The 144,179-nt window shown below is 40.0% G+C and overlaps 2 protein-coding genes across 2 annotated transcripts; both read left to right on the top strand.

Annotated features, from left to right (window-relative positions):
• Positions 1-17,272: 17,272 nt before the first annotated feature.
• LOC107075898 (G-protein coupled receptor 35-like) lies at positions 17,273-24,938 on the top strand. Its single transcript, XM_015338908.2, has 4 exons — positions 17,273-17,354; positions 20,236-21,094; positions 23,708-23,878; positions 24,934-24,938. The coding sequence occupies exons 2-4, from the start codon at positions 20,242-20,244 to the stop codon at positions 24,936-24,938; spliced, it is 1,029 nt and encodes a 342-aa protein (XP_015194394.2). The 5' UTR covers positions 17,273-17,354; positions 20,236-20,241.
• A 6,460-nt stretch (positions 24,939-31,398) lies between these two features.
• Positions 31,399-107,552, top strand: LOC102682815 (G-protein coupled receptor 20-like). The gene is made up of 6 exons (XM_069180144.1): positions 31,399-32,267; positions 99,611-99,839; positions 100,004-100,123; positions 104,655-104,780; positions 105,438-105,536; positions 107,409-107,552. Exons 1-6 carry the CDS (start codon positions 31,399-31,401, stop codon positions 107,550-107,552), a joined length of 1,587 nt encoding a protein of 528 aa, XP_069036245.1.
• The last annotated feature ends 36,627 nt before the right edge of the window (positions 107,553-144,179 follow it).

Raw genomic sequence — 144,179 nt, 5'->3', positions numbered from 1 at the left:
AGACAGCCCCCTGACTGTAATCCTTGATAAAACACCATCCCTGATGATCTTTCAGGACTGTCTCAAAAGTCATCTTTTCTCACAATCCAGGACGCCAGTGTCCTCAGTCTATTGCCTGGACTAGATATATGGAATAGATGTGAAATTAATCTAAAAATACTGAGACATATAATATTCATTACATACTCTGTCACTGGAGCCATTTTTACAACTCACTTAAAGTCTTCTCTTTTGTACTATAACTTTTAACGTAAAGCATATTTTCTGGTTTTATTTGCTGATTGTACCCGGAAAGGTTCTTTTTACTCCTGGTATATTATGTTAACATACAGTATTATCCTTCTTTCAGCACATTTCTTGTTTCTTCAGAAACTGGGAGCTAAAGAGCATATACTGTAAACTCATCTGACTGCTCATGCGATTTGCAATTGTAAACTGGTGTAGATAGTTTGCTAATTTTCTGTGCCATCTGAGGGGATGCAGTCGAGAGCTGTAAATTGCTCTGTAGAGAATAATGGTGCCTCTTTTGAATAACATTGCCCTAGGCATTCAAAAGTCAGATTCAAAGACTCCTGAAGAGCTTAACGCACTGATGAGTCTAGACACAATAATAACGTGCAAGTAAAGAAAATTACCTGAAGGAAGACATTGCTATAGCTTTGGTAAGACTATTGTGTACCTACACTGTTGTTGCTAAGGTCGCATATTCTGTAGGGACATCGATTTTTGTTATCTTAATGCACCAAAGACACAATGTTCCCTGATAATTGTTAAGTAAGATTATGCTTTCTATATGCTGTTGTTTTCCAAGTATCTGTATATTAAAAATAATTAAAACAGCGCTGAACTGGAAAACATTTAGAAACTAAATAAGTCAACAGCAACATTCTTTTTTTTCATTGAAATTTAAGCAAAGAGATAATGCAAAGCAAAAAACGTAAAAAAATAAACTAAATTATTATAAAAGACATGCTTAATTCCTTCTTCAAAGCTTTGTATTTAAAATAGCAGAGGTGAATTTAATGCCTTCAGTGAAGAGACTTCATGGAAGGTTTAAAGGGATTTTGTCCTTTTAAAATTAGGTTATTTACTTTGCTGTTACACAAAACAAGCGACTGTTCATCAAATCATATTTGTAATTAAATATTTCATAATTTTCAATGCGAAAAATTGATAGGTGAACATACAGTGAACATAATAACCCTTTCTGCTTTATATTGCAGTTATGGTATTCATAAATATTAGAAAATGTTTATATTAGTTTAATCAGATAAAAATAAAATATTTCAAAACTTAACATATTTTATTTATCCCTATGTAATTAAAGGTCAACATTTGTATAGTGAAAGTTAGATTTTCACATTCAGTATAGATATTGTTTAATATTAACACATTAAAGTGATTTAGTTAAAATTAATTGAACTCTTTAGAGGATAATATTAGAAGATAACACATGAATTACGACATGAAGCATACCTTCCTGCTCACTTAATTACTATTATAATGTGATGTACCAGCAAATAAGTACAGGTTGTGTAGCTGATATTTCACCACAGGAAGAATTCAGAATTAATAAGCAACTAGAATTTATCGGCAAAACCGTTTTGAATCAAAAGCAATATTTCTATCGGATTGAAAGACATACAGTACATTCTTAAGTCTGCTTCTTTATGATGTAATAACGCCACTTCACCTCACTGGACGTTTTGCTGCCTCATTCTGAATCATAGAACATCGTGCTATGCACACCCAGAAATGTAATTTATTTTGTGATGCAAATTGGAGATTTTACAAGTTACTGTGTACATTTGACTTTAATTGTGGTTTGAAATGCACACATCAATGCCAATTGTTTCTAACCTCAAAATATAGAAATAGCATTGCAGATCCCCTTGATATCTCTAAATCTCTTTTTTAAATCATCACTGACAGTTAGTGTGTCACTTCCAGGACACTTTCATTGACTGGGGTCACTACATGTTTTTTTCCATGTGTGTGACAGCTTTTAACAGCAGGGTTTCCTCACATTCCTCAGTGTTCTTATCAAAAAACAGAATACAAACAGTTAAACAGATAACAAATTACAAAATGAGCACATACTGTATAAGACAGATTGAAGGCATAAACAAAAAATATTCTGAGAATCATCTACCTTTAGAAATCAAACATTTATGATTTGTAGTTTATTATAAAGCCAAATGCTGTATGAGTCAAAGAGTCAAATATTTATATAAATGTAAGCAGATATGTTAGTGTTGTATATCACTGTGTTGTATATGACCACAGCTCAAAGGAACATCTTACAGTCATAAACCAGACCACACAAGTTGAAACCCAGAGAAGAACATTTAAAATTAGAAAATATGGCATGTTTTTACCCAAAGAGTCTGGAAAAAACAACCCCATCATTTTATTCCACCTGATACCCCTGTTTCTTTCAAAGACTATGGCTGGATGAAATCCTTAGATCACTTAACTTCTAACAACCAAATTATCTAGTTGGGCTGACTGGCCTCCTCTCCTTCTTATTTGCTTAAAATTGGAGTGGCAGCTACAGTACGTAAGCAAGTGATGCTTCAAAAAGAGTCATTTTGGATGTTCAGTTTAAAGATTTTATCACCAACTAGACTTGGTGTATTTTATAATATAAATATATTTTATAATATAAAAAAGAATGTCTGCAGATACATTTAAAACTTAATTTACTGTCAAGCATAATCAAGTTATTATTATAATAATAATTATAGAACATGTTCAGGTGGGTAGCTGTGTCAGCGTGCATAGGCTGCAAAAGAACAAATAATACAGTAGGTTTACACCCGAAGAAGGCTCCATGTACGAAACGTTGTGTTTTCTTTCCTCTCTTTTCAGCATGGAATAAACCTATTACTTGTTTCTTTGCAGCCTACGCATGCTGACGCAGCTACCCACATGAATTACTTCAGCCTACTCCTGCTGCGACCCACTATGCCTTCCTCTGAATCTTTTTCTAGATTTCTTCGGCATTCCTTCTTCTCCTCCCTTGGCCACTTGCCCCTCTCTCTCTTACTAAACCAGCATTCCATCTCTTCACAGTGATCTGTTCCAAGACCAGGCTTTCTAACCACCTCCTATTCCTTTACAGATGCCGTTGACATAATATCATTCCTAAAGGATTTCGCCTGAAATTTAACACTTTTTCTTTTGACTCTGACATCATCTTTGGGGTGGAGTGGTGGCTGTGACTGTGGCTAGAAGGTTGCCGGTTCAAATCCCATGGCTGGCAGAGGAGTCCTACTCTGTTGGGCTTCTGGGCAAGGCCCTTAACCCCAGCTGCTCCAGGGGGACTGTACAATGGCTGACCCTGCGCTCTGACCCCATGCTTCTCTCTCTGTCTGTGTGTCTCTTGGAGAGATAGCTGGGGTATGCGAAAAGACAAATTCCTAATGCAAGAAATTGTATATGGCTTATCCAGAGTAAAACTCAGAGACTATCGCGCTGAAGAAGGCTCCACATCCGAAACATTGTGTTTTCTTTCTTCTTTTTTCAGCATGGAATAAACCTATTACTTGTTCCTTCATTATACTGCGCATTGCCAAAGTCTTGATGCCTGACTTGTTTTGAAAGTTCCTTAGTCTTGTAGTATCATATAAAATGTATCATATAAAGTCCTGATGTTGGTGAAAGAAGAGTCATTTATTTCGCATGCATATGGGAGAGCAGCTTGCAGAAGCTAGCCTCTCCAAAAGGCTTTTTTTACACAGTAACAGACAAGCTTCCTACTTTTGAGATAGATTACCAAATCCCTAAAATGAACCATCAGTTCTCATGCAAGCTTGGGTAGAGAAAAACAACTCCTTATTAGGATTTTTGTTATTGCTTACAGTCAAAGAACAGGACATTTTTTGACATCCGTTTTACTGCATTTAAGATATTTTTCAACTGATCTATAGATGCCCCCTGGTATGCTTCCACGTACCTGGAGTTATAAGCAGTTAGGGAGCTAAAAGACAAGCAGTTTATAAGCTTTTAAAATTTATAACATTCCTTTAGCCTTTTCTTAAAATTCAGTAATGGTCTACATGGCCTCAGCTTTCATTTCTACGGTGACGATATTCAAATATACATTCATACCAAACCTGACACTGATGTGGCTGTCTCTGTTCTATCTTATTGCATCTCTGACATAAAAATTTGGATGACTCAAAATTTCCTTTATCTTAACTGCGACAAGACTGAAGTCATACTTATTGGCATCCCCCATCAACTTCGTAAAGCCAGTCCTGTAACCCTATCTGTAGATGGTTCTGTACTTGAGCTTCAATCTAAATTGAAAAATCTTGGGGTTAAATTCGATTCTGGCTTAACATTCCACCCATATGTGCAGCCTATTGTCAAAACATATTTTTTTTCACCTCAGAAATATTGCTAGACTTCGCCCTATGCTATCACTAACTGTGGCTGAAAAGCTCTCGAATTGACTACTGTAATGCTCTACTCACTGTGGTATCTAAATCAACTCTGTACAAACTTTAGTATGTCCAAAATTCAGCAGCCAGAATCCTGACCAGGTCTAGTACAAATGATCACATTACTCCTATCCTGGAATCCTTGCACTAACTTCTGGTCAAATTCCGTGTAGACTTTAAATGCTGACCTATAAGGCTCTGCGTGGCTTGGAACCTCAGTACCTGTCTGAACTATTATTGCCCTACTCCCCACCTCGCAACCTTCGCTCTTCTAATTCTGGTCTCCTTACTGTCTCCCAGGCCCGTCTACATTATATGGGTGACAGGGCCTTCTCCTGTTTATGCCCCAAAGCTCTAGAACTCTCTGCCCAAGGATATCAGAGAGTCTCCCTCTCTAAACTCCTTCAAATCCAGACTCAAAACCCTCTTCTGTAGAAAAGCCTTTACTTAACTGGTTCCATTCTTCACACCTCTGCTTTTCTTAGTACAACCATCCACAGTCTCCTCTGTATATTGTAATTGTGTTTTATCTTGTGTATTCTTTCTATTTATTGTTGTTTTCATTCTATAAAGCGGTTTGAGAAGCCACCTTTAAAGGCGCTATATAAAATAAAGTTTATTATCATTATTATTACATCCAAGTTAATTTAAGTATGCCACAGCAAAGGTTCGGAATGCTTATGCAATCATGACTTTTCCATTTTTCTTTTACATTAATTATGCTTTTTTTTTAGTTGGGGTTCACTTTGAATATATGGAGTAGCTTCTCCTCCTCACTTATGAAGAATGAACCAGGGAGGCAGCTGAGAGGGTGCAGATGGGGTGGAAGTGTATTAGAAAAGACTCATGCAGAGCCAGCCAGCAAGTATTAATACGCAGATGAGAAAAATACAAGATTAGAATGTAATTAGATTAGAATTGGATGGCATGGCAGTGCTGCCTGTCAAGGATGTGGTCATGGGTTTATTCCAGTCCTGGGGCGCTGTCTGTTCGGAGTTCTTCATGTGGTCATATGGGTTTTCTCCAGGTGCTCTGGATTCCTCCCTGTGCCAAAATTACTGATAGGTTAATAGACCTACAAGTTAACAGTTTAATAGACTCCGGCTCCCCTGCGACCCTGAATTGGAAGAAGTGGTTAGAAGATGTTTCATTAAAAACAAACTGACGATAGGGAGACAAAATGCTGTTGATAGAAGTTCTAAGGCAGATGTGCATGCTACCTATATAGATATGTCCAGAGCATTTGATGCAATAGATTACGGCCAACTGTTCCATGCTATAGAAGCCTATGGGATTTCACTATTTATTTGGCTTAGCTATTTCGAAGGTTGAGAGTAAAGTGGAGAAAATGGAAATACCTCATCCAAGTCTGGGAGAGGTATCTGAAGTTGGATTTCTGAAACAATTTCTATTCATGCTTTGCAGATAAACACAAGGAGATGCGCATGTTCAAGCTTCATTGTGTTTCATTTATCAAAATACTAAATAAGGTTTAATAGGGATGGAATTAACCTTGCTCCTCCAGTTGTTATAATCAGTGAATAACTAGTAGAGAGTCGATTTACTGTACACTGAAGGAAGGGTTTCCATACTCCAACATATAGTACCAATCATTAAGATGAGAAAAAGAATTGTGCACTTTAGTATGAATTCCACTTGCAAGTTCAAGTAAAGTATTTGCCTTCTGGTTGACATCTCACACAGAGTATCTGCCTTCTGATCTCCAGATATGTTTGACTCATTGACTGACAAGGAAAGCCCCCACTTCCTGTTTCTTCAGGAAATATTCACTTGATCCATCATCTTGTTGTGACTGATCAGCAGACTGAAGACAGCAGCAGAGGCTTCTGAGGAATGTTGTCCTGAGACATGATGAGAGGAGTTTGGCAATACTGGAGTCTGTGTAATGTGCTTGCAGTGACAGCACATTCTCTCCCTTAATAAATTATTATTATTTTATATGCCTCACATCTTTTTCTGTATGCAACATCTGTATCCTTCAAATGATAACTTGAGACACTGGTTGTCCATGTCTAAAAAACTCTGGCCTATGGCGTTCAAAACTATATGCAGGTGATGCCTCAAGGATTTAATCCTCTGATGAGTCGAGGCAAAATAATTAACACCCAAGCAAAGAAAATAACCTGAAGGAAGACTTTGGTATAGCTTTGTGAAGGCAATATATTTGTATTGTTGTTGCAAAGGTTTATTAATCCTCAGAGAGGCCAATTTGAATGATATCTATCTTATAATTAGTAAAACTTTAATTCATGTTACTTTGAATTGTAAACAGTGCAATCTCAGAACATTACCTCCGATTCCTTTTATAGAATAAATATTTAAAATTATTAAGGCCAAAGTCCGAAGAGAGCAAATATGGCTTGTACATAGATGTATAGAGGCTTAATGGTGGTGATGGAGGGGAGTCCCCATTACCTGTAAAGTGCTTTAAGTGGAGGGTCCAGAAAACTAATATACTGTATAAGTGTAAGGAATTATGATGATGATTATTATTATTATAGAACATATATTACCTTTTCAAATATTGCACACTATACAGTATAATTTCACCTGTCATCATGCAACTAGAAAGTTGGTCCTTCCCTGTACTATCTGATGTTTAGTGGGGGAAAAGGGTTGATCTCCAAAGTGAGAGGGGGCTGCACCATGGTACACCTGCAACAGGAGGCTAAAGAAGAGCAATAGAGAGAGCAAACAGTTGAACTATTGGCTGAGGAACATTGCCTTTAGTTAGGAACAAGTCAGCAGCTTAGTTGCCTGGTTTATTATTTGGAGGAGACAATGAAATGTATTCTTCTCGTGAATTTCAAGAGAGGGAGTATTTTATTTTGTTTTTATTCAGCATCCTCACACTCTTAAGTCAACATACTTATCTTCAGACCTACTGGCCTTCTCTATATCCATGACCCACTTATTTTAAAGATTGTGCTATCTTACCAGCTGGGTAGAGTCCAAACATAAGAAATTAATTCTTACAAAGCAAGAGCAAGGGCAAATGCTAAGCACTTCCAAACTCATACGTGAAAAAGTCATATTTTCATGATGACCACCTTCGAAAAGCCTCACTTTATCCCTATCAGGACGACTGTCAAATTTAACTGTGTTCCATTTACTGTACAGTCAAGTAAGCAGAGGCTGAGTTTAGAATGAAGATTAAAGAAGAAATTCATATACAGTAGTTAAGATCCCTATGTGGTACCAGTTAAAACAGTTAGATCAGTCCCTAAAGATGATTGTGTAGTGTCCCTTTGCATCTTAAACTAACAAAGAACACAGCAGAGTCTGAGGTGCATTCAAAATAGGGAATCCCAAGGAGAGAATACCTCACTCTCAGTTGCTGATCCAAACTCAGACTGTTCAGTGAAGCCATCATAAAGGATGATTTTTATTCTAGTCCCACGTAGTTAGGCTAGAATTAAGACAGATATTTCATACGGATAAATATTTTAAACTCTGATTTGTTGCCTTCTCAAGCATAAGGCTCACAATTAGGTAAGCTGGGTTTGTCGCATGCTTACTTAATTTTATAGGAATGTAGACAGAAAGGAATTTTTTTACTGTATTAGTTCAAGTAGGTAGCTCTGTCGGTATGTTTAGGCTGCAAAGGAACAAGTAAAGTTTTATTTCATGCAGAAAAGAAAAGAAACACAACATTTCGGCTGTGGAGCCTGCTTCAGGTGTGTCTTACTGTGAGATGTCAGAGGCTACAAGTAGACAAGAAATAAACCATGTCATTGTGGAAATGTCATTGTCAGAGGAAAATACTGTACATCTGGGGCTGATATAGAAATGCTGCTAATTAAATTAAGATGTTTCAAAAGAACCAAAGCGTGCAGGTGGAAATGGATTAAAAAAAACTTTAATATAACTTTACCTTGACAAAAATTTGTCAAAAATCCTAACGGTTCATTTTGTGGTGATGAATTTTAAACATTCAGCGTTTGCAGCCAGTTCATTTATTAAATCTATGTATGGCGATATATGAGGTCCATCTCATGTAAATAATACACGCCATTAGTGAGTATCAAAAGAAACATATCACTCACAGCTAAAACAAATTCACAAAGCTAAGAAAATGATTTGTTTTGTTCAAAGTGTACTGGCATTTTACCAAAATGATAACTGTCTTTTGACTGTGGGAGGAAACTGGAGCACCCAGAGAAAACCCATACAAACACAGGGAGAACACACAATACAAACTCCACACAGACAGCACCCCAGATCTGGAGTTGAACCCAGGGCCACAGTATTGTGAGGCACCACTCTGTCACCCTTACACATGCATTCGTTATGTTGATTCAAATTTGTAATCAACAGGAAATCTATCACAAAAAATGATAGTGTGCACTCCTTGTTGAAAGCAATGTACTGTATGTTGTTCAACACAAACTCTTTCATTTACACCAGGTTGCAGATACTGACTTGATGATGCCACATGTCATCCCACACATTTTCAAGGGTATCAAGTCTGGTGAGCAGGGCATCCACAGCATTACAATTACTTACCCATCTTGCAAGAGAGCCTCTGTTTTAGGAACAGTACAAAAATGTTTGCGGTCCTGCTGAAATGTGTCTCATATTAGTTTGAGAGCAACAAGCAAAGAATCAAGACTTGTTCAGTGCAGCGTTGTGCAGTCAGGTTGTGATCTGACATTACTGATGCAGTGGATCAATCTCAAAAGTGATGTGTGATGATGTGTCATTCTTGTCAAAGTGTCGTCAGTCACAGTCTCTCAAACCACAGTTTAACACTGAAACATTGTGCTTGGCTGGAATGTCTTAACATGTTAGGATCTCCAAAGTCTTCAGTCTCCCACATATCAATGGTACAGTACTGTGACAGAGGGCTATATTCCCAGTTTCAGGAAGCCCTAACGTATACAGATGCAGCCATTCAAAATGCACCCGTACCGGGGCATCTACGCGTGAGCCACCGTGCCGTACCGCGGTATGTGATTGGCTGGCCAAAATGACCGACAGGGGCACTTGTGGTGCATTGGTCAGTAGTGAAAAGATTTAATCATTTAATCTCTTTGCTGTGCACATTTTAGTGTTGAATATTTATATGGAATTTTACCTATAGATTTTAGTAGCTGAGCATAAAAAGAATAGGAGCATAACGCATCTGAAGGTCATAAATGATATTAATTTATGAACATTAAAATATTAAATACACCAGTATTTAATTTCTCTGTAAACATTTTAAGCATCAAAGTCTTACATGTGGTTATTTTGAAACATTTTTAAGTGTTCCTTCTGACCATATTACTGTAGTTATATACTTTGTGAAAATTGATTGTTTTAACCTTTTCTGCGAATACACTTGTTATCAGATTAAACAAAAGCATGCTTTTAGAATTAGATTAAAAGGGAATATAATATGGATTTGCATATCTAAATAAATTAATAAAGGTATAACTATATTTCTATATTGATATGTGTATTGCTGTTTCCGTGCATGTCACATGACTTGCCTTGGTGCCGTGACAGCTTAAGTGACTGATTTATAAGTGTGAGGTCAGGTGTTCAAATCCAGCAATAGGTATGAGTTTTCTTTTAACGAATAAACATTTCTTTGAAAAACTAAAATAGCAAATATTATGGACACTACAATATATTGACATCTTTTATATTTCTAAATATCGCAACATGTTTGTATTGTATATACACAGCAGTATCGCAGGTTGTAGGGCGCAAATCCACGTGAGCCCAAAAGCCCTACATTAATGTTGTGCATTCGCCTGGTGCTGCGCAGTTTTAATCACTCTCTGTGGGAGTGCTGGCATTTTCAAAGTAGAATAGGGCGAGTCTTCCAGTGAAAGACACTCCACCTTTCCCGACGGACACATTTTCTAAGAAAATCAGATTCACAACGGAAAGCTGTGTCAGTCTTCTGTGTAAAAAAATTGGTTTGAACACCATGGGTGCTGTGTTTAAGACGCTGCTGAGTAAAGTATAGGAATTTTCCTGCTGTCAGCAGTATTGTGTATATAGTTGATACTTAGCTGAATGAAAACAGGACATAAAGAAAGTGTTTCAGAAATCAAACAAAGTTTTATTCCTTTGTTTTGTGGTCTGGGTAATTAGAGGCTACGCTGTAATGCTTCCTATGGTGATATGTAGGTTTTTTGCACGAAACTGTATTGAGCAGCATTTCTCGTGTTGTGAACATATGTACACAGCGGTCCCCCCGGGTTCCAGTTAGTGCGTAATTACGCATTGATGAAATATCTGAGGTTTAAAAAAAGAAAAATAGCTCACTGATAGTTTTATGTGATCTTTAAAATGCATTTGGTTTGAAGGCTTTCTATGTTTCCCTTGCGAAGATGTGAACAAAAGAAGTAATATACGCTCCTGCTTAACGATGGTATGAAAAATAAATGTAAATAGTGAGAAAGCTATGCTTAAAGTGAATTAAAGGACTTAGGATGCAAAGATAATGATTTACATTGCGTTGTCAGATTGTGAATCAATATATGCATTTAATTAAACACGCGTTTGCGATTTTAATCAAAATGGAGAAAATGGGATTAGACCATTAGACATGCAGTATACTTCCTCGTGATCATCCTAGAATCATTGAGTAAGCTACAAGTTTTTTTTATACATAGCATTCAGAAATACAATCGAGAATAGTTTTGTGGTGTATGCATAGATGAAACGTTTCTAAAATGTATAACAAAATTAAAGATGATTCTTCTTCTTCGCATTTTCCCACTTATGTGGGGTCTGCTTGTTTGTCCATACCATCGCAGGTGCGTTTCCCTCATTTTCTCAGTGATTGGGGCGACTGAATGTTTTTCGCACCCCTTCATTCATGACATGGTCTAGTCTTGTCAAGCTGAGGGTCCATCACAACGTCTTCATTTACATCATATGGAGTGCCTGTTCATGTTTCTTTGTCGTTGGCCAGCATTCAGTTCCATATAGGGCCACTGGTCTGACCGCTGAGCGGTAGACTTTGGATTTTAGGCGTAAAAGGATATTCTTGTCGTATACTACTCCAGTGACTTGCCACCATTTCATCCAAGCAGCGCTGACTCGCGTCTTGGAGGGTAGTGCAGTTGGAGTTGACACATGAGCCTATGTACTTGAACTGTGTCACTTTATTCAGTTGGACGCCACCAGCTGCGATTGTGCCATGGGTTTGATCACCGCATTCCAAGTACTCGGTCTTCTTGATGTTCAATTTCATCCCAAATCATTCAAGGCGCGTCTTCCACTCCTGTACTTGCTGTTCGAGGCCATGTTGCGTTTCACTTGCTATCATAACATCGTCGGCATACAATAGCATCCATGGATGCCTCGTTTGGATATCTTTGGTCACTGTATCCCTGCAAAGTATGAATAGCAGAAGAGACAAGGCTGAGCCTTGGTGGAAGCCAACATTGATGAGGGCCTTTTGGTACAGGAGCATTGTCCAGCTGACATAGGCATCGGGGACGTGGTGCTGTCGCAGCGCCAGCCAGATGAGATTGTGCGCTACCCTGTCGAATGCCTTTTCCAGGTCGAGAAATGCCATGTGGATCGTTTTTTCTCTTCTCATGGTGCCTTTCCATCAGTAGGCAGGCTGTGTGTATGGCGTCTGTTGTTCCGCAGTTTTTCACAAAGCCGCATTGGTTTGGCGAGATATCAACGATGGTTCTTGCGTGCCTCCAGCACACGCTCGAAAATCTTCATTGTATTGCACAGCAGCCAGATCGGCCTGTAATTGGAGCAGTCATTAACGTCGCCTTTGCCTTTCCAAATTGGCACTGTGATGCTGGTTTGTCACGTTTCAGGGGGTGTGTTCCAAGGTGCTTCCATACTTCTGCTGGGATGTCGTCCGGGCCAGTTGCTTTGCCACTTTTCATCTTGTTGATGGCAGTGGTTACTTCTGCGATTGTGATGGTCGGTACTGGGCTGGAGATAGTATCGGCTGCTGGTAGTGGAGGATGCGGAAATTCCTCGTTGCATATTTTCTTGAAGTAGTCCTTCCAGCGCCGGAGGATGTCTTTTGGCTTCTGCAGCATCTGCCCATTTTCATCTTTGATGTTGATTACATGTCCTAGGTCTTGTGTGGTGCGGTCGCGTGCGTGGGCAAGTTTGTAGATCTTGTTTGCCCCACCAGGCATGTTCAGTTGATCATAAAGGTCCTGGTAGTGTTGCCGCCTTTGCAGTCGCAATGGTTCGCTTTGCGGATGATTTCAGTGCGTGGTATCGTACAAGATCTTCTGGGCATTTTGTCTGCCGCCAGGTCTTGTAGGTGTCCTTTTTTGCCTTGGTTTCCTGCTGCACATCGTCGTTCCACCACCAGGTCTGTTTGTCAATAAAGCGCCGGTTTGGTTTTGTGGTTCTCAGGGTGGTTGCGGCACATGTCTTGACGTGTTCAGCCAGGTCGTTCCAATCTTTGCCGACTGTTGATCTTGGATTGGGCACCAATGGTCCTAGTGTCGCCTTCACGACAGCCCGATGTTCTGGTAATTTCTACCATTTCGTGCGTTCAATCTTGGTGGTTGGTCGCACCGGGGTTTGGACTAGGCGGACTTTGGCATCCAACACCAATAGCCAATGTTGTGGGGCGATGCTGTTGTACGGGATTACTTTGGTGTCAGTGGCCATTTTGAAGTCTCTGCGTCTCACCATCCAGTAGTCGATCTGAGATGTTCGACTGCCGCTGTAGTAGGTGATGAGGTGTGATTCCCGCTTTTTGAAGGTGTTGGTGATGGCCAGATCGCAGGCTTCCGCACCACACCGACGCCATTTTGTGTTGTCTTACCGTGTCTTTTGTCTTCTTACCGTGGTCGATCAGCTTATAGCCTTCTCCGATTTCTCTTAATTTTGCACTGGCCCATTTGGTCTCTTGAACGCAGGCGACGTCCACTTTTCGTTCCTTCAGGGAATTTGCCAGTTCTCGGCTTCGGCCCGTCATTGTTCCGATGTTGATGGTTGCCAGCCGGATCCTTTTTGGCTGTTGATGTTGTTGTTGATAATGATGATGGTGGTGATGATGGACTAGCTTCTTTAACCATTTCCATCCTTGAGCTGGTAGCGTCTCCTGTGGGGAACGCCCTAGGATTTCCCATACGTGTGCATTTTGATGCAACAAGGAATTTTTCTTCAGCTGGCTTGTTGCAAGGCCTGTCGCTGAAGTCCCTCCTCCTTTCCCAAACGGGCTTGGGACCGTCTATGGCGGAGTTTAGATGATTAAAATGATGATTAGCAAAATTAAAGACAATTAAAATCTGTAATCTTTAATTTTTCCACGTGTAATCTCATTAGAAAGTACAATAAGTTCCTGCTTTGTCTAACGATGGTATCAAAAAAGAAACCTGTGCTTAATGATAATTAAGGGACTTAGAAGTCAAAGAAAATGATTTACGTTGTTTAATTTTAAATACTAAGTTATGAACGCAGACGCAATTGGTTCTTTATAGCCATTGTGCAATACTGAGCTCTGCGCTTCCTCCTTCCTGGAGGATTTTTTATTCGAAACGTGTTGTTTTAATGAAATTCATGTATTTTAAACATTTAAGAAGTAAAAACCTTACAGCGTAGACAAAGATTCTAAGCTGATCATGTTTTTATAGCTTTTTTATAGTCATGCAATGTCTAAGTAGGAATGCATCATTATATCTAGTTTTTATGTATTTTTTAAGAATTAAAATAATCGTTTACCCAGCCTAATTTAAAGACCTCTACTTGTGAAACTTTTCACAGCCTGTACATAAAACAATATACACAATACTGCCGACAGCAGGAAAATTCCTATTCTTTACTCAGCAGCTTATTAAAAACAGCACCCATGGTGTTCAAACTGATTGTTTTTACACAGAAGACTGACAAAGCTTCGTGCTGTGAATCTGTTTTTCTAAGAAAACATGTGTCCGTGGGGGAAGGTGGAGTGTCTATCACTGGAGAACTCGCCCTATTCTACTTTGAACATGCCCGTGAAACCGGTTTAATTCGGCACAGCCAGCACTCCCGCAGAGAGTGATGAAAACTGCGTAGTGCCAGGTGAATGCACAACATTAATGTAGGGCTTTCAGGCTCATGTGGATTTGCTCCCTACAACCTGCAGTACCGCTGTGTATATACAGTACGAACATGTTGTGATATTTAGAAATATAAAAAATGTCAATATACCGTAGTGTCCATAATATTTGCTATTTTAGTTTTTCAAAGAAAAACCAAGTCAAGTCGCAGGTTTTCAGGCTGGCTTGATTGTGCCTGAGTCAGGGCACATGTGTGCCTTACCCACAAGCTTGGAAGCAATCATCTCAGAAGTAAGGTTAAAACATAAAATGTTGTCTAAAAGCAGTTAAAAGTATCTCTCTCTAGTACTGTAACAATGAATTGTTAATATCTGTGTCAGCATGCTGTGTGTTATAATAAGTTTAGTATGTACTTACAGTAAGTGTTAAATTTTTAACCCTTTTTGGTTTTGTCAATGAGAGCTTCTAGTAGAAAAGGATCCAAACCAGCACTGAGAGAAGAGTGTGTCATGTTGAAGAGTAGTGCTGCCTGTGTAGTATCTGATGTTCTTTGTATTATTTTTCATTGAACATAAGTTTTGTGTTATTTTACAATAAATTCTTTTTTTTGGGGGGGGGGGGGGGTATCGTGTGTAAACATTTTCCGCTAAAGTCCTTTGTGGCTAAGCCATTTTTGTTTTCCTGGTATAGCGGCAATGCTTGTTAATAAGACAGAATTAAGTGTTGCTGTGCTTTCCCAGATGAGGCCTCATCTCTCCCTTCATCCCTGTGGTGCAGCCACAGAGAAACTATTCATGCAGGCTGATTTAAAGATGTTTTCTTTTGATAAGGGACAGCTCCCAAAGGCTGATGCACTTAGCTAAGCCTGGCTATCATGATCAATGGTCATCCATTGGCGCCTATCTGTCTAGGGAGTGCCAGATGGACATTTGGACTGCATTCCTAAGTGTCAGGAGTAAGTGACTCATATCTCACCTTGATCAACCAATCAGGGACTGGTAGGGCCGAGTAACCCACGTGGGACTCTGATGCCCATGGAACTTTCAGCCAATCAACGAGCTGAAGTTCCTCCAGGTAAAAACAGGCAACACAGAGGGCCTGAGAGGATTCAGTGGAGGATTCTGTGGACTTTTCTAAAGGGAATTCAAAGGAGAATTCCAGGGCAGGACAGCCCAGGAGCAGAAGGCTCCCAAGGGCAGGACATTCTCGCAGCGCGCCTCCTGACCATCATGAGACTCAGCCCGGACAACCACGGAACGGCCAGTGTGTCCGAGTGCCAGAACTTTCCTTTGTTCTAAGAGCCTAGAGCGGAGGTTGCCAGAGAGTAACCAGAGGATCCACCCGAGGTTAGCACCAGCAGCAGGCCTCGTGAACAAGTCAGAACTGTGGACAGCTGAATCACTATTCAGAACTAGCTCTTCATCAGGAACTAACCGGTCCTCTTCCTGACTTGCTGGGACCCACAGTCATTTTTTCTCCTGTGCACAAACTGTGCTAGTTAAAGCCAACACTAACTAGCCGGTCAGTGAGCATCTGCAGCGCACCGTTGCAAGCCGCACAGCACAGCCTGGCACTGAGCCAGAGAGCACGGATTGGACAGCAACAGCCTGCAACTGTTTCTTTGTGCCCGCAGGAGATCTGAATCCCCAGAGATTGGATGAGTATTCAACTTCACTGCATTACTGCTCGAGAATTCAATTGTTATCCCAACCAGTTGATATCAATTTAATTCCTAAGAGTTATGTACTTGTTTTGAGTATCTAATGTAGAAGTTATAACCAAGTTCATTTACGAAACGGTCGTAAATGATATACTGAACGTATGTCCTCTTGATATATGTAACTCTTCGTAACTGAATGAATATATATCTTTTGTATTCTGATAACCCTAACGATAAGATCGGTTAGGTTTATATGCATATTTTATGTATTAATAAATGTTACCTCGTGTATTAGTACCAGTGTGTGTGTGTGTTGTTTGAGTTATATTGCATGGTTGGATTCTAAAGCCATCAAAAGAATCAATTTTGTGATTTACTGCTACAATTAATAATTGTCCCAGTAAATGCCCAAATCCTACAGAACTGGTGCCTTCAGAGAGCACACTACACTGGAGAGGCAAAGTTTGAAGAAAAACATAGGTTACATTATCTAACATGAAGGCATGAAGACGTTCTTCTCTTTGTAAGAGTGGCTTAGTGTCTCCAGTCTTAAATTTTGTTTCTTGACTTTCATCAGGTTTAAGGAAGAGGTTAGATTTAGTTAAAATTATTATGTACAGAGCAGCAGAGTGGTCAGCATTGCTGCCTCGCAGTACTGGGGTACTGGGTTCAGTTGTGGTCTTGGGGTTCAGTCTGTGTGGAGTTTATATGTTCTCCCCATGTTCATGTGGGCTTCCACCATTGCTGCAGCATCTGCCTACAGTACAAAAACACACAGGTAGTTTAATTGGCTTCCTGGAAAACTGACTCTGCTGTGAGTGTGTTTCTGTGTGTGTCCTGTGATGGACTGGCATCCCAAACAGGGTGTATCATGCCTGTTGCTTGCTGGGACTGACTTCCACTCCACCATAAACCTGAATGGGAAGAAACTGTTAGAAAATGGATGGGTGCTATTATGTAATGATTAAGATACTGAATAAATGGAGAACAAAAATTCCTAATATTTAAGGATCAATATTGCTATCAGAGGGTTTTAAAAAGAAAAGTCCCTTTGCTGTGTCTCCTAATTGGACATATTCAACAGCTCCCCTCAAGAGAGGGATTTGGGACGTCTTTTATATAGCTCTGCCCCAGGTGTTTAATATCCATATTCATAGAGGGGCTGCTGAAGAATTTAGTACACTGCCTTTTGTAAACAGAAGACTAGCATGCAATCATAATAACCTGAATGAAGACCTTGCTGTAGTTTTGGTAAGATCGTGTTTTATTTCCACCGCTTATGGTATAAAACTCTGTAATACCTAGTCAATAACCCTTTAAATGATTAAAGTTTTTATGTTGTTTCAAAGGCATTTAGTGTTGTTTGGGTACCAAAAAATGAAATGCAACAGTACAGCTTTCAGAACATTTTGGAATCTACATGTGACAATGAGATCATTAATTAGATCAATTTCTCAATATCTTAAGGACAACAAAGAATTTCACAGAAGAGCAGAAAAAAAAATCCGATTCCAAAATGTAGTTGTTATTACTGCTTGTATTTTAAGATTTTTCTCACAAAGCTACATTTCTGTCCAGGCTTTCTTTTAACTCATTCTGCTACAGAGTTTTGAGAAAGTGTACTGTATCTAACATATTAAGAAGCAAGTGTTATAATGAATTCACCTGCAGACTTTATAAAGGTTCACTCACAAAAATGCATTTTCTCTAATGTGGTATTTTCTAACCTGGATGGTTGAGTGGAACATGGAAATATATATATATATTTAAAAATGGCATACTGTAAAACTTTGACATCTTTTGTCTTGACATCTTGTTTTATGTTTTATTTTTTTTTCTGAATAGTACTATTATGCAGAAATTAAATCTCACTTTTTATTAATGACTGATTAAAAACGTTTTCAAAAGCAATGCAAAGTTTAGGATGTTAGAAATATCTGCTAAGCTGCTGATTATTTTGGCTGCTAATAAATATCCTGTTGTTTTCCAAAGCTCCTTTTGTGAAACATGTAGAGTACATTATTTGCATCCTTTATGTTTTAAAAGCACTTGTGTAAATGTGTAAATGATGCAAAATTTTCTGAAATTGTTTAGATACTGTTTATATTTCAAATGTGAAGTTAAATTTTATAATATACTAGTGAGAATACATTGGGTTTTCTTTCTCTATACTGTCTAGAAGATGTAAGTTATGATTCACAGAAGCAGCCTTGTCAGGCTCAGTGTTTCCCATTTTGTATGTATTGTTTATGTGGCCTGTTTGAAATATTCCACCCTTTTGAAATTTATATAATTTTTTTTGAATGTCATTTGCTGTTTCCTTGATGGTGATAGTTGAATACTGCAAAGGGACAGGTAACGGGTTTAATCCATGCTGAAAAGAAAAGAAAGGAAACAATGTTTCGGCTCTGGAGCTAATTTCATCACCAAGTTTAGCATTCATTCCTTATCCATCCTCTCTGTTTTCCTGTCCAATAAACAGTTCTCCATCCAAACCTCATACACATCCCAGAATTCCTATCAACTGTAATCTGAGAATTATTTTTTAAATGGTAACTTTATCAAGAGCCTTCATAAAATCGAAATGTGCTGTATTGTACTGTATTGTTCTGGGTGTGTCCATTCCTGCTGTAGCTTGATCAAAGAACTCTAAGTCTCAGTTAAACAAGACATGTTTTCTAAATCCACGGTGACTATCCTTTAAGGTATTATTTTCTTATAAGTTATCCTATGTTTTGGCAGTGATTAGCATTAATGTCTCACAGCAGGTTCAGTTCCAGACTTAGGATGCTGCCTGCGGGAGTTTGTACAGTATGGTCTCCCTATGTTCACATGGTTTTCCTCCAGGTGCTCCAGTTTCCTCCCACTGTCCAAAGGCATGCTGGTTGGTTAATTAGCGCCTCTGTCCTCTGTCCTCTGTTCTGTCCAGGTTGTTCCTATCTGTTGCATCACAGGATTCAATGAACTGGGTAGAAATCAGATGGATGGATAATCCTCTGTTTCAGTTCTAATTATTGTTCCCATATATTCAGATGTAATAGAATTAATAGTCACCTGGTATATAATTATTTGGATCAGTTCTCTTTTCTTTATAGATGGACACAAGTGTACACTAGCACAGTACAATACATTATACCAGTGTTAATCAATGGTGCTTCTAGTGCCTTAGAAACACTTCTGCCTCTTCTGTGATAAAAAATAGTGAATATACAACTTTTTCCTTTCACTGGCAGAGGCATGATATTAATGCCTCCCTTTGTAGACATCTGTGTGAAATACTCCTTTAGTTATTTAACCATTTCCTTTTCTTTGTGTAGCACTTTGCCATTATTTAGCCAAGTATATTTTATAGCACACTTCACCGCAATGAGAATATACTGTAATAACTGCTAATTATAAAGATATGGAAACAACTAAATTTGAAATTGAGCAGGACATGGCTCATAAATAGTTCAAAAGTCTTTTCACTTTTTTATGGTATCTCCATTGCATTTCAATTTAATCTGCGCTGAAGTTGCCTTGCTTTTGTAACTGTCATTATATTTTGGAACACAATTCAACACACATCATTTCTAGTTTATTTTCTATTGCTAGAATTTGTATTGCATTTTCGACTCAGCACGTGACCTGTAACAACTGAAAAGACCTTTTAAAATGGATGGCTAGACAGGATAGGTTATGTCTTTTTTATAATGCCCTTGTTCTGATCATGGAAAAAATGCGGTCATTTTATTAAATAATACTGAATTCATAAGGAAATGGTGTCACGGTGCCTATGGACTTACTGTAGACAAAGACACTAAAAATGAGAATTACATATGCATGCAACTATTACACATTACATTCATTCCAGTGATTCTACTGATACAGTTACCTGTATCTACCAGCTGAATGAAGCAGAGAGAATCTAAGCTTTCAATAAATATCAATGTGTCCCAGCCTCTATCACTTCTCTTCAATATGTATTGAAATAGAAGACATTTTCTTTTGATACCCAAAGAAGGTTCTACAGCCAAAATGTTGTGTTTCCGTTCTTCTCTTTCCAGCATGGAATAAACCTTTACTTGTTCCTTGACATTTTCTTTTGACTGATTTATAAACTACAGTGTTCCTCTTTCTCCCCCTTCCACAGATCACGATGGATGCTTTCTCCATAAACTCAAGCCTAATACTTAACTATAGTTCACCCAAAACCACAGAGAGGCCTTGGACTCCGTTTGTCGGATGTGAGGAAAAGGTTGCTGGCATTTTATTTACCTTAAGCGTGCAGATTATCAATGTCATTCTAGGTATACCAGCTAATGTGATGGTCCTGTGGTTTTTGCTGAGAAACATGGGTGAAGCCTCCACTTCAGATATCTTCCTGTTGAATCTTGCATTCTTGGATGGTTTCTTTGGCTGCATGGTCCCTCTAGACCTGGTTAATGTATTTTTTCTCAATAACAAAGATGCCTGGCGTGTTCAGCTGTTTGCTTACGGTTTAAAAGACATGGGGGGTCCCCTGTTTCTCTCCTGTGTCTGTTTAGACCGGTACGTAGCTGTGCTGCATCCCATCACTTTCACAGGTCTCAAAGATCACAAATACAGAGCAGCCTGCTCAGTGGTGGTGCTGGCCATCACGTTAGCATACGCCATCGCCAAGGCCATTGGGGGGATTGAGAACTTTGAGAAGATATTCACTGTCAGCATCCTGGCTTCCTTTGCCTTTATGGTCTTCTGTAACATCTCCATCCTGTGGGCTCTGAAGCGATCTGGACCAGGGAAAGATGAGATGCACCCCATGAAGAAGAAGGCCTTCAAGATGGTTCTGTCCATCCTGGCTATTATAGTGTTTAATTATCTCCCACCTGTAGCTCTTTTCCCATTTCAGCAGTATTATTCTGCTGATGAGTTTAAGTGCTACATCCAGCCCTTCGCCTTTTCCTTTGTTAATATTAGTAGCAGCATTCAGCCCTTACTCTACCTCTCCAGACTGGAGAACAAGCTACCATGTCTATCAGAACCAAACAGTAAAATGTGTTGTTCAACAAAAACTCTGTGTTCAGAAGGATAATCAATTCTATTATGTATTCAAATTACAAACTGTTCAAGATGTTTCTACCTGTATAATGTAGATTGCCTTAGCCAGGTGAAGTCGAAACAGTTTTGGAACATCTGTCAGAAGTTATGTCAGAAATGTAAGCAGTTTTGGATAATCTGTCAAGAATAGCTAAGAAATTACCTAATATTGGTTTCAAAAGAGTGACATTCTATGTGCCTCTTGTTTAATAAGCCATATATATTTTTTAAGTCTAACTAATCTTATCATTTGTACTGTATGTATGCTGTGGCATCACTCTGTATTTTACAATGTACCCTATTTGGATAACTTGGTATACACTTAATAAAGTGTAAAGAAAATTGGCTTCCTTTGAGTTATTCTATTGAAATATGTATAGAGGCAATAAAGTTCAGACAGAATACATGTTTGAAGAACAACAAATATGAAAGAACAAATTGTTGCATTAGGTGGCATGTTGGCACAAGTGTTAGCATTGCTGTCTTGCAGTGTTGGGGACCTGGGATCAGTCCCAGTCTTGGGGTGCTCTTTGTATGCAGTTTGTATTTGCTTGGATTTCCACAAAAAATCCCCATGAACAGGGAGAACCTGCAAACTCAGAAACTGAATCCAGGAACCCAGTGAATAAAAGCAGTGATGCTAACCACCGTGCCTCCCTAGTAGTAGAAGTCTTCATGGTTATAGAACAATTAAAAATTTGAATGGTACCTTGTGAGTATTTTTATGGATACTAGTAATAATTTGGCATGATGCAAAAGATTGATAATTCCCAGGGTTTCCAAAGATATTAATGTACAGTTTAAATAAATTGACTATAGCACTTGTTATGGTGAACCTCATAAATAAATTCAATCATCTTGAAGACAAGTATAAATTTAGTTACTGTCGCAAATCAACATTTATCTAAAATCATTAGAATAATAGTTCAATTTTCAAGATTTATAATGTAAAAATTGAACTTATATTCATCCAAAGCAGGACATTGCCTGGGTGGTTCAATGGAGAGTTTGAAAGTCCTGCCAAAAGAGACAGGTGAAGCCAGATTTATCCCTGTTGTCAAATCTTTTTCAAGGCAGTGTCAAAGGTTGTGCTATCAGCACCAGAAAAGAAATAAAACTTCCATCTGGCCTTACGTGGAAAGGGTTCAACTCAGATTCAATCTCAAGTGGCTTTCCTGTAGTTTGTGACAAGTTGTGACTCTGGTCCAAACACAAATGAGACAGACATCTAGGAAAACGTTGTTCACTCACCCTGGTGGTAGCTGTTCTTAATGAATATCACTTGATTTTTAGCCATGGTGACAAAAGTCCAGCTGTACTGATTTAGATGTGAGTCAGAGAAGATAAGCTGTGCCATGGTTGTTGTACATTCACAGCCACAGAAAGATAATTAAACATCTTTTTGATAATTTTATTCTAAGCAAAGTAAGTCAAGGGCCTTCTAAAAATTGGTTTTGAGTCTTGATTAGAAAGTGCTATGTAAGACTGACTCTCTCCAGAGTTTTAGGGGATAACAGGAGAAGGCCCTGTCACCCATTGAGTGCAGATAGACTTGGGGTAGAAACAGGAGACCAGGATTAGAAGAGCGAAAGGTTTGCAAGGTGGAGAGTAGGACAATAGTACCTCAGACAGTTACTGTGGTGCCAAGCTATGCAAAGCTTTATAGGTGATCACGAAGATTTTTATGTCGACATGAAACCTGACAGGAAGCCAGGTAGTGATAACATAGGACATAGTGTGGCTATATTTCTGAGGTGAAAGAATGATGTTTTAAAAAATATGTTACACATGTGGGTCAAACATCAAGCCTGAATCAAATATCAAGCTCTAGTACAGTACATTCACAGTTAAGGTTTATGCATTGGATTTACAAAGTGGATAGGGAGTGCCATTAAGCATGACGTCAGTCTTGTCACAGTTTAGATGAAGGAGGTTTTGAGTCATCCATGTTTTCATCTCAGAGATGCAATTAGAGACATCAGTGTTGGGTTTGGTATGGACGTAGATCTGAGTATCATCAGCATAGAAATGATCATTTAGGCCAGCCAAGAGAGACAAACTGCCAGCGATCAGTGAGATAAGATTTGAACCATTTAAGAGCAGTAACAGAAGTTCCAAACAAAATATTATTGAGCATACAGATGTGATAGAACAACCTGAAAATGAACAATTTTAATGTAAACTTGAAATCCCTCAAATCTCAGTTTAAAATAAGGTTTGTAAACTTAAAACATTCAAATATCAAAATTAAATCTCACCTTTTTAACAGGGCCTATGTCTGATTACATTCTATCTATATAAACCTAATGATGCACTGGCAAATGATGGACTGATGGACTGTTTTGAAACAACGGACTGGGAGATGCTCTGTGAGCCTTATGGAGATGACATTGATGGTCTTACCCACTGCATCATTGACTACATAAACTTCTGTGTTGACATGTCCGTGCCCACCAGGAACGTCCTCTGCTTCTCCAATAATAAACCCTGGGTCACCAATGATCTGAAGGCCATCCTAAATAGGAAAAAGAGGGCTTTTTGGGCAGGTGACAAGGAGGAGTTGAGGCGAGTGCAGGAAGAGCTGAAGGTGAGAGTTAGGGAGAGCAAGGTGGCTTATGGGAGGAAAATGGAGGACAGGCTGAGGGAGAACAATCTGAGAGAAGTGTGGAATGGCATGAGGAAGATCTCCAGATACAAGTTGTCCGGTGGCCAACAGAGTGAGGGAGGCCTAGAGAGGGCAAATGAGCTGAATATTTTCTTTAACAGATTCGATACAGGGTCCACTGACCATTCACCTCACAGGCCTTCACCCCAGACACCCTCTTCATGTCCTCAGTCACCCCATCATGAGATCCCTCCTACTTCTACTTCATCTTCCCCTGGCCTCCTCGGCCTATCCATCACAGCTAACCAGGTCAGAAGGGAGTTGAGGAGACTCCATGCAGGTCCTGACGGTGTCAGCTCTAGGGTGCTAAAGATCTGCGCAGACCAACTGGGTTCAGTGCTGCAGTACATCTTCAACCTCAGCCTGAGATTAGAAAGGGTTCCGGTGCTCTGGAAGACATCTTGCCTGCTGCCAGTACCCAAAAAGGAGCACGCTAAAGTCTTGAATGACTACAGACCTGTGGCACTGACATCGCACCTGATGAAAACTCTGGAAAGGCTTGTATTGGACTCCTCAGAATCCTGGTGAGTACAGCACTTGACCCCCTGCAGTTCACCTACTGGTCACACTTGGGAGTGGAGGATGCAGTAATCTATCTGCTACACAGAGCTAACTCTCACCTGGAGAAGACGGGGAGCATTGTGAGTGTTATGTTCTTTGACTTCTCCAGTGCCTTTAACACCATCCATCCCCCATTACTGAGAGATAAGCTAAGGGCGGTGCAGGTGGACACTCCCCTGGTGTCCTGGATTAAAGACTATCTGACCTGCAGGCCACAGTATGTACGGCTACAGAGCTGTGTGCCTGAACAGGTTGTTAGCAGTACTGGGGCCCCACAGGGGACTGTCCTTGCTCCATTCCTGTTCACCTTTTACACCTCTGACGTCAGGTACAACTCTGAGGCATGTCATCTGCAGAAGTTTTCGGATGACTCTGCAATTGTGGGGTGTATTAGTGAGGGTAGGGAGGAGGAATATAGGAGCTTGATTACCAACTTTGTGGAGTAGTGTCATCTTAACCATCTCCAGTTAAACAACCAGTAAGACCAAAGAAATGGTCATGGATTTTCGAAGGAATAAGTCTCCGCCGGACCCTGTTTCCATCCAGGGTGAGGACATAGAGAGGGTGCAGTCCTACAAGGACTTAGGGGTACACCTGGATGATAATATGGAATGGTCTGGTAACACTGACACCCTGTACAAGAAAGGACAGAGCCGACTCTATTTTCTTAGGAGGCTCAGGTACTTTGGTTTGTGTGGAACACTGCTACACATTTTTTATGAATCAGTGGTGGCAGCGGCCATCTTCTACGCTGTTGTGTGCTGGGGCAGCAGCATCATGACAAGAGATGCAAATAGGCTCAATAAACTCATCAAGAAGGCTGGCTCTGTGTTGGAGTTGAGCCTTGACCCCCTGGAGGTGGTGGCTGAGAGGAGAATGCTGACCAAGCTCACAGCCATCATGAACAACTCCTCTCATACACTTCATGGGACTGTTACTGGGCAGCGGAGCACTTTTAGCAACAGACTGCTCCAGCTATGGTGTTCAAGAGAAAGTTTCCACAGGTCTTTCCTCCCGGCGGCTGTCAGGGTGTATAACGCTGGCCTATGCTAGGACTGTTAGCCTTTTCATGTGCTCGTCTATGCACAGCACGTTGTTCCATTGTACGTTTTGGACAATCAATCTGTATAAACCTATGCACATTTTGTACATATTGTATTGTTTTTACTGTGACTATGATCATCATATTTTGCACACACCTATGTATTTATTTTTATTTATTTATTTTATATTTGTTTTGTATAATTTTTTGTCTATTCTGATGTCTGTTTTTTGCTTGTCTTGGGCTGGACTGCTGTAGCACATCAATTTCCCTTCGGGATCAATAAAGTCTTATCTATCTATCTATCTAACCTGCTGTTTTTTCTTTTACTTTTTATTGTGCTTTTTTTGTCTTTTTCTTTATCACTGTGTACAGCATTCTTGGGTTTGGAAAGGCTCTTTATGAATAAAATATTCATGTTTTTTTAGTCAGAATCAATGAAAAAACTATAGATATACTTCAGAAACAGAATATTAAAGGTAAAAATATGGCCTAAATGTTTTTAACAGAGAACTGGAAAAAACAAACAAAAGGAAAAAACTCCAAAACAGTAATCATGCTGCATGAATATGTGTTTTTTCAGTTGCTGTGGGTATGGACTGCTTCCCTAAGGTTCTGTCACGGACGTCCAAAGGGACTAACTGTGGGGAGCAGGAGAGCAGAAAAAAACCCATATGCGTAGCGGCGAGACGGGAAAAAGGCCCGGGCTCATTAGTGCAAAGAGTTCAGGAATGCCGTATAGAAACCTATGCCCTCAGGGAGCGGACTTGGGGTGCCCTGGTGCTAGACAGGTCTCAGGACATCCGAACGTCAATGCTGAGCGAGGACAGAGTGCAAGACCCGGAAATATATAGCCCAAGGGAAAGAGAGGGACAGGAAGGACAGCAGACCGGAAACTAGGGACAGGACAGAGAAGGAGCGCCCTCTGGCTGCAGAGGGCGTGACAGGTTCCTGATGGTTGGAAGTCTGAGCTCCGTGTTTTGAAATCCTCACTCAATCATTTGTCTTGTGCCAGTTTGTCAGGTGACTAAAGGCACCAGATCCATTCCCTCAGCATTCTGGGAAATGTGGTCCAGACAAGAATCTCCTCTCACATCCACTAAGTGTTGAGTATTTGTTCAGGCAGAATCAGATCTGAACAGACCATGTCATGGCCACCACAAAAGACTTGAAATTGCTTCCCGAACCTTCAGCTGCATTTTGAAAGTTTTTCACTTTTGCTTAACATCATATATGACTGGAAACTTTGTAGCTTGAACCCCTGGGATGCTTCAGGTTCTGCCATGTCTATGCAATTCTTTTCCAGTCATCATTAGGAGGTGAAGGCTGAAAAGGTTTATGAATGTTCTTTGGCCAGAGCCCAGTGTGGTGGCCGTCTTGGGTCCTGGGTTTGAATTCCAGACTTGGGGGTAGTCTCTGGGTTGCTTGGACCCCTTAATATTAATACACAACTTTCTAATAATGGATTACTTTTTATAACTACATCGTACTGAAGTAAGACACAAGATGTAAAAAGGGTTAACTTAAGTCAGTTCTGCCTGAAAATTAGACTTCTAAGCAACACGGGTTTATGGCAGGAAAGGGGGTTAACTGATAAGGATTCCAGATGCAAGCTAGGAACCCCCTGGGGGCGTAATCTTAAACTGACCATTTGGCCAGGGTCTCTTAACTGGCCAAATACCATGACCCCCCTCTTTACCATAACACCGAATGACGTCCGAAGCAGCAAGGAAAGACTATATAACCTAAAAGTTTGTACCGGCACGGGGAACAATACTTCGGTTTTGTTGTTTCTTGCGGGAAACAAGACTTCAGCTTTATTGTTCCTTGCATGCAATAAACTCATCTGTTTAACTTCATCTTGGGATCCAGAACCTTATTCTTTCTGTTACAACAGTACTAAGGAGCATGCTTTGGCTACACCATTCCATTAGATGCAAAGAAATAATTCTCTCATGAGACTGCTTTCCTGATATGTGATTCTGTCAGTTCTGAAGTTCTGTACACCTGTAGATACCCAGTATGTTTACATACAGTACACAACCTGAAGCCTTGATTTTGCCAACCTCAAACAGAAAACAGTTTAGTCCCCTTCCCCAGTTTTCCTATTGGATGCAAACGAATGCCCTGCCTCTTACTCCTCTGGAGAAGGGTCAGGAATGTCCTTCATATAGTCCTGCCCCAGGTGTTTGAAATCCATATCCATAGAGAACTCCGGGAGAGCACAGGCAGCAGACTAACACACAAGCAAACAGCACAAGCTGATTGAAGACATGTCTGTGGCTTTGGTAAGATCATTGCATGTTTGCACTGCTTTTGCTGAAATTACAAATATTGTACAAGAAACAACTCATCCTAAGCGTTTCTAAATAATTTAGTCTATAGATCAATGCATGGTACAATATTTTTTTTTTCCAAGGGTTTGGTTTTCTGTAATAAAAAGACAAGGAACTAGCAAAGAAATAGTTTGAAATAGATATTATAGAACACTTGCTGTTTATTTTCTGAAATTAAAACAAAAGTTTTACAAAATCCTGGAAACATCACTAAACCCTTTAAGAAACCTATGTCCTTAAAATGTGAATTGAGATCGAACAATGTCAGGATTTTAAAGAAGTAGCTTAATTTGAAACTTGAAACTGCTGTCAAAATGCTTTTCCACTAGAGAGTGGGGATTTAGAATTTTCACCAAACATTTTTAAAGCCTTTTTTTGGTATTCATTTCCACATTATCTGAACATGAATCTGAACATTATCAGAAAATGTTAACTAACATAATGAATGACAAAATATGTTAATTAATCATTTGCTGTTTTAATAAGTTCCATCCCCACTTGACATAACAGTTTAGATCTTTATTACAATTGTATCTTCTTCTTAATTCCTCAATATGAAAATCCATCACAATAACTTTTCCAAAGTGGTGCTCTAAAGTACACTCCATTCCCAGTATGCAGTATGTTGTGGGATATTAATTTACAGTTACAACAGCTATTATGACATTGTAGTTACAACAACACTAAACACAATACAATACTGAAATATTGACTCATGGGATCATTGACAGTACTCTAACTGTATTGGGGTTAGACTGGCTGCAATAATATGACAACACTGAGGTCTGAATTCTGGTCTGAAAGACACAGGCAGAATAATTGTTACTCGTTTCTAACCAAATCAATATGCTTTCAATCATGTAGCAGAAGTTATTGAAATTTCTAACATCCAGTTATTTTATTTAACCAAGTCTTATTGTCATATTGCTTAATTGTTTTTGTCAAGTCTCATTGGGATCAAGGTCTGCTCTTAGAGCTAGATCTCATTGAAAAGGGCAAGGAAATACCAACATGAAGACAACAAGAAGGATATAAAAATACACTGAAAGATGCTCATTAAAACAACAAATTAATCTATAATATTTTTTAAATCTTTCAACGATGTAAGGCTGGAGAATAACAAATCTTTTTGAAGGGTATTAGATGAAGCAGAGTAATAGTAAAAAATTCAATACATGTACTGTATTTATAAGATAAAACTAGAATTCAGTCTTGGATATTGAATAATAATAATAATATATAAAAATCTTAAACTGGAATTTCTCAATTCCAACCACTTTAGTTACAAATGTAAACCAGTGCTTTATGATTGTTTTTGACTGTGTGATAACTTCCTGTGAGTCCTCATCATTAAGGGATTAACAATCAGGTTTGATCATAAAGACACAGAGAAACAAAAATTAGGTGGTTTAAGACTAAGATCATCTTAATTGAATTACAGTTACAATATGCTGGAATGAAACCTAAAAGACACGGGAGTAATTCAGGAAAAAACCTGGGATTGAAAACTGAATTAAAGCTTGTACAAAAACAAGGATCACTAGTCCGTCTGACCCACCATATTTTTTTTCTTTATCTACAGCTTTGAATTGAGATCTTCTAAATAAAATGTCATGAATAAATACATTAATCAGAGAGTTAGTGTACTGTATATAACCTAACATAAATCTGCAATCCTGCGCATAATATGCATTAATTTAATAAGGTTTAAGCAAACTGAGGAAGTTTAATTAGATATCAGTACCATACCATACTGTTGGCCATAATTTGTTGAAGAAATCCTTATGATATTAGTGTTTTCCCAAACAATAAAAGAGTATTAGATTGATAACTTAATTAAATATTGTCACAATAATAAAAAGATAAAAATAATAAACTATTAAAACATACAGTATAATATAGTTAAATAAAGAAATATTGGAGATTTTGAGAGTGAATACTCCATTAAAATGGCCGAGAAAAGTGAAATCCTAAAAAAAGAAGGGGAATAACCTTTGACATTTAACACAGTATAAAGTGGGACACAGTGGTGAGAATTGCTGACTCACAATTTCAGAACCCTGGGTTCTTTTTTTCTGGGATGCTAACTGTGTGGAACTTGTATGTTCTCCCCATTTTTGCATGGGTTTCTTCCCACAGTCCAATGACATACTGGTAGGTTAAATGGGTTCTGTAAAAGCTGTGTGTGTGATGTCCATCCAGGATTTGTTCTGCCTGCCTTGTGCCCACTGCTTGCCAGAACAAGATCCAGCTCCTCTACAACACTGGATTGGATCATTCTAAATGAGGTCTTCTAAATAGTTCACTGTACAGTTTTGATATAACATCCTCCTAATTTAAATTCTATGATGTACCTCTACTGTAAATTCTGTTGTACTTTTTTTGTTTCTGCACACTCTTCAAGCTCAGTGTTTTCCATCATATATCTAAGGTTGATATTTTTGATGCCAGCCTGTAACACTCTGCCCTTCAGAACAGTAAATGTCATTTGAAATGTGTTTAAGCATCTCACCTGTCTCGTATCTAAATACAGTATATTTAATTTTTTTGTCTCTTCTATATCCTGAAGTCGTATCTTCTGCAAACATGACTACTTTCTTAACTTTACTGGAGTCGAGATAATTGATAAAGAAATAAAAGGAACAGTAGGTCTAGCACAGACTCCTGTAGTAACCTGCTAATTAAATCACCTCCAATTTGAACATCAGTACTGATTTCTAACCAACCATCATTTTCTCGAATCCATACACCAGTTCTCATTCCAATCAGGCACATTATCTTGAATGTGAGGCACAATGTGAGAATTCAACTTTAATGAGGAACTTATTAAACATTTTCTGACAATGGCCCTCTGTATGCCTATGATACAAGCTGCAGTCCTGCATTTTACACTGTTTCCTCAATAGCCTGTGCATTACTGTGACCTTCTCTAGTAAGTGGCTGCCCGATGATGTACTGTAGGGGTGGATAATAATGTTGACTGCATTCATCCAATCCATTCAGATTTTGCACATAAAATACAAGTGTAAAGAAACTGTTCAGCTACGCTTTTAGAGTTACAGAAGTACACACTAGACTCGACTAGCTTTAACACTTGCTAGTGAGGCCTTTAAAACCTGGTGATACGCAAATAAGAATACATACAGAAAGATTACATCTGAGAAAATATATTATATAACTCTGTGGTGAGCAGCAACAGTGGTTAGCATTGCTGCTTCACAGCTCTGGGATCTAGGTTCAATTCCAGACCTGGAGTGTGTATGTTCTCCCCATGGTTGTGTGGGTTTCCTCTGACAGTCCACAAAGGACTGTTAATTGGCTTATGAGAAATGTGACCCTAGTGTGATTGTGTGCATGACTGATTTGGCTGAAGGCAACTAAAGCCTTTGCTGACTTAAAATTAGACTTTGCTTCACGGAAAAATCAGTGAATTAACAATTAAGTATTATGTTGTTTAGACTCAGAAAATGCTTCTCTGAAACTTACAAGCAATACTGGCTTTTTACAAAAATGAAACACAATCCTCTCGAAATCCTACTTTTATTTCCTGCATTTAAATTGAAGCCTGTCATCCATGTTACATCAATTTATTTTCAAATAAAACCATCTGGTGTTTTTTCTCTATAGACCACGATGGATGTCCTCCAAGCAAACGCAAACCTTCCCCTGAACTACAACATGTCCAACAACACAGAGAAGCTGTGGTCTCCATTTGAAGGATGTGAAGAGCAGCTCTCTGGTATTCTGGTTGCGCTAAGTATACAGATAGTCAATGTCATTCTGGGTATACCAGCCAATGTGATGGTTCTGTCTCTATTGCTAACAAGAACAGGTGAATCTTCCACTTCAGACATCTTCATATTTCACCTCGCTGTTATGGATACTTTCTTTGGCTGTATGGCCCCTCTTGACCTGGTTAATGTGTTTCTCCTTAACAACAAAAATGCCTGGCGTGCACAGCAGTTTACTTATGGTTTAAAAGACATGGGAGGTCCCCTGTTTCTCTCCTGTATCTGTTTAGACCGGTATGTAGCAGTGCTGCATCCCATCACTTTCACAGGCCTCAAAGATCACAAATACAGAGCAGCCTGCTCGGTGGTGGTGATGGCCATTACTGTTCTCTACGCTACTGGCAAGGCTATAGGTGGAATTCCAAATTTTGACAAAATATTCACCTTCGGCATCCTCACTGCCTTCATGTTCATGGTCTTCTGTAACATCTCCATCCTGTGGGCACTGAAGCGATCTGGACCAGGGAAAGATGAGATGCACCCCATGAAGAAGAAGGCCTTCAAGATTGTTCTTTCTATTCTGGCTATTATAGTGTTTAATTATCTTCCGCCAGTCACCCTCTTTCCTTTCCAGCAATATTATCACACTTACCTATTTAAGTGCTACATCCACCCCATCTCCTTCTCCTTTGTCAATCTGAGTAGCAGCACTCAGCCTTTACTCTACCTGTCCAGAGTGGAGAAGGTACCTTGCCTGTCAAGTAGCAAGATGTGCTGTTCAACAAAGACCTCCTGTCTACGAAGATAAAGTATTTTAGAAATACAGTACTGTGACTGACAGTAGGGCTATGTGGCAACCAGGCTTCACAAAGCTGTTTCTATCACTTCCACACCTGATGAGATTATCAGTTTTTTATTATCACTGGTACCTCCAGCAGACAGTTTCATAAACCTTCTTGACTGAAATTGTTCCTCCCTTAAGAGGTTCTTGAATTGAAGAGTATTACCCTTAAGAGAAGGGTATTACAGCGAATAGCTCAACAGATTTCAGTGAATTCCCTAAGGGAAACTATTACTTATCATAGGTAAGGTTATCACACAACATACAGTAAATGTTAATCACAAAATAATATAGGTTGCAAGTCCAACCAGTGGTCTAAAGGTTAATCTGCACTTTCATTTTATGTTTATATTTTCACTTACAATATTGTTTGTGCAATTTTTAATGTTGCAAAGTTGTGTTTTCTGTGTTTGTTCCATTGTGTCATTATGATGTTTGTAAGTTGTTTTGACTGAATATCTGGAGGCACTTTAAATAAATTAAAATAAAGCTGGTTTTGCTTTGATGTTTTTTTAAATAGATACAGAACATCTATCTGTGTCAATAAAAACACTTCAATCTATTCACAATGGCTTGTCAGAATGCCATCTATATTATTATAACAAAAAATAATTTAAAAAGTTTAAAAACAAACTGATCCTGCTCCATACATATACTGTATACAAAATGATAGTCTCAAGGAGATGTTATGATAAACACGTTACACGATATTAAAGAAAGCAATATTTCAGGAAAATTATAACTCTATATCCTCACAATGTTTTTTATATCTTTAAAATGTTTGAAACTGATTTTTTAAAAATTACTTCTACATTCTTAGAGGGTAAATCTTAAATCTGAGATCATCATAGGTACAACTATGAAATATTTCATGAATAACTCAGTAGTCCAAATAAAAATAAATAATTTCTTGCATCTGCTTTACTTGAACTTGAACTTGAACTTTATTGCCATATGTAACCGGTACTGGTACAATGGAATTCTTACATACAGAAAGTCTCTCGATTGTAAAACAAGTGTAAAAAACAAAACAAAGTGCAAACAGTGCATCAAGACAATGTACAAACAAACAATAGACAATGTGCAAGTAAACATGCAGACAGTTTGAATGTAAACAATACAGACGTGTAAACAATGACTGGAGACGTACAATAAATACATTACAATGAGGTAGATGGTGATGGTGTAGGTGTGGTCCGAGGGGGATGGCTAAATGTGTTCGCCAGTCTTACTGCTTGTGGATAGAAGCTATTGAAGAATCTAGTGGTAAGTGTCCGTATGCTCTTATATCTCTAGCCTGAGGACAGTGGGGTGAAGAGCTCATGCCGGGGGTGGTTACTGTCCTCTGTGATGGCCAGAATTCTACCACGGCAGCGGTCCTCATAGAGCTGTTTAATCTCGGTGAGACCGCAGCCGATGATCTTCTGGGCCATATTGACCATTCTCTGCAGTGCCTTTCTTTCTCGCGAAGAGGTGTTGCCATACCACACGGTGATCCCGTTGATGAGGAGGCTCTCGATAGTGCAGCGGTAGAAGTTCACCAACACATGTATTGGCATCCCCCATCGCTTGAGGCACCTCAAGAAATAAAGGCGCTGCTGAGCCTTCTTCATGATAGTCAGTGTTCACAGTCCAGGTTAGATCTTTAGAGATGTGAATTCCCAAAAACCTAAAGCTGGTGACTGTTTCCACTTCCGTTCCATCAATACTGAGTGGGCTGTGAGTGTGTGGCCTGTGTCTCCGAAAGTCCACTATTAGCTCTTTCGTTTTCTTTATATTCAAGTCCAGGTTATTGCTATGACACCACCTAAGCAGCTGTACAACTTCATCCCTGTAAGTGGACTCATCATCATCACTGATCAGTCCTATTATAGTGGTGTCATCGGCAAACTTGATGATGCGGTTGTTGCTGTGTCTTGCTGTGCAGTCGTGAGTAAATAGGGAGTAAAACCTTGGACTCAGACAGCAGCCTTGTGGGGTTCCAGTGCTCAGGGTGAGTGGTGTTGATGTTTTATTGCCTATGCGCACCACCTGTGGTCTCTCGATAAGAAAGTCCAGCAGCCAGTTGCAGACAGAGTTGCACAGACCTAATCCCCTGAGCTTTGTCACCAGTTGACTGGGTATGATGGAATTGAATGCTGAACTGTAGTCCACAAACAGCATTCTGACATACGAGTTCTTAGTGTCCAGGTGTTCCAAGGCTGTATGCAGAGCCAGGGAGACAGCATCATCCACTGATCTGTTGTTCTGGTAGGTGAACTGCAGGGGGTCCAGGGACTCTGTGATGGAGGAGTTGATGTGTGACAACACCAGCTTCTCCAGGCATTTCATCACCACAGATGTTAATGCTACTGGGCGGTAATCATTCAGGCATGTCACTTTTGTCTTTTTGGGGGTTGGAACAATAGTGTTTTTTTTTAAAGCAGGTGGGGACCATGGACTGTGACAGGGAGGAGTTAAAGATGTCTGTAAACACTGTGGTCGGCTGGGCTGCACATGTCCTCAGGACGCGAGGTGGTATCCCATCAGGCCATGCAGCCTTACGGATTTTCACCCTGCTCAGAGTCTTCTGCACGTCCTGCTCTGAGAGTTTCAGAACAAACTCGCCCTGCACACTTGGCGTCTTCTCAGCATTGCCCGTGTTCAGAGCATCAAAGCGGGCATAGAAGTGGTTCAGTTCGTCAGGCAGGGATGCGTTGTTCGTGTCAATCTCCTGGCTGCAGCCCTTGTAGCCTGTGATTGACTGTAATCCCTGCCACAGCCTCCAGGTGTCAGCGCACTGCATTTCAAGCCGCACTCTGTAGCTCCGTTTAGTGCTTTTTATGGCTTCTTCTAATGCATACCGTGATTTCTTGTACAGCTCTTTGTCCCCCGATTTGAACGCGGTGGATCTTTCTTTTATTTTATTGCGAATGTCGTGGTTGAACCACGGTTTCTGATTGGGAAATGACCTTATTTTCATTTCTGGTACACAAACGTCGGTGCAGTATTTAATATAGCTGGTGACCGCATCTGTATACTCATTTAAATCTGTGTCGGGAGCTCTGCATGCGTCCCAGTCTGTACTATCAAAGCAGTCTATTAACTTGCTTTCCGCCTCCTCAGACCAACAACGCACTGACCTGTTCGCAATGGGGGATGTCTTCAGCTTCTGTTTGTACTCAGGAAGCAACAGGAGAGCAATGTGGTCCGACTTACCGAAACTCGGTTTGGGAAGCGCTTTGTATGCTCCTTTTATTGTTGTGTAGGAGTGGTCTAAAATATTGCCTCCTCTTGTCGGTACAGTGACATGCTGAATGTATTTTTGCAGAACTTTCCTCAGATTGCAGTGGTTGAAGTCCCCAACTACAATTGAGACGGCTTCTGGGTCGGAGTTTTCGTGCTTGTTGATAATGTCGTGGAGTTCGCTATGTGCTGCTTCCACGCAGGCTTGAGGTTGAATGTAAACGGTTGTGATAATAGTGGCGGAAAACTCCCTCGGCAAATAAAAGGGTCAACATTTTATGGTCAGGTGGACCATAAAACTCCCATAAAGCGACTTTAAACTCTGGTGGACTTATAAAGTCCACCAGAGTTTAAAGAATAGAACCAACATATTGATTATATTCTTCATTTATATTGTGATATAATACAAAGGTTATAAAAAGTATTCACTCCCTTTGGCATTTTCACATTAAATGTACTGACATCATTGGATTCAACATGTATTTATTCTGGAATTCTTAGCACTGATCAGCACAACAAGTGTCAGTTCTTTTTATAGCCACTGTTTATAAGCAGAGATGCAAACCATGTTGCAAATCAGTACCACAGTTCCTGCAGATGTCTTTATCAGATAAATCATCATGTTGGTATTTTAAGACCACAAAACTGCTTCACTTGCTGGTCCTTGTTGAATTGGATGAATTTATTTTATTTAGTTGAGGTTGACAGCCTCTGCTTTCTATGTCCCTCAGTCAAAGGCTTCATAATAATAATTCTGCTGTATTTGCCTCACAGTCACATAAATCCTATTTTAGGAAAAATGCTGAATTAGAAATCAAATTGAATTATGATAAGGATACAGAACAGTTAGTCCTGGGCAGGTCAGAGCACTCAGCACCAGTCTTCTCTGAGACCAGCCACATACACAAGAGGAGCTCAACCCACTACTATCGATACAGGTAGATGCTACACATTGGTGTTGGTGGAGGGGATCTCCATAACCTGTAAAGTACTTGAGTGGAGTGTTGAGAAAAGTGCTACAGTATATACATGTAAGGAATTATTATTATTACTACTGGCAGCAGATCAGCAGGCTCTCCCAGCTATCTGCCACTCATTAACATTAATGAGCACAGAATCTAAACCCTGGAGCACTGTTGGTCAGATCTTGGTTATTGGGCTGCTCTCAGCCACGCTCTGTTCTGACATGAAAGTTCTGTTTTCTAGTCCTGTCCTGCTGCTGACAGTCTTGTACAGTCTCACTTCAACTTCCACTCTGGTCCTCCTCCTGCTTCCCTTCTCATCCTGCTCCTGCTTCCTGTCTCATCTTGCTCCTGCTTCCCTTCTCATCCTGCTCCTGCTTTCTGTCTCATCCTGCTCCTGCTTCCTGTCTAATCCTGCTCCTGCTTTCCATCTCATCCTGCTCCTGCTTCCCTATTTTTTATTCAAATGGCAGTCAACCCAGCTCATTACTAGTTTTGACTCTCTGCAATAATTAAATGGTTTGCTGATATCCCTGCCATTAGATTGGTGCAGGGGGGGATTACTGGCTAACTCCATGCAGATAACCTTCCACAGTTTCATTTTAAATTATACTGTTGTATCAAATATGGTTTGAGAAAACTATTAGGAATTAGAACATGAATTTCCAAGATTGGTGTATGTCTACTATGTATCAATAAAAAGCAATTTATACACATATATTCAAGCAATATACATTTCTGTTTAAACAATAATAAAATGATCAAAATAAACTTACAAAAGAGTGAGTTTATGACCCAATCCGCCTTGATGCTCACAAATGTCTAATCAAAATACACACTGAAACACTCCTCATAAACAGCACATTTACATTCATACACTTAAAAGATAAATATTTATGACTGTCATGAGTCACACACTTGTTTGGAAGAGCCCCAGTTGGTGAGGGTCTGTGTTAACAAACAATAATATTTTTCAGGGTAATTTCAACTGCATATCCACTTCAATATAACAATAGACAATTTCCCCAGCTGTTGCTAATTATCAGCTTTAATCTCACCACACACTAACCATGGAAAGTAAAGGCAAACCTGTTGGTTGTATTTGAATATAGATTTCATCTTGCTCAATTCCAAACGTGAAAAAGTCCTGTTGACACTGAAGTAAGATGTGAAGACGGGGTTAATTTTAAGTCCTTTCTGCATGAAGATTAGACTTCTAAGGCTGGAGTTTATGGCAGGAAGGGGGTTAACTGATGATTCCAGATGCGTGCTAGGAGAGCTAGGGAACCCCCTGGGACTTAATCCCTGACCATTTGGCCACAAAGCTGTAAACTGGCCAGACACGTGACCTCCCCCCTTTACCATAACAACAGTGATGTCAGAAGCGGAAAGAAGAGGATATATAAACCTAAAGTTTGTACCGGCACTTTTGAGCAATACTTCGGTTTTGTTGTTTCTTGCGTCTCATCCGAAGGACGGCGCCTGTTTACAAGACTTTATTGTTCCTTGCCTGTAATAAACTCATCTGTTTAACTTCATCTCGGGATCCAGAACCTTATTCTTTCTGTTACAACAACACTAATGGAGAAGGTTTATACATAGACACCGGTGGGAGAATATGTAACCTTGGCAAGGAGCAGAAATATAGAAAGTGTTATATATGATGAGGTTAACATGTATACAGTACATTAAACTTTCTCTCATTAAATTTCTATCATATTTAGTGTGAATCAGATGTAAGTTCCGATGAACACAAGACACAGTTCTTTTCGGTCCCACATCCCCTAAAGCAGAAAGGGATAAACAATGACTTATAACTAAAAAGTCCACATAGTGGCACCGTGGCATAGTGGTGAACATTGCTGCATTGCAACACTGGGGTGCAATCGGCGTGAAATTTGTAGGTTCTGTCTGTGTTCGAGTGGGTTTCCTCCAGGTTCTCTACTCTCCTCCCACAGTCCAAATACATACTAGTATACTTACATACTGTACATACTAGTGGCTCCTGTTAAATAGCAGCCATATCACCCTGCAACTCACAACTGGCAACCCACTGATGCTAAGCAGGTGTGAGCTTGGTCAATACCTGGATGGGAGACCTCCTGGGTAAAACAAAAGGTTGCTGCTGGAAGAGTTGTTAGTGGGACCAGCAGGGGGTGCTCACCCTGTGGTCCATGTGGGTCCTTATGCCCCAGTATAGTGATGGGGACACTATACTGTAAACAGGTGCTTTGAGTGGAGTGTCTAGAAAAGTGCTATATAAGTGTAAGCTATTATTATTATTATTAAATTGGCTCTGGAGTGAGTATCTGCATGTTAATGTCTGTGTATCTGCCCTGCGATGGATTGGCTTTCTGTCCAGGGTGTATTCTGCCATGCTCCTGTCACTTGCTAGGATAGACTTTGGCTCACCCACGACCCAATGTAACAAAAAATAAATTTGAAATCCTGATTGTAAAAGACTGATATAGTAAATGTAATGAATATATTACTGATTCTACTTTATAAGTGTGGTTAAGTACCATTACACTATGGGACTGTGCAGAATTTACATCTTGTGAAAAACTATTGAGGTACCAAAAATGGATGTTACCTTCATAAAAAGAAGGAAAATACCACTTAACTCTTTTCTGATTGTTTGAAAAGTAGGAGGACTTGGTCTCTGACTGTTGTAGAAAAAGAAAGGAAATACTGTATAATCACAGATGAGTTATTCAATAGAGAGGAAGGTAGATCAACTCTGCCCTGAATTGGGGATGTCATTATATAACATAACATATATATATATAACTTTTTCTTTTATTAAAAGAAGTACAACTGTCACGGACTCGGAAAGGACGAACCGTGGAATGGCAGGAGAGCGTAAAAGACCCTATGCGTATCGGCGAGACGGGGGTTAGCCCGGACTCAGCTGTTCAGGAAATGCTGTATAGAAAACTATGCCCTCAGGTAGTGGACGTGGGGTGACCTGGTGCTAGGCGGGTCTCAGGACATCCGAACGTCAATGCTGAGTGAAGGCAAATGAAAGATTCAGAAATATATAGCCCCAGAGAGAGAGAAAAAACGGAAGAACAGCAAAGCACCGTAAACAAGAGACAGGACAAAGAAGGAGCACCTTCTGGCTGCAGAGGGCGTGACCACAACTAAGTGTTCCATGTTTTCCAAGAAGCAGTCCTATTAACAAACGTTCATGAAACTTCGGCAAATATAACATTCCTCTCTATAAACAAAGGCAGATAAAGATAAACATTGCTTGAATTGGAGTTCATAGTGGACACCCAGCACTCCTCACCCCTGTATTAATATTGACTTTGCTAGACTTTTGTGCCATTTCTATTTTAAAAACTTGAGATCTGAATAGCACATTTAAATGAGTCAGGGGAAAGGGAGAAAAATCCCTTAGATTAGGTAGATTAGATTATGAATGGATTAGGTAGAAGGCAAACTGTGTGATTTGACTGGGTCAGGTGATTTGAATGGTTTCCATAGATCAAAATCAGGTTATTTTTGGCAAAAAGGATCCCGTTCAAAGCATAATCCTGAGAGCTTTTTATGACACAATATCTTAAATCAATAAATTTAAATGGGTACATGAATATGAGGGATTTTTTTAACATTCACATTGTATTTGGTTTTGGTTATTCCAAATTAAGAAATACATGTTCATAGTGAGTCTACATTGCACAGAACCCACATTTAGACAAATCTTTTACATTAAAATTTTGACAAGTAACACAGCTTTGGGACTACAGATCCCATTATTACAGTAATAATATTGAATCATGAATGCTAAGGGTATTTATGTATTTATCACAACCTTATCATGCAACTCTCTACTTTCAGTACATATCCAGATATATAGATCAAATCAAGTTTGGATTACATATGCTATGTTTCTGTTATAGGAAATACTGAAAGGAGCTATACAGGAGATAGTTGTGTAAAGTTATGTGAATGACCCCCTCATCATCTCATATCGCCGACCACCTAATCTGCGTAACCTTGTTCACAGCTCCCTTGCAACAGAGCTAACTCCTACATCAGAAAGACTACAGAAACTAAAATTATCCTGCAGCTAGGATCACACTTTTCACCTTCTCTCAATGACAGACTAATTTTCTTCTAAATTCTCTCTATTCATGGTAGGTTTCATTTCACCTATCCTGACGACACACTACCTGATTGGCCGATCTTTCTGTCCCCTGCTCCCACCTCCAGCTTACTTACACATTACTTTTGCTTACTTCCCTGTCTTTCTCACACCTGAAGAAGGCTCCAAGCCAGGGGTGTTTTCTTTCTTCTCTTTTCAGCATTGAATAAACCTACTGTATTACGTGATCCTTTGCAGCCTACGCATGCTGTCACAGCTACCCACCTGAACTAATGTTGGATGCTGCTGAGGAATGCACAAACTGTAACTATATGTTAGTATATGAATTTCAAAGCTGCTGTTGGATGATGTTTAAATCTGATCACAGTGTCTTTAATTTTCATTGATACTGTACATAATAGAGATATATTGAAACACTTTAGACTCTTAAAGTGTTGCTTAAGAGAATACATTGGTAATTATTTTTTTTTTTTACAATAGACTTTTTAGTATGCAGCTATGGACTGATTTCAGCAGCTCAGATTGTTACAATACGGAGTTGTGTACTAACCACCTTAAGAGCCTTAAGTAGCCTTAAGAGTTCTACTGTCGAAGTCTGCGAACAGTAGATAGTGTTACCTTCACCCCTGCACTGTGGAGGTTCACAGCTCTATGTTGAGTGTCCTCAACTGCAGCTGTTTTCCTTGGCCTCCCTGGTCATTGTCAATTGCTAAGCACAGCAGTACCAAGGTTTCTTTCTTTTTCAAGATAATCCAGATTGTCGATTTTGCTATGTCCAGGTGCCAATTAAGTTCTTCTTTTGTTTCAGCATCCACGCTCCTTGCATTTCTTTCAAAAACAGCTCTGTGGTATTTGTTTGTTGGTTTGGGCTTAGTGACTCCAAAGGCAGACACCAAGGGGAAGAGCAAAGTCTAAATCCAACACTACACACTCACAGCCCTTTTATTTGTGCACAATCACTGCAGCACGAAACACCTGACCACTAAGAAACACCTGGCCGCCAAATGTCATAATACTTCTGCTCACCTGAAACAGGGGGATGGAACATAAAAAGCGGTATTGTTATAATATGTTAAAGTATATAGCCCCTTCTGTTACACAGGTAAAATGCATTCTGGATGTCCAGGGATTGTCCCACCTTATGTGCTTCTGGAGAGGGCTCTAGGTTACAGGGACACTTGCTAGGAGCTGGTAGTTTTTGGTATTGGATGGAAAAAAATGGAAACGTTTGCTGGTCTGGTAACAGGATGTTGTTTGGTCTGTATTGTTTGTCATTGCATAATGCCTGATTTGAATTGCCTCTCTATAACCTCAAAAGGAGGATGTAGGATACTTCAGAATTGCAGTGAGGTTTTGTGGGCAAGGTGTGACTACACCTACCATCTACAGTACCTGGAGGCAGACACTTTTAATTTCATAAGGAGAGATATACAGACAGGGTGAATGAAGTTTGTATATTTTATTATATCAGACTGATAAAAAAGCATAATTTAAAATATAAGTATATAATAATATCTTTATTTTAAATCTTACATGCTTATCATACTTGTTACTATTTCTATGTGGATTTTGATTAAGTTAACGTCCCCATAAAGTCATAAATTCTTTAAAGGATTTCTTTTTTTTTAAGATTGCAGTTGGTGCATGCAATGGATTCAAAAGATTAACTACACCAACTACGATATTTTGTTTTTGAAGTCAAAGCAATGTGCACTCTTTAAGGTATTGGAATCTAACAGCAGCTGTCCCATATTTTATCTTATAAACTAAGGCAGCCACAATAGTCAGAGGGGCATTCTAGCCAGTGTAGCGTTTTTAGGGAAGATACAGTAAAACTCAACTCTCTCTGGTGCACTGAGCTCTATTCTTATCCTCTGGTCACCTAAGGAACTGCACTAAGTGATCGTATTACATTACATGCTAACCTGATAGCATTACCATGTAATTTGGGCACTAAATTAATATAAGATTGTAATTCTAAGAATTTACGAAAGGGGTATTTTGAATTTGTGGGATTACATATTTATCCTTGTTTCCACGAGGCAAAAGAAACACTTTCTCTCCATTTTGATGCACCTTTTGGAATATGGAGAAAGGTTCCCCTTTTAGAATAGAACCCATTTAGAGATTTGTCGATTTGTTTCCTCTGACTTTGTTTTAGAGGGCACGGAAATCCTGTAAATATCTGACAAAATAGTCATAGACTATTGTCATTATATGTTTGCCATTTCAGTTCCAGCAGGTGACTTTCTAATGATTTTCCCCAAACTATGTGACAAAAAGGAAATGTTTAGAAGCAGACAAAACTTGTATATACCTCAAACAATGCTGTGTTTTAAGGAACATAATGACAAAAATGTTAAAAGATCAACACTAGAATTTGGCCTTGATCGCATTAGATACATTACATTAAGGAACTATGCATTTTCTGTAGAATAATGCATTTTCTGTAGAATACTAGTTACTGAAGTATTTCTTTCCATTTCTGACATTTTAATTAAGAGAAAACTGTTCAAATATTTCTTTTAGTACTGTAAAAACATTCTGTATCTTGGCTGGTTTTATAAATCAGCCTATTTTCCAGGCTCCCCCAGCACAATAGGCTAAATTATACTTTGTTTTTGCATGCCACATATGCTTAAAGCCATCAGGGCTCTAGACTGTTTGCATCTGCATATTTAGCCACCTCCTAAATATGAATGGGGGATTTACGTTGTGAGTGGATGTGAAACATATCCAACATAAAAACTATAAGTGTGTAAGTCTAACACATTCTTACAAATCGGGGGTTATGAAAATGGAGAATATCAGGAATTGACTGAGCAGTTTAGTCGATAAGTAAAATAATTATTCAAACCCCCTACTTGTAAGTAATTTCTCCAGACCATACCCAAGTGATTGGTATGATTAGAGGCACGTGAATTCTTTCTTCTCAGCTTTGGTGAAAAGAGTAATAATCCAGACACACTTGGTTAAACAAATGTTCATTAATAATGACAAGACAAACACTATGCTACATACAACAAAACGTATAACACACTCTATACTGTATATACAATAGTTATAGACAAGGTGTTTCAGAGGCCTAACATCCTAATCACCCAGAACACCTCGGGCTGTTAATTGAACTCTTAAATAATACCCACAGAGGTCACAATAAGTGGCATGCTTCCTTCTTAATAAATGCAATTCAACCTGCAGTTAAATCTCTCTCTCTGCAAACCCCAACGCCACAAAATAAATGGGAGCCTATATCCCTATTCTAAAAAGGCACCCTAAGCGGTAAAGATGTCTCTAACTGGGGTATCTTTTACCCAGGAAACCCAAGGTTCAAATACTTAGCTCCAATCAGGCATTGTTTGGGTGATCATGAAATGGGGGCTTTTGCCTGGCACAAGCTTCTCTTGACTCCTCTCCCTCTTTCTCCTCCTTTTCCTCTTCTCCCTTCTGTTGTTGTCTGTTCCTCTTGCAATAATGTGCCATTCTGCTATGCTGTTCATAGTTAATTTCAATGAATTATTCTGATTACATTTAGTAAAATCAAACCTATTTTTCATTTTGTAACTGCTTCCATACAGAGTTGCTGTTGAGCATATCTTGGCAAGCAACATGTGCAAGGCAGGGTTCACCCTGCACTGGGTACCAGTCCATCACAAGACACACACAGTCACACCAGGGCCAGAGTTCTCAGAATACAATTTACTTTCCAGTATGTCTTTCCAGTGTCAATGCTAATCACTGCTGCCCCAAAACACATTATAGCTGTATGAAACATTAGTTCCAATTTTTATTTAATTTTTACTGCTCACAGAAAACAGCACATATGCAGTATTATAATTTATGGATGTATATTACACATTTGTCAGTGCTGCACATATTGTAAAAAGGTCCCTTGTGTTCTTTCCCGCATGTGATTTAGGACTGTAACAAAGGTCTGATGCACACACTGGTCACATGACCTCTGTTGAGATTTATCTTAATCTTTTACTTATTCACCAGTGGTATTTACATGCCGATTTATAAGTAAGCCATCATCTTCTTATTTACTGTAATTTTAATTATTGTAAACAAGTTAATGCATGTTTTGTTTGTTTTGCATTTGCCTTACCTGTTGTAAATCCACAGAGTTGTCTTATCTGTCTGTTCCACCATGCTGTGTGAGGATGACAGAACCTATCTCACCCCTGGATTAAATGTAGGCCTCCTGTCCATTACTAGGACTGTAAGTGGGTCATAGAGTTTTTAACCTGGTGCTCATGGTGTAGCTTTTAATCTTTGCTTTGTCTTTCTTTAGTGTGGTTTGTGTATTACTAATTACAAATTAACAATACTAATGTAGTGTGGTCCATGTTATTAATTTCTTTTGGAACTGCCAGTAAGAATTTCCCTTAAAGACTGTACTTTCCTCTTTTTGTTGAATATTCTAGTTTTTCTTATTGTTTTGTAAACAGCTTTTCAGCACAAGAGCACAAAGAAACATTTTTTTGTACAATCGTTTTTTGGTGTTTTCATGACCTCTGTGGTGACCCCTGGATTTACTTTCAAGCTGTTTTATCATAACGGTCACTAGAAATTCCATATATAATTGATTGTGATTATGAATACTATGAATATATTGTGAATATAATGTTAGCCCAACTCCTTTGGGCAACCAGTTGACCTTAGACCCCTAGAGGTTTTTTTCTCTCTACTAAGGAGTTTTTGGTTCCTCTCCTCCATTGTCTTCTGGTCTCCTGTTCTGTATTGACAAAATGCATGGTCACTTGCATTGTTAAGTGCCTTGGGCAACCTTGTTGTGAAAGGTGATATATAAAAATACATTAAATTGAATTGGATACTAGTCCGTGTGTCTATGTGTTTGCAGGCAGACAATCTACTCCCATGGATCAAATCATAACTTTAACCTTGCTTTTCTCAGTTGAATTTTTGTCTTTCCATGTCTTATGAGTGTTGCAATCTCACAGGGGGGAGGGGGGGTATGCAATCATCAAATGGCCATTTAAATGAGGACTCAAGACACAGACACACACAACACAATGTTGTTTATTTAGCTCAAAGAAAATAAAATAACAAACTTAAATTAGCCTACCTCATAGTTTGGGCAACTAACTAACTGAGCCTTCCTGTGAAATACTAGGGGTAGCTCAGGCATTCCCAACGTTTTTGGGTCTGTGCCTCCCTTGACCTGTCAAATTTTCCACATGCCTCCAATAGGTTGAAAATAGGTTCTATGGCAGTGTGATATTTTACAAAAGATTATAAATTTGAAAAGGAAATGATAGGTCAAAATAAAGACACAGTGATCCAATTTTTATTATTTTTTAATAATTTTCAAAATCAAAATACTCCTAAAAGCTCAATCAAAATAGTAAAAATATTTGACAAAACATTTTATTGAAATTATTGAATGTGAAAAAAGTCAACATGCAAAATGCAAATTAAATGAATAAAATACATTTAGAAAAAAATGTACATGAATGTTTTTAAAGAAAGGGGGGAGAAATACTATATAATGTCTTTTTGTTTGTGCCTGTTAATGGGATGGGTGGGCTTGTTTTCTATACATAACATATCAAATGGGTGTCGTTGTTGTTCAGCTGCTTAATCCAATTGAATACTGAAATCCTTGCCTTTCAGTTTTTTAGTAATCTGCTCGTTAATACAACTGATTGTATTATCTGACAAAGACACGTTTCAGAGTTGTTTAGCAGCAGACTCCCAGACATAATAGGGACCATATCGACAGCACCTGGTAAAATCAGTTCTTCTGCAATAGTATTGTAACGCATATGGCCGACATTAGAGGTTGTGCAAACCGGCTTACCAGCGCAGTGAAATCACCGCCCTTCCCTATGAATAGCAGGGACTGCAGCCACCAGGCTGACGGAAGATTTCCCTTTAGCTCAACTGGCTGGGTCCCCATTGAGTGACGCCGGAGGCCCGGGTTCAAGTCCCCAGTGGTGGGGTCCGACCTGAGGCAGCAGCAGGGGTGCATACCCACATGAACCTGAAAGTGCTACAATACTTAACTTAATAATACTTTTAACCCTAACCCAAAAGCTCTACAGTATCTTTTTGTCACAAGCAGCTGTTTTGGCAGATGAGTTTGTGCTCACGCACAAAAATGATTTCATGTCTGCACGCGAGGAGAAGACTTTGTCTGCTAACGGGTAAACAATTCTAATACTAAGACATACTGATGCAGCACAGTCGTTTACTGTTGCGGATGCACTGCCCTTGTCTGATCAGTCTTTCTGTGGTTTCCGGTGTATTAGTTCCAGACATCGAAATGGGTTTTATTACAGTGCTTTAACATTGTGTACATTTGCAATGCGACCTAGATAGGGGGTTTGTTAAAGTTGGGGTACGCCCTTTATTACCCATTAAAGGCATACGTTTTATTTTAGGGAATGACTTGGCAGGGGGTAGAATATAGCCTATTGTTTTTTTTCCTTGCTTTAATGTTTGTTTTTATGGGTGGGGTGTTACATCCCAGTGTGATCCTTGTTTGTTTTGATGTTATGTTTCAAACGTCCTGACTGGTTGTTCTCACTCCCCAGCATGATGTTTTTTGCATTGTGCTACTTGGTGCGCAACTTTGTATGATGAAAGAGAAGCTTTGCTGGGGATCATAGCTCGTTTAGAAAAGCAGCTTTCTGTTAATTTCTTTAAAGTTGCGTGAAAAATACTCACAAGTGTAGAGAATAGGCTTATTAATAAGAAAGAATTAAGTGTTCTGAGCTTTCCCAAATGAGGCCCCATCTCTCTGTTCATCTCTGTGGTGCAGCCACAGAGAAACTATTCATGTAGGCTGATTTAAGGTTTCCTTTGATAAGGTTTCCTAGGACAGCTCCCAAAGGGGGATGCACTTAGCTAAGCCTGGCTATCATGATCAATGGTCATCCATTGGCGCCTATCTGTCTAGGGAGTGCCAGATGGCCATCTGGACTGCATTCCTAAGTGTCAGGAGTAAGTGACTCATATCTCACCTTGATCAACCAATCAGGGACTGGTAGGGCCGAGTAACCCACGTGGGACTCTGATGCCCATGGAACAGCCAATGAACGAGCTGAAGTTCCTCCAGGTAAAAACAGGCAACACAGAGAGCCTGAGAGATTCAGTAAGATTCAGTGGAGAATTCTGTGGACTATTCTAAAGGGAATTCAAAGGAGAATTCCAGGGCAGGACGGCCCAGAAGCAGAAGGCTCCCAAGGGCAGGACATTCTTGCAGCGCACCTCCTGACCATCCTGAGACTCAGCCCGGACAACCACGGAACGGCCAGTGTGTCCGAGTGTCAGAACTTTAATTTGTTCTAAGAGTCTAGAACGGAGGTTGCCAGAGAGTAACCAGAGGATCCACCCGAGGTTAGCACCAGCAGCAGGCCTCGTGAACAGGTCAGAACTGTGGACAGCTGAATCACTATTCAGAACTAGTGCTTCATCAGGAACGAACTGGTCCTCTTCCTGACTTGCTGGGACCCACAGTCATCTTTTCTCCTGTGCACAAACTTTGCTAGTTAAATCCAACACTAACTAGCCGGTCAGTGAGCATCAGCAGCGCACCGTCGCAAGCCGCACAGCACAGCCTGGCACACAGCCAGAGAGCGTGGATTGGACAGCAGCAGCCTGCAACTGTTTCTTTGTGCCCGCAGGAGATCTGAATCCCCAGAGATTGGATGAGTATTCAAGCCTTCAGAGAGCACACTACATTACACAAGGCTTACTTACTGTATCTAACTACTGTGAACAGTTTCCAAATGGCATTTCAATTTATTGGGGAGCATGCTCTTGGCAGACGACACACTGAGGACGTTCTTCATTGTCCACAATTGTGCAAGTGAGACCGAAATCCAAGTAACTCTCATCATACTTCCTGTATTTGTGTTTCAGTTTCTCTTTAGATCTTGGCTCCGTGTCCTTCACTTCACGCTTTTAACTCATATTTAAACACCTCTCCATTGCGATCGTGTAACAAAAAACTCACAAAATAACTACTGATAAAAAACATGTGAAACACCAAAGCTGCACGGTCAGCTGCCGTCAACTGGTATGCTGCTAACAGACTGCCGACTCTTGTGTCCAGTGTCATGTGACACAACCTAGTACCTTCAGATCTTCTCCTTATGTGACTCATACATTCTGTGTACACAAACAACGGGTTTCACTCGTAATAAATATTTTCTCAAAATGCGACGCAACGCACAGTTTGGGAACCACTGGGGTAGCTAATCTGCTCCTGATTTAAATACCTCTAACAGATCACTATTGTTTTCTTTTTGTTTCTCCCAGAAACATAAAATGAAAATAAGGCTTCTTTATTTTCCTCATCCCAAGACATCTGCCAGAACTTTGTCTTCACAATTTCCTCCTACTTTTTGGGTTCGTTTCCTTTTTTTTTCTCTGTGTCTTCATGTCTGCCTGTTCAGTACTCCTTCTATGCGCTTTAGTCCGTTATGCTGTGTCTCTCCCTTACAACAAACAACATTAGGTTAGAATTCATTGCAGCTTTTCAGATAAGCAGTAATTCCACACACAACATGATTCCTTTCATCCAATCCAGTATTCCACACTTGTTAACATCTCAATGAATAAATGAGAAGAAACTCACAGTACTGTACAGCAGTTTAGTTGTAGCAGGATTTCTCTTGGGTTTGCGTTTGCTTCTCTGGTAGTTCTCTCTTGTGTATCTCTCTTGCGCGTCCTTCTCCTCCAGTTCTGTCTCCTGCATGTTCTCTCCTCTGGTGATTTGATTGTTTGCTTATATAGCTTGGAACAAGGTGAACAATTGTCCCCTATCCCAGTAACTATGCAATGCCTCTAAGTGCTGGCGTTCATCTGCCACGATCTTTGTGTGGACAACAAAATCTATAACCCATTAGTTCTGTTTAGGTATCTGATGTGTGAAAAACAATTCAGATTACTTACCTTGGAGGTAATTACTTTAAAAGATTCTGTTTCTGTTCTCATAAGCGAGCACTTTTGTGCTGCCACACATTAAGTATCATTAAAGGGTGATTGTGTGAAAGACTTGGGAAGAAGAGTTTTTGTGTAGAACTTCACTATTTTGCATAAATTGATACATTTCCTTTGAAGAATAAACTAATAATGTTAGGTTACTAACCTGAGAAAACTGCAATCATTTCCAAATGGGGAAGTGGGACCTCACTGTTGTAGAGAGTGTAAAGAAGAACCCAGATGCATTCTAGCTTTCTTCATCTGCAAGCCAGTATCAGTGAGGCTGTTTAACAAGCATCATGAAAGGGAGAGCAGCAATAGTCAAGATGTCACAAACAGAAAGACGATTAAGCAACGGTCATAGTGAGTACCGAAAAGCTTGAGTACAGAACCTTAAACCCCACTGAAATCCTACCATGCTGTTTATTAAATGAACAGTCCGTCTCACCAGCCAATTCTTGTATTGTCTTAGATGTCTAGTGTCTGCAAAACACAAGTATTGTTCCAGTGTGTGGAATGGTGGGCTGCAACAGACGTACTTGCAGATGACACAAAGAATGAAAGTCCTCCTGATCAAGAAGGGGGAGACTGGAAAGCTTGTAACATCATGGCTTATGTGGAAGGCTAAGAGATCCTTGGGCACACACACCATATTGGACAACAAAACTCCTACAGGGAGTCCACGTAGTTCAATCCTACTGGTTCCTTGTCCACTCCGGTATGATATGCCACAATGGCTGCTGGATAGTCCCAAAGAGCAGAAACCACTTCTCCCCGGAACAATAATTATTATTGTACAGGCAGTCCTGGTTCGGCGTGAGGTGGGGGAACAGGAGGGAGAGATTCCTGCTGCGATGTGCTGGCAGTGACTCTCTGAAGACTGGCTAGTTAGTGTTAGCTGAACTAGCAGAGATTTTGCAGATGGAAAGTGACTGCGGTTCCAAGCAAGTCACACTCTTTAGACGGGAAGAAGGCCGGTTCGTTCCCGATATAGTGCTAGTCCTGAATACTGAGATTCAGCTGTCCACAATTCCGACAATAGTTCACTCATTGATCAGGCGAGCGTTTGCGGTGAGGTACTGGCGGTTCACGAGGCTTGCTGCTGGGCTAACCTCGGGCGGATCCTTTGGTTACGCGCGGGCGACCTCTGTTCTCAACTCTTAGAACAAAGTAAAGTCCTGGCACTCAGACGCACTGGCCATCACGTGATTGTCCGAGCTGAGTCTGAGAATGTCCTGGAGGAGCCCCTTCTGGGCCTTGTGCTGCCTGTTTTATCTGGAGGAACTACGGTCATTAATTGGTTGAAAGTTTTGCGGGCATTCGAGACCCACGTGGGGTTACCCTGTCCTACCAGTTCCTGATTGGCTGATCGAGGTGGAGGATGAGTAACAATGCACTCTGACATTAGGGTTGTAAACCTTGGGATGAGACTCTCCCTTGGAATCTCCCAGACAGTAAGGCACCAGAGATGACCGTTTATTAGGGCGGCTGGAGAATCTCAGCCTTGGTAGCTGTTCCTTGTCAGGAAACTCTATCAGCTCGAAAAATACCTTAAATGTGAACCAAATGGAATGGCCTCTCTGTATCCAGCACCACTGAGATAAACAGGAGAGGGACTGGCAAGGGAACAGCAAACTTAATTCCTGTATTTTTAATAAGCCTTGTCGCTACACAGTTATATAGCACTTTTCTGAACACTCCACTCAAAACACTTTAAAGGTATTGGGGATTCCCCTCCACCACCACTAGTGTGCAGCCCCACTTGGATGATGCTACGGAAGCCATAGCGCGCCAGAACGTTCACCACACACAAGCTTTCAGTGGGGGGGAGAGCAGATTTATGAAGCCAGTTCAGAGATGAGGGTTATAAGGAGGACATGATTGGTAAAAGCCAATGGGAAACTTGACCAGGACAACAGTGTAACACCCATACTCTTCAAGAGGAACAAATCATTATATCTCATTTTTAATTTCTTTTTTAAAAATTAAAAAAATCTTTTATAATATTGTGGTATTTTTCGGGTTTGGCGAGGACAGACACAGTGACTCAGACACTCGTTGAATGAAAAATGGTGCTTTATATTTTGGCACAGCCAGCACAGCACCCCCCCCCCCCCAAACACGACTGTAATCATTTTTTAAATAAATTTTAAAAAAGTGTCATCTTTTTCTTCTGTCTCTTTTTCACCCGCTGCGATTCAGGTGTTAATAAAACGTGCTTACAAAGAATGTGGTATACAGTAATACTGCCAGCTATATAAATACATATACAATATTTAGATGCTTAAATTAATATCATTATATTTTTTTTAGAAACTAGATTCCATACGTGATACTAGATCTTGTTTATATTAAAGTTATATCACTGGGCAGTGGCTAGCTTCAGGACAGCACTGCTAGAGCATCACAACTTTGGAACACTTGTTTTTCCATACTGTAGTCTTTGGGTAAGCTGTAAGTTCTTTTTACTTCTTAATTAAACATCTGAAACACTTTAATTTTGTAAACTTAGCACGCATTCCATACAGAAATAAAATAGTTTTCTACAGGTGTTAAGAAGATTAGCAGGTTACTGACAAAATAGCTGACAAAAATAGGAACTCAATGTTAGTTCTGTCTTGCATTGTCAGATTGTGAATAAATAAAAGCATTTTATTAAACACACGTTTGTGATTTTAATCAAGATGGAGGTAATGGGGACTCTCTATTATACTCTCTATTATATTGTAGTGGATTCACCTTGCATTGGGGCTGAAGAGAAATATAAAAAATATCAATATAGTGTTAAGTGTATTATACTACTATTTGAGCTGCAGTACATGACTATAATTATATCGTTATTAATTTCTTTAGATACGCGATTCCATATTATATTCCCTATTAATCAAATTCTAAAAGTATGCATTTTTTTACTCCAATAACGAGCGTATAGACAGAAAAGGTTAAGACTTTTCACAAAGTATATAAACTTAATATGGTCAGAAGGAGCATGTAAAACATTTCTAAAATAACCACATGTAAGACTTATGCTTAAAATGTTTAGGAAGACTGTGGAATACTGGTGTGTATTTTTTCTTTAAACTACTGATGTGCCAGAAAAAACTGCATCAGCTGAGCGTTTGTGTGTTGAAAGTCATCTTTATTTCATATGCATATGGAAGTCTTGCTTGTAGCACAAGACTTAAAAACTAGCGTTTGCAGGGCTCCTTTATATAGTGGAACAGACAATACAAGATACACTCCTACATGACTGCTCTGCTTGCATTGTGGCTATAAATGGTCATTCTAAAAAGCTGACCATTACATATATATCCTTTACTGCCTATGTATCCTTTAAAGATATATAATTAACAAGATGTAATTCAAACTTTTAGTTAATTCCTTCACTACCAATACCAGCCATATACAGTTTACATAATATGTTTATGTTCCTAAATTAATATTGTTTATGGTGGTGTATCGTGGTGTTACTTTTTGTCAATGAAAAAATAAAGTATTTTCATTTACAAAGACATTTACAAAGAAAGTGGACCGGGGTAATACTTTGAGCTTACAGCCTGTCCAAGGTCATTCATTATTAATACTATTAGTAATAATTTCTGTAAAGACTTTGATGCACAAAATATTTCGGCATAATTAAAATATTTATGATAAGGGTGTGTACTTTTGTTCAACTGAGCAATCTTGATTTTCTAAAATATACAGACTGAAGCTTACCCAGCTCATTTTGAATGGCTGCATCTGTACAGAGGGCTTGTATCTGAGCCTAGGATACAATGCGTAAAGGGCTCAGTTTTCCATATTAAGGTTATAGCTAAGGCTGAACGAGAAGACAAAAACGATCTGGATATTCTCTCATCTGGTCACAGTATGCCTCTGGTCCTAAAGATTATGATGGAGATGAAAAGAGACAACACTACTCTCATATGACCAAACTGTGATAAGTGTCAGCTGCCATGGGCCTGCCTGGATGACGCCCTGGATGATTGGTATGTGCCATCACAATACGTATTTATTAGTCTTGCCTGTCAGGTTTTCATCAGAGTTGTTTAACGAAACGGTCTTAATGAATGATATACTGAACGTATGTCCTCTTGATATACAGTGCCTTGCGAAAGTATTCGGCCCCCTTGAACTTTTCAACCTTTTGCCACATTTCAGGCTTCAAACATAAAGATATAATTTTTTTATTTTATGTGAAGAATCACCAACAAGTGGGACACAACTGTGAAGTGGAACGAAATCTATTGGATTTTTGAAACTTTTTTAACTAATAAAAAAATGAAAAGTGGGGCGTGCAAAATTATTCGGCCCCCTTGCGTTAATACTTTGTAGAGCCACCTTTTGCTGCGATTACAGCTGCAAGTCGCTTGGGGTATGTCTCTATCAGTTTTGCACATCGAGAGACTGAAATTCTTGCCCATTCTTCCTTGCAAAACAGCTCGAGCTCAGTGAGGTTGGATGGAGAGCGTTTGTGAACAGCAGTTTTCAGCTCTTTCCACAGATTCTCGATTGGATTCAGGTCTGGACTTTGACTTGGCCATTCAAACACCTGGATACGTTTATTTGTGAACCATTCCTTTGTAGATTTTGCTGTATGTTTGGGATCATTGTCTTGTTGGAAGATAAATCTCCGTCCCAGTTTCAGGTCTTTTGCAGACTCCAACAGGTTTTCATCCAGAATGGTCCTGTATTTGGCTGCATCCATCTTCCCCTCAATTTTAACCATCTTCCCTGTCCCTGCTGAAGAAAAGCAGGCCCAAACCATGATGCTGCCACCACCATGTTTGACAGTGGGGATGGTGTGTTGAGGGTGATGAGCTGTGTTGCTTTTACGCCAAACATATCGTTTTGCATTGTGGCCAAAAAGTTCGATTTTGGTTTCATCTGACCAGAGCACCTTCTTCCACATGTTTGGGGTGTCTCCCAGGTGGCTTGTGGCAAACTTTAGACGAGACTTTTTATGGATATCTTTGAGAAATGGCTTTCTTCTTGCCACTCTTCCATAAAGGCCAGATTTGTGCAGTGTAAGACTGATTGTTGTCCTATGGACAGACTCTCCCACCTCAGCTGTAGTTCTCTGCAGTTCATCCAGAGTGATCATGGGCCTCTTGGCTGCATCTCTGATCAGTCTTCTCCTTGTCTGAGCTGAAAGTTTAGAGGGACGGCCAGGTCTTGGTAGATTTGCAGTGGTCTGATACTCCTTCCATTTCAAGATGATCGCTTGCACAGTGCTCCTTGGGATGTTTGAAGCTTGGGAAATCTTTTTGTATCCAAATCCGGCTTTAAACTTCTCCACAACAGTATTACGAACCTGCCTGGTGTGTTCCTTGGTCTTCATGATGCTCTCTGCGCTTTCAACAGAACCTTGAGACTATCACAGAGCAGGTGCATTTATACAGAGACTTGATTACACACAGGTGGATTCTATTTATCACCATCAGTCATTTAGGACAACATTGGATCATTCAGAGATCCTCGCTGAACTTCTGGAGTGAGTTTGCTGCACTGAAAGTAAAGGGGCCGAATAATTTTGCACGCCCCACTTTTCATTTTTTTATTAGTTAAAAAAGTTTCAAAAATCCAATAGATTTCATTCCACTTCACAATTGTGTCCCACTTGTTGGTGATTCTTCACATAAAATAAAAAAATTATATCTTTATGTTTGAAGCCTGAAATGTGGCAAAAGGTTGAAAAGTTCAAGGGGGCTGAATACTTTCGCAAGGCACTGTATGTAACACTTTGTAACTGGCTGAATATATACCTTTTGTATTCTGATAACCCTCTCGATAAGATCTGTTAGGTTTATATGCATATTCTATGTATTAATAAATGTATCCTCGTGTATTAGTACCTGTGTGTGTGCGTTGTTTGAGTTATGTCGCATGGTTGGATTCTAAAGCCATCAAAAGAATCAACTTTGTGATTTACTGCTACGATTAATAATTGTCCCAGTAAATGCCCAAACCCTACAGAACTGGTGCCTTCAGAGAGCCACTACATTTACATTTTGGCTATGGCAACGTTACAATATGGAAGATTTAAATTTTCCCCACATAGACTTTGAAAAACCTAATGGAATGTAAACAGCAGAAACCAAACATTATTAAAAACCAAACAGCCTGTTTAACAAATACCGCACAGCAACACCAAACATAGTATGTGAATTAATCATATTATGACATCAGTAAAACCTGTCTGTTGTGACGCAGCTGTGCATTGGAGGAAGCAGTGGAGAAAAAGCAGGCGGAAACCAAAGTGCTAGGCTCAGGGAGGACTGGCCGAGTCCTGAGACCCATGGGAGGATTGCGTCTGCTTGTGGGCAACCAAGGGTTAGCAGTTAGAAGAGGTGTGAGCTGCTGCCAGCCCAAGTATGACTCTGTCCCTGTGATGTCTTAATATTACTGGATCAATATGCTCCAGTTTAGACTCAGCTTTGCTGAAGTGGTACAGATGCAGCCATTCAAAGTGTGCGGTACAGACACGTACCAGAGGTAATTGGCTACGGCGTCGCGCATCGTGACGCAAGATGACGCGGGGTACCGCGGTAGTGATTGGTTGACCGACAGGGGCACTCGTTGGTCTGTCGTAGAAAGATTTACTGTAAACGTCTTAACTGTGCCCGTTGTAGTATTTAATATTTATATGGAATTTTACCACTGAAGGGAAATCTTAGTGCCTGAGCATAAAAAGAATAGGAGCATACTGCAACGCGTGTGAAGGCCATAAACAATATTAATTTTGGAACTTAAACATACAGTATATGGCTGTCTTGGTACTTTAAAGTAAAAAATACACACCAGTATTCCATTTCTCCCTAAACATTTTAAGCATCGAAGTCTTTAACTAAAGAGATACCGGAGTCAACAAGCATACTTTTAGAATTTGATTCATAGGGAATATAATATGGAATCGCTTATCTAAAGAATTTAATAACGATATGATTATATTCGTGTACTGCGACAGAGCTGTGTAGGGCTGTTTCGCCTCTCTTTTCATGCAAATTCCCTTGTAGCCTACTGGTCTATGTGCCCGACTACCAACTCACAGGTTGTGTGTTCAAATCCAGCTGGTGCTGGGCTTCTCTTTTAACAAACATTTCTTTGAAAAAATAGAATAGCAATATTATGGACAATCAATTGACTTTTATATTTCAAAATATCACAACATGATCGATTCTAAGTCATTTTTGATAACAATCAACAAACAAACATTTATTTGAAAAAATGATATCCCTTGGTCAGAGATATAAATATATAATATATAAATAAATTAAATTTAACTAACATGTGAAATAGCATGTGAAAAAGTGGTAGTTTTAAGCTTTTCTGCTAATATAATATGGAATCGCGTATCTAAAGAATGAAATAACGATATGATTATATTCGTGTACTGCGACAGGGCTGTGTAGGGCTGTTTCGCCTCTCTCTTCATGTGACTGTACCAGGAAGAGGATTTCTTTCTATTCGAAACATGTATTTTAAAAGTTTAAGAAGTAAAAACCTTACAGCGTACACAGATTTCTAAACTGATCAGGATCGTTATCTTTGTCTTACGCATAATAATGTTCACCGCTCTGTCCAGCAAATTAATAATAAACTTTATTTTAGATAGCGTTTCAAACGAATAAGTAATTACATAATTCATTAAAACCAACCAACAAAAACAACCATATAAACATAATACCAACCAAAAACATAGATAACGACCACAATACAAAATCAAATATATCAAACTATTATACTCTCGCAAATTCCTCCAATTATCATAATCCCGCCCCTTATGCAGAACCAAACCCTCCTCCCATCCCAGTTTATCCTCTTTATCAATTTTCAACATAAAGCATTACTGCTTACTGGGTTTTTGAGGGGGGCGGGGGGGGTCTTTCGCTGGAAATCTCGCCTGCTTCTACTTTACGAGTACAACCCCCTCTCTGCCGGAGAGCTGGCTGTGACGAATTTAACCGGTTTCACAGGTATTTTCAAAGTAGGAAGTATAGTGTTAAATGGTAGCTGGGCTCCTAAATGGAATCGCCTTAACATGCTAATGCGTTGGTGTAACAGTCCGGGAGTGGCAAGCTTCCAATGTCAACTCGACTCGATTGGAAGACAATGAACGTATTTTAGCCCTAAATGAATTAATAGCAAACATGGTTTACATAAAATACATTTTTCCAAGAAAGTTTATAATAATACGATCTATAGTTGAAATCTGAGCCTAAATATAAAGGAAAAGCATTTTCAGAGAGCAATCACGCTGTTTATGTAGAAAAAGCGATTAGGTTTATGAGTAATCTAATTACCTATTCGCTTAAAACGCTATATAAAATAAAGTTTATTTAGAGATGAATGATCAGTGTCGCAGTTTAAATAATTTTCGTAGGAGGGCTTGGACAGATTTCAAGTGCATTTTTGCAATTTACGTTGCATTGTCCAATGTGCTGTTGTAATACAGTTTATAATACAGTTAGTCTAAGCTTTATCAGCTTTATTTATGGGTTGCAATTTAGAAAAAGTCAAAAACCGCACTCAAAATTTAGAGCTTTCTGGCAAGAGGAGACACCCAAATTATAATGTAACATGCCACTGTTTGTGCATGAACAAAGTTATACTGCAATTTTCCTTAGATACGCGATTAAAAAAAATAATTTTTTGGAATCCCCGGCGGAACACACTCCAAAAGAATCAGCGCTTTTATACAGTATATCGCCTTTAACATACATATATTTACATATATCTAAACACACGTTTACGATTTAAATCAAAACGTGATTCAAATCAATATAAATGTTTATTTTGTAACGCATAGGTGACTATTCATTGTTATTAAAAAGACTTAAATTCGATCATGTTGTGATATTTAGAAATATAAATTTGTTTGGTGCGAGTGAGGTTTTATTTAATCTCTGACCAAGGGAAACGTTTCATTTTTTCAAAGAAATGTTTGTTAAAAAATAAAGTCATAGTTCCATGGGATTCAATCACAGACCATGTGACATGGGAGTCAGGAAACTAACACACAGCGCCACCAGATTTGATAACGCTATAAAAACGCTATAAAATAATGTGACTAGGCACAGAACAAGTTTACAGCACAGTACAATAATAAATGCTCACCATGACTTTAGAAGCATAAATTACCTTACACTCAATTTAAACACAAGCTGTCTTTAGCCCTCTAAGCTGGTTCATACAGAAATGTAGAGATCCAGGCTCAGAACACACAGCTTCATTAGCGAATACATATGCAGGACAACTAGAGAAGACGTTTTACAGAGGATGGATTTTTAGAAACATCCCATCAGTGACATCACTGAAGTCAACTCCTAGGTACTCTAACTGTCGTGTGGATAGTTTCACAAGAATCAGTCAAAGGTTTAAGCATCGCTTGTTCTAGATAAAACTGCAAAAAAAAACAACAACAACAACCCATAATGTACTTCTTTGCGGCTCTGTTTACCCAATTCATATATTCCCAACGTGAAATTTAGAAAATAATATTACGTAACCAAAATCCGCAATATTGGAACAGAACCTGTGTAATTGTTGAAAGATGATGTACTCGTAATATTTTTACAAGACGAACTACATCATTTAAAAAATGACTTGTATGTACTTGATATCTCTAATCAATCCCAGCGACATTGTTAAAAGCAGAGTCCCAACACAAAACGAAACTAAAACGCCCTGGGCATATCGTTTCGCGCTTCTTCTTAGTTGCTCAAAAGTAATTTGACCGTATGAAATGCATAATATAAACCTAGAAACATATACGTGCGCAGTATTTACGTAGTATCGGTGTTAAGACATACCTCTCAAATACTGTAAATCAAGTTAAAAATATCTCAAGACCGATTCTGGTCATAATGAAACCATGTTTCGTGTATGTTTTCTTTAAAGTACTGAGACCAGCCATATACTGTATGTTTATGTTCCAAAATTAATATTGTTTATGGCCTTCACACGCGTTGCAGTATGCTCCTATTCTTTTTATGCTCAGCTACTAAGATTTCCCTTCAGTGGTAAAATTCCATATGAATATTCAATACTTACATGGGCACAGTTAAGACATTAAATATATATATATACATACTGTATACAGTACAGTTTTCATACGGTAATATGTTTATGTTCCTAAATCAATCTCTTTTATGAGCATGTGAAAGGCATGGTGAATCGATTCTCAAAAATTACTGTACTTTGCATGATTGGAAACAAATGCGTGATTGCGAAATGCTGTGGTGTTACTTTTACAAAGACGGTCAATGAAAAAAAGAATGTTGACCAGGGCAATACTTTGAGTTTACACTTACAGCTTGTCCAAGGTCATTCATTATTAATACTATTAGTAATATCTTCGTTAAAGACTTTGATGGCCACAGCTCAAACATGAGAGGTTGAGCTTTATTAGCTCCACCTTGCGGAAATTCCGGATACTATTATTTTGCTTGTCGTATTATAGGAGAATTTATGGTAACTAGCGGTATTTACCGGCAACTTGCGGTAGACTGCGTACAGCGTACCGGAAAATAATGCGGTATCGCCCGCGCATTTTGAATGACTGCATCTGTATGTCTATTGTACTTTTGTTCTGTAGCCCCAGTTTTATCATTTTAAATGTAATTTTCCATGTGTAACTGGAAAGCTTTTTGCTGAGATAACCTTGTAATAGCTTTTGCCAACTTGAGAAGTTTTGTGTAAATTATCCCCTAAAAGCTTACAGCTAAAACAAAACCCACTGTGTGCAGTTTTATAGTAATCTAACTGTAACTGGGTGATTAGGTGATAGCACAAAGGTCAGGAGTAGAGTCCTTGTGTTTAAATCCCTGCTACGAGCTATAATACTCCTGTCCTGTGAAAAGCTCTGGAAACCGATCCATGGTCTTTCCAAATTTTTTTAATTAGACTTTCAAAAAAAGGCATCCCATGTGAATTCCTTGTGCACATGTGCAGGTGACAAAACTCCACCAGTGGTGAAGCTGCCAGCACTGGGAAACACCTGCAGGAAGTCACCACAGCCAGACTGCATAGAGACTCATCATTATTCATTTCCACACCACATTCCATTTGCAGTACTGCTTCCTGATCTCCAGTTTGACGGGCAGATGCCTCAGTGGATTTTCAGGGTGGTCATCTTATCCTGGAATGCTAAGCACATTTGCACCCCTTCATTCCTGACACCAGGATTCCACTCCAAGGCCTAGATACCCGAGTGTCCTCCTTTTTCTGGAAGCTCGGCACAGAATCCTGCTCCTAAGCTGAGGCTGCCTGATTCCTGGCGACAGGGTGATTTACCAGGGTTCAGATCTCAGGGCTTCTTACTGACCACCTTCGCTTGTTACTGCTGAAGCACTCTGTCTCAAACTCAGGACTTCACTTCACCTTTCATTCCTGCATCAGGTACTTGTCCCAGGTCCAAATCTGCACTCCGTTCCACACTCCAGTCTGCACGGCAGTTCCTGGCCTTTGTCCTGGAACCCTGGACTCTTTTCCACTGGACTCTTCTTCCCCGCAGTTCAGATCTGCTTCAGAGGCAGCCTTTGCCTTTGCCTCTGATGCCTGGCATCTTGTGACGTTAAGTCCTCAGAAAGAATCTTCCTCTTCAAACCTCAACATCTTCAAGGTGGCAACCAAACTTTAAAGATAAGAATCTACACATTTATATTGATAGCTTTCTATTAAGTCTCTTAAAATATCATTGGACTGTCTCTCTTTTTCATGTCGTAGAGTATAACAGCAATGTAATAGAAAGTCACATGGATCTTTTACATTATTGGTAGGATGATACATTCCTACATCCGCACCACATGACTGATGTAATCACCTGGAATCTTTAATTTTTTTATGGACAAAAGCTGTTGTTTTCCATTTTGTTAAAACATTCAAAAATGTACTGTAACTATGATAATAGTGAAGACAGTCTGTATTCAAGGGTGAGGGTTGGATGTGATGCCAGTCTAGTGGCAGGACAGCATGTATTAAATCTATGATTACATAACTTCCAAGCATTTCACACCCCCTGACTTAATTGATGCTAACAGGGGGAATGGGGGTTTTGTCCAGTTTCCAACACTCTCCTCTTCAGCTGTCTGTTTAATCGGTTCCAGAGCAGTATGGCTTGAGAAGCTGCACGATCTGGTGACATTTTCCCCGGCAGAATTCATGCCAACAGTGAACAAGTTTGCTGATTAATCTGCCAAGATGTTTGCACACAATCTGTGTTCTTAAACAGGAGAAGATGAAATTAAAATTCTGGACTAGACCTCTTAAGACAATAAGACATGTACAGGCCACATGTTGAGTTATTGGTATCACTGTTTATTGAGAAAAGGTATACAGTATATGAAAACTGAAAATACAGTACATGAAAATCTGTGCCTGAACTAAACAAAAGCACACAGTTAGTATATGATAAATTAAATTACAATCTATGGATTGAAATAATTACGATGAAGAAGTCAAGACCTCTTACATGAGTACAGGATAAATATGAAAACTAGAGGCTGCATATTTTGTCAAAAGTAACAAACCCATTCAGCCTGTAATGCTGGTGAGTTAGAAGACTTTTCATGGGGATTATAGGAGAGTGACTCTTTGCAATTAACAGTATTTTTTTTTTGTACATTAGTCCTTAATTTACTACCGTCTTTATTATGTTTTTATTTTTTCTTCTTTATAAACTGTTTTGGAATTGTTTTGTCCTGTTGTTGATAATTTCATTATCAATGTTAATACAATTGTCTTTTGTTTTTCAGAAAATTGACCTCACTTCTTCTTTGTCTTTTATCGTGGCCACATGTATAACAAAATTGTCTGTTGTTCAATTGGTGACATAATTCTCCAAGTCACCCTCTATTCAAAAATAAATCAGATATTTTACATTATCAATAATTAATATACAGTATAAAACCATATATAATACCAAAAATGAGTCTTTATTATCATAAGTCTGTGCTTCAAATTTACCCTTAAACAAATGTAGTGTATAATTGCGGTTCCTCAACTCAATAAGCAAAAAATAAATTTAGTTGAAAGCTTGGTTTGGTTCAATTTGTCAAAACATAACTCCTTATTCCAATTGGTATTGTTACAAATTAAAGTGAGCAGAACATCATTATTTCTCTGTTTTTTTTGTCTGTTTCATAGGTGGATTTAGAATTTCCTATTTTCTAGTTATGAGTAAAAATTCCTTCGGTGTCTGATGATGCATACCCCTTTACAGTACATTTAAAATATTCTACATCTTTTAAAAACATTTTCTTTTGCATCCTAGTCAAAACCTATTTTATCAGTTTTTTTTACATCAACAGATAAAAATATCAACTGAGTGAAATCTGAGGAATCGTCAAAATCAAGATACAACAGTCCTAGTGCAACGAGGATCTTGAAATACTTGTATGTGAACATACTGCAGGTATAGTTGAAATTAAATACATATAAATCAATGCAAAGATTAAAGTACATTAATTACATTAAACAAAACTAAAGTACAGTGAAAAAAAGATTTAGGAGATTACTATTGTCTTTTGAATGTTTTGCCGTTTTGTATTAAGTTTACATGCAATAATGAACTGTATTTTGTAGTACAAAATAAAAAGCTTTTAGCTTTAGGGTTGTTAGAACGTAGAGGCGCAATTCCAATTCTAGCCACTAGAGGGAGACCAATATAATCAAACCAAACGAACCAAAGAGCTTGGAAGGGAAATAATTCCACGTGAAAATCTGTAAAAAAAAAAGTTCTGCACGTGGAATATGAATTAAACGCGCAGATGTGTGGGTTTCCCCTCTCTGGGTATATAAGGGCCACTCCAAGCAGCAGATGTTAGTTGGCTTTTAGGTTTGAGTTAGGGTAAAAGAGGTAGTTTTTTTTTTATATATATATATGGTTTATAGCCTTTAATGTTATCTTAAGTGTTTTTTTTTCTTTAAAGCAAAGGAACAGGTTTAGGTTTTGTGTAAAAAATAAATAAATAAATAAATAAATAGTGGGGGGTTCTCACAATGTCCTAGTTAACTATGTTAATCTAGATGTTCTATACTGAAATATTTCCTGTGTTTGTATGCTGTTTGGTTTTATTTTTTGAAGATGTGAAATAAGGCTGGGTTTTTACATGAGATGCTCCATTAATAAATGGGGCCTTGTAGAAGTATTTAAAATCTACATACAATTGGTGTTCAGGACAAATAAACCTTGAGTGACATTTACTTAAACTTATACTCTTACAAGTACAAAACAAAATAAAAAAAGAGAGGAATAAGGGCTAAACTAACCTAGATGTGCACAATTGCCTCATAACTTGATTGCTTTTTTTAAAGCAAATACATTTTTTGTAATTTCCTGAGAAACAAGTGGAGATCATTTTTGGAAAGAGCATATCAGGGGGTAGGAGTTACAATTTCTGCAGACCTTAAGTGCTCTTCAAGGGGAGTTGCTTTCTTAAAGAGAATTAGAAAGGAGAGAAACTATGTGGAAACCCACCTGTCAAGCCAGTGACTATAAAAGCTACTTTAGTGAAGTGAATATAGTGATTCCCCTACACTCAAGAAAACATGGTCTTGTTTCACTTTGTTATGGAACACTTTTCTGTTGTGTTCCATGAACAACTCTCAATCTGAGGGTTAATTATACACATACTGACATTACAGTGAAGGATTCAGAAAGCAGGAATATAAAAAGGTGTCTGGGTATAAGCAATTGTAGGCACATCATGTAACAGTTTGAATAGCCCACTCACAGCTGGGTTGCCTAGGCTAGAACCCTGCTAGCTTGTATTAAAAAAAAGAATTTAAGTTTGGTGTAAGGGGTGAAAAATGACATTGGCCAGAGAAAGAAAATGTAAATGGAAAAAACAGACATTCAAACTTACAAATGGGGAAAGTCAGAGTTGAGGGTAGGAAAGTACTGGAAGAATGGAGGAGCAAATTTGCCCTGGTTGATAGAGATGGGATGCCTTTCGGTTTTCGGTGCTTTGTAGTAAAATTATTGGTGCTAGCAAAATGCACTCTGTAAAAAGATTTTGATATTCGCAAGAATTGAAAAGCAATACCCACCTGATTCAAGTGACAGGTCTCTCAACATAAGTAATCTAAAAAAAACTGCTGTGACCGAGCAGAAAATCATGCAAGCTAGCCATGTTCAAAATTTCATGGCTAAACATGGCAAACCATTCAGTGATGGTGAACTAGTAAAGAACTGTTTTCTTGAATCACAATGTCTCTTTGAGGACTTCAGCAACAAGAGTGAGAATTTAAGGATAAAAAGTTTACGGCTAAGCAATGACCGTTATGTGACGAATTGCAAAAATGTCTGAGAATTTGACAGTTCTTAGCTTGACAGGCTCAAGGCTAAAGTATCTGCGGTTCCTGCTCTGAGTTTAGCTGCAGATGAGTCGATGGATATTGGGGATTTGGGTCAGATGTGTGAATACGAGTACTATACTGTCAGTTAAGAATATATATCCAGAATCTGGGGAGTAACTGCAGTGTACTTCAGTAGTAAATGCGGAGGTTCGGACGGAAGTCCTTCATCAGCTGTGCAAGCAAAGTGCTTCGGAAGCAGGAAACATCCTGTTTCTCAAGGAACCTTGTATACTACACTAACTTTTCCAGCCTCTCTACATACACTATATACACAGGGTTAATAGATATTATGCACACAGATATGGTAGGCCTAGTAGTGATTTATATATAGTATGTGGTCTGTGTAGTGGCAATGCTTGTTAATAAGACAGAATTAAGTGTTGCTGTGCTTTTCCAAATGAGGCCCCATCTCTCTCTTCATCTCTGTGGTGTAGCCACAGAGAAACTATTCATGCAGGCTGATTTAAAAATGTTTTCTTTTGATAAGGGACAGCTCCCAAAGGGGGATGCACTTAGCTATGCCTGGCTATCATGATCAACGGTCAACCTGCCTGGATGAGGTCAACCACTCCCAAGCGAGTGCTGACTCCACCCCTGAAGTCACAGAGCAGGCAGTTAAACAGAGGAAAAGCAGGTAGCTTTTACCTCAAGGCTGCCATGGGAGATTGCTTACACAGTGAGACACTGATTGACACTGAGGTTGAAAGGTGTTTGATGTCACACGGCAAGCTCAAATGGGTAGAAAAAGAAAAGGGCATGTGACTCAGAGTGGAACCTTTGGTGGATCACCAGAAAGGCAAAGTGTGGAAACAGGTCAAGGCTTCTAAGCCTTCTATACAGAAGGAAAGGGGGGCCAAGAGGCAGACTGTGCTCACACAGTGCCCATCGAACACAGAAGCCTATGTGGAGATTCCTTCTGTTCCCTCTGGACAAGAAATACAAATATTTTCTTGTTCCCTGGATATACAGGGAAGTCGTGTCCCGGCTGAGATCCCAACACCCTCCCTGCCACAGGAGTGGTGCTCCGAGCAGCCGCCTGATCCACCAGGTAAAGCACACCCCTTTTACATCCCTAAAGAGGAACAGATCTCCCCACCTGATGATGAAAAGGAGCTTTCCCTGTGCACCCTGGCACCCAAGAGGGGTCAGGACCACCACCCTGCAGTGGTGGAAGGGATCCAGATGGCAGGAGAGCAGGTTGGTGATGTAGCCCTCACCCTTAGCCCTGAGAGATCCGCTATCAGTGAGGATCTGCTTGAGCAGCGGTCACAGGGCCACCGCCAGGTGCCCCTGGTGCAACATTCACAGGTTAGACAGAGAGCCCAGCTGGACACTGGGACTACTGCACTGTGGACACACCTGATCCCAGATGCCGAGTCCCTCTGCTGTGACCCAGGGAACCTGCAGTCAGGTAACATTATTTCTCACAACTACCAGGTAGTGAGTGAGACTGACCTGATTGTTCCTGCCTCAACAGCAGGGTTTCCAACACACCAAGTCCCCCAGAAGGGACAGGGAATGAAAGCCGAGCCGGTTTTCTTACAGCCAAAAGCTCAGTCTGTCTGTCTGAATCTGACCAACAGTGGTTCAGCCAGACTGCAGCTGGATGGTAAAGTCACCCGCCTGCCAGTGCAGGACATCGCAAAGAGGGGTGTCAGAATCCCTGCCTGCACTGACATGGGCCAGGTGGGTGATAGTAAGTTCCAAGACAGTGAACTAGCTATCCCAGTGCTGGGGCAGCTCCCTGAACCCCTAGCAAAGGAAGGGAGAAGCGAGCAGGTGTCCTACACCTACCCCCAGTGAACGATTGTAAACATGCCGATAGAGGGATTCCTCAATCAGGAGATGTGCAGGGTGGACCTGAACAGTGAGAATGGGGTAACAATCCCAGATCACTCAGGTGCTTCAGATGACCACTCAGCCGAGGGTCAGGCATGCTCCACCACTGCCCCGCCCCCTGCAGGGTTCCTGGAGCACAGACAAATCTGAAAAGCAGATGCCCTGGAAATGGAGGAGCAGCATCAGCAGCTGTGTCAGATATCCCCAGATTTCCAGGATGCCACACGGCATACTGAGAAAGATACCATGTACATGCTGCACCAGCTTAGAAAGGCGACAGTCACTCAGAAGGAGATGACTGGGATCAGCCACCCAAAAAGACTTTTGGGAGGACTGATTGCTGCCACCACTGTTGTGCATTTGCTCTTTTTGGTAGGTTTGTTTGTTTGTTACTGGCACTCTCACCCTGACTGCCCCAAGAAGGCGGGTGTCAGAGATGCCAGAGGGTAGTGACAGACTGTATCAACAGCAGCAAAAGTTGGAAAGCTTAGGGAAAACCCTACAGGTAACTTTCTATGCAACAGGGTTAAACCTTATCCCCCAACCAGAAGACATGATTGTCGGTGTTATACAGTGGGTTTATGCTTGTGTGCAACAGACCAGAATGTTGACACAAGACCTGTTAAGGGAGCTTAGTGCCACTGTAGCCAGTCTAGCCATGGCACAAATCCGAACCCACTTGATTCCACTCTTCTCAGTAGAGGAGTATGTGACATTAACCCCATCGCTCATAGCTCACCCAGAAGGCAATCCAAGATTGAATTCGGTTCCAAATCTTGAGATGGGTATGGCTACCAAAGCTATCCATTGGCTGTGTCTAACTGATCCACCAATGAAGGGTGTAAAGCTACTAACGAGCAGAGGGAGGTTAATGAACCCCATGAAGAGCAGGTGGGAAGTAAATGGCTGGTCAGCACACCACATTTAACAGTCACTATGACTTGTGGCAGGCATGATGCAGCTACCTAACCAACAGTTTCCTGCAAGTTCCCAAGGAGGCCATAGTACAGCATGGTAACTTAACACTGTATGGTCTGGAACCAGACAACATAAAACCAAACTGGAGGTCGTGGATGCCTTCAGGTGCCACACTATTGAATTGGATAGAAATCCAAGAAACAGTAAGCCTTGAAGAGGTACAGGTAGTTGAGTTTGGTTTAATGGAACAAACCTCCAAACCACCCTGGCAGGTGCCCAACACAGGTGTCGTGGTTCATCTGGGGGGCTGGGAACAGGAACTGTTGTTATTGTAACACTACTGCCGGGTAGCTGGATCATGACTGACAGTGTACTCTGAATGCTGTACTCTTACATCAAGATGTACTCTGGGTAGCATGAATGAGTCAAAGGTAGCATGTCAAAAGAAAGGAAGTTACTTCTTCCCAAATATCTGCCTACAGAGGTATCAGATATTGACAGTGAACTTCCTGATGTGTAATGCCTAGACTGAGATGATGTCTCCTACCGTGTTTATACATACTCCAGATGTTGTTCATAATATTTGCATCCAATGCTGGTTCCTGTATGAATTCTCGAGGAGTAATGTGGACATTTAAGGTTAATATTCTAATGACAAGGGACATCACTTAACTGAGGCAACAACGCCTCAGGGCCTCGTGACCTTCAAAAAGGGGGGATATGTAGCGGCAATGCTTGTTAATAAGACAGAATTAAGTGTTGCTGTTGTAGCGGCAAGGCTTATTAATAAGAAAGAATTAAGTGTTCTGAGCTTTCCCAAATGAGGCCCCATCTCTGTTCATGCAGACTATTCATGCAGGCTGATTTAAGGTTTCCTTTGATAAGGTACAGCTCCCAAAGGGGGATGCACTTAGCTAAGCCTGGCTATCATGATCAATGGTCATCCTTTGGCGCCTATCTGTCTAGGGAGTGTCTAGGGAGTGCCAGATGGAGATCAAGACTGCATTCCTAAGTGTCAGGAGTAAGTGACTCATATCTCACCTTGATCAACCAATCAGGGACTGGTAGGGCCGAGTAACCCACGTGGGACTCTGATGCTTATGGAACTTTCAGCCAATCAACGAGCTGAAGTTCCTTCAGGTAAAAACAGGAACACAGAGCTCCAAGACTATTTGAAAGACTATTCTGAAAAGAACTATTCTAGAGGCGATTCTAAAGGGAATTCTAAGGAGAATTCCAGGGGTGTGAGACAATTCCAGGGCAGGACGGCCCAGGAGCAGAAGGCTCCCAAGGGCAGGACATTCTCCCAGCGCGCCTCCTGACCATCCTGAGACTCAGCCCGGACAACCACAGAACGGCTAGTGTGTCCGAGTGCCAGAAAATAACCAAAAGATCCACCTGAGGTTAGCACCAGCAGCAGGCCTCGTGAACAGGTCGGAACTGTGGACAGCTGAATCACTATTCAGAACTAGCGCTTCATCAGGAACGACCAGTCCTCTTCCTGACTTGCTGGGACCCACAGTCATCTTTTCTCCTGTGCACAAACTCTTGCTAGTTTCAGCCAAAACTAACTAGCTGGTCTAAAGTGAGCATCAGCAGCGCACCGTTGCAAGCAGCACAGCACAGCCTGGCACAGAGCCAGAGAGCCCACAGGAGATCTGAATCCCCAGAGATTGGATGAGTATTCAACTTCACTGCATTAAAGCTCGAGAATTCAATTGTTATCCCAACCAGTCAATTTAATTCCTAAGAGTTATGTACTTGTTTTGAGTATCCAATGTAGAATTTGTAACCAAGTTCAATTACGAAACGATCTAAATGAATGATATACTAAACGTATGTCCTCTTGATATATGTAACTCTTCGTAACTGATTGAATATATATCTTTTGTATTCTGATAACCCTCACGATAAGATCCGTTAGATTTACATGCATATTCTATGTATTGTGGTGTCTCCGGGGGAATAGCTTATGTAAACGAAAGTCGTACTTACACCACACTTTACTGTCCTCCGATCCGTGGCGTTTCTTCCAACAACTGTCTTCCGAATACAGTCCGTAATCCGTTCCCTTAGTCCTGATTCGTTCCGAGTTCCAAAAGTTCGTAATAAAGACAATCCGCGATATATCCTAAACCAGTGTCCGTAATCCAAAATCATAAACCTTTCTCCTTGCAGTCGTTCGTTTGCCCGATCCTTAACATCCACCTCTTTCCACTCTTTTCCTCCAAAACGCATTCACCTTACCAGTTTCCACCCCGTTCACTGCCTCTGGGCCACTTATATTCCGGTTCCTGATGCGTCTCAGCTGTGTCTCGTTGTTTCTTAAGGTAGACCCTTTCCATCTACTGGTCAGCTGACTCTTTTTGTCCGCCATCTTGCTAAGGTCAATCTCTAGCATTTTCAGTGTTTCATTTCGGAAATACCTGTTAGAGATGACCCTTCCCCGGGTCCTCTTACAGTATTAATAAATCTATCCACATGTATTAGTACCTGTGTGTGTGCGTTGTTTGAGTTATATCGCATGGTTGGATTCTAAGGCCTTTAAAAGAATCAATTTCATGATTTACGGCTACAATTAATAATTGTCCCCGTAAATGCCCAAACCCTACAGAACTGGTGCCTCGTGAGAGCACACTACACCTGTAACAGTGTGTTGTATTATGTAATTTGATAGGTGATACTTGTTTCAGTAACCTAATGCACAACAATTGCTTCAGTTAATCTTTCTCTACTCTGCTTAAAATGGAATTTTACATTAAAAAGGAATTTTGGTAGCTGAAAATAAAAACAGAAGTGTAACGTAATATATACCTAATGGAACAAGTAATAGGTTTATTCCATGCTGAAAAAAAGAAGAAAGAGAACACAACGTTTCGGCCGTGGAGCCTTCTTCAGGTGTGAGAGAGACAGGGCAGTAGGCAAAGGTAAAGTAGCGGGAGAACAAAGGTTGGGAGGGAGGAGGAGTGAGAGGCGGGAGTAGGGGACAGAAAGAGAGGCCAATCAAGAGGTGTGAAGTCAGAATGGGTGCAGAGAGGTGTGAAATGAAACTTCCAATGAATGGAGAAAATTTAAAAAAACAGTAATCTGTCGTTAAGGGAAGGGAGAATGTGTGATCCTAACTGCAGAATAATTTTAGTTTCGGTGGTCTTTCTTATGTATGAGTTCAGAAAACCGTCTTTGAGAACACAGACGGAGAGATTAGTGTGGTCGTGGCCGTCAGAGGTGAAATGAGAAACAATGGGCTTGGAGAGATCTTTAATCTTCACAGCCCTGACATGTTCTCTGAAGCGGTCTCCGAGTCTCCTTCCTGTTTCTCCAATGTAGATGGCTGGGCATTTACTGCAAGAGATACAGTAAATAAGGTTGCTGGAGGTACAAGATGCTGTCTGGGTGATCCGGAATTGTCCTGAGGGGCCTTGAATGAGTGTGGTGGTGGCTGTGTACTTGCAGGTGATACAGCGAGCTCTGTTGCAAGGGAAAGTGCCTGGTGTGGATGGTTGTTGAGGGCGGTCAAGGGAGCTGTGAACAAGGAGGTTACGCAGATTAGGTGGTCGGCGATATGAGATGATAGGGCGATCAGAAAAGAGGGCCCCAATGGAGGGATCATCCTGTAGGATGGAAAAATTCTGGTTAATGGTCCTGGGGATAGGAAGTGTGTTAGGGTGGTAAGGAAGCACCAAGGGAATGCGGTTGTTACGGCGGGAGTTCCTGATCGGGTTGATGGTCCGGGGGGTGTTTTTGGCTCGGGCAAGGGCCCTGTCAATCACACTGCTGGGATATCCTCTGTTGATAAAAAATGAGTACATTTCGAGGGCTTGGTTCTCGAAGTCGATGTCGTCGCTGCATAGTCTTCGTAACCTAAGGAACTGTGAAAAAGGAAGAGAGTTTTTAGTGTGGTTGGGGTGAAATGAGCTGTACAGGAGGTAGCTGTGTGAATCCGTGGGTTTGTAATAAACTGAAGTGGAAAGTCGGGGGTAGTCGATAGACAAGTGGATGTCTAGAAACGGAAGAGTGGTGGAAGATATGTGAACTGTATATTTGAGGGACGGGTGGAAGTTGGTGAAATGGTGCAGGAAGAACTCGAGCTGATCGTTGGAGCATGTGGCGGCACCGACGCAATCATCAATATATCGTTTGTAGAGGTCAGGGACATAGCCAGTGTAGGAGGCGAAGAAGCGTTCTTCTACCCAGCCGACAAAAATGTTGGCATAGCTGGGTCCCATTCTGGTGCCCATGGCAACTCCACTTTCTATTCAAAACGTGTATTTTAAAAGTTTAAGAAGTAAAAACCTTACAGCATACACAGATTTCTAAACTGATCAGGATCGTTATCTTTGTCTTATGCATAATAATGTTCACCGCTCTGTCCAGCAAATTAATAATAAACTTTATTTTATATAGCTTTTTAAACGAATAAATAATTAGATTGCTCATAAACCTAATCACTTGCTTTTTCTTTTTTATTTAGGCTCAGATTTCAACTATAGATCGTATTATTAATAACCATAATAACAACCAACCAACAAAAACAACCATATAAACATAATACCAACCAAAAACATAGATAACAACCACAATACAAAATCAAATAATCAAACCATTTTACACTGGCAAAGTCGTCCAATTATCATAATCCCGCCCCTTATGCAAAACCAAACCTTCCTCCCATCCCAGTTTATCCTGTTTATCATAAACAAAATCCACCTCAATTTTCAACATAAACCATTACACAAAATCAATACCTCAACACTCCATACTCAACAACGATAATTCACAAACAGCCAGAACATGTAACTACACATTCCCAAACATACCTACTTTCCATAGCCCCGCCCCTTATGCAAAACCAACATCCCTCCCCTGTTCTCTCTCTCCCCTGGCGGTTGTAATTGTTTTTATTTTCAAATAAATTTTAGCAAAGTCATGTATTTTAAAAATCTTAAGATTTTTCTATTTATGTCTTTATTTAGTGGTTTCATTAGTGACAAAGGCTAAACTTTCTTGGAAAAATGTCTTTTATGTAAACCATGTTTGCTATTAATTCATTCAGGGCTAAAATATGTTCATTGTCTTCTAATGAAAGAAGGGTTCCTTTCGCCGTAGTCGGGAGCCTAGCCTTTAACTAGTAAGTACTGTATTTACTGGGTTTTTGAGGGGGGGTGTCTTTCGCTGGAAATCTCGCCTCCTACTTTGAAAATACCCGTGAAACCGGTTCAATTCGTCACAGCCAGCACCCCTGCAGAGAGTTGGGTTGTACTTGCAGTGCATACAGTACACGCGTTATGCTCTTCGTTAATGTCTGTGAAGTTTTATTTAATCTCTGAGCCATACTGATTCTTCTGGAAGCCAGTTTCCGCCAGGGAGTAAAAAAAAAACACACTATGGTATTCTCTCCAATGCAGTGCAGTTAAAAACATACCTCTGATGCTGCTCCTAAATGAATATCGTTTATGACCATCAGAAGCTTTATGCTCCTTTTCTTTTTTCCAGTGGATTGAACAGGGAGAGGCATTTCATGATGTACTTTTCACTGATGAAACAACAGTGGCTCTGGAACAGTTTTCAACCAAGTCGTTTTATAAAAAGGGGAGATATGTACACGTTACTGAAGCTAAAAGTTTAGCCTTTGTCGCTAATGTAAACACTAAATAAAGACATATAGAAATCCCTACGTTACAGACTGTATATGGCTGGTATTGGTAGTTTAAAGAAAAAATACACACCAGTATTCCACTTTCTCCCTAAACATTTTTAGGATCAGAGTCTTACATGTGGTTATTTCGAAAACGTTTGTACGTGCTCCTTCTTACCATGTTACTGTTTACCGTTACTGACCATATTAAGTTTAAGTGCCTGTGGGCACTTTTCCTGTCCGTAGGGGGTGGACCGTCTTTCATTAGAAGGTTAGTCTGTTCTACTCTGAGAATGTAGGGGGGGTGGGAAGTGCCCGCGGTCATTTAATTAGTATTAAAGTCTTAGTTATCTTTCTAGTTCACAGGTTTGCATGCATAATTTAATTTTGAAAGCCACTGAGACATCAGGTACTTCTGTTGTATTTATGAAAAAGAAACAAAACAAAAAACATACTAACAACTGTGCCATCCTACTCCTTAGTTAATACATTTTATTATTCATAAACAGTTAACATTGTTAGCAAAATATTTTGAATTATATTTAACCCTATTTTTTCTTTAGTTTTGTATTTAACTTATTATATGATAGTCAGACTTAATGTATATTAATGTATATTTGAACAATGAAAATATATTTTTACAAGATTTTACATTAAGCACTTAAAATTAATATGGTTAATAATAGTAAACTGTAACATGCTGTAACAAGATCGGTTAAACTCCGAAGAAAATCCTTTCAGAGAAAATGTTTCAGGTGTGAAGAACAAACCTGTTCACACACACCCTGCCCCCACTACCATTAGAATATACACAAACATTTTAGCCTTTCATTCTGAGCAGAAGACCCTCACACCTGAAGAGTGCTGGCTGTGACGAATTAAACCGGTTTTACAGGTTTCAATCACAGATTGGGACTCAGTAAAGTAACACACAGCGCCACTGGATTTGATAATACTGTACCTAACCAAAATCCGCAATATGGAAACAGAACCTGTGTAATTGTTGATAGATGATGTACTCGTAACATTTTTTCAAGACGAACTACAACATTTAAAAAATGACTTGTATGTACTTGATATCTCTAATCAATCCACGGGTTCCAGCACAAAACGAAACTAAAACGCATACCGTTTAGCGCTTCTTATTAGTTGCTCAAAAGTAATTTGACCGTATGAAATGCATAATATAAACCTAGAAACATATACGTGAGCAGTACTTAAGCACTGTAGTATCGGTGTTAAGACATACCTCTCAAATACTGTAAATCAAGTTAAAAATATCTCAAGACCGATTCTGGTTGTAATGAAACCATGTTTCGTGTATGTTTTCTTTTTCATCTTGAAATAACTCATTTCTAAATACCTTTTTCACTGTTAACATCTTGTAGCAACCTTGCGACAAAATATACACTCTGACAGTTCATCCTGCTACCAACATTAAATAAAACAAATCTTAAGATTTCTATATTTATGTCTTTATTTAGTGGTTTCATTCGAAGCTTACAATGTTTAGGGAGAAATGGAATACTGGTGTGTATTTTTTTCTTTAAAGTACCGAGACCAGCCATATACTGTATGTTTATGTTAAGATTTCCCTTCAGTGGTAAAATTAGATATGAATATTCAATACTTAAACGGGCAGAGTTAAGACATTAAATATACATATACATATTGTATACAGTACAGTTTGCATACGGTAATATGTTTATGTTACGCGATTAAAAAATAAATAAATAAAACTGAAAGGTCCAGCACCAGCTGGATTCAAACACACAACCTGCCAGTTGGTAGTCACGCACCTAGACCAGTAGGCTACAAGACAGCTCGCATAAGCAGGCAGGCGAAACAGCCCTCCCGCAGTACACGGATATAATCATACCGTTATTAAATTCTTGAGATACGCGATTCCATATTATATTCCCTTTAAATCAAATTCTAAAAGTATGCTTGTTGACTCCGGTATCACGTTAGTTAAAGACTTCGAAGCTTACAATGTTTAGGGAGAAATGGAATACTGGTGTGTATTTTTTTCTTTTCATGATAGGTGTCGCATTTTAAATCATTTTCGTAGTTAGAAATTATGAAACGCCCCGTTAAAAGCAAGGAAGTTTTTATGCCCGTTGAAGTAAAACAAAATGCCTGACAAAGTATGGCTTGGACAGATTCCAAGTGCTTGTACAAATGTGCTAAAGAAATTATACTTTGAGTATACAGCTTGTCCAAAGTCATCCATTATTAATACTATTAGTAATATCTTCAGTAAAGGCTTTGATGCATAAATATTTCTGATAAAGGTAGGTTGTGTACTTTTGTCCAACTGAGCAATCTTGCTTTCATAAAATATACCAACATTTGAATGACTGATGATTAACATGCTGTAATACACAGTTCAAAATTAAAGGCTCGAATGCTGTACATGAGAGGTTAAGCTCCCCCTGGCGGTTTTACAAGGCGACGCCGGATAGCTAGTCACGTGACACACGTGATACCGCGTGATACCCCGGTGGGCGTGTCGCGGTATGCCGTGAAATACCTCACCCATTTTGAATGGCTGCATCTGTAGTAGATTGTATTTGTTGCTAAACAGAAAAATGAAGTAGACAACAGTATTCTACCTTCATAAACATTTTATGTGTAACTTAATGGTTATTTTGGAAAGGTTCATGTGCTTGTTTAAAGTATATAGCTTTTTCATAAAGTACATAGACTATAATGTTTTATCCTTTTCTAAGAATAAGTTAAGAACACTTAATGTTATTTTAGTACTGATTCAATAGCACTTGATAAATATTAAAATAGAAAAATTTTAACTTGTCTAATTTTCTTTAGTAATATCATTTATTAAGTAATATTTAGAAAGAGTTTGACTTGTTTTAACTACATTTTGCTGTCCTTATATTTAAGCATTTCATTGTTCATTAGATAGACTGTAATATAATACTTTGAACCCAAGCAGCGTTTAGCACAGTGGTTTAGACAGCTGGAAGGTGAACATTTTTATTTCTGGACAGGCCATTGCTTTATTTTTTTTAACAGATATAAAAGCTTATTATAGCTTGTGAACACTATGTAAACTTGAAAGAGGGACATCTGCATTGAGAATCTATATTTTGTCTTGCTGCAAATTTCGACGATGAGTTATCAGGGAACAACTTAAATTTTTGATTATTTCTCACATGCTATACAGTAGTGGCTTTAAAACCATATGGTATCATACTATATTTACTGTGTGTACCATATTTATATCATACACACAAGAGTATTCAACTGCAGTATCTAAATAAATTATATAATATGTGATGTTTTTGTGATTAAGGGGGGATTCTTCTACAACATGAAAAAATAAACTCCTGTGTATCTTGTGACCTGCATATGTTGTTTTAATGGACAGTGGGGGAAAAAGTGATGGTTAATTTCTGAAATGCTGAAAAGAAAGCAGAGGAAACGACTATCTCTTTGTATTGATCCGATCACGTTTTCTTTTCCACTCATACAACATAAGCTTTGTGAATCTTTGATTCAACAAGTCTATAATGCTTTCCCAGAGCTCATAAGATAAGGCGGTTTTGCCTCTGGTCCTGTTAAAATTTACAGATGTGGTCCATCCCCAGTAAGCTTCAAAAGTCACAAAGTTCTGAAATGGAAGAGCAGGGTATTGGTCAGCTCTGGTGATGCACTGCATATACAATCTCTCCTCCTTCTCGACTGATGGGCAATAGTTGGATGTCTGGGAGAACTGTACAGTACATGGCACTGTCATCTGTGGATTCTGCTGCGGCATGGTCCATGTAGATGGTGCTTCCTGAGAGGAGAGAGAACAGCACCTTCCAGTACCTCGGTGGTGATGAGGAGTGTCTCCACTTTAAGAGTGTCCCCAAGCTCCCGATCCTTCCCAGCAATGGGTCAGACTGCTCCTGCCTCCCCAGAAGTCTTGTTTTTGCAGACTGGCAAAATTGGCAGAGACTCACAGCCTGTGACAATATAACCAAATACATGTAAGAATGGCACACAGTAGCATTGAGCAGAATGGACATGGAAAAACTGTTCTTATCCATCTTACCCCTTTCTTTCTTACTGTCCTGATGGTCTTCAAAGATTTTCACGTGTGCAGTGCATTCCTGAGACTATGAGGAAATTAATAAAAGCATGTCTAATTTAATACAGCAACAAAACTAGAATATACTGTATACTCTAATTGGGTTTATCCGATGAAGCCCACTGTATTTGGTTACCATTTGCACTTTGCAAGTTGAGGCAGCTGGTGCTGAAGCACCACGGCTATTCCCATGAAAATCTGTCTCTATGCCATGGACCACAGGCTTATGGATTTTATTTTTAATGGGAACTCAACTCAGACAGTCAAAGCTCACTGTGCCCCAGACTGGTGAATTGATCAGCCTCTTTTGATAACCTCACAAATGCTCTCACACTGTGCGTGAATTAAGCACTTGATGTGCCTCAAGCATCACATTTGCATGTCAAATCTTTTGAGCTGTGTAGTGGGTGATTTGTGAAGTTTGTCCACAACCTTTGTATTGTTACTTAAAGTACACAGCTATTTATTCCAGAGACAATATTTCAATGTCGAAAATGATGCAAGTAAAGAACGCAGATCTTATAACACTCTATAGTTGCAGATGTAAGCAATTATCGGTTTGAAAATAAATGTGCTCCCTAAGGCATATAAAGTGATCAACATTTACATTCCCAATACATACCCTTGGTGTATATATTTATATTGTACAAAGTTTATTTTATACTATAACAGAAGAACAAACAGTGTATCGTTGCTGTTGCACCCACTGGGTTTCAAGTTTTGAGTCACCTACTTCAGCTAGCTTATAAAAAGAGATGCAACCCTGCTTTTTATCTATCAATAGAAAGGTCAGTTTTGGTGTTGGAGAGTCTCCATTATAACCTTAGGGATGAGAAGGTAAGATTTTAATGACATTAACATGAAAAGGACACTGTATATATTTTTCATTAATATCCCAAACGTGTTTAATTATTGATCTACAATCTGACGATGCAAGACAGAACAATAGATACTTTGTTGATCCCATAAGGGAAATTGCAGTGCAACAGCAGCTTAACACAGACAACACAGCAACAGTTTAACAAATGATACAATAATACAATACATACAATACAATCAGTACAGTGAGAAGTGCACTAAGAAGGGTTACTCACAGTCCAGAACACACAAAGAACAAACCAGAACAGAACACAAAGTTGTGTTGCACAATATAAATATAAATGTATTTCACAAGTCCCTGGCATATATTGGTTGTAAACAGGAAAAAGAAAAAGAACAGATGTCACAGTTAACTCTTCAGTCCAGAAACAGGTCACTGTCTGTCACGATCACTACTCCTCCTCTTAAGGGCACTCCAGCCCTTCCTCGTTCTCTCCTATTACCCACACCTGTCCCCTATTTCAGTTCCTCCTTAAAAGCCAGACGCAGACATCACTCGAGGCTCCTCATTGAATCCCGTTTCGTGAGAGCCCGGGTCCTGCTGCATCTGGCTCCGTCATGGTTTTAATCTTCTGTTCCTGATCCCCCCAGCCAGTCCTGACCCGGTTCATGGTTTTAATTCCCATAGATGGATCTTCTGGCATGGATTACCCATTTGGATTTCTTCATGGATTGTTCACCCTGGACTCACTCCCCCTGGACACCTGCACCCCTTGGACACGCCCCCTGTCTCCATACCCTTTCCTGCATGACTTTTTCCCCAGTGTTTCCTCACAGTTCCGGATCGTGTCGTCTGTATAGGGCCCGGAAAGAACTGTTCGTGAGACTGTCAATGTTGCATCTGCCCAGACGCAAGGTGGATGCGTTGTACAGTCTTATGGCAGAAGGCAAGAATGACCTACTGTAGCACTCCCTGTCGCACCGTGGATGGATCAGTCTATTGCTGAACGTGCTCTTCATTTCTACAAGCTTGTTATAGAGGGGATGGAAGACTGTGGTCTGCCTCTCAGATAGTCAGTGATCCATGAGAGCATGGAGGCACCGACTTGCATGTCCTCCAGCTTCCCCCTTAGAAGTAAGTGCTGGATAGTATTGAAGGCACTGGAGAAGTCGAAAAACATAATCCTTACAGTGTTGCCAGCCTTGTCCAGGTGTGAGCAGGAATGCAATTTTACAAATGCTATTGCTAAATACCCTTCATTGTGCTCAACAATCTTCAGAAAAACACACAAAAGCCTGTTAATAAAATTATTGCAACTTTGTTCTGTCACCTCTTCCTCCAGAACCTGTCAATTATGTTACTTTAATCACTCTTGCTCTGGGCTCAGTTTTGCCGGCTTCTGAGTATAGTCTTTGAGTGAATGCTATACCATCTCTATTGGATTTAAATCTGGGGATTCAGCTGAAGTTTTCACCCAGTTCACTCCATCTGCTTTACTGAGGGATGCTGAGTCAAGAAGAGAAGCTGGAGAGAAGGGAACCAGAGAAGCTGGAGGAGGTATGGAAATGATATGCGTAGTGGAGAGAATGTGATGCCGGATGTTGTCAATCTTAGAACTAATGAAATCTAAGAATGTGTTGCAAAGTTGTGATGAGGCAGGTAATGTGGTGGGGCAGTTTGGCTTGAGCAGTCTGTTGATGGTGGAGAAAAGATGTCTGGGGTTGTTTTGGTGATTTTCAATGGTCTGAGAGAAGTAGGTGGATCTAGCAGACTCTAAAGTAACCTTATATTCAGAAAAGTAATCTCTCCAAGCCTGATAATGTACATTTAGGCCAGAAAGACGCCACCTACGCTCAAGTTTGCGAGAGGCTGCCTTCATGGATCGCAGATGGTCATTGTACCAGGGGGCAGGGCGAGAGAAGGAGATGGTTCGAGCTTTTAAAGGAGCAAAGGTGTCGAGGATAGATGAAAGAGCACTGTCAAGTAACTGTATTTTGTCCTCTAGAGGGTCAGAGGAAGAGAAACAAGATAAGGAGGACAGAACAGAATTTGCAAACCTTGGGTGATCGATTGATTGCCAGTTGCGGAAATTTACAAAGGGTGGGGGGGAAGTGTTAGAAACGGGTAATTCCAGATTTAAAAGAATGGCTAAGTGGTCAGAAAGGCCTAGATCAAGGGGAAAGCAGTGGGAGACAAGAGTCATTTGCAATAATTAAATCTAAGGTGTGTCCTTTGTTATGTGTTGGGCTATGAACAAACTGAGTTAGACCAAAGCATCCCAACAGAGCTAGAAAATCCTTAGCCAAACTGGAACACCTTGAGTCAATGTGTATATTAAAGTCCCCAAGAATAAGGATCCTGTTAAATCTGAGGAATAAGAATGAAAGTAAATCGGCGAACTCACCTAAAAAGGCTTTGTTAGATTGGTTGGTCTATAAACTGTGGCAATGATGGTAGAGTGGGGAACAGAGACATTTAAAATGAGACACTAAAAAGAAGAGAGAGGTGCAGTAACAGGACTTGGATTGTAAATAACAATGATGCCCCCACCTCTGCCTAAGAGACGCGGGAGGTCAAACAACCCGTACGCAGGAGGGAATAGTTGGTTAAACAGGAGACCATCGTTTTTTCAGTGCCAGGTTTAGCTTAAGCACAGAAAGTCAAGTTTATTTTCTGCAATAAAGTCACATATGAGAAGAGCCTTATGGTTCATGGAGAGGGTGTTTAGTAATGCTGATCTGACCAGTCGTGGGGAGCCAGGGGGCAGTGGAGTGGGCCTTATCTTAGTGTGTGCACTTGATTCACAAAGTCCCAGAGAAGAATTTGCACTGGGCCAAAGCCCTGACTTGGGTCATGCACCAACATTAAGAAGTGACTGGGTTCACGAAACAAGTGAGACAAGAACTAGCTTAGAGATGTGCCTTCAGTTGCACCTCTAGGAGCACACCACACAACTCAGAGCAGAGTAGACAGGATGTGTTGACTCAAACCACAATGCACTGTTTTAACCCAGAAGAGGAAACCTATTTCAGTTAACCTTGTTAGGTAAAATTAATACTAATGCAAAGTATTAAGAAGTGTAGTTACTTTTTTATAAATTTAATACAGGGACAGTACAATTACAAGTTATTTTTATTGTAAGCTTTTAAAACTCACCAGACGGCAGCACAACCAATTTGGTTATTATATCAGTTTCTGGAGAATCTGCTAGGTCAGTTTTTTTCCCCATCAAAATAAACTTTATTCCACAATCTTACAACGAGTACACACTCTAAAAAACTCTAATCTGCTGGTTGATGAAGTGATGCAGAAAGTGCTCAAGGTGGTCGTTGGAGCATGTGGCGGCACCGACGCAGTCATCAATGTATCACTTGTAGAGGTCAGGGACAAAGCCTGTGTAGGAAACAAAGAAGCGTTCTTCTACCCAGCTGACAAAAATATTGGCATAGCTGGGTCTCATTCTAGTGCCCATGGCCACTCCACTAACCTATTGGTAAAAAAGGTTATTGAATGAGAATGCATTTAGTGTGAGAACCAATTCTCCAAAGCATACCAGGGTGTGGGTGGGTGGATCAAGCACTGTGCGTTTGTCCAGCATGTGCTTGAGGGCTGTAAGACACTCATTATGCGGAATGACAGTGTAAAGAGATGTGATGTCCATGGTAAAAATGTGGCATTCTGGCCCTGAAATTGGAAATCATTACAAAGTTGGAGTGCGTAGTTGATGTCCTTGATGTATGAGGGAAGACCTTCGACCAGCTGTCTCATAAGGTTGTCGAGAAAGGCCGAGATGTAAGTAGTTGGACAGTTGCATGCTGAAATGATGGGGCATCCAGGGGTGTCCGCTTTGTGGGTTTTGGGGAGGAGGTAAAATTAAGATACCTGGGGATGATCAATGATGAGCTGGTTCACTTCCTGGGGGAGCTCCTTAGAGAAGGGAGATGGTGGATACCATTTCCTTTTGGTAGTCAGTGGTAGGTTTCTGTTGGATAGGGAGGTAGGCAGAAGTGTCAGTTAGTGGTCTAGAGGCTTCAAAAATATATAGGCCCTTATATAGGTTGGCTTATATACAGTGCCTTGCGAAAGTATTCGGCCCCCTTGAACTTTTCAACCTTTTGCCACATTTCAGGCTTCAAACATAAAGATATACATTTTTTATTTTATGTGAAGAATCACCAACAAGTGGGACACAATTGTGAAGTGGAACGAAATCTATTGGATTTTTGAAACTTTTTTAACTAATAAAAAAATGAAAAGTGGGGCGTGCAAAATTATTCGGCCCCTTTACTTTCAGTGCAGCAAACTCACTCCAGAAGTTCAGCGAGGATCTCTGAATGATCCAATGTTGTCCTAAATGACTGATGGTCATAAATAGAATCCACCTGTGTGTAATCAAGTCTCTGTATAAATGCACCTGCTCTGTGATAGTCTCAAGGTTCTGTTGAAAGCGCAGAGAGCATCATGAAGACCAAGGAACACACCAGGCAGGTCCGTAATACTGTTGTGGAGAAGTTTAAAGCCGGATTTGGATACAAAAAGATTTCCCAAGCTTCAAACATCCCAAGGAGCACTGTGTAAGCGATCATCTTGAAATGGAAGGAGTATCAGACCACTGCAAATCTACCAAGACCTGGCCGTCCCTCTAAACTTTCAGCTCAGACAAGGAGAAGACTGATCAGAGATGCAGCCAAGAGGCCCATGATCACTCTGGATGAACTGCAGAGAACTACAGCTGAGGTGGGAGAGTCTGTCCATAGGACAACAATCAGTCTTACACTGCACAAATCTGGCCTTTATGGAAGAGTGGCAAGAAGAAAGCCATTTCTCAAAGATATCCATAAAAAGTCTCGTCTAAAGTTTGCCACAAGCCACCTGGGAGACACCCCAAACATGTGGAAGAAGGTGCTCTGGTCAGATGAAACCAAAATCGAACTTTTTGGCCACAATGCAAAACGATATGTTTGGCGTAAAAGCAACACAGCTCATCACCCTCAACACACCATCCCCACTGTCAAACATGGTGGTGGCAGCATCATGGTTTGGGCCTGCTTTTCTTCAGCAGGGACAGGGAAGATGGTTAAAATTGAGGGGAAGATGGATGCAGCCAAATACAGGACCATTCTGGATGAAAACCTGTTGGAGTCTGCAAAAGACCTGAAACTGGGACGGAGATTTATCTTCCAACAAGACAATGATCCCAAACATACAGCAAAATCTACAAAGGAATGGTTCACAAATAAACGTATCCAGGTGTTTGAATGGCCAAGTCAAAGTCCAGACCTGAATCCAATCGAGAATCTGTGGAAAGAGCTGAAAACTGCTGTTCACAAACGCTCTCCATCCAACCTCACTGAGCTCGAGCTGTTTTGCAAGGAAGAATGGGCAAGAATTTCAGTCTCTCGATGTGCAAAACTGATAGAGACATACCCCAAGCGACTTGCAGCTGTAATCGCAGCAAAAGGTGGCTCTACAAAGTATTAACGCAAGGGGGCCGAATAATTTTGCACGCCCCACTTTTCATTTTTGTATTAGTTAAAAAAGTTTCAAAAATCCAATAGATTTCGTTCCACTTCACAATTGTGTCCCACTTGTTGGTGATTCTTCACATAAAATAAAAAATGTATATCTTTATGTTTGAAGCCTGAAATGTGGCAAAAGGTTGAAAAGTTCAAGGGGGCCGAATACTTTCGCAAGGCACTGTAGGTCCTTACGCCATACCACAACAGCGCATCCTTTGTCCGCTGGTTTGATGACGATATCATCCCTGTTGTAGAGGGACTTGAGTTCCTGAATTTCTCCTTGGTTTTCCAAAATTGTGACTGTGTGAATCTGCTAGGGACAGTACGATTGCAAGTTGTTTTTACTGTAAGTTTTTAAAACTCACCAGATGGCACCACAACCAAATGGTTATTATAGCAATTTCTAGAGAGTCCGCTAGGTCAGTTGTTTTCCCCCATCAAAATAAACTTTATTCCACGATCTTAAAATGAGTACACACTTTAACAAACCATAAAACTCTAATCAATTAAAAAACATTCTCAATCAGGTGTTTGTTTCTTTTAAAGTGAAGCAAGTGGATTCTGGGGCAGAATTTACACAAAAGTCCCGTCACTTGCTGTTGTCCTGTGCTGGCTCTGAAACTGCAGTTGTCCAGTACTTCACAAGAGTTCAGGGGAACAGAGTTTTTCTCCTTAGTACCTGTACAGGGCTCAAAGTCCCTTCCAGAGCTCCATCACCATCGAGAAGCCCCCTTTGGTAATACGCCCCATCCTCCCTCTGATGTTCAGCTCACTCACTCCCCACTCTGTGTTGTGCTGAATGAGAGTGTTCCTTGTGTTCCACAGTCCTTGATTTATCAGGGACACCAGCAGCCAAAGCAAGAACTGTGTCCCTTTGTCCAATCCGGTCCTTGCCAGCTTCAGCTGGATAGACTTGTAACTTAGTGCCATTCTCACTCCCTTGCTTTGGTGAAGGGACAGTTCCAGTCCTCCTGTGTCTCCTCAGCAAATCACGTCTCACAGGGACACTGCAGGCTCCTGGTGAGCGAGTGCCTGTAGAGGACCTCTCTAGTTACTATCCTCTGGGGCACGGCCATCCAGTTGAGGTCCTTCAACTTCCCACAGTCCCCAACAGAAGCTGAAGAAAACATGCAGTCAAGTTTTAGGGTGAAATGTGGCACACCTCTTCCTCCTTCCTTGACCGCCCGACGCATCCGGTTCCTTGTGATGTACTTGTACCTGCCTCCCCAGACGAACTTGTAGACCATTCCTTGCAGCATTCATTTGAGGCTGGTTGGCAGTGGGTACACCATGACCTTGGTAAACCAAAGCTGGCAGGATGTCTGCTTGCAATTCCATCGTTTTCCCCGTGAGGAACAGTGACCTCATCTTCCACAGACCCAGGTTTACATTCACATTCGCAGTCCTCTTGGTCCAGTTTATTGTCTTGTTTTCCTGGCTCTGGAACAAAACCCCCAATATCTTAAGGGACTTCTTGCAGAGCTTGAGACCTTCTGATATCATTTGTCCCACACATACAACCACACCAGTTTCTTCTGGAAATGAACCATTCAGTTTCTTTATTGTTGCCTTTTATAGTTTCTGCCCACTTGTCCATTCAGATTGCTCACGTTTCATAAATGGATGGGAAAATGAATACATTTCTCACTGATGTAATCATGTAAATTATTCAAACCCTCAGAACTAATTTGTACTTTTCATATTATTACAGGCAGGGCTATGTAAAAATAATTAAATAAATGAGTGTTACGACCCCAAGTGTCTAGGGTTAAGAAGTGTAACATTTAGGATGGTTTAAGATACAGGTGGATTTCTGGTCAAGGACTTAAGAAGCGTGACAACATGTTTGGTGCAAAAGGGATTTTAAAGTGAATAAAGTGACTGGGATGTAAATAGTACACAATAACACACAGGGAAAGGGAACTAGAGCGGTGCCAAAGAAAAGAAAATAACAAACAAAATGGAGCTGGCTAATAAAGTGAGGGGAAGCTGACCTAACTACCAAAACAAAACCCAAAACACTCGGCCTTCGGCGTCTTCTAACATCTTAGCTAAACCTTCACTAACTACCCAAAGCCATGCAAGACAAAAGGCACTCACCCGTCCTAACTAGTGTTACTAATACAAAGACGACTATGTGTGTACCCAATAACCTTAACTAACCCTATGCACAATAGTTCACACAAATACTCGAGTGAACTACAAATAAAAATAAGCAAAAACGAGAGTAAAGGACATAGGAGAATAGAGTACAAAGGAGCACAAACATTGATATAACACGTTTGGGCAAGGTAATGGTGAAATAAAGGATAAACACAAACAAAAGTACAAGAAGACAAACGCAAAGCCAAAGGTTTACAGAAACGAACACGAAACGAAAATGAATGAAAACGGAGAGAAAGAAGCCGTAGCAAAGCGAAATGAAGCTGTGCCGAGCAGAACCAAAGTCAAGCGAAAGGCCCTTTAGTTCTAAAAACTTCCAAGTTAAATACTGAAAAACTTGAGTTCTGATTGGTCGAGAGTTGATTGAAGATGACGTCACAACGGCAAAGATGGTGTAGTGATGGACCAATGGGGGGAGGTAGCTGAGTAAACGAAATGAAAAAAACACACAGACACACAAGGGGATGTGACAAGGAGGCTCAGTTCTGAGTCATAAAATCAGGTCCTGGTATCAGCTGGCCCCATTAACAATTGCACAGCCTCTGTTGCCAGTGGGTACTGTGTTGTAACATTTCCAGGCAATCTAAAGTACCAAAATAATGAAAGGCACTTTTAAAAAAGAAAGATTCAATACTAACTGCTGATTACAGACTATTTACAAGAACATTTAGTACCTTGGTCCACGATTCCACAGACCCTGTAAACAACCTTAATTCTACAAATAAGGAGAAAGTACTGCAGAGGAAAGGAGACCCAATTCTTATGCAATAAGAAATTATTAACTTTTGTTATGAAGAAAAATGCCTAAAGAGGCATACACGAGACAAAATCACTCTTAACGTGGGTATTAAATTAGGGAACCTTTACTTCAAATATCAAACAGTGCATCAATATACAAATTAGATCTTCAACCTAAAATGACTAATATTCCTCAAAAAACAAGTCCATATCCTAAATTCTTTGAGTTTTTAAGTGCTCAAATTACCAAATTTGACTATACTAAGTGATAACCATCTGCTTTAACCCTAAATCCTTCTGAAATAATACCACTATCTATTCTAGATAATCATTTGACCCTGTTTTGTTTGCTTATACGGCTTTGGTGTAGTGTTTATAATTTAAATTAAAAAGAAAAAGGTGTGGTTAGAAATGTTCAAGATTATTTCATAATGTTCAAATAGTTTTGAAGATTTATCACTAGAGATGTGTGTACTTAATGCTTTCAATTCAAATCTGCTGTCATCTAAAGCCAGATACTGATCAAACTTTTTTTGAGAAATGGCTGTCCTTGAACACCTGCAGCAGTTTCCTCCTCAAATTGTACCTTTAAGTATTATTAAAACACATAATAGAATAGTTGATAGGTTCCCTGACAAAACGAATGGACTCGCAGGTGCAAGCAATTTTTTTACAATGCTGATCTTTGAACTGTGGATTAATCGTGTTAATCGTATTATTTTTCTGTTTATCTGTTCAGTTACAGTACTAATTTTGCATCAAGTCCTTTACTGGTTTTGGTTCATTCAGTGTTACAGTACAAGACATTTATTGTCTGAAAATATTGTAGGGCATTCGCCTGGCACTGTGGCCGAAGAGCGCCCGGCTGGGGTACACAGTGAGGAGCAGGACGGGAGTAGTATTTGCCAGGGCGGGGACAAGGAAGGCCACTGTCTAGTGCAGCTGACCCATTGCAAAATGGGTGTACAGAGTGGAGAGATCGCCCGGATTTGTGTAAATAGTTAACCTGTTTCGCACCCCTTTTATACTTGTACCCAATTGCCACCCTATCCCTGTGTAACTGTCCCTAAATAGACCCCAGTGTGTTGTGCTCTCTCTCTGCTCACACGTGGGTGCGGTGGTTGTGCCTGCTGTGCCGAAAAATAAAAGCGCGGTTTTTCATTCAACACAAGAAGAGTAGTGTCTGAATCACTGTGTCCGTCTTCGCCAATTCCGAAAATACTACAATATTGTTCAACATACAGTAACTGTTGCCAATTAATTTTTTTATTTTTCTCACAGGCTTGAGTTATGTTTACATGTATATGATATTTAAGTGTTATTGGTTTATATTTTAATCACTATTAATTATCCATCATAAATTCAAATAATAATATTTTGCATCTTTAGTTACATGAAGGTACAGTAACAATAATATGAATCCTCAACCTTATCAAATTGCCTTCGGTGACAGTTCATTGTGCCATAACTAGATCTTTAAGACAAGCTGGTCCAGGACAACAGCACACATGTATACAGCTGTGAGGTTACAGTGTTAGAAATAGAAGACCAAATACAAACCAAAAACCTTACCTCCACTTGAGCTACTTTCATTTCTTCATGAAATCTCAAATCTTAGCAGAGCAGCTCAGCTCTTAGTCTTTTCCAGACTCTTCACAAAGCTCGGTTCTAGTCTCACACTTTCAAAACTTCCTTTCACAAATTACACATACAAAAAAAAATCAAAATCAGTCTCTGAAAGGGTTGTAGCTCTCTTAGAATTACTAGGTGTGTAGTCAGTTATGCTTCCTGCATTTTGGGGGCACTATCCATGAAATCTGACATAATAATCGGTACTGAAATTTAAATAAATATGCCATTTGACAGCTCCCAGTAGTAGTGCAGCCATTGGTACAGTACTTTCACAACAAACTATATCAGAAATGTAGACCAAACGGCCTGCAGAAGGGGGACCAGTAGTCATACTACATGTCCCTGTGGTACACTAAATACATCATGACAATCAGATCATTTATCTCTTGGCTGCACTGCTTTTTATCCACTTGCTTAGAGACTCAAAGAAATGTTTACATCCATGTTGACTATCTCCCATGATTATGTTATTACTTATATTATGATGTTATGAAGATGGCTATCTCCCATTCTAACTTTCCATAACCTGCCACGTAATATAGGGCAATTTTATTGGATGACATGAAATTGATTAGATCTCTTACCCTTTTTCCAGTCCATGTGTGCTACCCCTGTCTAGAGCACCTTTTCAAAACGTAGTGCTAATGGCCTATGAATAACATCTCTTGTTTCCTTAAGTACAATATGGAGAAAACCACTAGTATCTGCACCAGTTCTGCCCCTTCTATGCTAATACTATTTAATTCAGAAATCTACCCTTCTAGAACCTGACATATTTTGCAGGTTTCCTGCTCGGTAAAAACCTTTAGTACATCAGCTGTATATTTTCCAAGTTTAGCATTATTATTCTAAATACTTTACAGGTACATGTACTGTTCTTTTGCTATTGCAATACTGGAAGAAGCTTTTAATATTACCTTCTGTAGTGGTTTGATGGGTTTACTGAGACAATTCTTAATTGTAGCAGTAATCACGAGGTTGTTCGTTGGGGCTTTTAGAAAATCAATCGTCAGAACAACTAACAACGCACACACACGGGTTCAATACACGAGATACATTTATTAATATAAACTGTGCACCAAACATATACTAGTCTGCCTGGATACGAGCGGCAGACCTTACTGTGAGGGTTATCAATATACAAGGTATATAATCTCGAAGAGATGCAAACACAAAGAGATACACAACAGAGAATATATGTCAATATATATCGTTCGGTTACCAAATCGCTAATCAGTGTTATTACCCACTGTTACTCTAAACTCGGAAGTAAATACATTACTCATGAATTAAATTGATAAGAACTTGAGTGGAGGTACAATTGAATTCTCGAGACGCAATGTAGAACATGGGGTTTACTTATCCACTGTGTATGGATTTGGAATTCCCGGCACGAACACCAAACCAGCTGACAGGCTCTGTTGCAGCGGTTGTCCAATGGGCGTTGTGTCGGCATCCTCTGGCTACCGGCCAACCAGTCGAGGTGCAGCTCGGAGTAGGACGGGCGGAGGAATCTGACTGCGGTGCGCAGGGCAGTCATTGCTCCGAGGGGATCTACCAGCAGTCCGGCTGGCTAGTAGAAAGTCTCTATGCACAGAGTGTGACAGCGAGTCCTCACAAGTCACTCTTTTGCCTGGGAAGAAGCTGGTTTGTCCCGGTCCAGCGCTGCTTCTGAATAAGCTATTCAGGTTGTCGACGAGGGTCCAACTGTAGGCTGCCGTTGATCAAGCGGAGCATTCACGTTGGTAGAATTCTGAGTACGTACGTGATCCTCTGCCTCGCGCTTAGAACAAAGTCCAAGTCCCTTTGCAGACAACAGCAGTTGTCACATGATTGTCTCTGAGGATGCGCGAAAATGGCCAAGGAGAGCTCAGAACTGAGCTTGCGCTCCCTTTTTGATCAAGACCCAGATGTGTGGTGGTTGGTTGAGAGTTTGGCGGGCATTGGAGACCCACGTGGTATTATAATAATAATAATAATAATAAACTTTATTTTATATAGCGCCTTTAAAGGTGGCTTCTCAAAGCGCTTTACAGGATGACAATAACAATAAATAAGAAGACTACAACAATAAATAAGAAAATTTCACAAGACAGGACACAATTATAATTACAACAATACACCAATAACAATAGAGGAGACCGTGGAAGATGGTATTAAGAAGAGCAGAGGGGTGAAGAATGGAAGCAGTTAAGTAAAGGCTTTTCTGAAAAGGAGGGTTTTGAGTCTGGATTTGAAGGAGTTTAGAGAAGGTGACTCTCTAATATCCTTGGGCAAGGAGTTCCAGAGCTTGGGGGCATAGCAGGAGAAGGCCCTGTCGCCCATACAATGTAGACGGGCTTGGGGGACAGTAAGGAGGGCAGAATTTGAAGAGCGGAGGTTGCGAGGTGGGGAGTAGGGCGATAAAAGTTCAGACAGGTATTGAGGTGCCAAGCCATGTAAAGCCTTGTAGGTGAGCATGAGGATTTTAAAGTCTACGCGGAATTTGACCGGAAGCCAGTGCAAGGACTCCAGGATAGGAGTAATGTGAACACTTGCACTAGATCTGGTCAGGATTCTGGCTGCTGAATTTTGGACATACTGCAGCTTGTTCAGAGTAGATTTAGATACCCCAGGGAGCAGAGCATTGCAGTAGTCAATTCGAGAGAATACAAATATGTTGATCAGCTTTTCAGCCACAGTTAATGATAGCATAGGGCGTAGTCTTGCGATATTTCTAAGGTGAAAAAAAGATGTTTTGACAGTATGCTGTACATGTGGGTCGAATGTTAAGCCAGAATCGAATATAACCCCAAGGTTTTTCAATTTTGATTGGAGCTCAAGTACAGAGCCATCTACAGACAGGGTTACAGGACTGGCTTTACGAAGTTGATGGGGGGTACCAATAAGCATGACCTCAGTCTTGTCACAGTTAAGATGAAGGAAGTTTTGAGTCATCCAAATTTTTATGTCAGAGATGCAATTAGATAGAATAGAGACAGCCACATCAGTGTCGGGTTTGGTATGGATGTATATTTGAGTATCGTCAGCGTAAAAATGAAAGCTGAGGCCATGTGATCTTAAAAGCTGACCAAGTGGGAACATGTAAATGCTGAAGAGCAAGGGGCCCAGTATTGAGCCCTGAGGGACACCAGACTTGACAAGACCAATTTCAGACCTGTACCCATTGAGAGAGACAAAGTGACAGCGATCAGTGAGGTAAGACTTAAACCATTTGAGGGCAGTGTCAGAGACTCCAAACACAGTCTCGAGACGAGAAAGCAAGATGTTATGGTCAACAGTGTCAAAGGCAGCACTGAGATCAAGAAGGATGAGTATGGAAAGAGAACCAGAATCAGAAGCTATTAGGAGATCGTTGGTGACTTTGACTAGGGCGGTTTCTGTGCTATGAAGTTGACGGAAGCCAGATTGGAGGGGTTCGAAAAGGTTGTTTGTCATGAGGTGGTTATGTAACTGAAGTGTGACAGCACGTTCTAGAATTTTAGAGAGAAAGGGTAAGTTGGAGATGGGGCGAAAGTTGTTAAGATTGTCGAGAGCCATGTTAGGCTTCTTTGGCACTGGGGTAATAGCAGCAGTTTTGAGGACCGTTGGTACAATGCCGGTGCTCAAGGATTCATGTATTATATTGAGGACAATGGGACAGAGAGAAGAGAAACAGGACTGGAATAAAGTGGTGGGAATGGGATCTAAAATAGATGTGGTGGGTTTCATGCGCGTAACTAGTTTGTTTAGGGATGCTGAGTCAAGAAGAGAGAAGCTGGAGAGACGGGAACCAGAGAAGTTGGATGAGGAGGGAGGAGGTGTGGAAATTATATCCGTAGTGGAGAGAATGTGATGCCGGATGTTGTCAATCTTAGAACTAAAGAAATCTAAGAATGTGTTGCAAAGTTGTGATGAGGCAGGTAATGTGGTGGGGCAGTTTGGCTTGAGCAGTCTGTTGATGGTGGAGAAAAGATGTCTGGGATTGTTTTGGTGATTTTCAATGATGTGAGAGAAGTAGGTGGATCTAGCAGACTCTATAGTAACCTTATAATCAGATAAGTAATCTCTCCAGGCCTGATAATGTACATTTAGGCCGGAAAGACGCCACCTACGCTCAAGTTTGCGAGAGGCTGCCTTCATGAAACGCAGATGGTCATTGTACCAGGGGGCAGGGCGAGAGAAGGAGATGGTTCGAGTTTTTAAAGGAGCAAAGGTGTCGAGGGTAGATAAAAGAGCATTGTCAAGTAACTGTATTTTGTCCTCTAGAGGGTCAGAGGAAGAGAAACAGGATAAGGAGGACAGAACAGAATTTGCAAACCTTGGGTGATCAATTGATCGCCAGTTGTGGAAATTTACAGAGCGTGAGGGGGAAGTGTTAGAAACAGGTAATTCCAGATTGAAGAGAATGGCTAAGTGGTCAGAGAGGCCTAGATCAAGGGGGGAGCAGTGGGAGACAAAGGAGTCATTTGCAATAATTAGATCTAAGGTGTGTCCTTTGTTATGTGTAGGGGTACAAACAAACTGAGCAAGGTCAAAGCATCCCAAAAGAGAAAGGAAGTCTTTAGCCAGACTGGAAGAGGTTGAATCAATGTGTATATTAAAGTCCCCTAGAATAAGGATCCTTTTAAATGTAAGGGATAAGAATGAGAGAAAATCAGCAAACTCACCTAAGAAGACTCCACTGGGTTTGGGTGGTCTGTAAACTGTGGCAATAATAGTAGATTGGGGGATAGAAACATTTAAAACAAGACACTCAAAAGAAGAGGGAGGAGGTATAGCTATAGGACTTAGACTGTAAAAAAGGTTGTAAATAACAATGATGCCCCCGCCTCTGCCTGAAAGACGCGGAAGGTCAAAGAAACCATATCCAGGAGGAACTAGTTGGTTGAACAGGAGTCCATCGTTTTGTTTGTGCCATGTTTCGGTTAAGCACAGAAGGTCCAGTTGTTTTTCTTTGATAATGTCACATAAAAGAAGAGCCTTGCTGTTAACGGAGCGGGTGTTGAGTAGCGCTGATCTGGCCAGTCTCGGGGATGCAGGGGGAAGCGGAGTGCGGTCCAGGTGCGGTAGTGAGAGGAGATTTTTTAGATCGGCGCCGGTACGTGATGGACTTACAGACGTGCGGCGGAAGGCAGGGATAGAGACTCCGCAGGCAGACGAACGTAGAGAACGGCGTCCTGTGCTGCGATGGATGTAGCGAGTCGGTCGTAAAATCCCAGTAGAACGGCAGTAATCGAATGTGTCTTTGACCAGGAAGTAGCTTTGTTTTAGTTGAAGAAGTTTCAGTGCAGTGTACCTCAGAGACATGATTGATGAAACGAGACGGGAAGGAAATCCAGAGAAGGCGGTAGCAAGTGGGAAAGTCTTCAGTTGAGTAAGTTCACAATGCAGTGGAAGTCGCACCCGTGAACTTGTAACGTGAAGCGGATGAAAATAGATAAACTAGAAATCAGTGCAATCGAGGAGAAAAAGGGGAAAAAAAAAACATAAATAAGTAGATAGAAATGAAAAACTGGTGAGAGGAGCGGCAGCCAAATGCGCCAGCGTTCCCTCTCGACCGGAACCGGAAACTAACCATTTATTATTACCACGCCCTGCCAGTCCCTGATTGGTTGGTCAAGGTGAGATATAAGTCACTTACTCTTGACACTTAGGAATGCAGTCCAGATGTCCATTCGGCACTCCCTAGACTGATAGGCGCCAATGGATGACCATTGATCATGATAGCCAGGCTTAGCTAATTGCATCCCCGTCTGGGAGCTTGTTTCTTATCAAAAGAAAACATCTTAAATCAGCCTGCATGAATTCTTTCTCTGTGGCTGCACCACAGAGATGGAGAGTGAGATGGGGCCCCCTTTAGGACATACCAACGCTTAATTCTGTCTTATTAACAAGCATTGCCGCTACACTTCATTGAACATATTAATCGAAACATATTTTTTTGTGCACATTTTCCTTCTCCTCCTCACACCTGAAGAAGGCTCCACAGCAGTAACATTTTTTTTCTTTTCTATTATTTACCTTGCAGCATAGAATAAACCTTTATTTGTTCCTTTGCAGCCTATGCATGCTGACACAGCTCCCTCCTTGAACAGCTTGACAATTAAACTATTATTGCAAATGCATATGATAAGATGTAGGGCATGAAAGTAATCTGAATATATACATATATGCTACTGAGTAATTGATCCAAAGATCTCATCCAGCCATTTTTGAACGAATCCAGGGCTTCAACAACATGAATGGGCAGCGTGTTTCACAACAACCCTTTCGGTAAAAAAGTCTCCTGATCTTGGTTTTAAAGGCACTTCCACATAAATGTTGTGTAAAGAAGTGGTCACAATTTTATTCATCTTCCTTTAATTTTTATTTGAGTTCATGCTGGTTTCTGGAAGAACTCATTGTCTTCAGGGGAGTTTTAATTCCTGTGTGGTTGAAATATTTCTAAAGCTAGAAAAAGAATTAGGAAGTATTAGAACTATTAAAGTTTTAAGTGCAATTATCGCTGCCTAATAACACTTGTCTCCACGGATGACATTGTTATAGCGCGCAGTGAGGCTAGGTTGAATTTTCCTCCTACTGGAGTGCGAATTTTGACACACTTAGCTTAATTGACAGATTTGTTTCCACAGGTGAAAAAGGACTCTTTTGAATTGAACATTTCAGAGGATCAGCAGTCTGGGAATATCAGTAATATCAGAGAAATGTATTTGTTTCCTGTGCTTTTACAGTACATCAGCAGCCAGTCTATAGTCTTTACAGATGCAGCCATTCAAAGTGAGCGGTACAGACACCGCGGTACAGATACCGCAGGTATGATGACACGGGGTACCGCGGTGCGTGATTGGTTGACCGACAGGGGCACTCGTGGTCCATTGGTCTGTCGTAGAAAGACTTACTGTAAACGTCTTTACTGTGCCCGTTGTAGATATTGAATTTTACCACTGAAGGGAAATCTTAGTAGCTGAGCATAAAAAGAATAGGAGCATACTGTAACGCGTGTGAAGGCCATAAACGATATTAATTTTGGAACGTAAACATACAGTATATAGCTGGTCTTGGTACTTTAAAGAAAAAAATACACACCGGTATTCCATTTCTCCCTAAACATTGTAAGCTTCGAAGTCTTTAACTAACGTGATACCGGAGTCAACAAGTATACTTTTAGAATTTGATTAAAAGGGAATATAATATGGAATCGTGTATCTAAAGAATTTAATAACGGTATGATTATATCCGTGTACTGCAGCAGGGCTGTGTAGGGCTGTTTCGCCTGTCTGATCATGCGAGCTGTCTTGTAGCCTACTGGTCTAGGTGTGTGACTACCAGCTGGCAGGTTGTGTGTTCGAATCCAGCTGGTGCTGGACTTTTCATTTTTATTTATTTATTTTTTAATTGCGTAACATAAACATATTACCGTATGCAAACTGTACTGTATACAGTATGTATATGTATATTTAATGTCTTAACTGTGCCTGTTTAATTGAATTAAAAAAAATTATTTAACACGAACATTAAGCTGTTTACATCTTCCGACTGAGAACAGTCACCCGTTGCTACCCAACGCAGAATGGTGATTGGCTGACACCATCTGACACCCCTCTGATTGGAGAAAAAAGACGTGCTGGTTTGCTATACATACTGTACCAGGAAGAGGATTTCTTTCTATTCAAAACGTGTATTTTAAAAGTTTAAGAAGTAAAAACCTTACAGCGTACACAAATTTCTAAACTGATCAGGATCGTTATCTTTGTCTTATGCATAATAATGTTCACCGCTCTGTCCAGCAAATTAATAATAAACTTTATTTTATATAGCGTTTTAAACGAATAAGTAATTAGATTGCTCATAAACCTAATCACTTGCTTTTTCTTTTTTATTTAGGCTCAGATTTCAACTATAGATCGTATTATTAATAACCATAATAACAACCAACCAACAAAAACAACCATATAAACATAATGGTGGACCATTATGGCTGGACCTTCCAGTTTTATTTATTTTTTAATCGCGTAACATAAACATATTACCGTATGCAAACTGTACTGTATACAATATGTATATGTATATTTAATGTCTTAACTCTGCCCGTTTAAGTATTGAATATTCATATCTAATTTTACCACTGAAGGGAAATCTTAACATAAACATACAGTATATGGCTGGTCTCGGTACTTTAAAGAAAAAAATACACACCGGTATTCCATTTCTCCCTAAACATTGTAAGCTTCGAAGTCTTTAACTAACGTGATACCGGAGTCAACAAGCATACTTTTAGAATTTGATTAAAAGGGAATATAATATGGAATCGCGTATCTCAAGAAATTAATAACGATATAATTATATTCACGTTGCAAAAGAACTGCAACGGACATAAAAACTCCCTTGCATGGTTTCATTACGACCAGAATCGGTCTTGAGATATTTTTAACTTGATTTACAGTATTTGAGAGGTATGTCTTAACACGGATACTACAGTGCTTAAGTACTGCTAACGTATATGTTTCTAGGTTTATATTATGCATTTTATACGGTCAAATTACTTTTGAGCAACTAATAAGAAGCGCGAAACGGTATGCGTTTTACTTTCGTTTTGTGCTGGGACCCGTGGATTGATTAGAGATATCAAGTACATACAAGTCATTTTTTAAATGTTGTAGTTCGTCTTGAAAAAATGTTACGAGTACATCATCTATCAACAATTACACAGGTTCTGTTTCCATATTGCAGATTTTGGTTACGTAATATTATTTTCTAGATTTCACATTGTGAATATGATGGGATGTCTGATGGGATGTTTCTAAAAATCCATCCTCTGTAAAACGTCTTCTCTAGTTGTTCTGCATATGTATTTGCTAATGAAGCTGTGTGTTCTGAGCCTGGATCTCTACATTTCTGTATGAACCAGCTTAGAGGGCTAAAGACAGCTTGTGTTTAAATTGAGTGTAAGGTAATTTATGCTTCTAAAGTCATGGTCAGTATTATTGTACTGTGCTGTACTGTGTCACATTATTTTATAGCGTTTTTATTGCATTATTAAATACGGTGTTACTGTAGTTTACTGAGTCCCATGTCACATGGTCTGTGATTGAAACCTGTAAAACCGGTTTAATTCGTCACAGCCAGCACTCTTCAGGTGTGAGGGTCTTCTGCTCAGAATGAAACGCTAAAATGTTTGTGTATATTCTAATGGTAGTGGGGGCGGGGTGTGTGGGAACAGGTTTGGTTGAAATCGCATTGGAGATCTATGTTCTTCACACCTGAAACATTTTTTCTGAAAGAATTTTCTTCGCAGTTTAACCGATCTTGTTACAGCATGTTACAGTTTACTATTATTAACCATATTAATTTTAAGTGCTTAATGTAAAATCTTGTAAAAATATATTTTCATTGTTCAAATATACATTAAGTCTGACTATCATATAATAAGTTAAATACAAAACTAAAGAAAAAATAGGGTTAAATATAATTCAAAATGTTTTGCTAACAATGTTAACTGTTTATGAATAATAAAATGTATTAACTAAGGAGTAGGATGGCACAGTTGTTAGTATGTTTTTTGTTTTGTTTCTTTTTCATAAATACAACAGTAGTACCTGATGTCTCAGTGGCTTTCAAAATTAAATTATGCATGCAAACCTGTGAACTAGAAAGATAACTAAGATATCCATCCATTATATTCCATAATATCCATGAAATATATGGCGCTGAAATACAGTATGTGTGACGCATAAAAGACACCAAGGGATTGGGTGAGCTCCCATCACAAAAAAAAAAACTGCATACCTGCAGTACAGCGACCATAGTACAGTATGGAGACCAAGGCATTTTACGGGAAGAGACGTGGTGCTTCTGCCGCCCCAGCTTCCAAAGAGCGAAGGGTAAGCAAATACAGCAGACTTCATCTGAAATACGCGATTACAGCGCATATTACAAGGTATTATTGCCGTTTTGAATTTTAAATTCAATTATAATTATTTCTTCGTAGCCTATTCTTCAAGAAAACACCGCACGGGCGAAACGATCTACCACCAGGACAGTAAAAAAGAAAGCGGTAAGACGGAAAAAAAGAAAAGTTTATTTTGACTTCTGTTCCGCGACTGATGAATACTACTGTGTGACTTTATTTCTTACATGAATTATGTTATTTTGCCACAGGCCGTGGGTCTCTGCTCTCGGCCACTGGCCAGGGTGCCAACCTGTAGAAGCAGCACCTGTATGGAGACATTTCGGCAGCAGCGGGAGCATTACGATGCATTACTGGGGAGGATTGGGAGGCTAGAGTTCCAGCAGTCAAACAGTTGAGCAGCTGTCTCCCGAAAAGTGCCTCTCCCCGCCGCGCAGGCTGCAATGCCTGGCGGAAGCTCTGCCCCCCGCAGAGCACACACCGCCTCAGGACACTCCATCCCGGCCTCTCAGTTCACCACCGCGCAGGAATCTGTTGATGCTGTCCCCGCCGGCTATCTCCCCCCAGGAAGCACAGCGGAATTCATAGATGCCAGTGGGACGAATAATTCTCCCAGATGTCCAACTGCTACCCATCACCCAGGAGATGGAGGGGGGGTTTTACTTGCAGTGCATCGGCATAGACGGGAAAGCAAGAGCCGACCGCTACGCCGCCCTCGTGTTTCGAAATCTTGTGACTTTTGAAATTTACTGGGGGTGGACCACGTCTGTAAATTTCGATGGGTCCAGAGGCAAAAGTGCCTTGCCTTGCAATCTCCGGGAAACCATTAGTACGATGGTGAATCGGAGATTCTCAACCCTTGCTGCGTACGACTGGAAAAGAATTCGTGATCGGATCAACGAAATGCTTCGTAGGAGGAGGCGGTCTTTTCCTCTTGTCTAACAGTCTGTCCACAAACAAAACATTCCTGTTAGACAAGAGGAATTGAAAAAAAACAATTTTGTCAATGAAAACCGGTGTGTGTGTCTCTCCCTGCTGGATGTCCCTCTCACAAACTGCTGAATGAATAAAATGATTTTATTGAAAACGAGTTTGCGATTGTCTGGTCTTTAAATTCTTGAGATACGTGATTCCATATTATATTCTCTTTCAATCAAATTCTAAAAGTATGCTTGTTGACTCCGGTATCGCGTTAGTTAAAGACTTCGATGCTTAAAATGTTTAGGGAGAAATGGAATACTGGTGTGTATGTTTTCTTTAAAGTACCGAGACCAGCCATATACTGTATGTTTAAGTTCCAAAATTAATATCGTTTATGGGCTTCACACGCGTTGCAGTATGCTCAGGCACTAAGTAAAAGGAGATGCTTCGTATTGCTTGACTAATTTTAAAAACTAAGTTATAAATGCAGACGCTCCCTCGACTTGGACCGGCAGGAGTTGGTGTGGCAGGGGGAGCGACTGCACCTGGTGGAGGCCGAGGGACACGGGCTTGCCGGAGCCGGGGGAACAAGAGGCAGTGGCGGCGGCGGCGGCGCCAGTCGCCAGGGCAAACCAGGCCTGCGAGCCGGGGAGCGAGCGTGCCGGAACCTGCCCCTGAGTCGGCCGGGGGGCCAGACAAGGCGGCGGCGGGGGCCGAGCGTTGCGTGGAAGCGAGGCATGCCGTTGAGGATCTCTTCCAGCGGAGCTGCGAGGGCCTCGATCAGGACCAGCGGCAGCGGCTCCAGGAGTTACTCGCCCAGAACGAAGACCTCTTTGCGGCGAGAGATGAGGACTGCACCCGCACTGCCCTGGTCCAACACGAGATCAACACCGGCGACGCTCGGCCCATCCGCATCCCACCGGGACGCATGGTTCACGCCAAACGGACCGCCGCCGAGGAAAAGATCCGGGAGATGGCCGCAGCGGGGGTGATTGAGCCCTCCGCGAGCCCGTGGTCGGCGCCAGCCGTACTGGTAAAAAAAAAAGACGGCTCGTGGAGGTTCTGCGTCAACTACCACAAGCTGAACGAGGTCACCCGGAAAGATTCCTACCCCCTGCCGAGGATAGATGACGCCCTGGACTACATCACTGGGTCGACCTGGTTCAGCTCCCTGGACCTCCGCTGCGGCTACTGGCAGGTACCGCTTGCTCCCGATGCTCGCCCGAAGACGGCCTTTTCCATCGGCCAGGGCCTCTGGCAGTTTACTGTCATGCCTTTTGGCCTGTGCAATGCCCCGGCGACGTTCGAGAGGCTGATGGAGAGGGTGCTGGCATCGGTCCCGCGGAACCAGTGTGTGTTGTATCTGGACGATCTGCTGGTTCATGCACGGAGGTACCAGGCCTTGACGAACCTCCAGGCGGTGCTGGCCTGCATCCGCCGTGCTGGCCTGAGGCTCAACCCCCGCAAGTGCGAGCTCCTGCGGCGGGAGGTGACCTTCCTGGAACATGTTGTTGGACCGCGAGGGGTGGCTACGGACCCAGGTAAGGTCACCGCAGTGAGGGGCTGGCCGACTCCACGCACCGTCGCGGAGCTCCGCAGCTTTCTGGGGTTGGCCTCGTACTATCGGAGGTTCATCCAGTCCGTCCAAGGACGGGGTGTTGCGCCGGGGGTGGCGGGTACCCTCCAGTGGCGAGGTACGGTGGCAGCTGGTGGTGCCTCGGTCGCTCCGCGGGTCGGTGCTCCGAGCGGTGCACGGCCAGCCGGGTGTGGGGCACTTCGGCGGTAAAAAAACCCTGCAGCGTCTCCGAGGCCATTTTTATTGGGGTCTTTGCCACCGGGACGTGGAGCGGTACTGCCGAACGTGTGCGGTGTGCGTGGCGCAGAAGGGTCCCCCCGAGCGCTCTCGGGCCCCCCTCCAACAACACCAGGTGGGGGCTCCTATGGAGCGGGTGGGAGTGGACGTTTTGGGCCCGTTTCCGCGCACCGAGGCCGGGAACCGCTACGTCTTGGTGGCCATGGATTACTTTCTGAAGTGGCCGGAGGCCTACGCCCTCCCGGACCAGAGTGCCCCCACGGTGGCCGATGCACTGCTGGAGGGGATGTTTGCCAGGCTGGGGGTGCCGGAGGAGTTACACAGTGACCAGGGACGTAACTTCGAGTCCCAGGTCTTCGCCAGAGTGTGCCAGCGCCTGGGGATTACTAAGACGCGGACCACACCGCTGCATCCCCAGAGCGACGGGTTGGTAGAGCGGTTTAATCGGACGCTCGCCACCCAGCTGGCCACCCTGGTGTCCTGGCACCAACGGGACTGGGACCACCACCTCCCCCTTGCGCTCTGGGCGTACAGGACCGCGGTCCAGGAATCCACCGGGTGCACCCCGGCCTCGCTCATACTGGGCCGGGAAATGCGAACACCGGTGGACCTGGTCTTCGGCCCGCCGCCCGGAGACGGGTCGGCACCACCGGCTGGACCGGACTACGAGGGGGACCTGCGGCAGCGGATGCAGCGGGGGCACAGCTTTGCACGGACCCACCTGACACAGGCGGGGGTCCGGCAGAAGCGGTACTACGACCTGCGCTGCAGGGGGCCTGCCTTCCAGCCCGGGGACTCGGTTTGGGTGTACAACCCGCGCCGCCGCAAAGGCCTCAGCCCTAAGCTGGCGCCGTCGTGGGAGGGGCCCGCTGAGGTACTCGGGGTGGTGGGCGAGGTCTGCTACCGTGTCCGGTTGCGAACACGGGGGAGAGTGGTGGTCCTGCACCGAGACCGCCTGGCCCCCTACCGGGCCCGGGAGGAGGAGCCGTGTGGGGAGGCTCTAGAGGAGCAGCCGGGGCCGGAGCCGACCGATAGTGGGGCGTCCGTGGATCGCCAGCCGTCACCGCAGCGCAGCGGCCGCTCACGCAGGGTTCCGCAGCAGTTGGCCGAATACGAGTACAGCCTGAGGGTGGTGTTCGACGTCGGCGAGACGCAAGACGCTTCAGGTGGGGGCAGTGTAACGCCCTCGCCTGGTGGTGAGGAGGAAGCGCCCCTAGGCGCTCGTAGTACTGCTGGGCATGCTGGGAGTGGTAGCCGGGAAGAGTCTGAGGGTCAGCACGATGACCAGCGGCTGACCCTACCTGTGTAAATAATGTCCTAGTAATTCTAGTGCTCTGTGTAGTCCTGTAAAAGTATAGTGTGTTGTTAGGTAATTACCACCCTAAATATGTGTACGTGTTCCGTCAGTCTCCTCATGTGTGTGTAGATCCTGTGTTTGGTTTTGGTGTGGTTGTTAAATAAAGTCAGTGCTTGGTTAATCGCGTCTCCACTGTTCTTTAGTTCTGAAAAAGAACCTGCAAACGCTACATTATGTTGCTCTGTACAAATTACAAATCAGTCCGCGCTTTTCAAACAAGTGTTTATTACTTTGTATTATTATTATTATAGGTGTAAATTATTAAAAGGCAAACCGTGTGTTATATTTTGGGGTCTCTAGGCTCCGCTGGCAGAGCCAGACTGTTTGGGACGTGTGACCACACAAGTTTGATACCGTGAAGGCTTTGAGTTAGAATGGCGACATTCAAATTAAACTTTAAATCGGACATCGCCTTTTTGTCTGGATTTTCTAATTAAAACCTAATTATAAATATATCTACATAAAAAACAAGTCCGTACAGGGACGAATACTGTAGCTTCCCTGCTGCAGCTTTTAATGACGTCTTTACTTAACTTGTACACGCTGGATACGTCAGATAAGGCAACTGCTTTGCAGATCTGACGTTATAATAGACAACATTTTGGTTATACAGTGGTTTATGCTCAAGTCCGTATTATACAAAATAAAGTCTAAACGCTCACGAACACGACGGAATTGTTTTCTCAAAATAGATTAATTGATTAATGGATTAATGGAACGAGATCAGGGTTCAAAATGGAGAGAAAGAAACCGGGATCTGGAGCTGTGAGTGTACTATCCATACATTTAAATATTTGAACTCTTAGGTCGTGAATCGTAAAAACAAAATCAGCATTAGTTTAGCTTTAAAATGTAAGGTTTAGTAAAACAGTAAAAACATACACCTCGTAGTAATATTTCTAATACTGTTTTAAAAGCTCTAGAAGGTAAAATAAATGGAACGTGATTTTAAAATTCCAGCTATGTGTTCTATTTCTGAAATCGTGGGTTAATAATTTATTGTTAACCCTCTCTGTATTTTATGGGAATATACGTACTGTACTTTTCTTTTGTTGTCTTAAAATGTCTTGGGTGAGAATATGCCTTCCCAATCTAAAACTCTAAACAGACTTAGAGAATCAACTCGTTTGTGCAGAAGAAAAAAAAAGAATGTTATGAACTGATTTAGCCCTCTAAACACCCTAGGGTAACTCTTCTTACCTATCTATAAAAAGATACTGTATGTCAGGAACCGTGACCCTTAAATGCAGGGACTGCTTTTAAAAGTTAGTTTTGTAGCTGATTATGCCACCTAGCAATTCTAAAGACCTTTTCCCCCAGCAACAAGTTCTTTTTATCTTCCAGAACCACCAGTGCATCCACAGACCAGAAGACATCCTACATAATTTCCATTTTTATTACAGTACTTTGCAATTCCAGTATCTATTATAGCCTAATCCACAGAACACATATTACAACTTATCCACCAGAGGTACTTACTTACTCACAGAACATATTGCAGACCAGCTCAAGAGCCCCATTTGACCCCAGTTACCAAAACCAGAGTTCCAAAGGAAAAGTCCAGCTGCAAATATTCTCCCAAACCCAGCCCCAGTTGGAGACCTGGTGTGCCTGCTTCTGTCATAGCAAAGAAACTCTGTGTAGTCTTAGGGATCCTCCTCAGTTCTGGCTGAGTCTGGTTTATAATATGCCCCCCCGTTTGTATTTGAGTCAATTTTTTGAGTAGAGAGGGGAGGAAGACAATTCTAAAGCCTTCCTCCCTTGCTCACTGTAGAGAGTCCCTGGTGTCCGAACCCTCTCCTGGGTGCTGTGGTACAAATTGGTTATTCCTGTTTCTTCGGTTTCTGTGTGCTCTGTCACTGGGGTTATTAAAGCCCCCCTACCTTTCTTGGGGGGGGGTTGATAGTTTTGGGTGTAAGCAGAGCTAACGTCTTGGGGCTCATTGATCAAATGGCTATACTGTATACAGATGGCCAGGTGTAAGATTGCTCTAGAACATTCTAGATGTTCTAGAATTGTTATGTTCTAGATCCACCTCCTCAGTCTGAGGCTCAGCTAGGCCAGTTTTGACATTCCATGTGTCTTCTCTGAACTGTGTGGTAATTAACAATGTTTGCACAAGCATCTTTGATCAGTAGGAAGCCCCAGAACAAAGAAAGACACATATTACTACCCTCATTGAACTCACTGGTCATTCTATGCAAACTTCAAGTCAACATTGTCCTTGATACCTGCTGTTGCCCCCACACCCATTTTATTTCTCTCTGTGACAGATGAAATCATTCCTGCCATCAGCTCTGCTTGTTTTTTATGGCGTTTTGCCTGTGGTTCTGTGAGGTACGATAGCTATGTTCTGTGTTTCAGGGCTGCTACACCATGCTGTATGCACTGCAGGGAGAGCAGCAGCTGTTGGAGAGACCCATCGGCACTAAACTGCCGTTACTCCCAGGGTCTAAACCTCAATTTTGCAGGACTGCTCTTTCGGAGAAAGTAAGTGTAACCTAAAATGAAAAGCATGAATACATTTATTCTTATTTAATTCCAAACATTTAAATTGTAAAAAATGACATGTTTATTCATGGTTTTCTTTCTTTTTAGGGGTAAACCAACATGTAAAATTTTATAATATGAAATGATACCTGGGACACATTAACACATTTCTGTGTGTGTTAGTATAATGTGGTTGCTGTAATGATTAAACTGTAAGCAAACTGTCCTCCCTTGGCATCTTTGTGCATATAACATCAGGAGTAAGGTTATATATTTTTCTAGACGCCATATATTGATGACATTATTGAAATTCAGCTGTACTGTATGCCTTAAAGCTTATTGTGCTTACTGTCTTTTTGCAATGTAGTCATTTTTAGTTGGCTACAATGACTGAGAAATTGGAATTTAATGTTCAAGAATGTCGGAAAAATGATAACAGTGATTCTGGAGTAGTCTTCCAAGAAACTGGCGACAGCCTTCGGAGGGGGGAGAAAAAAAACATTCTCATTTTTATGTTCAGAAACATAGGGGGATACATATCTGTGTTTACCTGTACATATCATGTTTTAATAAAATACATACCTTCTATTTCAGCTGCACCAGCCATCTCCTGACTTCACTCTGACTGATCCCCACGGTTTCCTTTTGGATTCGAAGTACAACAGCCTCCATGACCCCCACCTGCGCACCTATTACCATCGCAAGGGCATGCAGGAGTCTCTGCAGAACAGAGGCTTAATCAATGAGCAGAAGAAAGTAAGGCTGTTTAGAGTTTGTGCAAAGAATGAGGCTTTTTTGGTATGGTGAAGGAGTGAGGTATTTTAAAAAAAAATAGACCAGGTTCTAGCTCATTTAGCTGTAATAGTTTCCAGTAGTGTGATTTAACTCATGTCTGCACTACAGCATAGATGTATTCGGTGGGCAGGCCTATGGTTGTAATCAAAGCATGTAATAGTAGATGTAATCAAAGCAGGCCTATGGTTTGTGCTAAAGTCCTTATGCTCAATAAATATTCAAACACAGAGACTTGACTGTGCTCTAGATTTGTAAAATAAAAATAAAAACATTTTCTTTAACCTCCTAGACAGTACTTGAAACATGTTTTGTCTGTTTTCAGGTCCTCTGCTCTTTGAAAGAATACAATCAATATCATAACTACCTAAGCAATGTGAAGTTGCAGTATGACAAACATTATGTGACTAAACAGGTAAGTGTGATATTTTTAAACAACCGTCTATCTGATTCTGACTCTTCATCATAGACTTCTGCCTTTATCCAGCCCTCAATCAGTAACGTTTCTGGATGAAGGCTTCCATAAGATCTCTCCATTATGCACCTTTGAATATACTGCTGTCATCATGTCATCATGACTGTGTTTGTATTCTTAGAATCAATTTCAGTTTTTTCTTTCAGTTTCTTCTATAATTGCTATAAAGTTCATTTCTGTTTTAGTGTTTTGACGCTGATGATGTTGTTGCTTATGTTTGTCACTGCTCTAGCCTATTTTAGGTTCTTCTTGTTAGTTCAACCATACTGTACATTTTGTCATGCTACTTTGTGTTGTTTATAGCTCATATTGTCCTTTCTGCATGCAGGATATGGGTTTGATATCATAAGAATAGTTGAGGAAGCTCTTTAGCCTGTTTGGTAATTACTTGCTAATTGGTCTGTGAGTCTCATCCAGCTGTTTCTTGAAAGAAGTCAGCGTTCAACAAGCAGACTTGTCTGTGAGGATTTTGAATATTTGAAACAGGTCTCCTTGTAGTCTTCTCTGTTCAAGATAACAGAGTTAAAAAAAGAGAGTTTTTTTATTCATTGAGGCTGGGCAATATATCTGGATGTTTTTCTTTGTGGTAAACCACTAATTGTACCACCCCAATCGGAGCATTCACTGCTTATCTGTACTGCTCTGTAGACTTTAATCCATTTTCAGTGCAAACAAACGTATTTTTCCAAACACATGTTAATACAGGCAGCTTTTGTGTGTAGTCCAAAACAGAATTTATAGTCTTCTTTGCAAGACAAGGCTGAAAAACGACTTGAACTTCCATCCATCCCTTTCCATCCACGTCATCTAATCTAACCGCCTCATCTAAGGGCTGCAGGGAGCCGGGGCCTATCCCAGAAAGCAACGGGCTTAAGGCGATATACACCCTTGACCAGAATTTAGTCCATTGCAAGGCACACACAGACACAAATTCACACTAGAACCAATTTCCCTAGAAACCTTTTTTTCTACCAGTATAGTATGGCTTTGGACTGTTGGAGAAAACCAGAGCAAACCGTGAAAAACCCATGTGAATATGGGGAGACCATACAAACTCCACACAGATAACACCTCAGGCCCAGAATAGAGCCCCTGGCCCCAGTGTTGCGAGATAACAAGGTTAACCACTGTATCGAAGATGTACATCTTAAATTGAAATGTTTAGATCAACAAACTACAGTAGCTCAGCCTTCACTCTTATACATATACTGTACAAACACATTCTATCGGTGTGAGTTCAAATTAAAAATCTAAAAAGTCAGTGTTGGTTTTGAAGTGCACACTCAGCTATAATAGTGCTTAGGAGAACTTTGCAATGAAGGGAGTGTGACACTCTAGTAAAAGGCTGTGCTGGCTTTCAGAAAACAATAGTGAAGAAGTTCTTGGAGCTCCAGGAGCAGAACGAGATTCCCAGGGATATCAGCTTCACCGATGTGAGGGAATGGCTCTTGGAGGAAGGATCCAAGAATATTTCAGACCAGTTTATGGCTAACAGAGACAGGTAATAACATACGGAAGCTCCTCACTCTTTAACAGCAAGTTCCTGCCTTTTGGATTCCTGATTTGTTGTATTTGTATCACATTTTTTTTTGTTTCGCTGTAAATATGTGTAAATATTTTACTGTTATGTTTAAACATTAGATGTCAAGAATACAACTGTAAGTAAAGGTGTGCCTTAAGTTAATTAATTGTGCAAGCAAGTGGAAGTCTTGACTGAGTCAAAGTTTTCCAAAAGATAAACATTTGCTCTACGGAAATACCACATTCACAAATTCCTCTGCTGCTGTCTGACATTTTGACCTTGCCTTGTGGATTAAGCTTTCTTTTCTGTTGTTGTTTATGAAGGCACCAGGCAGGAGCTACGAAAACAGAGGAGATATGCAGTGGTGAAATACAGTGTATGAAAGGTCTGCAGTACAGCAGACAGGATGAGGTATGAGAATACAGTTTGATTTATTTTGACCCAGGGCTGCTCCTGGTCATTACCTGGATGAGAGATCTTTAATAGCTGGTTTCCTTCTGCATGTTAAACTGATTAGAGACATTTATATCCACTCTGGCAAGTGACCTTGTGACACCTCTGTAAATACAGCATGATTGGGGAGCAAGCAAAAGATAACAGGATCTCTAGCATAACTGTTTTAAAAGATGTTGTCTTTCTGACAAGTAATTAAGCATTTATGTTGCAAAATGCGAATTAAAAAAATTCTCTCACCTTATACTATATACGCCTCTTCCAGCCGAACAGATTTCTGCAGAGTGGATACCCTTAGTGAATCATGTTACTGTATCGTCACACTTAGACTTCAGACACTTTTTATATGCTTTTATGAATCTTACATTCCACACTGTAGCTTAACTCACTTTTAAAACACATAGTTTATTCACCCCTTTCATTGATTTATCAGCTTTCAAATCACCAGCATTATCAATACATAGTATTTAGCCTCATCGGTTTTCTACATCAGCTTAATCATGTTTCTTTTTTTTTCACATTCTCACTGTACATTGCTGTATGGTATGTTATTTTCCCAGTTATTTTGTCTTTGGGCTTCCCAGACCACATTCAGCTGCTGAATGCTCCTAATATGCTGAAAAATGCCCAAAGGCCTCAATTGCTAGATTGTAAAAAGGGGAGAGATTCAGCTCCACATGATCTAACAGAATCCTCAATAATTAATGTACCACCTATAAGCAGGTGACATATAAATATAAATGTCTAGTAGCGTAGCTGTTTTGTGCTCAACACAATCTAGCTTTCTGCTGTTTGTCATCTGCTTTGCCTTTTCACTGACGGTTCTACAGATGTGGAAAATCAGAGCGAGAGCTTTACAGATGAGGATAGAGGAAAATGCCCGGAGGGAGGTGCGACAGGCCCAGCTAAAGAAAGAGATCAGAGCTAGAAGGCACAAAAAGGTACTGGAGTAATGGATGTTTGGATTCATCCTCTTAAGGTGAACTTTTCTTCATGCAAATTCCGGACCTGACACTGACCTTGCAGCTATATTTTGTTGTATTTCCAAGATGACCACCTATAGGTTTAAATTAATAACCTAAACTAATACTTTTTGAATCCTCAGTGACCACAATGAGCATGGTATGTTGGCACCTCTTATATTGTGCATCTACTCTAGGGTGGTTATGCCAAGATATGCTACAGAGGTGCCAAAACACCATATTCTGGTAGTGTTTGGTGCCTCCAATTCATGGTTATAGCACTGCATCTCCAAAGCCCATGGTTTATCTCCAGCCTTGGGCACCTGCCTGTGTGGCATTTATTCTGCGTGTTGTGGGTTTTAATTCCAAGTAACATCCCAGAGACATGCTGCTTTGCATAATTGGCTGTTCTAAAGTATCCCTCAGGGGTATCTCCCCAAGAGGATCCAAGAGGGTGGTTGATGATCTCTCCTCTTCATTACCTAAGCATTAGAGGAGAGACATTGCTGCTTCAATCTCTTATACCCAGCCTGCAAGGTTCTGAACTACACACAGAGTCTTTCGTCCAAGTAATGTCGGACCCAGCCTTTCTTCTTCTGAGCTCTGACCAGACCCAGCTTCCCAGCTTCAGGGTGCTGTAGATTGAGATGAGATTGGAGTCTCCTGTAGTTTTTACTTGAGCTGGAATTTCAGTGGTGCCCAACAGCTTCTGTCTGATACTAAATTAAAATGTGACCTTATGGACGGGAAGTTTTCTACTAGCAACATGTTGGGTTGCAAGCTAGTTCATTTGTCATTAAATACTAGAGTAATGGAAAAACATGTGCTTTTTAATACAAGATGTTCAACAATGAGATGGACCTTTCCATCTTTTGCTGAGAGGCTTTTCTTTTTCTTTAAAGAATAGCCACTTGTGAAAGGTTTTCTGTCATTCTCAGGCATTTGAATTCTATGAAAGGAAGGTTGCTCTCCTGCAGCAAAAGCTAAATGAGAGTTTACAGGAAAGGAAGGATTTTGAGAGAGAAATGCAAGACCATATTAAAAGGCAATATTTTAAAGAAGTACTTCATTCTGGAAAACAGGGTAAGCTTCTAGATCAGATAATTTGCAGTGGTACAACTGAGATTTAGTTCACAATTTAATGTGTTTTAGTTTGTTGGCCAGAGGGAATGATGCAGGTTGACAACATCTTCAGGTTTACTACTGATTACAGAACTGTAGAATTTGTTTAATAAACACCTACAATTACAAAATTCCAAAGCTTTTCAATCATATGTCTGTATGAAAAGAATAATATGTATGTACTGAGATCAAAACTTTTTAAAGGGAAACACGCAATAAGTTGCAGGCATCATAAAATAATACATTAAGAAGGAATCCTTCATTATCTTCAGATTGTTTAATTTCCAGCCACAATATGTAAATACATTATATTCAATATTTCTGTAATACACATTTTGCATTTTGTTATAAAAACATCAACAGCATCTATTGATCTAAACTATCTGAAAGGACAGTTCAACTAAAAGGTTGTTTTCTCTGTGGCACAGCTTCTACTGAGATCATTAGCACGGAGAAAAGAGATGTTACCGTTGCTAATGAGAAAAGTTCTAAAATCATCAAAGGTCAGTATTTTAATTTGTTTCTAGAAAAAATTAAGGTTTTGACAAACATTATGTTTTGACAAATTTTCCAATGCAGCTGCAGAGAAATTCAGTGGGTGCTGATATTGGGTGAAAGATATTGTGAAAGACAATGGAACATATAATCCAAAAAATCAGTTTAATTCAATTCAGTTTTATTTGAATAGCTTATTCAGATAAAAACATGTCAATTGTTTTGTGTCATTTAATCAATATTAAATGATTAATGCACAAGTGTTGGGTTTTGAAAGCTTGGTAACATCTACTGTTAAGGTTGAGGAAGGTTCCAATTAAGTCTGGGGATCTCTGGGCAGCCATTGTGCCACAGTCTGGTGCAGTAAAATTGTTGTGAGCTAAGGTGTGAAAAGGATTTAAATTATATGGGTAAACAGATAAATAAATCCTAATCAGCATCCTAATTTTATCTATGAATAAATACATGTTTTCTGCCTTTTTTGGATGTTAATTGGATTGATCACTTTTTTATGCATGCCATGAGAATTCTAATGCGGCAATAATTCTTTTCTCTTGGGTCAGTTCATATTTCACCTGACTCCACTGAAGAGGTGACTACTGATTCCAACTGGTTTCATGAAGTCCCTCTGATCAGTCAGCTGTCTGATGGGTAAGTCCTACATGCTGCAGTTGTGGTACAGATGCAGCCATTCAAAATGAGCGGTAAAAACCCACGGTGCAGTAACCAACCCGCAGGGCACCGTAGGGCACCGCAGGGCAAGTGATTGGCTGGCCAAAATGACCGACAGGGGCACTCGTGGTGCATTGGTTGGTAGAGAAAAGATTTAATCATTTAATGTCTTTACTGTGCACATTTCAATCCGCTTAGTTTTGAATATTTATATGGAATTTTACCACTAAAGGGAAATTTTAGTAGCTGAGCATAAAAAGAATAGGAGCATACTGTAACGCGTGTGAAGGCCATAAACGATATTAATTTTGGAACATAAACATACAGTATATAGCTGGTCTTGGTACTTTAAAGAAAAAAATACACACCAGTATTCCATTTCTCCCTAAACATTGTAAGCTTCGAAGTCTTTAACTAACATGATACCGGAGTCAACAAGCATACTTTTAGAATTTGATTAAAAGGGAATATAATATGGAATCGCGTATCTCAAGAATTTAATAACGGTATGATTATATCCGTGTGCTGCGACAGGGCTGTGTAGGGCTGTTTCGCCTGCTTGTTCATGCAAGCTGTCTTGTAGCCTACTGGTCTAGGTGCGTGACTACCAACTGGCAGGTTGTGTGTTCGAATCCAGCTGGTATTGGACTTTTCTTTTAACAAACATTTCTTCGAAAAAATAGGTAAGCGATTCTGGTCATAATGAAACCATGTTTCGTGTATGTTTTCTTTAAAGTACCGAGACCAGCCATATACTGTATGTTTATGTTCCAAAATTAATATCGTTTATGGCCTTCACACGCGTTGCAGTATGCTCCTATTCTTTTTATGCTCAGCTACTAAGATTTCCCTTCAGTGGTAAAATTAGATATGAATATTCAATACTTAAACGGGCACAGTTAAGACATTAAATATACATATACATACTGTATACAGTACAGTTTGCATACGGTAATATGTTTATGTTCCTAAATCAATCTCTTTTATGAGCATGTGAAAGGCATGGTGAATCACTGTACTTTGCATGATTGGAAACAAATACGTGATTGCGAAATGCTGTGGTGTTACTTTTACAAAGACGGTCAATGAAAAAAAGAATGTTGACCAGGGCAATACTTTGAGTTTACACTTACAGCTTGTCCAAGGTCATTCATTATTAATACTATTAGTAATATCTTCGTTAAAGACTTTGATGGCGACAGCTCAAAACATGAGAGGTTGAGCTTTATTAGCTCCACCTTGCGGAAATTCTGGATACTATTATTTTGCTAGCGGTATTATAGGAGAATGTACGGTAACTCGCGGTATTTACCGGTAACTCGCGGTAGACTGCGTACAGTGTACCGCAAAATAATGCGGTATCGCCCGCGCATTTTGAATGGCTGCATCTGTATGTCAGTTAAGGTTTGAGGATTTAAGAATGATAAGTGAAAAACCTGCATGGAATTTGTTATAGACTGAATTGAATTAATGAAAGGTAAATCCTATGAATTCTAAAATTGTTATTCCAGCACCTGTTCCTGGATTTAGTGTTAAAAGTCCAGTGTTTTATAGTGTAGATGATGGTTGGAAGCTGTGTAGGGCAGGCCAGTAGGTCTCTGAGGATACAGATGGGTGAGTCCAGGTAGGCATGTTGGGGTGTCCCACTGAAAGAAGTGTATAGACAAATTTCCACAGCAGTATGTATGTCCTTTTTATCACTAACTGTTGCTGAAAAGCTGATCAGCCCATTTGTCTTCTCCCAAATTGACTACTGTAGTGCTCTACTTGCTGTGGTTTCTAAATCCACATTGAACAAACTCCAGTATGTACAAAATTTGGCAGCCAGAATCCTGACCAGGTCTCATGTAAGTGATTACATTACTCTTATCCTGGAGACCTTGCACTGGCCTCCTGTCAGGTTTCTTACTCATGCTCACCTATTAGGCTCTGTATGGTTTGGCACCTCCAGTTCCTGTCTGAGCTACTATCGTCCTACTCCCCATCTCACAACCTTTGCTCTTCTAATTCTGGTCTCATGTCTGTCCCCAAGCCCATCTATGCTCTGTGGGTGACAGGGCTTTCTCCTGTTACGATTCAAAGCTATATCTATATCCCTAAGAATATGAGAGTCACCTTCTCTAAACTCTTTCAAACCTAGACTCAAATTCTTCCTCTTTAGAAAGTCCTTTACTTAACTGGTTCTGTTTTTGATCCCTCTGCTCCTAGTGTATTCGGTACCCCCATCTACTGTCTCCTCTCATTGTGTATTCTCATTTTGCATATCTTTTGTATTTTTCTATTGTTTAATTTTATCATTCTGTAAAGTGATTTGAGAAGCCACCTTTAAAGGTATGGAACTACTAAACAGCCCAACCCTGCCCCTGGTCCCATCCTGAACTTTTATCCTAATCTTAACTTCACCCCTTGCTCCAACCTGAAACCTAGCCATAACCTCACTCCTCACCCTCGCCCAAGGGGACAGGCAGGGACATGAACAGAACTCACCGTCACAAACTCATCAAGGAAAACATGATCTTTTTCATTAGAGGACAACAGACACACAACAGGGTATGCAAGCAATTCAAAAATAGCTTTATAAAAATCCTCAGAGGGACAGGCCAGACAAACAAATCCTGGAAATCAGTCTAAGAATTATTTTTTTCAACAACCAGTTCTACTTACTGGTAAAAGGAACAGCAATGGCACTTTGCACCAGCATATGCAAACATCTATGGCAGACTGGGAAGAAACATTCTTCCTCAAATGTAGCCACAAACCTACACATTATTCTAGATACCGAGATGGGGGAACACAGACACACACCTACAAAGGAAAAAAGTTCAACAGAACAGTGAGAGAGGACAAACAAGTACAGTATGTCTAGGATACAGACATGTGTTGATATGGAGCAGAAAGAACAATGACTGTGGATCTGTCCTGCTCATCGCCACCGTCTCATGTTTAACCCTTTTCCATCACATGAAAGCAATCACCAATATCCTCTCAATCCAGTATTTTAATTTGTTTTGACTGCAGCAAAGTATTTTCTAAAAATCAAAAGCTTCAATAAAACTGAACCCACCACAACATGTAGACAAAACTCAGTCTAACAAACAATATACTGTTTGAAACCACATAACCTCTTCTCCTGAGCTGTGCATTGCAGATTCCAACCAGACAACTTCTTTACATATACTGTAGGTGTAGTGTTCATGAATATAACGACCATGAATGTGAACGTGTTTTTACTTTTGAAGTCTTTTTGCTGTAAATAATGCAGTGTGCCAAAATATTAAGACAGCATCTTAAAAAAGTGAAGTTATTTTGCATAAGCACCCTGCCATTGCTGTGAAACTAAAGTTTAATTGACTGCAGTACATATGGGTCTGTCAAATAAATAGACCTATTTGCTGTGTTTATCCAATACGCAGACCAGTATTGCAGTATTGCTGTGAAATAAAATCAATACATTCTGACCAGTAGAGATTCAGGGGAGGTCAAAAGGAGCCCTACACTATTTAATCTGAGATGGTCCATACACAAACCCCCCCAAAGGCGCAAGTTAATAGAGAGAACACACAGGAATAAAAGCACAGAATACTTAATTCAAATCGTTTGCTACCATATCTGTCTCCATAGAAAATAGTGTTAGCAGGTACTGTGATGCAAAAAATGTTTTAGTTTTTCATGTCATTTTTTTTTATGGGGTTTATCGGAGTCCCGTCTCGGCCAGATTAAGCATTATGTGATTCTGCAGATGTGAATTTTCTCCTTTCTTGAACAATATGAGACAAAAAGAATGTTTTCAGTTTGGAAGCCAGATTGTCTGTGGCTCTGTGATAACCTTATTTTCATAATTTTCTCATCAAGTTTCCTTATTTTCAGTGAGAGACCTCCACTGCCTCTGTGGGTGAGAATGTGAAAAAGGAGAATGATTCCCACTCCTCCTCCATGTAGCACTACACACCAGGGTGCAAAACCAGAGTTGCACAGGAGAGCGAACATACACACCCCTACAGCCACAAACTCTAAGGATAGGTGGAAAAGTGAGCATGAAGAGGACGTGCTTCTGTCCAGTGCATGCACCAGGAGCACACTTGGACACTACCAAACCTCACTTGACCTGTTCCAGTTGTATCTGCAAGTGCACCCAAAGCCTGTCCACAGATACTGACATGGCAAACAGAAGAAGGCAAAAACTAGTGGGATCTGGTGTCAATAATGGATATGTATCGTTTTATTGGCATTGTGATTTTTGTGGGGCTTCTCACAGCTCACAGTGTCATTACTGGATTACTGGAACTGCCATATGCACTTCCTTTTCTGGACATCAAACTGTGGCAGAAGAGATTTGAAGCCATCTCCTTGACTCTGCACATTAGCGACAAAGCGAAGACAGACTGGATGACCAGAAAAAAATAATTCGATCACCATTCGATCCCCTTTTCCCATCTAAGACCACTTCTGGATTCCCTATTCCTGGCCTTTCAAGCATTTTACCAACCCTGACAGAACCTTTCCATCGACAAACGCATGGTACCTTCAAACTTTGTGCTGGCTGATGCTACAAAGGGGTACACCTGTGGTTTTCAATATTTACACAAGTAGATCTCTGTCATGAACCTTGTGAAAGGTTAGGCACAGGGTACCATGTGTACATCCACAATTATTCCACTAACACAGAACTCTTTAGAGACCTACTGTATATAAAATGAAGTTTTGAGCTTGTGGCACAATCAAGGAGAATCAAAAGGGCTTCCCACACTCAAAAGAAATCATCCTCCCCAAGAAAGGCAAAAGAGGATCACTGTTCTGGATTAGGACTGGAAAGCTGCTGTACAACAAATGGATGGACACATGCAAAGTGACAATGTGCAGTTCCATCCCTAAGACCTTCATAGGTGAGACAATCCTGCGCAGGGTGACAAGCCAAGAGGACGTGGAAGATACCATCTGTGCCACTGTCTGCACCTGTCAAGGACTACAGCCGGCACATGGGAGGTGTTGATTTGTCTGATGCCCTGACAAAACATTACAGCACAGTGCAAAAGACACACAAATGGAACAAAAAACCTTTATCACTTCATTGACATTACAGCTGTGAACAGTTTCATCTTTCACAAGGAATGGTCCCAGATATAAAACTGAAAGGCTTTTAGAGAAGAGTTTCCCAAACAGCTAGTGGGAATCAGGGCAGGGGAGTGACAGAAAAAAAATTGTGTTCCTGTGCAGGAGGAATGGTTGTAGAGTCTGCCTTGAAATCCACTGCTGGGCATAAATATTGTGTTATGTGTACCGAAACAAAACAGAACTACATGACAGCCTGGAAATGCAAGGGCTGTGATGTGGCATTGTGCCTTATTGTGGACAGGAACTGCTTTGCCAGGTGGAACATGCGGCAGGCTGGTAGATAGGAACCTAATGGCGGTATGTAGTTGTAATTGTCATTGTTTACTTACTTATTGGCTTTTTAGCACTGTATGTGGTTTATTGATTCCTCCTTTTTCACTGTTTGTAACACCATTGCTGTATGTACAGGCAGTTGTAGTTTTCCTTGTTTATTTATGTGTTTTGTTTTTTCGGTAGCACTTTAGAATAAGGTTACAATATTAAGGGTATTTAAATGCTCTATTAATAACCAATTAACAAGGATACATAGTTTATTGAAAATGATGAAGTATTAATTGAGGATTAAAAAAGGTGTTCTTAAGCCTTTATTCACTGTGATGAAGTAAAATCAAAAATTGAAAAAATGAAAATAGAAGGCAATAAACTATGAATCCTTGTTGCAAAGAATAATCAGAAAACAATTTAAAGTTCAATGACACAAACGTCATGTACTATACCAGCGCCAAAGATTAAGTTGGTAACTTATGGGGGTTATTTAAAAAAATGTTTTGCTTGTTCTAACTATAGTTTATTATAACTTTTTATGAAGTATACTGTATACAGTTCAGGTGGATAGCTGTGTCAGTAATAGGTTTCTTCCATGCTAAAAAAGAGAAAAAGGCTCCACAGCCAAATCTTTGTGTTTTTTTCTTCTCTTTTCAGAATGGAAGAAACCTATTACTTGTTCCTTTACTCTATAAAGTGCCTCTAGAAAGTCTACACCCCCCTTGGACTTTTTCACATTTTATTGAGTTCCAGCATGGAAACATGATGCATTTAACTGAGAGTTTTTGCCACTCATCAACTCAAAGGACTCTATAATGTAAAAATGAAAACAAATCCAGACATTTTATTAAATTAATTAAAAATAAAAAACAGAAAATAATTGAATGCATAAGTATGCACGCCCAGAGCTAATACTTGGTAGGACCACCTTTGGCAGCAATTACAGCTGTGTGTCTCTTTGGGTAAGCTTTGCACATCTTGACACTGGAATTTTTGCCCATTCTTCTTGACGAAAGAAGCTCTATCAAGTTGGATGGGGACCGTTTGTGAACAACAATTTTTAAGTCATTCCACAGATGCTCAATTGGATTGAGGTCTGGGCTTTGACTGGGCCAGTCCAGGACATTAACCTTTTTGGTTTTAAGCCACTCCAGTGTGGCTTTTGCTGTATATACAGTACAGATGCAGCCATTCAAACACGAACCGCGGTCATTTGGCTACATCATCGTGTGTCATAACGCGTCATACTGCGGTACGTGATTGGTTGACTGACAGGCGCACTCGTGGTGCGTTGGTCGGTCATAGAAAGATTTACTGTAAATGTCTTTACTGCGCCCATTTTAGTATTGAATATTTATATAGCATTTTCCCATTGAAGGGAAATCTTGGTAGCTGAGCATAAAAAGAATAAGAACATAATGTGTGTGAAGGCCATAAACAATATTAATTTTGGAACATAAACATACAGTATTACAGTATGTAAACTGTATACAGTATGGCTGGTCTCGGTACTTTAAAGAAAAAATACACACCATTATTCCATTTCTCCCTAAACATTTTAAGCATCCAAGTCTTTAACTAACATGTGAAATAACATGTGTATAAAAAGTGGTAGTTTTAAGCTTTTCTGCGAATACGCTCGATACTGGAGCAAACAAGCATACTTTTAGAATTTGATTAATAGGGATTATAATATGGAATTGTCATGATCACTAACCCCTCCTCTTAAGGGCGCTCCAGCCCTTCCTTGTTTTCTCCCATTGTCTGCACCTGTTCGCTATTCCCGCTCCCCCTTAAAAGCCAGACGCAGACTTCACTTCGCGTTCCTCATTGAACTCTGCTTTGTGAGAGCCCGGGGTCGTGCTGCTTCTGGCTCCGTTATGGTTTTAACCTACTGTTCCCGATTCCCTGCCCCGCCGGTCCTGACCCGGCTCATGCTTTTAACCCTTGGATGGATCTCCTGGCCTTGGACTCTACTCTTCGGTTTGGATTCCCCTTTTGGACTTTGCCTTTGTTTGTTCCCCGGGACTCACTTCCCCAGGACACCTGCTCACCTCGGACACGCCCCCCTGTATCCAGACCCTTTCCTGCATGACTTTCTCCCTAGTGTATCTTCACAATTCCAGATCGCGTCGTCTGCATAGGGCCCGGAAAGAACTGCTTCGTGACAGGAATCGCGTATCTAAAGAAATTAATAACGATATAATTATATTTATGTACTGCAACACAAGAATAGTATATGCTGTACAATGTCTGTTGATACTGTATGTGTAGGGCTGTTTCACCACTCCTCATGTGACCTTGCAGGTGGCACTATGGCCTAAGTGCTGGACTTGTAAGTGACAGGTTGGCTGTTTAAATCCAGCCAGCGCTGTGTATTTTCTTTTAACAAACATTTCTTAGAAAAAATAAAATTGCAATATTATGGACAATTAATTGACTTTTTATATTTCTAAATATCACAACAAGTTCGAATCTTAGTCATTTTTTAATAACAGTGAATAGTCACCTTCTTTTCTTCTGACAACGGTTCCTGCTTCTGCTTCCTGCTTCCATCGTGTGAGGATCCCCTTAAATCTCCCTTCAGATTTAAAAGGTTATTAATAATATCTTCGGTGTCGCATCTTCCCAGTGTAGTTGCCCTGGCATGCTTACACAAGCTCCCTGGGTAGACTATCACAAAGCTTTAGAGAACTTAACATTTTTATTATCAACAAATTGTAAATACGACGTTTACATTGGCGTTATTAATTTTTCACTTGAGTGTATGGAGGATTGTCAGCTGTCACTGAGAGCAGACCCCTCCTCTTAGGCTGCACAAAATATTTTTTGTAATTTTTGTAAAGAAATGGAGACCGTACAGTATGCGTTACAATATAAACATTTACTGTCAAACTTTAAATCAACAATTGATTTAAAGACGATCTGTCAAAGTGCAATGAAATACAATATTGTTGTTGTTATTGGTGTTTTTATCCCGTAAAGTGCTTTGAGAAGCCACCTTTAAAGGTGCTATATAAAGGCACTGATTCTCATTGGAATGTGTTTTCTTTCTTCTTTTTTTCAGCATGGAATAAACCTATTACTTGATTCTTATGGATGCCCAGTCTCGCCAGGCATTTAAAAAATAAATGGAATCGCGTATCTAAAGAAATAACAGTATAACTATGTTCATGCACAAACAGTAGCATGTAACATTATTAATTTGGGTGTCCCCTCTTGCCAGAAAGCGCTAAATTGCATTTTGAGTGCGTTTTTTTTACTTTTTTTAAATTACAACCCATAAATAAAGCTGATACTGTTTAGACTTTTAATTATTTTGTACTGTATTACAGCAGCACAATGTGCTTTTTCACGAAACCTCCTAGAGTAACGAAATGTCTTGCATTAGCAAGCTAATTCCAACAAAGCAAGCTCTCATAATGAGAATAAACAGCCATCTGAGGATAGTAAATTAAGTCCATGTATTATATAAAAACCTATGTAATCTATCTACTTCCTTTTCTTGTTATAATGGAATATTTCCACCCTTTAGTAACGGATAAGAGCTGTTACAATTGCTGTTAAAAGCCACACCTTCATGCATATTGCAAGGATAATATCTTTTCCCGAACTGATAGTTTTTATTGATGGATATCTATAAATATTGAGAACAAGTGACCATGCCAATTTTACCAAGCAAAGCGAAATGTACTGTAGTATAAACTGAGTTGCTTTCCATTTAGGATAGTGACCAGAGTCCCTCATCATAAAATGGGATTTCTAACCATTACCAGTTCTGAATACTGTAAGTTTTTACTAGAAACTAATAGTCCTACTGTACCAATATAGAAAAGCACATATTAAATTTGGGAAATTTGGATTCAAAAGTCCTCATACCAATGATGCCTATACTGTTTTCCTCTACTGTATGCTAATCTATCATTCTGTCCATCGAAAACCTGTTTATATGTGACCTTTCAGAACACCTACCTGTTTTCTTCCTAGCACAATTTATGAGCACTCTGTGATAAATTAATTCTCATTACATTATCATTCTCACTGTGCATAACAAGGAAGATTAATAAACATAAGGTTGTTTAATGACAATCTATTGTATATCTCATGGCTAAATAGTCAAGTCTAGCCAAAAGAGAAAACATAAACTTTAAACTCCAGTGAAAGTATTAATGGTTTTTAATTACCATACTTTTATGGTACATGACTTTGCTAAAATGTATTTAAAAATAAAAATTACAAACACCAGCAGAGAGAGAGAGACACACACACAGTTTTTCATTGTCAAAAAGTAATTGTTTTTTACTTTGTCTGCACCCAGACAAACCAAATGCATTTTTAATAAAATGCTTTTATTCATTCTTAATCTGACTCACATACTGTAACTCACATTTCCGAATGCCCCCCACCTCGGTCAACAATCCTAGGAAGAACATGAAACAGCCTGTTAATAAAATTGCTGCAATTTTGTTCGGTCACTTCTTCCTCCCAAAACTTGTAGATCGCAGTGGTAAGTTCTTGCTTTGTGCTGGGTTTAGCAGTTTTCCGAACATAGTCTTTCAGTGAATGCCATACCATCTCTATTGGATTTAAATCTGGGGATTCGGCTGGAGTTTTCACCCAGTTCACTCCTTCTGCTATAAGCCTCGCCCTTGCTGCTGTGTGTTTTGAAAGAGACAGTGCCTTGATCCAAAGTGCTCCCTGATATAAGGGGCGGCGTGCTGTATGGCCACGACTTCCTCGAAGAATTCACGATCCATAATTCCTTCGAAAATAAGAAGTGGTCCTGGGCCTCTTCTAGATATACCCCCCCAGACGTGAACCTTCAGTGGGTGTTTGGGCTTTGGCTTGTCCACATATCTCCCCTTTTTACAAAATGACATTGTTGAAAACTGTTCTAGAGCCACTGTTGTTTCATCAGTGAAAAGTACATCCTGAAATGCCTCTCCCTGTTAAATCCATTGGAGCACTTGTTTGAGTCTTTCCTCTTTGTTTTTTACCCTTATCATGGGGCATGTGTTGGTATTTTTATATCTCCATCCAAGCCTTCTGCGCACTCTTCTTATCGATGTCGGACTCACGCTCGCACCGAGGTCAGCCCGTAGCCATCTTTGAACTTGCATCACCAATAGCTCATAATTTTCATCCGTCAGTCTGTCGATGGTTCGCACAATAGGACTTGAAAAAAAAGAGATCAACAGTTAGTTATAAAAATAATGTGTGTTGTTGCAGTCACATGTAATAAAATATTTTTACAAGGCTATTTACCTTTGAATCGTCCTCGGTTTAGATTCTCTTTGCCTCCTCTCCCCTTTATAATGTCGTCTCACTGTGCTTTCACAAACGAAGATGTCCATGGAAGCCAAATGCTGTACAATGTCTCGTGTTGACTTCCGGTTTCTTTTCATCTTCATTATTTGGTGTGAGAGAGTCTTCGTGATTTTGGCCATAGTCCGTCTCCTTACCAAAGCGTGATACAGTGCTGCAGCTTGAAGTCTGTATCTGTATACAGTATGTATACTGATGAACTAATACCTAGGAAAGACACTCCTACTTTATTTAAAACACAATACGCCAGGAAATGTTAAAAAAAAGCAAGTAAGCAAGTTAAAAAAAATTGCGTCAAAAAGCCGGGTGTAACAATTGTTTCCTTTTACTGATCACTCACTGTTTGGATACTCGTCTCACCTGCCCTGTTCTTTGTTTTCCTGTTATTTGCTGTGTGTTCCTGCTGCGATCCACTCCTGCCCTCACACCTAAAGAAGACTATTTTACATTTCTTTGTGCGGTTCATAGTGCAATTAACCCTTGCTAGTATCTTTGCAGCCTTTTGAAAGTCTGTGCTGTCCTTTGAAAGAGAGATGATCTCTGGTTCTTTGACAAAACAAGGCTCGCCAGATAATGTGAAAAAGACACTAATTGAAACCTGTTTTTATAGCTTTTAAAGTAATGTGATGTGTAAGCAGGAACATATCATTATATTGTAGCGTTTGCAGGTTCTTTTCAGAACTAAAGAACAGTGGAGACGCAATTAACCAACCAAGCGCTAGCTTTATTTGTTAACAAACACAGGATATACACACATGAGGAGACTGACGGAACACGTACACATATCTAGGGTGGTAATTACCTAAAAACACATTATACTTTTACAGGACTACACAGGGCACTAGAACTACTAGGACATTATTTACACAGGTAGGGTCAGCCGCTGGTCATCGTGCTGACCCTCAGACTCTCCCCGGCTACCACTCCCAGCATGCCCAGCGGTACTACGAGCGCCTAGGGGCGCTTCCTCCTCACCACCAGGCGAGGGCGTTACAATATCTTATATACTGTATGAAAAATACATTATATAGCACCCAAACAAACGCAAACATGTTTTTAATAAAATGCTTTTATTCATTCATAATCTAACTCACATAACTCACATTGCCAAATGCCCCCCACTCCGTTTAACAATTTTAGGAAGACTAAGGAAGGACTAAGGAAGTTGTTATCTGTTGTTGAAGCTCTGTGAGCTCGGTGACTTTGAGACCACTTGTTATCCCAAGTTATTTGAATCACCACAATTCAAATAGAGAAAAAAGAGCTGGCTGACAAGGTTTAAGATGTGGCTGTGTTCTTCCTGCATTTGCGTTTGTCTGGGTGCTGACAAAGTAAAAAACAATTACTTTTTGACAATGAAAAAAACTCCCGTTTTCCATGTAAATAGTTCCCTGGTTCCGCACCCCTCTTCCACTCCAGAAACAGCTTGGTGAGCTCCTCCAGTCAGGACAGAAGGCTCTACTGTAAACAGAGAGGGGCGGGAGGGGGGAACAAGCTGATACCCTGGCTTCTCTCCAGACACAGCTGGATGAGCTCCTCCAGTAAATTCTTGTGTTGCAGTACATTAATATAATTATATCATTATTAATTTCTTTAGATATGCGATTCCATATTATATTCCCCATTAATAAAATTCTAAAAGTATGCTTGTTTGCTCCGGTATCAAGCGTATTCGCAGAAAAGCTTAAAACTACCACTTTTTATACACATGTTATTTCACATGTTAGTTAAAGACTTCAATGCTTAAAATGTTTAGGGAGAAATGGAATACTGGTGTGTATTTTTTCTTTAAAGTACCAAGACCAGCCATTAGCATTTTATGCTCAGCTACTAAGATTTCCCTTCAGTGGTAAAATTCCATATAAATATTCAATACTTAAACGGGCACAGTAAAGACATTAAATATACATATACAGTTTGCATACAGTAATATGTTTATGTTCCTAAATCAATATATTTTATGAGCATGTGAAAGGCATGGTGAATCGGAGATTCTACAAAATTACTGTACTTTGCATGATTGGAAACAAATGCGTGATTGCATCAACGAAATGCTGTGGTGTTACTTTTACAAAGACGGTCAATGAAAAAAAGAATGTGGACCAGGGCAATACTTTGAGTTTACAGCTTGTCCAAGGTCATTCATTATAAATACTATTAGTAATATCTTCGGTAAATACTTTGATGGCAACAGCTCAAACATGAGAGGTTGAGCTTTATTAGCTCCACCTTGCGGAAATTCCGGATACTATTATTTTACTTGTGGTATCATGCAGTATCATGCGGTACAATGCGAGAATATACGGTATTAATATGGTAACTTGCGTTACACCGCAACAAGCGCACCGCAAAATAATGCGGTATCACCCGCTTGTTTTGAATGGCTGCATCTGTAAATATGTGTCAGGTCATTGTCCTGTTGGAAGATGAACTGTCTTCCAAGTCTCAGTGCTTTTGCGGATTGCAGCACATTTTCCTCCAGGATTTTTCTGTACTTAGTTCCATCCATTTTTTCTTCTATCTTTCAGCTTTCCAGTCCCTGCCCCAGAGAAGCATTCCCAAAGCATGATGCTGCCACCACCATGCTTCACTGTAAGGATGGTGTTCTCAGTTTTATGTGTTGTCTCTCACATGCCTTTGGGCAAATTCTAGCCGAAATGCGATATGAGTTTTTTTCAACAAAGGCTTTCTTCTTGCTACCCTTCCGTACAAGCCAGATTTATGAAGTGTGTGTGCTATTTTCACAAGCACGGTTTCTCCCATCTCTGTCATGGAGGACTGTAGATCCTTTAGAGTTGCTGTAGGCCTCCTGGTGGCCTCCCTTACTACGGCTCTTCTTGCCTGGAAACTCAGTTTTGGAGGGTGGCCAGTTCTGGGCAGATTTACAGTTGCTCCATATTTTCTCATCTTTTTAATGATGTGCTTCACTGTGCTTCGAGGTATATTCAATCTTCTTGGAAATTCTTATATCCTTGCACTGACTGGTATTTTTCAAATACCTTGTCTCAGATCTGCTTGGAATGTTCCTTGGTCTTCATGGTGTAGTGTTTCCTTGGAAACGCACTAAGTGGAGAAGCTCCCAGAAACTCCACTTTCATTCTGAAATCATGTGTAACACTTCAACTGCACACAGGTGGACTCCAGTCAAGTAATTATGAGAGTTGGTTACTTCAGAGGTAATTTAGGTGTGTTGATGCAAGGGGGTGAACATTTATGCATTCAATTATTTTCTATTTTTAATTCATTTAGTAAAATGTCTGGCTTTTTTTCCCACTTTGACATTAAAGAGTACTTTGTGTTGATGAGAAAAATTCCAAAAAAGTTCCATGCTGTAACACAATAAAATTTGATAAAATCCAAGGCGGGTGTACACTTTGAATAAGTAATAAAAACATGTACTGTACTTGCTGTTATTGTAAAAAAAATTGTAGTATTAATTTAATACTATGTGATGGGGAATATTAATTAGTCATGCAACTAAATAATTTTTATAGCTGCCATAATTGTCACTTGTGGATATTTTGGAAATATTGTTTTTTGCTGTCCTTATAGTCATAATGGACAATAAAATGCTCATGCTCATGTAGTTCATTGTACCAAAGCGAAGTTTAGCACAGCAGTTTAAACATCTGCTTAAACTTCAACTCCTGGAGGGACCACTGCTTTGCTTTTTTTACACTCTCATGCAAGATACCAAAGATGAAAGAAAACAGTAGAATATTTGGCTTTCATGTTTCTGAAACCACAATGAGATGACATTATAAAGGGAGAAGGCAAAGACAATTTGTGTTGTGTTCCTATGTAATACATTGTTACAAAATTTACCTTTTAATTATTTTTTTTTTACAAATTAAAGGTTGATTTCTTTTTTCCTTAAGTCCTGTTGTGTGAGCCATTGACAAACTCACGGAGTAAATGGGAAGAGATATCAGCGGGTCATGTTCAAAGACGGCTGTGGGCTGACCTTGGTTTGAATGCTAGTCCAACATCAATAAGAGTGTACAGAAGTTTTGGATGGAGATATAAAAAGGAAACACATGCCCCATGATAAGGATGAAAAATACAGAAGGAAGGTTCCAGCAAGCACTTCAATGGATTTAATGGGAAATGCATTTCGCAGCATAATTTTCGTTGAATAAAAAGTGGCTTTGGAACTGTCACGATTGCTACTCCTCCTCTTAAGGGCGCTCCAGCCCTTCCTTGTTCTACCTCATTCCCCACACCTGTTCCTTATTCCAGCCCCTCTTTAGTTCCACCTTAAAAGCCAGACGTAGACATTACTCGAGGTTCCTCATTGAATCCCGTTTCGTGAGAGCCCGGGTCCTGCAGCGTCTGGCTCCGTTATGATTTTAACTTTCTGTTCCTGATTCCCCCAGCCGGTTCCGACCCAGTTCCTGTTCCTTATCCACCCGGATGGATCGCCTGGCCTCTGTTTTTGATTACCCGTTTGGATTTTCTATATGGATTGTTCGCCCCGGACTCACTTCCCCTGGACACCTGGACACTCCTTGGACACGCACCCTGTCTCCATACCCTCTCCTGCATGACTTTTTCACCAGTATTTCCTCACAAATCCGGATCGTGTCGTCTGCATAGGGCCCGGAAAGAACTGTTCGTGACAGGAACAGTTTTCAACCATGTCGTTTCAAAAAAAGGGCAGATATGTGAACAAGTCAAAGCCCAAACATCCAGTTAAGGTTCACGTCTGGGGGCTATATATCTAGAAGAGGCCTGGGACCACTTCATATTTTCAAAGGAATAATGGATCATGAATTCTTGGAGGAAGTGGTGGTTAAACAGCATGCTGCACAATACATCAGGGAGCACTTTGGATCCAGGCACTGTTTCTTTCATGACAACAATATGAAACACACAGCAGCAAAGGAGAGGCTTAAAGCAGAGGGAGTAAACTCCAGCTGAATTCCCAGATTTAAATCCAATAGAGATGGTATGGCATTCACTCAAAGACTATATTCGGAAGACAGCAAAACAATCCAAAGCAACAACTCTGAGCAATAAACAGGTTCTGGGAGGAAGAGATGACAGAACAAAGTTGCAATAATTTTATTGTTACTTTGTGTTCTCCCGAAGATTGTTGAGCACAGTGGGGGGCATTCAGGAATATAATTTCATGAATGCTTTTGGTTTGTCTTGCATTGTCAGATTGTGAATCAATGAAATCATTTAATTAAACGTGCGTTTGTGATGTTTATTAAAAATATCATAACATGAAAATGACACTGTATAATGCTGTACATTAAAACATCTTCTCACTTTCTCATCCCTTAGGGATAATGGAGACTCTCCAACACCAAAACTTACCTTTTTATTAAGTGATAAAAAGCAGGGTTGTGTCTTTAGAAGCTAGCTGAAGGAGGCAACTCAAAGCTTGAAACCCAGTAGGTGCAACAACAGCAACAATACAGTGTGTGTTCTCCTGCCATGGTATAAAATATTGTATACTGTACAATATAAATAGAACAATATACCATGGGTATGTATTGGGAATTTCTTTAAATGTTGTGGTAATTATATACACCTTTGGGAACACATTTTTTCAAACCAATAATTGCTTACAGCTGCAGCTGTAGAGTGTAATACGATCTGAGTGATTTACATGCATCGTTATTTACGTTGAACTATTGTCTCTAGAATAAACGGGCGTATAAACGACAAGGTGAAGGTTTTAGAAAAACTTCACAAAATCATGTAAATGTGATGCTTGTAGCACATCGAGTGCTTAATTCACACGCACGGTTTGAGAGCATTTGTGAGGTTATCAAGAGTTCAAGTTAAGTCTGGGGTACAGCGAGGTTCAACTGTCTGCTTCACGCCCGGCTTGGGCGGAAGGAACTATTCTTTCATGGGAAAGTTCGCCTGTTCTACACTTACATGAAAACAATATAAATAAGCCTCAGGAGCTGGGTTCCCATTAAAAAAAATCTGTGAATCTGCGCTATACCAGCTGCAGTATGGAGACAAAGACAAAACTTACAGGAAGAGACATGGTGCTTTAGCAAAGTGCGAAAGGTAACCAAATACAGTAGGCTTTATTCGAAATACTCGATTATAGTATATATGAGAATACTGTTTTTGTATTAAATTAGACATTCTATTAATGTCTTCACAACCTGATCTTTGAAGATCGATTCGCTTGTGCAGTGTTTTCCCGAAGACCATCAGGACAGTAAGAAAGAAAGCGGAAAGACGGATGAAAAGAACGCAAAAAGGTTAGCTCGAAGTTTGAATTTCATTTTGCACGTCAATAGTGTTTTTGCTAAACCTCCTATAGTTACGAAAACACTTGCATTGTGCATAAACCGATTTGTGAATGTTTTCACAGCTTTCACCTTGTCGTTTTTATGCCATTTGTTTCCACACACGCATCTTCTGTTGCCAATATCTTTATCTTTGGTAAAGGAAACATATCAAAGCCTTCAAACCAAATGTGTTTTAAAGCCCAGAATTTGTGAAAATTTTCACAACCTTTGCATCAACTTAGCAGTCAGCTAATTGTCTTTTTTTATAAACTTTAGCTTTTTGATTGATGCACAATTATACACCAACCAGAACACTGCATAACTGCTGTGTATAAGCTTTCACAATTCGAGAAATACTTGTAGCACTTTCAGGTTCACGTGGGTATGCGCCCTCGCCACTGGGGACTCAAACCTGGGCCTCCAGCACCACTCAACAGGGAACCAACGCTGGCAATCTGGCTCGCACAACCTGTAATATCGGCCATATGCGTTACATACTGCTCACTAGCTGTTCATGCGAACAACCTGTATATGACCATAGGAAGCAGAACAGCACAGAGACAAACACAAAGTAGCCTCCAATTCTCCAGCCTGTAAGCACCGGGATAAAGTTTGTTTTATTTCTGGAACCCTTTCTTTATTTCCTGTTTTCATTCAGGGTCAACTACAATACTGCTGACAGCAGGAAACATCCTCTTCTGTACTCAACAGCTTTTTAAAAACAGCACCCATGATGTTCAAATGTTTTACACAGAAGACTGACTTTTCACAGCTTTGCTTTCTGAAATTTAATTTTGTGAGGATTTTTTTTGACATGGCAACATTGGAGAGGCAATCCACTGAGATGGGGGGTGCTCTTCACAGTCAACAGCTTTTTCATCAATACACACAGTACACAGGAGACCACTGGAACCTTCAAAGAACCCCTAAACGACACTGTGCAGACCTCCACTCAACACCTGAGAGAGGAACAGTGGGACACTCGGCACCAACAGAATCAACCTCGACCCACACAAAAACAGAAGAATGACCCCAAGAAAACTGTATCCCCCTACTGGAGCTCTCTAGCATCAACACCCCCAAGCCTTTCCAGCCCACAAGACTCAAAATCGGTGCACCCCTCCAACCTGGACCAGCATCAGGATGGGACCAGGACCTGCACCACACTATGTACCCCTCATCCAGACCAGCAGGAGAGCCAGACCACAGCCAGCACCATCATGCATCCCCCTATTCACTCCAACAGAAAAGCCAAACTGACATCCACTAGCATGGCTATGCTGCAGCTCTGGTTAGACCAGTGGACTCAATGGGCTCTGAGTTGGGGGACAAACAGCACCTCGTGAGCTTGATCTGCACCTAGCTCACGAGCTGAACCAACAGCTTCCACACTAACACATGGGTTTGTACTGTATTTTTTTTGCCTGAAGATGAAACTGTCTAACATAGATTTGTTATTGTTCAAGAAAACAATAATAATGGTGAAATTATGATATCTCAACCTGTACTACAAAGAGAGTGCAGCGCATTGAAACTGACTACAGCTGGGCCCTGATTCACAGTGTTTTTGAAATCCTCAACAAGGAAACCATCCTTACATAGATTGTGCAATGAAAGTCTGCCATGGAGAACTAAAGAACACAGAACTTCAAATATACATATTTTTTTAAATATAAAAATAAAGTTTTAACAAATGGAACCATATAATAAGCTTTTATATATCTGTGTTTAAAACAATAAAGCAATGGCAAGCCTAGGAATTAAACTGTTCACCTTCTGAGTAGCAGGCAGCTGTCTAGACCACTGTACTAAACTGCTGCTTAAGCTTAAAGTATTATATTACAGTCTATGTAATAGAAAATGAAATGCTCAAATATAAGGAGCAAAATGTATTTAAAACAAGTCAAAATGTTTCTAAAAACGTGATATTACTAAAGAAAAGTTGACAGCTAAAAAATGATTCCATTTTAATATTCCATCAAGTTCTAATAAATCAGTGCTACAATAACAGCAAGTACAGTGTTCTTAACTTATTCTTAGAAAAGGATAAAACATTATCGTTTTTCATGAAGTGAATAAAGTTTACATACTTACAAAAAGCACTTCTAAAATAACCACTATAAGTTACCAAGTTAAAGACTGACATACAATGTTTATGAAAATACAGATGCAGCCATTCAAAGTGCGCGGCACAGACACGTACCGGAGGTAATTGGCTACGGCCTCGCGCATCATGACGCACGTTGATGCAAAATACCGAGGTACGTGATTGGTTGACCGACAGGGGCACTCGTGGTCCGTTGGTCAGTTGTAGAAAGATTTAAATGTCTTTACTGTGCCCGTTTTAGTATTGAATATTTATATGGAATTTTACCACTGAAGGGAAATCTTAGTAGCTGAGCATAAAAAGAATAGGAGCATACTGTAACGTGTGTGAAGGCCATAAACGATATTAATTTTGGAACATAAACATACAGTATATGGCTGGTCTCGGTACTTTAAATAAAAAATACACACCAGTATTCCATTTCTCCCTAAACATTTTAAGCATCGAAGTCTTTAACTAACGTGATACCGGAGTCAACAAGCATACTTTTAGAATTTGATTTAAAGGGAATATAATATGGAATCGCGTATCTAAAGAAATTAATAATGATATAATTATATTCATGTACCGCAACACAAGAAAAGTACACGCTGTACATTGTCTGTTGAAAATGTTTCTGTAGTGCTTTTTCAGTACACTGCATGTGACCTTGCTGGTGGTGCTGTGGGTTAGGTTCCTGACTCCTATGTCACGTGGTGAGTGTTCAAATTCAGTTGAAGCCATGACTTTTTTTTTAACAAATATTTCTTTGAAAAAATAAAACTTTTCCCTGGGCCAGAGATTAAATAAAACCTTACTCACACCAAACAAATTTATATTTCTAAATATCACAACATGATCGAATTTAAGTCATTTTAATAACAATGAATAGTCACCTATGCGTTATAATATAAACATTTATATTGATTTAAATCGCGTTTTGATTTAAATCGCAAACACGTGTTTAAATATATGTGTTTTTTAATTCACAATCAGACAAATGCAACATAAATTGATATCTTTGTCTTCTAAGTATCTTAATAAACTTTCAGTATAGCTTTCTCCCCATTTAGATGTATTTTTCCTGGGATCTTGGGATCAAACGTGGAAAGATTAGATTGTAATGGTTTTTATTTTTTAAATACATCTATACTAAAAAGCTGTACACCACCTGCTATAAAGATACATATTGTAATGCTTTCTGGTTCGGATAGGACAGACACAAGAACTCAGACTTGGAGTTAAAGCAAGTTAAAGCCTTGATTTTATATATCACCTTTAAAAGTGGCATCTCAAAGCAAAGTAAATACACAACACTGATTGTACCCATCTGTCATGCTAATAAAGCACCTTGAATTGAATTGAATTGAATTGAGAGAGAGGGGCGGAGGGCGAGCGAGAGAGCACAGCCAGGACAGACAGGCAAATAAGATACACTCCACAGACATTCACAACAGTCACATATCATAAAACGTTTGCACATTTAGTTAAATTATTACTTGTTTTTCAGGAAGTTAAAAAAACACTTGAATTACTTATCCAGTCTCTCAAAATAAAATTATTTTTCAAGCAATGCAACTAACGTCGGGCAACGTTTTTTTTTAATCAACATTGACAGCCACATCTTAAATCTTGTCAGTCAGCTCTTTTTTCTCTATTTGAATTGTGGAGATTCAAACAACCTGGGATAACAAGTGGTCTCAAAGTCACCGAGCTCACAGAGCTTCAAGAGGTGCATAGTATAATGAAAAGTGTTTCTCATTAGTCACTCAGGTGCAGTATATAAATAGGACAGAAGATGAGACAATAGGCAGTTACACAATAAGAGTTACACAATAGCAATAATAGTAACATGTAATAACATAACATAAATAACATGTAATCAAGTAATCGAAAACTGTGCAAAATTCCGCAGAGAAAATTTAACAGGACAAAAACAGTGCAAGGTAATTCTTGGAACAGTGCAAAAAAATAGTGTGGGTAAAAGTAGTATGGTTAATTAATACTAAATATTATTATGCCTGTTACAATTTTACTGGGCTATCGAGGGGACAGTACAATTTTGGCTTACATGTGTGTGTGGTGGTGTAGGAGTACAGTGGTTGTGGGTACAGGAGGATGTTAGGAGAGATCATAATAAGGTGGAAGGGAGTGGGGGCATCACCAACTTGACAGCTCTGGGGAAGAAGCTATTTTGGAGTCTAGTTGTGTGCGACTGGAGCGACCGGAACCTTCTGCCAGATGGTAGGGGAACAAACAAGTTATGACCGGGGTGAGTGGGGTCAGACATAATTTTGGTGGCTTTTTTCAGACTCCTGGTGTTGTATATTTCCTGGATGGATGGTAAGGCACTGCCTATGATGTATTGGGCAGTTTTGACCACCCACTGTAGTGCCTTACGGTCGGATGCTGTGCAGTTGCCGTACCAGACTGTGATGCAGCTGGTCAGTATGCTCTCCACCATACATCTGTAGAAGTTGGCGAGGATCAGTGGGTGTAGGTGTATTTTCTTCAGCCTTCTCAGGAAGTACAGCCGCTGTTGTGCCTTCTTGATGAGACTGGAGGTCTTCAGTGTCCATGTAAGGTCCTTAGAGATGTGAACGCCTAGGAATTTGAAGTTATTCACCATCTCCACCGCAAACCCTTCTATGTAGATGGGGGAGTGAACTTTTCCTTGTGTTCTGAAGTCAACAATCAGCTCTTTGGTTTTGCTGATGTTGAGACATAGGTTGTTGGTTCGGCACCAGTCTGCGAGTTGTTTTATCTCCTCCCTGTAGGCAGTCTCATCGTTGTCAGTGATCAGGCCCACGACTGTGGTATCGTCAGCATACTTGGTGATGGTGTTTGTGCTGAACTTAGCAGTACAGTCGTGGGTGAACAGGGAGTAAAGCAGTGGGCTGAGCATGTGTGGTACAGAGCGGAGCTCAGTCACTCCAAACAAGTAGTAAAGAGAGAAGAGTCAACAATTGATTTAAGGATGATCTGTCAAAGTGCAATGAAATACAATATTGTTGTTGTTGTTATTGTTGTTTTTATCCTGTAAAGCGTTTTGAGAAGCCACCTTTAAAGGCAATTTATAAAAGCATTGATTTTTATGGAATGTGTTTTCTTTCTTCTTTTTTTCAGCATGGAATAAACCTATTACTTGATTCTTATGGATGCCCGGTTCCGCCGGGGATTCAAAAAAAATTTTTTTTTTTAAATCGCGTATCTAAGGAAATAGCAGTATAACCTTGTTCATGCACAAACAGTGGCATGTTACATTATTAATTTGGGTGTCTCCTCTTGCCAGAAAGCTCAAAATTGCAAATTGCAGATACTGTTTAGACTTTTAATTATTTTAAACTGTATTACAGCAGCACAATGCACAATGCAACGTAAATTGCAAAAATGCACTTGGAATCTGTCCAAGCCCTACTTTGTCAGGCATTTTCTTTTACTGTAACGGACATAAAAACTCCCTTGCTTTTAACAGAGCGTTTCAAAAATTCGAACTACGAAAATTATTTAATCTGCGACACTTATCATTCAACCAGAGCTCGAAATATCACAAGGATCCTCAAGAGCACAGCAAAGACTGTATTAAAAGTATACTAGTGACAAACTAGTATACTTTAGATCTTTTTTTTCTGAACCGGGGAAAATCTGATCATGTTTCTCTATAACAATAATAAAAAACATTATTTTACATATCACCTTTATGTGATATCACCTTAAGGACAGCACATACAAGGGTTAATTGCACAATGGAACGCGCAAAGAAATTTAAAATAGTCTTCTTTAGGTGTGAGGGCAGGAGTGGATCGCAGCAGGCATAATCAGCAAATTAGGAAAACAAAGAACAGGACAGATGAGACTTGTATCCAGAGAGCGAGTGATCAGAAAAAGGAACAGCTGTTACGCCCAGGTTTTACGCTCTCTCTCTGCTGAATGAATAAAAGCATTTTATTAAAAACGCGTTTGCATTTGTCTGGGTATTTACTTTGTAATCTGTGGTTTACATCTACTGTATTGCTTTGAGATGCCACTTTTAAAGGTGATATGTAAAATAAAGTTTTTTATTATTGTTATAGAGAAACATGATCAGATTTTCCCTGGTTCAGAAAAAAAGATCTAAAGTGCTTCCACCTAACTTTCTTAATTAGATGTATTTAAAACAGTGAACTACTGTAGGTGTAACATAACATTCAGAAATACGAGAATAGTTTTGTGGTGTTTGTTTAGATGAAACGTTCCTAAAATGTATAACATAACAAAATTAAAGACGATTAAAATCTGTAATCTTTCCACTTGTATGTCATCGGAAAATACAAGAAGTTTCTGCTTTGTGTAAGGATGGTATCAAAAAGTAATCTAAGTGGTGAGAAAGCTGTGCTCAATGATAATTAAGGGACTTAAAAGTAAAAGGAGATGCTTCATATTGCTTGACTAATTTTAAAAACTAAGTTATAAATGCAGACGCTCTCTCGGTGCCGCACCGGGTCTAAATATCTAAATATACATTCACCCCGGGCAGAGGCCGAAGAGCGCCCGGCTGGGGTGCACGGGGAAGAGCAGGACAGGAGTGAAAGTGGTCAGGGCGGGGTTTAGGAAGGCTGCCGACCAGTGCAGCTGTCCCACAGTGAAGCGGGCGTACAGTCTGGGGAGGTATCCGTTTTCCTTGTAAATCGTTCCCTGCTTTTGCACCCCTGGGTCTTACTCTCTCTCTCTTTTCTTTCTCTCTCGGGCGCGCGGGCGGTGTGTTGCTCGCGCTGTTGGCGGGCGGGGGCGCGGGAGAGCCGGGCTAATGGAGATGGTGATGGAGAAGAAAAATAAAGGCTTTAACTTGCTTTAACTCCGCAAGTCTGAGTTCTTGTGTCCGTCCTATCCAAACCCGAAAGTATTACAATATGTATCTGTATAGCAGGTGGTGTACAGCTTTTTAGTATAGATTACACTTTTCTAAAACGTATTTAAAAAACACAGATGACCGCAAAAACGTCCACAAATGACTCCCAATTAGTCCGAATCATGCCAATTACCAGTTAACAGGTATTTTTAATGCATCTAGTGTGAAAGGCTTTCAATTTTGTGGCATTGCATTTTTTTACATCCTGCTGCTGGAAAGACATTTAAAATATGAAATGGGTGAGTGGTTTTCAGTGAAAATTACGATTCCCAGACAAGTTTGGCCAAACTTGTCCGTTCCTCTAGGTTTAAAAAGAGAAAAGAAGAAAGTTTAGCATGTACAAAGTGTGGATTGAGAATTTTGATTTTCGACCATTTTTGACAGGCACGCGGCTTAGCAAAAACGGCAAAATTGGGCCAAAATTGTTTTTCGAGGAAACAGCAAAACAACACCTGTCCTGCACTACAAATACATCCTAATGCACAGCAAATGCATTAGAACATGTGTAGGTGTTGTTCCAACACTAACCTTAACCCTAGAAACACAGCCACTAACTAGCAAAGAGAGGACATTAGCTAGCCAATATGATAAAGAAATAAATGATTATTTTGTTTATTTCTTTTGCACATTTATTTGAACATTTCCATCGATTGTACAAGCACTTGGAAACGCCCATTTTCCATGTAAATAGTTCCCTGGTTCCGCACCCCGCACCAAACAAATTTATATTTCTAAATATCACAACATGATCGAATTTAAGTCATTTTAATAACAATGAATAGTCACTTATGTGTTACAATATAAACATTTAAATATATTCAATATATTGATTTAAATCACGTTTAAATGACCTTTATTTTAAATCCATAAATAAAGCTGATACTGTTTAGACTTTTAATTATTTAAAACTGTATTACAGCAGCACAATGCACAATGCAATGTAAATCGCTATCTTTGTCTTCTGCGTAATAATGTTCACCTCTCTGTCCAGCAAATTAACAATAATAATAATAATGAACTTTATTGTATATGGCACCTTTAAAGGTGGCTCCTCAAAGCGCTTTACAGGATAAAAACAATAACAACAATAATGTTAGGCTGGGCAAACAATTTTTTTTTTATAGAAATACAAAATGAGATATAATGATGTGTTCCGGCTTAGACATTAACGAAGCACCGATGCACTGCAAGTACAATCCCCCTCTCTGCGGGAGTGCTGGGTGTGACGAATTAAACCGGTTTCACAGGTAATTTCAAAGTAGAAGGGGGCAAGTTTCCAGTGAAAGACACCCCCCCCCCTCCAAAAACCAGTAAGTACAGTACTTACTAGTTAAGAAAGCTAGGCTCCTCAGTGAAATCGCTTTAACATGCTAATGCATTGGTGTAACAGTCCGGGCGTGGCAAGCTTCTAATGTCAACCCGACTACGGCGAAAGGAACCCTTCTTTCATTGGAAGACAATGAACATATTCTAGCCCTAAATTAATTAATAGCAAACATGGTTTACATAAAATACATTTTTCCATGAAAGTTTAGCCTTTGTCACTAATGAAACCACTAAATAAAGACATAAATATAGAAATCTTAAGATTTTTAAAATACATGACTTTGCTAAAATTTATTTAAAAATAAAAACGATTACAAACACCAGCGGAGAAAGAGAACAGGGGAGGGGTGTTTGTTTTGCATAAGGGGCGCGGTTATGGAAATGAGGTATATTTGGGAATGTGGAGTTAAACTGTGGATGTTCTGGCTGTTTATGAATTATCGTTGTTGAGTATAGAGTGTTGAGGTATTGATTTTGTGTAATGCTTTATGTTGAAAATTGAGGTGGATTTTGTTTATGATAAAGAGGATAAACTGGGATGGGAGGAGGGTTTGGTTTTGCATAAGGGGCGGGGTTATGATAATTGGAGGAATTTGAGAGAGTTTGCGGGCTATTTTTGGTTTGTATTACGAATAATTCGTACAAGATATTGAGATTTGTTGTTGTTTTGTTGAGATTTAACTCCACAAGTCTGAGTTCTTGTGTCCGTCCTATCCGAGCCCGAAAGTATTACAATATGTATCTTTATAGCAGGTGGTGTACAGCTTTTTAGTATAGATTACACTTTTCTAAAATGTATTTAAAAAATAAAAACGATTACAATCTAATCTTTCCACGTTTGATCCCAAGATCCCAAGAAAAATAAATCTAAACAGGGAGAAATCTATGCTGAAAGTTTAAGACAAAGATATCAATTTATGTTGCATTTGTCTGATTGTGAATCAAAAAACACATATATTTAAACGCGTTTGCGATTTAAAATCAAAACGTGATTTAAATCAATATAAATGTTTATATTTTAATGCATAGGTGACTATTCATTGTTATTGAAATGACACAAATTCAATCATGTTGTGATATTTAGAAATATAAAAGTCAATTAATTGTCCATAATATTGCTATTCTATTTTTTGAAAGAAATGTCACAGTACACGAATATAATCATATTGTTATTAATTTCTTTATATACGCGATTCCATATTATATTAGCAGAAAAGCTTAAAACTACCACTTTTTTACACGCTATTTCACATGTTAGTTAAAGACTTTGATGCTTAAAATGTTTAGGGAGAAATGGAATACCGGTGTGTATTTTTTCTTTAAATTACCAATTCCTGGAATCTGACTGGCTGACACCCTTCTAAAGTGGTTCCATAATCTCTGGTATACGGAAAAGAAAGCGATGATAAAAAAGCCTGGATTCTCATGTATCTGATACAAGTATCTTTTAATACAGTCTTTGCTGTGCTCTTGAGGATCCTTGTGATATTTTGAGCTCTGGTTGAATGATAAGTGTCGCAGTTTAAATAATTTTCATAGTTAGAAATTGTGAAACGCTCTGTTAAAGGCAAGGGAGTTTTTATGTCCGTTGCAGTGAAAGAAAATGCCTGACAAAGTAGGGCTTGGACAGATTCCAAGTGCTTGTACAAATGTGCTAAAGAAATTATACTTTGAGTTTACAGCTTGTCCAAAGTCATTCATTATTAATACTATTAGTAATATCTTCAGTAAAGGCTTTGATGCATAAATATTTCTGATAAAGGTAGGTGGTGTACTTTTGTCCAACTGAGCAATCTTGCTTTCATAAAATATACCAACTTTTTAATGACTGATTATTAACATGCTGTAATACACTGTTTAAATTTAAAAGCTCAAATGCTGTACATGAGAGGTTAAGCTTTATTGGCTCCTCCTGGTGGTTTTACAAGGTGATGCCGGATACTTTCCGGCATGACGTCAAATGACGTGATATACCTCGTGATACTGCGTGATACTGCGTGATACTGTGTTTTGATGTGACACACCCACCTGGGTATACCGCGAAATACCCCACCCATTTTGAATGGCTACATCTGTAGAAAATTTTTGTGTACTTTGTTTTTGTATTTCTATATTTACTGTACATGTAGCTACCACTACCATCTGCTATATGTACATTAGGTATATATTACATTACACTTGTTTTTTTTCAGCTAATTCCCTTTAGTTGTAAAATTCCATGTTAAGCAGAGTGAAGCAGTTTTTTCAGTAACCTCTAATGCACAACAAGTACCACCCATCAAATTACAGGTAACACATTTGGAAGAAATACCACATCTTCTGAGTGGCTGCATCTGTATATTGAGAACATGCAGTGAAATTGGAGCCTGAAATACAGTGACTTGTAGGTGGCTGGTTCAGCGGTTAATTCCCAGGACATGTTTATGCCCCTCAACACACACAAAAGTGCTTCACTGAACTGCTAACATTTGGTTACTTTGTTTGCTGAAGGGTGTAACAGCAATAGAAGGGCATCCTACACTAAGATGTCTGCCAGGTTCCACATTGTTAAATTAATCCTGGAAAGATTTGAATTGTCACATTTAGCTTCAATATGGATATTGAGACAAATATCTAGCTAATAAAAAGATCACATTCAACTTATTAGGTTTGCCTTGTTTAGAAGTTGCTCCCTGACTGGTGAAGCATAATTTATAAAGCACCCAAAAATTTAAGAAATAATTATTGGTTAACAGATTCTTTAATTTAGGAACCCTGTTACTATAGGGCAGTCTCTCAAAACAGTATCAGCCTTTAAGTGAAGGCTTAAGACTTCCATCTTTATTTTTCCACCAGTATTCAAAGTGTTACAGTGCTTACACCCAGACATCCTTTCGCAGGATATTTCCCTTTACCGTTTTGTGATTCCAGGTGTATAATTATCCTTCAGATTGAGAGTTTCTGTTTGTATGCAAGTTACATGGAAATAATCTAATAGCAGATACAGTAGATCATTCTGCATTCAGGAAACAACAGAACAGAAAGCATAAAACTCAGTGTATCATACAAAGTAAAACAAGACTTTGTGGAGTGCCTGGAGTGTATGGAAATCTAACATATCCACTTCAAATCACCAAAGTAGCTTTTAAAGTCACTGGCTTTACAGTAGTTTCTCTCCTTTTTACTTCTTTATTAAGTAGGCATTTCTCTTTTTTAACAGCATTTAAGACCTGCAGAGACCTTTTCTTTTTCACTAGTAAGCTCTGTTGTAACAGAAAGAATAAGGTTCTGGATCCCGAGATTAAGTTAAACAGATGAGTTTATTGCATGCAAGGAACAATAAAGCCGAAGTCTTGTTTCCCACAAGAAACAAAATAAAACAGAGTATTGTTCCCCGTGCAGGTACAAACTTTTAGGTTATATATTCCTTCCTTGCTGCTTCGGACGTCATTCAGTGTTATGGTAAAGAAGGGGGTCATGGTATTTGGCCAGTTAAGAGACCCTGGCCAAATGGTCAGTTTAAGATTACGCCCCCAGGGGATTCCTAGCTTGCATCTGGAATCCTTATCAGTTAACCCCCTTCCTGCCATAAACTCCAGCCTTAGAAGTCTAATCTTCATGCAGAAAGGACTTAAAATTAACCCCGTCTTCACATCTTACTTCAGCTCTTTCCAGTAATCATCTCTACAATGTTTCTCAGAGAATAGTAGAAAATGTATTTGCTTTTTAAAAAAAATACCACATACAACACTTTTTTTACACATTCTCACGTGGAATTAACCCCCTTCCCAGCTATCGGGTTAGTTTAGTTTGCTTATATCGGTGGCTAGAATTGGGATTGCAACTCTAAATTCAAACAGCTCTCAGTAAAAATAATTGCTTACACTTATAGAGCGCTTTTCTGGACACTCCACTCAAAGCGCTTTACAGGTAATGGGGACTCCACTCCACCACCAATCTGCTGCCAAAGTGCACCAGTACACTCACCCCACATCAGCTATTAGCTTGGAGGAGAATAGAGTGATGAAGACAATTCATAAATGGGGATTATTAGGAGGCCATGATTGGTCTTTTCAAGGAGGACCCTGGGATTTTTTACATCTCATCCGAAGGATGGCACCTTTTTACAGTATAGCGTTCCCGTCACTATACTGGGGCATTAGGACCTACATGGACAGCAGGGTGAGCACCCCCTGCTGGCCCCACTAACACTTCTTCCAGCAGCAACCTTAGTTTTTCCTAGGAGGTCTCTCATCCAGGTATAGACTAGGCTCTCACCTGCTTAGCTTCTTTGGGCTGCCAGTTGTGAGTTGCAGAGTGATATTACTACTGGTACAAATGCTAAAAGCTTTTTATTTTGTACTACAAAATACAGTTCATTACTCCAAGTGAACTTAATACAAAATGGCAAAACTTTCAAAAGGCAATTGTAATTGCCTAAATCTTTTTCTCTATATACCTTTTATTTTGATCATTTGTTATGTGTTATGGAATGCTTTGCACTGATTTGTATGCATTTAATTTAAACTATACCTGCAGTATGTTCACATCCAAGAATGTCAAGATCCTCATTGCACTAGGACTGTTGCATCCTGATTTTGATGAATCCTCTTATATTATAAACAGATTTCACTCACTTGATATTTCTATCTGACGATGTTAAAAAAACAGTAGTAAAATAGGTTATGACTAGGATGCAAAAGAAAATATATAAAAAATGGAATTAAAAGATGAAGAATATTTTACATGTACTGTAAAGGGGTATGCATCATAAGACACTGAAGGAATGTTTACCTTTAACTAGAAAATAGGATATTCTAAATCCATCTATGAAACGGACAAAAAAAAACAACAGAGAAATAATTATTTTCTGCTCTCTCTTATTTGTAACAGTAGCATTTAACTTGGAATAAAAAGTTATGTTTTAACAAATGGAACCAAACCAAACTTTCAACTAAACTTATTTTTGTTTTGCTTATTAAATGAAGGAACAGCAAATGATACACTACATTTGTTAAGTTTAAATAAAGGGTAAATTTGAAGAAGGCAATTATGATAAGAATGACTTTTTCATGGTTGTGTATACTATTGAAAATGTTAAATCTATTACTTTTTTATGAATAGAGGGTGACTTGGAGAATTTTGTCACCCTATGAACAACAGGCATTTTTGTTATAAATGTGTGCATTGTAAGATTGCGCAGGCTGATATGAGAAGTATTGTAGGATCCAATGTGGTAGTCATCTGTCGAAAATTCGCAAATGTATCCATTAACCGTGATCCGAGAGTCGTTGTTGGGGCAAGATCTGAGTCTAGGAATGTTCACAAAGTTAGGAGTCCGGTAACCGCAGGAACTATAGATTTTCTTAGAAGACGACACAATACTGAGCACAGGAGATCTACTGAATAGTCTTTAAGTACTCTGGTTCAGGGGGGTGTGGTGTAAAGTGGAACTATTGGTTGGTTAATTCTGAGGTTTGTGCCTTCTCAGATAAACCTGAGTGGATGAACGTTTCTGGTGGTGGGCCCCTTATCTCCATATATCCATGATAAAAGACAAAGAACAAATTAATCCTTCTGGTCAATTTTCTGAAAAAGATGACAATTGTATTAACCTTACATTATAAACAACAGGACAAAACAATCCCAAAACAGATTAACATAATAAAGAAGGTAGCAAATTAAGGACTAATGTACAAAAAACACATTGAAATGCACTGTTAATGGCAAAGAGTCACTCTCCTATAATCCCCAAGAACAGTCTTCTAACTCACCAGCATTACAGGCTGAAAGGGTTTGTTACTTGTGACAAAATATGCAGCTATACTAATGGATCATGTTTCTATTAAACAGCTGTTTATGAATAGTCCTTATGCAAGATAGAAATGATCTGTTAAAATTTGCAACTATAAAGAGAACAAATTCTGTATATACAGATGCAGCCATTCAAAGTAAGCGGTACAGACATGGCTGCGGTGTCGCGCATCATGACACAAGATGACGCGGGGTACCGTGGTACATGATTGGTTGACCGACAGGGGCACTCGTGGTCCGTTGGTCTGTCGTAGAAAGACTTACTGTAAACGTCTTTACTGTGCCCGTTGTAGATATTGAATTTTACCACTGAAGCGAAATCTTAGTAGCTGAGCATAAAAAGAATAGGAGCATACTGTAACGCGTGTGAAGGCCATAAACGATATTAATTTTGGAACATAAACATACAGTACTGTATATGGCTGGTCTTGGTACTTTAAAGTAAAAAATACACACCAGTATTCCATTTCTCCCTAAACATTTTAAGCATCGAAGTCTTTAACTAAAGAGATACCGGAGTCAACAAGCATACTTTTAGAATTTGATTAATAGGGAATATAATATGGAATCGCGTATCTAAAGAATTTAATAATGATATGATTATATTCGTGTACTGCGACAGGGCTGTGTAGGGTTGTTTCACCTCCCTGTTCATGCGACTTCCCCTGTAGCCTACTGGTCTACGTGCCTGCCTAATATCTCACAGGTTGTGTGTTCAAATCCAGCTGGTGCTGGACTTTTCTTTTAACAAACATTTCTTCGAAAAAATAGAATAGCGATATTATGGACAATCAATTGACTTTTATATTTCAAAATATCACAACATGATCGATTTTAAGTCATTTTTGATAACAATGAATAGTCAACTTCTTCTCTTCTGACAACGGTTCCTGCTTCTATTGTGTATGTGTGTGCAATAGAGTAAATTTTTATAGAGAAATGGAGGCTGGACAGTATGCGTTACAATATAAACATTTATATTGATTTAAATCGTGTTCTGATTTAAATCGCAAACGCGTGTTTAATTATGTGTTTTTTAATCATAATCAGGCTAATGCATTTCTACATTTCTGTATGAACCAGCTTAGAGGTTCATATAGAAAGACAGCTTGTGTTTAAATTGAGTGTAAGGTAATTTATGCTTCTAAAGTCATGGTCAGCATTTTCTATTGTACTGTGCTGTAAACTTGTTCTGTGCCTAGTCACATTATGTTATAGCGTTTTTATTGCGTTATTAAATCCGGTGGTGCTGTGCGTTAGTTTCCTGACTCCCATGTCACATGGTCTGTGATTGAATCCCATGGAACTATGACTTTATTTTTTAACAAACATTTCTTTGAAAAAATGAAACGTTTCCCTTGGTCAGAGATTAAATAAAACCTCACTCGCACCAAACAAATTTATATTTCTAAATATCACAACATGATCGAATTTAAGTCTTTTTAATAACAATGAATAGTCACCTATGCGTTACAAAATAAACATTTATATTGATTTGAATCGCGTTTTGATTTAAATCGTAAACGCGTGTTTAAATATATGTGTTTAAAGGCGATATACTGTATAAAAGCGCTGATTCTTATGGAGTGTGTTCCGCCGGGGATTCAAAAAAAATATTTTAAATAAGCTGATAAAGCTTAGACTAACTGTATTCTAGACTGTATTACAACAGAACATTGGACAATGCAACATAAATTGCAAAAATGCACTTGGAATCTGTCCAAGCCCTCCTACAAAAATTATTTAAACTGCGACACTGATCATTCATCTCTAAATAAACTTTATTTTATATAGCGTTTTAAGCGAATAGGTAATTAGATTGCTCATAAAACTAATCGCTTTTTCTACATAA

This window comes from Lepisosteus oculatus, chromosome 18 (assembly GCF_040954835.1).
Source record: "Lepisosteus oculatus isolate fLepOcu1 chromosome 18, fLepOcu1.hap2, whole genome shotgun sequence".
Lineage (NCBI taxonomy): Eukaryota > Metazoa > Chordata > Actinopteri > Semionotiformes > Lepisosteidae > Lepisosteus > Lepisosteus oculatus.
The sequence above is the reverse complement of the archived record's forward strand: the minus strand, read 5'-3'. Positions and strand labels throughout refer to the sequence as shown.

Bases quoted from the DNA above. Each gene is read 5' to 3' on its own strand.
- LOC102682815 (XM_069180144.1), top strand. From the start codon at position 31,399: ATGGATGTCCTCCAAGCAAACGCAAACCTTCCCCTGAACTACAACATG. The intron at 32,268-99,610 runs GTGCTGTTCAAC...TTATAAATGCAG, and splicing joins TGCCTGTCAAGTAGCAAGAT to ACGCTCCCTCGACTTGGACC. The intron at 105,537-107,408 runs GTAAGGCTGTTT...GCTGGCTTTCAG, and splicing joins TAATCAATGAGCAGAAGAAA to AAAACAATAGTGAAGAAGTT.
- LOC107075898 (XM_015338908.2), top strand. From the start codon at position 20,242: ATGGATGCTTTCTCCATAAACTCAAGCCTAATACTTAACTATAGTTCA. The intron at 21,095-23,707 runs GTCTATCAGAAC...CTTTTTGGGCAG, and splicing joins ACTGGAGAACAAGCTACCAT to GTGACAAGGAGGAGTTGAGG.